Source organism: Sphaerodactylus townsendi, linkage group LG10, assembly GCF_021028975.2.
Source record: "Sphaerodactylus townsendi isolate TG3544 linkage group LG10, MPM_Stown_v2.3, whole genome shotgun sequence".
In the NCBI taxonomy this organism is placed as follows: Eukaryota; Metazoa; Chordata; class Lepidosauria; order Squamata; family Sphaerodactylidae; genus Sphaerodactylus; species Sphaerodactylus townsendi.
The window spans coordinates 68761314-68903829 of NC_059434.1; the positions used below are offsets into that span (position 1 = coordinate 68761314).

Sequence of the window (142516 nt, forward strand, 5' to 3'; positions counted from 1 at the left end):
GCGTCCAGTGCACTGGTGCGTCCTCTGCTCCTGCCCCGCCCCAGGTCACCCCCATCCCACCCCAGAATGCCCCCACCATGCCCCCACAGGGTGTGTTGCACACACACACACACGCTCCTTTGCAGCTACACCTCTGATTGCAGATTAATGGCACTTTCCAACTCATCAAGGACATAGGAAGTTTTGTTGAGCTCAGACAAGATGAATCCTTGATGTAATCCAGCATGACTGGGGTAGACCAAACTGAACATGCTTCAAGGAGAAGAGGCAAAAGTCACAAACCCAATCATGTGTGCCAAATAAGTTTTCATCAGACTCTGCCATTTTTTCATCAGACAATACAAAAGTATTGCATTGGATTATTCATATCTACTTCATCAACCTTTTTCTTATCAAAGTGTGAACAACATTACCAGTTCAAGCTGCAAGTAGATAAATATTCTATATGGTTGTTCCATTTTGCAATCTGCTGAGTAAAGAATATTTTAATTATTCAGCTCAGGAGATTCTTCCAAGGCTGTTATAGTGAGTCCACTTTCATTGATGACCATTTCCCCAGCGGAAAGGATTGGCATCCAAAGTGATCTGGCAAGTTTTAAGTCAGAGCAGCATTTCTTCTAATATTACTAAAACAGTTCCTTTTAATCATTTGATTATATTATTGGAAAACTGAGAAAACAATGACAAATGGGCTGAGAAATACCAAAACATAACACCAGGAGCCAAAACCATTTATTTTAAACACATTTCTTTCAAAATGTCTAGACCACCATTCTCAGCAGAATGTGCACGCCTCATAAAACAAAGTTGCACTGTTGAGTGTCTTTTGTGTAGATATGCATGGGACTGCGCAAGCTGGCCACAGAGAACTGACCAGAAAGCTCTGAGAAATTGCAGAGTGCCTGGGGTGGACTCCCAGTCCCCATCCAGAGCTGAGAGTGGGTTTCCTGTCCAAATGGTCACACGAGAGAGGCAGGAGAATGGTCCTCCCTCAGTTCTCCCTTCGCTATCATAGAAGAGCACCAGGAAGGCAAAAATAGCATTCCACAGCTATTGGAAAGGAGGGAGGGATGTGTGCCTGCACAGAAGATACTTGATAAACAACAGTTACTGGTAAGGGCAACTTTGTTTTCATTGCCCTGTCTTCAGTGCAGTCCTACATGGGAGAGTAAGATCACTCACCATGAAGGCAACTGTGGGCTGGATTATCATAATTCACTCTATGCTGAGCTTCCCTTGAGACTGCTCCAGAAACTGAAATTGGTCCAGAATGCAGCGGTGAGGGTTCTTACTGGGCCTCCTGTAAGATCACACATTCACCTATGTTTTGCTTGCTGCACTGCTTACTGGTTGAATTCTGGGTTAAGGTCAAGGTTTTAGCACTAATCTTTAAAGCCCTGAATGCTCTTGGACAGTTGAATCTCTTTTGCAGGACAGCATCTCCCAGTACCATCCTGGAGAACACTATGCCCTTCTGGAAGTAACCTTCTAGAGGTCCCCAGCCCCGAAGAGATTCAACTGGCCTCAACCAGGGCTTTTTCAGCTGTAGTGGCCTTCTTAATATCAAATGATTGTGCTGTATATCCCTACCTAGACGACCAGTTATTTGTTGCTCCTTCCTATCAATCTTTGGAGTATGATTTGGCCTTTGCTTCCCAAACACTGACTAATCTGAGTTTGGTAATTAAATACAGAAACGTCCTGTTAATACACTGCACAAATCATTGAGTTTATTGGAGTGGTTTTGGATTCCACTGCACAAAAAGCTTATTTATTTCAGCCCTTGGTCAGTATTTTTTTCTTTTAATAGATTTCAAAAGGCCATCCAAAAACTCCTGGGATTTATTGCTTCTGCTTCCTCTGAAGTTCCCCACACCAGGTTGATTAGGAAATTCAAACGTAACATAGATTCCCAGTATTGTAAACTAACCATATCCAGGATAATCAAAGGAAAAATGTCTGCTCGTTGCTGCAGACAGCAAAGTTGCCAAGTTTTACATCAACAAGCAAGGGGGGACAGGTTCCAAGTCCCTCTGTGCTAAGACTTCCCCATTGTGGCAACAGGCCATTCAATACAACATTTACATATTCAATACAACATTTACATGTCAGCCAACCATGTGACGGAATAGAGCAACATCCTGCAGATGTCCTGAACTGGCAAGTGTTGTCCGCTCACGAATTGTCCCTCAACCTTGTTCTTTATCCAGTATTTTTCAGTATTGGTTGTACTTAAAAGATACTGGTTAGGTCACTTCTATAAGGTTAACCTTGCTGCAGTTTTTATGTTCCTCTTTCCTGCTGGTCCTTGTCTGTTTTCCCAGCACCTGACTCAAAAACTTCTTTGAGAGATCTAACAAACCTCTTCCCTCTGTTTAAATCGCCTCTCCCTGTTTGGAGTTTGTCTTTGGTCTTATCTCAAATTATGCATAAACCTTTTGAGCCACTGGCAATTTTTGTGATCACTGTGCCATTTTTTAAACCAAAACCACTACCTCACCATAACTGCAATTAACCCCAGAAGGGAAAGAAGTTTTTGCCTGTCTTTTTCCTCTGCATTGCTAATTGCATGGGGAGTAATAAACTCTTGGCAAAATGTACAGGAAGAAGCATTAACACTCTCTCTGCCTGGCACTACTGCCCCGATCAGATTCCCTCCTCCCATGCACACAAAACTTCTTATTAGGCTCGAAAATGCACCAGGTGATCCAGCCACAGCTTTCCAATATAATGTAGTTTGGCTACTTTCCCAGAGAAAACAATTCTTGTCTCTCATTGATGAATATTTGATGCATACATCTTTAAATTTTTCCATTGCCTAATATCAATACCAACCTCAACTAGACAACTAGATTCAAACTTACTGTTGTTAGTGGGGTGCTGTGTGGTTTCCAGGCTGTATGGCCGTGTTCTAGCAGCATTCTCTTCTGATGTTTCTCCTGCATCTGTGGCTGCATCTCCTCTGTGGCTGTATCTCCTCTGAAGATGCCAGCCACAGATGCAGGCGAAATGTCAGGAGAGAATGCTGCTAGAACACGGCCATACAGTCTGTAAACCACACAGCACCCCAGTGATTCCGGCCGTGAAAGCCTTGGACATTACTGTTGTTACTCCATGAATATCACCACTTCTGAGTTCACCTAACATAGATTTGTAGTCCTATGAGCACTCAGAAGAGCCTAAATGATAGCAAATACCCTATATGGCCACCTACCCAATCTAGAATGTTTGCAAGGAAAACCTAGAATGTTTGTCTATTTCTGTGCATTATCAAATATTCAAAAGAAATGCACAGCAAAACAATAGATCTTCAGAGAGCATGTAGCAAATTTTATGGCTTTGCAAATTGCCTTGTAGTGATGGGAAGCATAATTTCTTCATTTGAAAAGAAATAAATTGAGATAAATGAAAAGCAATTCAGGGGAAACTGCTTTCTGGTTTGCCCTGGGTAGTATATATCCTACTACTAGCTGCATCAAGATCCGATTGGTTTAAATAGTCTACTAACAAATCAATGGCTTTGATCTCACTGGTTGCTTAGCCATTAACTGACCGTTTCCCTTGTATTTGCTAATGGTCCTACTGGCAGAATAAGTAAAACATAAGAAGATTGTGTGCATCTCTAAACAAGCTAAAGGATTTCACTGAGGGTTTTATTTAATGCCGACAGCTGTTCCAGGAATATCCAAATTATTCAACACCAATTACACTATGCAAAGCAAGCAAATGTGTATAATTTATTCTGGGTAAGAGGGAAAGGCCATGGAGATCCAGAGCAGATTTCATGAAGAGAAACAAAGAAGAGAGATGGGCAGAAAACTGATTTTGGCATTCCACGTTTTTAGCAGGCATTGCTCTTGAGTTTCCAAAACAAAAGAAGTGGAACAAATTGGATCCTTTTCATTGCTGCCAGTATTGGTATGGAAGAAGTTCCCCAATAAAAGTCCCTTGGTATGGGATTGTGGCTAAATAAATAACCCAGGCTCTGTCCCTAGGATCTCTTGTTAAGGGATCTCAGATAGTATGTGCCAGGAAACATCTTTGGCTACCTAATGGGAGATGTTGCCAGTCAAATGAAACTATAGTGAGTTAGACAGAAGAACGATCTGACTTAAGGCAGCTTGGGAAAGTTAAGACTCCTTCCCCCCTTACTAGGGTTGCCAACATTCAGGTTGGGTCTGGAGATCCCCCAGAATTACAACTGGTCTCTGGACTATGGAGATCAGTTTCCCTTTGTGGCTTAGAAGAAGAGGAGAGGAGGAGGAGGAGTTTGGATTTATATCCCACCTTTCTCTTCTGTAAGGTGACTCAAAGTAGCTTACAAGCTCCTTTCCCTTCCTCTCCCCACAACCAGTGGTATAGCTGCAACAGGTGTCAGGCGCATGCCATTGGCATCACATGAGGGCAGAAAATTGCCCCCAGAGTTTGTTCATGTACTTCAATTACGGAAATGGCACCCAGCCACAATATCAACAGTATAAATATCTGTGAGAAAAAGAAAATGGCAGGTGGCACAAAGTATCAAACTGAAGAGGTAGAATGGTTGGCCATGGCCCACTCACCCTAGTGGAGAGAGGGGAGGAGAAGGGAGGGGTGGCATGAAAGGAAGGGGAGGGAGTGGAAGGAGGCCCAGCATCTGGACACAGCCCACCCACCCTAGTGGGAGGGAGAGAGGGGAAGGGGTGGCATACAAGGGAGGGGAGGGAGAGGGAGAGGGTCCAGCATCTGGACATGCCCCACCCACCCTAGTGGAGGGAGGGGAGGAGGAGGGAGGGGTGGCATGCAAGGGAGGGGAGGAAGTGGAAGGGGGCCCAGCATCTGGACACGGCCCACCCACCCTAGCGGAGGGAGGGGAGGGAGGGGTGGCATGCAAGGGAGGAGAGGGAGCAGAGAAGCAGAGAAAAGGAAAGTGAGAGCTCTTTACAGTTGGGTGGTGAAAATAAAGCATTTTCTGCTCTCTGCACAGCATGCAGAAAACATTTTAAAAACAGCTTCAGGAAAAAAGACGCTAATTTAGCATTTTCAAAATAAAATGCTTTGAGGGAAAACAAAATATTTTCCAGATGTTTTCAGAAAAAGCTGCATGGAAATCCTGGAGGAAATGTTTTATTTTCCAACCTCAAAAAGTATTATTTGTGTGGTGCAAAAAGAACCAATTTCTGTGAGACCAATCCACTCTGAAGACTTCTGTGGCTTGTGGCAGACTTGTAATGATTTGCAGAAAAAAATATCTGGCCTTTTGCACTTTTATGGGCGTGGGGTAGGAACATCATGGATAGAGTGGCCTATTATGCCATGCAAAAATAATTGGAAGAGCCCCTAATCAATAGCACAGACTTTTTGATGGAGGAAGTGAGGGGCGGGGTCTGTCTGTGCTGAGGGGAGGGTTCCTATCTCTGCCAGCAGGGGGTCATCCTCGGTGCCTTTCCGTGCCTTCCTATCTCCACCATTCATAGCCACCCCCTCTGCATCTGTTTCTCACCAGGCCACTTAGGTCATTGCAGCCAGACTGAGGGGCACATGGAGGAGGTGGAGCAGCGGAAGCACAGGGTGTCGGGGTTCCAGCTCCAAGACCAGTCCAAACAACGGAGCAGTCCCAACCACCACCTGCCCCGACCAGCTTCTCCCAACACAGAGGCCCAGGGGCAGAGAGGTGGCAGCAGAGGCAGATGAGAGGGGAAAAGGAATGAGGATGAGGATTCGAAGGAGAAAAATGAAGCTCCTGCAGTCAACCTGGGTCAATCCCAAGGGGCAGTGGCTGGGCTATGTGTTTGCCCCAAGGGAATACTTTCTTCTGCGGAAGCACCGAAGAACTTCCAACCACATTTTTATCTTTTAGTGTGACAAGGTCTAGGAATCCAGCCAAAGAACTGGCCTCTGAACTGTTTCATTCCCCTGGATCAATCCAATATAATACCTTTTTAATTGTTCAGCTCAGCAACCCTGCTAGGGCAGGAAAAAACAATCTGAAGGAATCAGGAGTTTGTTCTTCCCAGAATTATTGAACTCATTTTATCTGGCCTAAGAGGAAATAGCCCAAGAGGTTAATCTCATTAAAACAGGATTTCTCCTGCCTTGGCTAGGATACAGTTGTATTTTTCTGAGCCAAGATAGTGTCATGATGAGGAGCCCAAGTGGGAAATATGGCAGAGACCAGTACCATAGCGGCAAAAAAACGCTCCCTAATCTTGGACAGAGCCCATTTACGGTGTGTAAAATCAGAGTAATTCACTCGCCGTTTTGGCTTTTGACAGTTAACGTTCTTCAGTTCCACACAGGCCCTCACAGTCAACCACCTAGACTGATATTTACTTGGGCTGTTAACTGATTAAATATTTTTAGTTGATGAGTCAAGAGAGCCATCTTCATGGATGACTTAACGGATTACACTTAAAAGAAATGAGCACATTATCTCAAATCTTCTTCAAGTGTCTTTTGGAGATATTGGAAGAGGAAATATGAGGTCTTTTTCTTTCCTAAGTAACAGCTGTCGGGTTTTTGGGTAGAATGGCAGTCTTTAATGTTAAATTACAGTAACAACACTAGAACCAAAGCGGTAAAAAAAATAGCATGCATTTAATGTGCAGCCCTCTGATGAAAAGTAGCCTTCACAACTTAATCAACAAATGGTTTAGTTGGTTAACCTGCAGATTAAACTGATTAACGGTCAAGAATCTTTCCTACGGTTTCTAGCACTTTGTGTGTTGTATTGATATGCTCACCTTCCATGGGCAAACCATGCATTCCGTTGTAAAATAACTCTCATCTGCTTTCTAAATTTAGGTAAACGTTCACATGCGACATATTCTGGAGTACTGGCATTAGTGATGAAAAATCCCAGAGTTATAGAAACCTTGAATTCATTAAACAATTAAAGAAGAAATCACAAAGGGGGGGGGGGGACCTGCTATTAAAGTAATGCAAGCAAATATGGATTAATCTCAGAAAATACCTGAGGAATTTGTACAAAGGAAATTGCTTTCCTCAGAGAAACCATTCTGATCTATAGGGAAAGTGCTGTTTTTTCTCGCTTTTTACATTACTTATATCAATGTTAATATTGTTGGTTTTGCCCCTGGTATTAACTGGGAGACAGATACAGTGCTGGGGGTGGGGGATGTATACCATTCTGATCTTCAGATAAGAATTAGTCTATCAAAAAAATCATACAATGCATGGGCGACTCCTAGTGTTCAAAACTAAGAATGTCACCCATTAACATACAAGGCAACCTTAAAAATGAATCAGATAATTCGTCTTTCAGGTCACCGTTGTCCACTCTGATGGGCAGCACCTTTCAGGATTTCAGGTTGGCCTTTCAAATCACCTGCTATTTGATCCTCGTAAGCCTGTAATGCTGAGAACCAACCCAGCAACCCTTAGCAGAATTATACCCTTATAAGCTCCAGCTCAAATCACTGCAGAATCTCTTCCCCCACAGATGTGGTAGTCTGCTGAAGCAAAAACAACATGATATTCTGTGACATCTTAAAGACTGACAGATTTATTGTGATACAAGCCTCCATGGATTATAAAAATGAATATACAAGGGGGAAATGGTGAATAGTGAAGTTAAAAGGCCATGAAATGTAGGCAGTACAGTCTGTTTCTAGGTGAAATTAAAAAATGTCATAAATACATATATATAGTGACTATTCACAGAAACTGTAATTGCTGATAATAACAAAACTGAACATCAGCAGAAGGTCAGAAATGATTTATATTTAAATCCTAGTTAATATAATGAAACGCATTAAACATTCTAATTCAGCAATTTCACATTAGAGTCTTCCTTTGAAGTACCTTTGTTGAAGAATATTGACTTTCAGATCAGCAAGGGAGACTGAAATGTTCTTCCCATTTTTGGATGTTACCTTTCTGACATCAAATTTCTGTCCTTTTATTCTTTCGCACTGACATTGACCTGTTTGTCCTAGATCAATATATGTAAGCATTAGATTGAAGTTAGAACTGAGAAATAAAATAAAACTCCCTTTCTCCTGTGTATTTGTCAAAAGTCAATAACATACCCAAATACTAAGAGCAGTTTTGCACATTAATATTGCACAGAGAAATGCTTCTGCAACACCAGTCTCTCCCTGTATTAAACATGCCAATCATCTGAACACATGAAGCTGCTTTGTACTGTATTGGTGCATTATTACGTCAATATTGCCTATTTTGATTTGGGGCAGCTCTCCAGTGTCTCAGACAGAGGTCTTGCAACATCACAATTACCTAATCCTTTCAAGATTAGATGCTGGGGATTGAACCTGGGATCTCTGCATGCCAAGCAAATGCCCAACCTCTGAGCTACGGTGGTGGGATTCAGCCGGTTTGCACCGCTTCGGCAGAACCGGTTGTTAAAATGGTGATTGCAAACAACCAGCTGTTAAATCCCACCACTGGCTCCCCCTCCTCTTTAAATACCTGTGCCCTTTCTCTGAAGTACCTGATTGGGTTAGGATTTCCAGGTGTGCATAGATATGTGTTAAAGAAGCATGTACACTCTTAAATGACAATTACATGTTATCTTTTGGTTGATACCATCCAGAGGTGGGATCCAGCAGGTTCTCACGGGTTCCCGAGATTAGGTTACTAATTATTTGTGTGTGCCGAGAGGAGGTTACTAATTGGTGATTTTGCCACGTGATTTTTGCCTTAGTTACGCCCCTCCTCTCAGCAGTAGCGCGCAGAACTTGAAGCAGTCTAGCAGGAGGTGCACCGGCGTGCGTGGCAGCCTGCGCCTGTGTGCATTTGTTTCCCGCCCAAGGACCGCCGAAGCGGCTGCATCCTTGCCACAGCCCCGCCCAGGAATACCCTGCCCCCGGAATGCCCAGCCATGCCCCCGTCATGCCCCACCCAGCCCCATTGGCGCTACGCCACAGTTTGAATCCCACCACCATGGGAACCTGTTACTAAAATTTTTGGATCTCACCACTGATACCATCATTGGTGTGACACTGGTTTTCCCTTGAGCAATTGTAACACACAGGTACCCACCCAGCCTCCCTTTCTCTCTCTTCTTCCACCTGCCTTCCTCTCTCCAGAGCCTGAATGATAGCAAATGCCCCTTATGGCCAGAATTTTTTTGTTAATTACATACAAAGGAATTACACATAATATTCTATCTTCCATCATCGTAACCTATCATTCTCTGAAGCACAACTGTTTCACTAGAGAAGTGAAAGGATATGATGAAAAGCTCAATGTGTCAGGTGGTTTATATACTAGACTCTTTTATCCCTGTGATTCAAAATTATGGCAAAATGGCAGTTTTTGTGGCTGGAATCCACCTCATGCTCAAGCCTTTTCATCCCATTTCAAACACTGCGTCAACAACCGGCCTTGGCAGCCTTGTAAATTGGTCCCATGTTGTACTATCAATAAAGTTACTGAGTACACATGACAACAATATGAGAGCATGAGGCCCATAACATCTCACAAAACAAATGTTTATTACCACAAAAATCACATATATCTAGGCATAGAAACTGTGCCTCCTGTTCGATGTAATTATTCCCTCACTAGCTGGGAAAAGAGGACACCATGAACATGGAAGCATCTTCTGGTCGCTGTAATTATTTTCTCCTGAAAATGCATTGTGAAAGTGCAGTTTTTAAGAAGAAGCGCATGCAAAATAAAAATAATTTCGATTATAGATTGCGTGGTAAGTAAATAAGCCGCGTTTACTCCAGTCACAGACAACTATTATGTGGTATAAATAAATTCTATTGCTCAAACAACTGTTTAAAACTCTAAGGCAATTCTGAAATCTGTCATAATACCAACATCTGGGACATTTCTTTGTCTTGAATGGAGATGCGGCTAGCTTGTTCTAGAACAGGGGTAGGGAACCTGCGGCTCTCCAGATGTTCAGGAACTACAATTCCCACCAGCCCCTACCAGCATGGCCAATTGGCCATGCTGACGAGCTGATGGGGTGTAGTTCCTGAGCTGGAAACCACAGGTCTGTTCTAGGCTCCTCAAATCACACCAATTAACATGGAGCACAAGACAGAAATGGTGGTTTCAAGTTACAACAATGTAGTAGTGAAAAAAACAGGAAAATGTATTTGGAGAGAAGGAACTTATCCTCTTGTTCTTAAGCAGTGCCAGTTTCTCAGGCTTGATTTCTGTTCCTGATGTTCTCTAGGAGATTCTGGGCCTCATGGAGTCCATGACCAGCAGCTACACTGAGAAGTTTTTCCACTTCCCTAGAAGGCAAGCCATGGTTAATACAGCATGGTCTACATATAAGGTGATACTGAGGTGGCAGGATGAGGTGATGCTGAGGAATGAGGTGATACTGAGGTGGTAAATAGACTGTGCTACTTTAGATTATAGGCGAGGGATTATATTTTTAAAAAATCATCATAATAATTTATTCTAATTTTTATGCCAGTTCTCCAAACTGTTCACAATTATCCTTTTCAAACTCAGCCCCTTTCAAAAGTAGATTCCTGCTCTGAAACAACTCATGGCAGTTTATATGCTGTGAAGCATGTCATTAAAAAAATATACTTTGTGGATACATACATATAATAAACCCAATAATGGCTATTAGTCATTATAATTAAACCAAACCTCCATGTTCAGAGGCAGTGTCTCTCTGAATACCAGTATTGGACACAATAATGGTAGCTATTGGCTTCTGTGTCTTGTTTATAGGCCTTACATGGCCACCGTGTAGAACAGGATGCTAAATTTGATGGACTGTTACTCTGATACAGCATGATTGCTCTTCTGATCTTATCCTCGCAACAACTCTTGAAAATGGCTTGAAATCAGTCATTGAGTGCCACAGTTTAGCAAGAAGTGGGATCTATCATACCTATCTCATCTAACTCAAGACATTACATTATACTGGATCTCAACTCTCATATCCCCAGAGAAGCTCTTGCTATTTTCCTATTAAGTTTCAGTTTCCCTATAACTACCGTGTTTTCCCGAAAATAAGACAGTGTCTTATATTAATTTTTGCTCCCAAAGATGTGCTATGTCTTATTTTCAGAGGATGTCTTATTTTTCCGCTCCACAGCTGCATGCTCTGGTGTTCTGTTCGACAGGCATGCTTCCAAACAAAAACTTTGCTACGTCTTACTTTTGGGGGATGTTTTATATTTAGCACTTCAGCAAAACCTCTACTACGTCTTATTCCCAGGGGATGTCTTATATTCGGGGAAACAGGGTAGCATGGGTTTAGTTCCCTGTACAGTATTCTAAGGGAGGGAATTTTAGTCAGCTCCTGTCCCTTTAAGAAATTTCCCTAGAGGCAGTCTTCCTTAATTACCCAGCAACGCCTCTGTTTAGCTTAGTCAGTTTAAGGTGCCTAGGGAGTTGGAAGGCTGCAATATCTTTAACACCTATGGTGCATAGACTAAAGTGTATATAATCTAGAGAATGCAAAGTTAAGGTGTCGACAGAAAATAGAATCCAGACAAAAGACTGAAAGAACCAGGAGGAAGTATAGACAAGTGGACTTTCTTGAAAGGAGTCAAGAATAAAAGTCTACAGCTTCAAGTTTGTTCACCAATCAAGCAAGTTAGATCCTGGGAGGAGTTAGGATCTCATATCTTCTAAGCAATAAACCTTGCTTTTGAACTGTTACACCTTGCTTGTGGGTCTCCCATCCTGTTACAGCCAAGAACAGGGCACCTTCATATTGTTTTACTTGGGGAACAGAACATCAACTGCTGAGAGAAGAACTTCCACAGCAATCGAAACAACACAACTTACCCTTCTCCAAGATCCATCGTCATATTCTTCAGTTTTCCAACAGCCAAGTTAAAAGAGGAGTGAGGGTGGCCCTTCTCTGCCGCTTGACTGTGAGAGAAGAAAGGAAAAAATGCCAAATGAGCTCAATAGACAGAAGATGTAATCCATGCTCACACAGCCTATTACCTACCATGTCAAATGAAGTAACCATCCAAACAGAAAACACTTGGATGGTCACAATCTGTGACTGGTGGGATGCATTTGGCTTTGAAGTTTCTAAGATATATTGGTTTGATGTAAATAAACACAGATGCACACTGGAATACTGTTGGACTAAAACATTTGCTTTTCTCCTCACAGATATGACACAGGTATAGTGACCAAGTAGGGATGCCAGATCCATAGCCACACACACCCCCGGGAGCTGTTTGGGGATGAGGCCTGGCACTTTGGCCATTTCTGCATGGGCCAAAAAAAGCTGGTAAAACGACAGTTAAAACAGCGTTATGGGTAGGGTGTTCGCACGGCTGCCACTGCAGAAACGACGCAACGATGCAGCAACGCTCCAGCGGCCCCACAATGGTGTATTCGAAAATCGCTCAACAAGTGAGCCTTTTCAACAATGGCGCTCCACAGCTGGTGTCGTGCAAAGTGCCCTCCAGGAATCAGTGCTGCAAAGCCCGTCCCCAACAATGGTGGTCCACACTGGTCAATCCTGGCACCAAACACCCATGACATCTACCCTGGGAAAAAAAGAACATAATTTGCAAAGCACAGCTGTGCGAAGGTCCGCAGTTCAACCAATGCACGACTTGTCCACGGAGTGCCCGCACATGTGAACACTCCGTTACGTTGCTGCAGTGTTGCCAATAACACCGATGACACAATGCTGTAATTGGCTGTGCAGAAACGGCCTTTGACATCTCAATCCTTCACTATGCTCTAGGAATTTCTAAAACTCTATGATAAATATCTTAACGATCTGGTCTGCTCCCAAAGCAGTGTGGGGGAACAACATCACTTCCAGGTCTTTACTACCACACACCATTCATGATGGGCAGAGGTTCTCTCACCAGTTGCAACCCTCTATCCTCGGTCATTAAGGAATGAGTACAGCCATTGTAAGAATGTCCCAGGGATTCCTTTAGTAAGTTCTATAGAAGGGCAAGGAGGAAAGGTGGTATGGTATAGCTTGATCTCATCAGATCTAAAAAGCTATGCATTGTCAGTACTTGGAAGAGAGACCTCCAAGGAAGGCAACAACAAATCACCTGTCTCTAACTTGCCTTGAAAGCCCCTTGCTGAGGTCATCATAAGTCATCTGTGACTTGATGGCACTTTTCACACATGCACACACAGAAGGGCATGAAACAAAATCACAGGTAAAATTAATATTGCCCCTGCCTTACCTGAACCATTGCATAGCTTTTTCTTCATTCTTTTGCACCCCAGCTCCTGGTAATGAGACAAAGACTCATCAGTAAAGTTACTAACTATTTCTGACCTCTGCTTCTGTGCATAATAAAAGCTAGAACCATACCATGTCCCTTTAAGGGGTGGGGAGAGACTACAAAGCAACAAATTCCACCCATCAACCCTGGGGCACCACTCAGGGATGCAGAGGCAGAGAGAAGAAGGGGCAGTATATTTCAAGGCATTTCCCTGATAAGGACTAGGAACTCAGCCAGGAGAGCATACACACCCTAGATTTCATGTTAGCTAACCAGTTACAGAGGGGCAGTAGAGGGAGAGAGGGTGCCATTTACCCCTCCCCTCTCAAGCTTGAGTCCTGTCAAGACCCCCACAAGAAGGGTCTGGAGAGTATGTTGATCTCCCCCACCCCCAATCCTGACAACATGACAAACTCTTATTCACACTCCCCCAGAGGCATAGCAAGAGGGAAAAGAACCCAGTGCACTGGTGCGTCCTCCGCCCCCCCCCCCCGGAATGCCCCCCCCTGGAATGCCCTCGCCACACCCCCACAGGGGGCACGCCCGGTGCATCATGCCCTCCCCCGCGCCCTTGGAACTATGCCTCTGCACTCCCCAAATTCCAGCTTTTGAGGAACCTATGTAAACAGGAAGGCAGTTTACAATTGATCCCTGTCCAGATTTGTGCATATAGCATAGAAATTTGCACTAGCCTCACAAATTCATAACCTCACCGATAGCAGTTACACAAAAGTAGATGCTACAGTCATACACAACTGGATTGCTCCAAAGGCACTGAAAGCAACCAAGGGCAAGAAGATATTAGCTTACTTAGATTAGTCCTACCTGTTAAATATCTCTGTCCCACAATATGCTGGGCGTTGGGATATCCTAGGTGAGCATACATATGAGCCACATGGAAATGGAAGTTTTCGTAACATAGCAAGATGTAGAGCAGGAGAAAGACAGTGCCAAAAATAGTCAGCAACTGAAAGCAGAAAAACAAGAGTGGATATATCCCCGGCAGCAGCCTTCAGTCTTTGCAGAGGGACCCACATTTTAACTTTAATCTTTTCATTTTTGCATACATCCCACGTTTTCTTTGTTCTTCCATTCTCAATCCCAAAACTTTTAGTTTTTTGGGTCTTTTTTTCCTTTTCTTAAAAATGCAATGAAAAAAAGAGAATAGTAGAGGTGCCACTAATGTGAAATATCAAAGATGGATCCATGAGCCAGCTGTGGGTTCTGATCCAGGAACTGATGGCCAATAAAGATTGATCTACACTAGAAATGTGTATACATTAAATAGATTGTTTGCTGTGGCTTTCTCCAAGCAATGCTGGCACCTATAGTTTGCTGAAGTGCTAAGAGTTCTGTTAAAGATAATTTTCCTTTCCCTTCTCTCGGAATTAGATTTCTCGTGAGTCTTTGGAGAAAACGAGCATTAACTTATCTGCAGTGTAGCAATGCTCTTAGAGTAGTGTAGAAGCCTGTCTCCCTCCTTTAGCTATCCTGCTGGCTTTTTCATATCCCACTGTTAGTAATGCCATTTTTCATTGGCTGAAACAGTTATCTAAGTCTTGGCAGTTTTCATTCGATATGTGCTTGTTAGTTCCTTGGAACTGAACATTTGAATTGAGAAATATGTCCTTATGCATGATTCGGATAACTTGCCAGCAGACTGTAGAGTTTAAGCAGAGTGAAAGGGGCTATTTCAGTCTCATGCAGTTTTGTATACACATCTGTATCCAGGCCCACTATGCTACTGGATATCTCTTTTGAAGACGAAGAAGAGTTTAGATTATAACCCAGTTTCTCAACTATAGCAGCTTACAAACTCCTTTAGTCTCCCCACAACAGACCTGTTGTGAGGTAGGTGAGGCTGGGAAAGTTCTGAGAGAACTGTGGCAAGTTCAATGTCACCCAGCAGGCTTTATGAGTCGGAGCGGGGAAACATATCCAGTTCTCCAGATTAGAGTCCACTACACCACGCTTAACCACTACACCACACTTTTGATGCATATGGAAATATGTATCTCCATCCAAAACCATTAGTCCACAGTTCTGCAATTTTTTGCAGTTAAAGAGCTAAACTTCATCAAAATTCAGAGAATGAGACCAACAAAGAGTCATATAATAAGCCCATTTGCGCAACTGAAAATATACAGTTTAACACTACTGATAATTGGCAAGTTGGTTAATAATCCAAATTGTTTTCACAGTCCAAACATCACTTGTTGCAAGTCCTTTAATACAAGGCCTCCCAGTGAGTAAAAAAATGTATACAAGAGCATTCTATAGTAATTGTTTTAGAGTGCTGCTAGCATGAACCTATACATTATTCACATTTGGATTACTGCAAATTTTCACTTTTCCTTTCTGTAATGGATAAAATGCCTTTTAGTCACATAAAGCCAGCGTGGTGCAGTGGTTAAGAGCAAGTGGATTCTAATCTGGAGAACTGGGTTTGATTCCTCACTCCTCCACCTGAGTGGCAGAGGCTTATCTGGTGAACCAGATGTGTTTCCACATGCCTACATTCCTGCTGGGTGACCTTTGGCTTGTCACAGTTCTTTGGAACTCTCTCAGCCCCATCTACCTCACAAGGTGTCTGTTGTGGGGAGAAGAAGGTAAAGGAGTTTGTAAACCCCTTTGAGTCTCCTTACAGGAGAGAAGGTGGGATATAAATCCAAAATCTTCTTCTTCTAAAAATCTTTGCTTGCCATTCCCTTCACACACTGATTATTCTAACATCCCTCCTACCCCTCCAATACAGTGTAAAGATTTGATATGGTTTCAAAGTAAGGAGAGTTGGATTTATATTCCCCCTTTCTCTCCTATAGGAGACTCAGAGGGATTTACAAACTCCTTTCCCTTCCCCCCTCACAACAAACACTCTGTGAGGTAGGTGGGGCTGAGAGAGCTCAGAAGAACTGTGACTAGCCCAACATCACCCAGCTGGCGTGTGTTGGAGTATACAGGCTAATCTGAATTCCCCAGATAAGCCTCCACAGCTCAGGCGGCAGAGCAGGGAATCAAACCCGGTTCTTCCAGATTAGAGTACACCTGCTCTTAACCACTATGCCACTGCTGCTCCACATTTGGCTCTAGAGTCGTAGGTTGCAGACTCCTGCATTAGTCAATGAACACAGTTAGAGTTACTCTTTTCAGTTCATCATAAGTGAGCCACAACTTCTGCTACAGATTGGTATAGAACTCTGGTTATCATGGAGATCTGGTTTTAGAAAACAGTTTTCTAATATCCTTGGATCATGGAACAATAGGTGGATGCACACCTCTTTCCTGGACTGGGGAATTGCAATCTGTTTTTCTCTGTTTGATAAATAGACAGTCTAGACACCTTTTGCATAGGTCACACGGTGGGCCATCTTATCAGCCAACCTGCAGGCAGTGGCTGACAATTTATGCAAAGCAAACAATATCAAACAGAAGGAATCTCTCTCTTCTACAATGGGCTCAAACATTCATCAAACAACCTCATAATCGATAAAGCCCTCCTGAGCCTTTTAACCTTGACAAATGGAGCTTTTATCCTACTACACATGGTTGTTGTTTTCAGAGGCAAGTCATTAGGGAGGAAAACGGATTACTCTGTTCCAAGCAATAGGTGCCATCTTCAACAATGCTTCAGAAAGTACTCTTGAAATGCTTTGTTATATGATGATTGGTTGCCCTCCTGATGTTGATTTTCCTCCTAAATTTCTTCGATACTTTTAAATAAATCTGATTTGGGATGAGACATGCAGTTCACATGCAACTATCGTGTTTTTATTATTATTTTGCCATGAAGTCACATCCTGGGTTGGGGGAAGGTGGACAGGGGATGGGATGGAATGTCACCCACCAAAGGACGAGGGTAGAGGGTTCATTGTCACAACATTCCATTGCTTAGGCAGTTATAGATTAGGACAGTTCAATGCAATTGATAAGATGAGATGTCTAATAAACAGTGGCCCTTTATGCATGCAGTGCTTACCCTGTAGCCATCCTCTTCACAGTGAGTTTTTCCTGCATTTTTTGGTTTAAACAGGATTCTCCTGCTGCAAAACGTCCTTAGTCACACATTCTTTTTATGCAACCTCCAGCTGGGAAGGTTGCTCTCTGCTGCATTTGTGTGTGTGTGTCCTGACATCCTGGGTCTAGAGTTATTTTGCTAGACCATGTAAATTTCATGTAGATTTCACTGGTCTGTTGCTCCAGCAGTAGACCAGCAGTATTAAAGTATTTTTAATAAGCTGAATTGCTGCCCTGAAGAAGGTGAGGAACAGCTGTTGGGTGGGCAGGGGACAGAAGTGTAGCTGGGCCATACTGTGCCTGGCCCACTCTGTGTTTTCCGCCACCTACACACTTACCTTAGTTCAGCCTGAAAGTGCAGGCTAGAAAAAGCAGCCTGTTCACTTGAGACTGAAAATGGCCTGGTGGGAACTACATTTCCCAGGAGATCTTGGGGTTCGCAAGGTCTCCTGGGAAGTGTAGTTCCCACCTGGCAGGCCTGGAAACTCGAAGTGAACGAGGTTCTGAAACCTTGGCTCAACAGAATGTGAGTGGAGGAGGGGGCACCGTGGGGGGGGCAGGAGGGGATGCGCACCCCCATTCCCGGTAGCTCCACCTCTGGCAAGGAAAGGAGGGGAGGAGCAAGGAAACCCAATGTAAGCCAAACACATGCTGTCTCCATTTGCTTTCTCTGTGAAGTGAGAGGAAAAGTCACGCTTTCAGAGGTTTCAGAAACCAGGAGATTTTCTGATCTTAGGCTCATTCCGCACATGCAGAATAAGGCACTTTCAAACTGCTTTCAGTGCTCTTTGAAGCTGTCCGGAATAGCAAAATCCACTTGCAAACAGTTGTGAAAGTGGTTTGAAAACGCATTATTTTGCGTGTGCGGAAGGGACCTTATGCATGGTGAGTTTGGGAGATGGGAAAACTTGTGTGATACAAAGAGTCCAACCCAAAGGGAATGTATGTTCAATGAGACGTAGACCACAGGTGCATAAATGGTCAAAGTAACAATACTGGGGAAAGCATGTGTCACTTCCGGCGTGACATCTTTTTTGGCTGAGCTTTATAATCTTGCGGGGTCTATTGCAGTGGCTGAGCAAGACAGGTCTGCGGCAGCAGTAATGGCATTCAAGTCCTGCTTGTGGAGGCCAGCTCTTCCTTGCCAGATGTTTTGGGCAGTCACACAGCATGAGTGTCCCATGCACAGTGACCAAGTCTAATAGCAGCTGTGCCAAGGTCTCTTTCGGGGTTGCCTGAAAGTGAGGACCTCAAGTACGCTAACCTATGCCTTACTCTGCCGTCTTTCTTGCACTGGTGAATAGGGCATCTTTCAACACCAGGGACAATGGAACAGTCCATTTGCCTCATGATCTTGTGTGCCCAGTTTGGCTTGGTGGTTACAGGGCAGCTATTTCCTTGTGTGCCCAGTTGGCTTGGTGGCTACAGGGCAGCTCTGCAGTGCCTGAGGTACATATTCACCCTGCCTCTTCTTTCTCCTTTATTTATGGACAAAATATACATTTTGTCTTATCCTTGGGAGCATCCCTCTCTTGGCAGTATTCAAATGATGCCAGCCTGTTTCACACGTGACTGCTTTTCCTCGCTGAGCTTTTGAGAAGCTGATAGGAATGCCTTCTGTGAATATGCAGTCGAATGTTCTGTAGTGGGTGTCCTGGTGCTTCCACTGCTTTGCAAAGAAAGAAAGAAAGAAAGAAAGAAAGAAAGAAAGAAAGAAAGAAAGAAAGAAAGAAAGAAAGAAAGAAAGAAAGAAAGAAAGAAAGAAAGAAAGAAAGAAAGAAAGAAAGAAAGAAAGAAAGAAAGAAAGAAAAAGAAAGAAAGAAAGAAAGAAAGAAAGAAAGAAAGAAAGAAAGAAAGAAAGAAAGAAAGAAAGAAAGAAAGAAAGAAAGAAAGAAAGAAAGAAAGAAAGAAAGAAAGAAAGAAGTGCTCCTGGGGCATTATTAGTAGGATATTGGGTTAATATAACAGAGTTTGCCCAGTCTTGAAAGCATGATATTGAATGCAACAAATCAGTCCTCCCAAGAAGTATATTGCAAAATGTAAAGCTTACGTTTATTTAAGTTCCAGTTGAATGATAGAAACCTAATTTAAAGGGTAGAATTGGTGAGTGCAATATGGGATATACCTGTAGAAATAGATATATACCTACAGAACATATGTGAAGAAACATCTGTCTCCATTGCCATCCATGTAGGAAGAGAGAAAGAACAATGGGTACTGAGAGAGAAAGAGGAAAGGTCAGAGGACAGCTCCCACGTAAAGAGGAAGGGTCAGAGGACAGCTCCCACGTAAAGAGAGGGGCATCCCTTTCAACACTTATACACACCTGGAGTGATTTAGCACCCCCACCCCGACCACCACCATGTCCAGGCAAGCTGAATGTCTCGCTCCAATATAACCTCCCTTGTACTTGAACTCTTGGCTATTTTCTGCCAAATATGCTGTAGAAGCATCTGGCTTGAGTGGCCATGCTTCCTTCCCTGAAAGCAGGCATATCAAAAGGCATGACTGCATGAAGGAATTTAAACTCCTATCTGCAAAGCTTCCTGGAGAATGATAGTAATGGTGCTCCTGGGCACAGCATATAATAAAGGGAAACTGGGTTACCTTTGTTCCTTCCTATGCTTGGGGACAGGGTGACATCCGGCAAGCAAATACTACTGTACCAGTAAATATTCAAGGTTTAGGATTGAGCTGCCAATCACAAAGTATTGACCTCAAACGCACAAAGACACCAGAAGCATACTGTTTATGGACTGCAATGAATTAACTAGGGTGCTGACTGACTGGGAAATATGGCTTCTCGTTGCTCTTGTGTTTTCAGAAACACATTGATCTACAGAAAGCAGGTAAAGTTTTCTACAGCCTGAATGTAAACATTGTTCCTTGCTAATGTTAAGTTGCAATTAAAGGCGCCGATAGAGCGGGCTGATGAAAAGATGAGAAGCTGGCCACCTGAGTTCAGTCAACATGTTTCAAAACAAAATGCTAAGAATTGTAACAAAGGTATGCCAGTTACTGTGCTGCCATGGATATTTTAATACTCTGCTGCTTCAGTGCTCCATGCCAATGTGTTAGATGCCTTGCGGGCAAATAGAGGATCTATCAACACGACAGAAAGCAAACAAACACCCCCAATTCCCAGCTCTAGCAACTCACCTCCCATTTACTCCACTCAGAAGGAGGTTTCTTGCCCCTCTGGGATATATTTGTCTCCCAGATCTTAGCAGGAGGACATGCTTGGCTCCTTCCCATTTGTTTCCGTTGTACCATGACCAGTTTCGTGTCCCTCCTTGTTCTCTTCAGCAAGCTTTTTATTCCTGTGAAGCACACCCGCTTTATTCTCTTCCTCTAACTCCCATTCACATTTTATCCAATCCCCAAGCGTTTCTTTTGTTTGCAGTCCCTGACATTTTTTTCTGTCTCTGATTTATAGGCAGCGAGAAGCAGCTCTGCTGTGCATGGTAGCACAGAGCAAAGACCGTGCTTTTCCTCTGGTTAGTTTCATCACTTTTTTTTTTTGGCACGGCTTCGGTGGTTGAATTGCTTGATAGACATAATTTCAATGGGGCACAGTGTTGCGTAGAAGTGATGGGGGAAACCCAGCAGCTCTGGCAAAAAGACGCGAGAGAAGGAGCAACTCTGTTTTCCAATCCAGCTTAGCATCCATTTAATCATTTTAACATTGAACCTATGGCTAAGTTAGTAAACTATATTACATCGAACCAAAATAACTATTAGTTGGCAGGGAAGAGCAAAGAAAAGAGATGCAACAGGAGCAGCAGTGGCGTAGGAGGTTAAGAGCTCGTGTATCTAATCTGGACGAACCGGGTTTGATTCCCTGCTCTGCCGCCTGAGCTGTGGAGGCTTATCTGGGGAATTCAGATTAGCCTGTACACTCCCACACGCCAGCTGGGTGACCTTGGGCTAGTCACAGCTTCTCGGAGCTCTCTCAGCCCCACCTACCTCACAGGGTGTTTGTTGTGAGGGGGGAAGGGCAAGGAGATTGTAAGCCCCTTTGAGTCTCCTGCAGGAGAGAAAGGGGGGATATAAATCCAAACTCTTCTTCTTCTCTTCTATATAGTTACAGCTTTATGCTGAACGATCCAAAATCAAGATTTTAGATCAAAGTTGCTTCCATACAAAGCTCTTCCCCTGTATTCCCACCCACCCAATTGCAGCACTTCTGAATGGGGCTCCTGCACAACATTTTCCCCACATCCAAATTTTAAGCTTTCCTCACCAGGATTGCAGACTTCAAAAACCACATTTGTGAAAGATCTTACCCAAAAGTGTGGGTGGGAATGTGTGGATTTCAGTGCCTCTCTGCTCACCTCTGGCACCAAGACGCCACCATTTCCTCTTGTGCCTCTTATTCCCTCCCTGTTTCCTAACATTAAAGCTCTATTTCTACTACCTTTTTAAAAAAGCTAACAGCCCAGAGGAGGTGAGAGATACAGAAATGATGGGCATGAGGGAAACAATGGCCCTTTCCACACAACCGAAATAAAACATTTTGAGGCAACTAATAAAATGTTTTCCCCTAACAATTCTTTTTCTGAAAACTTTTTGAAATGTTTTCACTTGCTGTGCATAAGTCCTGAAGACATTTCCCACGCCTCCCATACTTTTTCCTGAGCACCATTTTCTGAGCTCACGCCAGCCATCTCATGCTGTCAGGTGTTTTTTTTAATTGGGGGTGGTCATGACTGTAGCTCCGAAGACATGACCCCTAGAGAATTGGAGCATGAGGCTTTGAACCTTCATAGCACTGGATCCACAGATCTTTAAAAAAAAAAAACAACCCTGGCATAATCACAAAATGGTAGCCAGGAATTGTTTTGGGGGAATGAGTGGAACAAACTGGGGAGGGAGGGGGGATTGAAAATGTTTTGCAAACACTTTCAACACATTTTGCAAGCATTTTCAATGACTTGTGCAGAAATGGTCCGTGTGTTCATTTTACAAGCTTCCTACTTGGGATCTTTTAGCAGTTAAGAAAAAGGATTTGTAATAACACTACGCAAATTTGCTAAAGAACAGAGAACAACCTCCTCAAACAAGACCAAAATTCAAGAATTCCAGAAACTAGCAGGGACTGACTTGCTGAAATAAATGTCCCTAGTCTTTAAGGTGCTACCGGACTTCTCTTTTGTTTTACTGGGGAATCAGCCTGTAATCCACCAGTCTAGCCTCTGCTAGTGCTTCAAGTCAGAATTCATTAAAGATCACCTCTCTATTTTTGCACTATGCTGCCACCACATGGTCAAATCATTTTTAAGGACACACTTCTAGATTAAATTGTCTTCCCAAAAATCTCATCCTCTAAGAAGTTCAAGTGCTGCACTAAAAGTGCCAGCTGGGCTAGAGAATAATATCCTCCTGACCCTTTAATAGAAGTTTAATGGAATGTTATTTGTCAAGTGCTGTTATCATCTCTACACCATGAAAAGCTTCAGAGATCAATTTCCAAGCATTAAAGCTTCTATTAAGGAGAAACATTTAAAGGGTCATTTGCAAGAATAGGATCTGTTACTACCACGACTTATCTTCAGGTAAGCATTTTGCCTGATGACCTGATCATTGTTAGATTTTCCATTCAGAATATGGCACTGTGTTAAGTGGTATGTGCAACCACACTTTTAATTCTGTTTGCAGTTCATGCACAAAGGGTCACCAGTTGGCTTGAAAAATAAAGTTCTGTCTCTTTAATAGCAGCTTTCTAATAGCGGAAAGTAGCTGTTGAAGCTTTTCATGGGCATGGGCTTAAATAACATCCCTTTAAGGAGGAGGAGGAGGAGAAGAGTTTAGGGAGAAGAAGAAGAATTTGGATGTATACCCTTCTTTTCTCAGCCATAAGGAGTCTCAAAGCACCTTACAAACTCCTTCCCTTCCTCTCCCCACAACAGATACCTTGTGAGGTAGAGCAAGCCACAGAGAGAGAACTGTGGCTAGCTCAGTGTCACCCAGCAGGCTTCATGTGTAGAAGCAAGGTAACAAATCCAGTTCACCAGATTAGAATCTACCTGCTCTTTACCACTATACCATTATGGCTCTCTCTACTTGTAGGTTAATAAGGAGGAACTGTTGGAAACAATAAATGTTTTCCACTGTGCATAAATGGTTACCAAGCCAAGTTAACAAAACTGGAGGGTGCAATACAGAACTCCCAACACATTCATAACTGGAAAAAAATAATTTGACTGTTTCACTAGGTTTCATCGTACCAAGATGATTGGCAGGATATATCGTATTCCAAGATAGCTATAAACCAGCATTGACGGTCAATCAAGATGTAAACAGGTTTCATTGCATTTGAGACTAACTGCAAAAATAGCTGTATATAGGTTTGTAGCATAAATTTTGTAAATTAAGCTAATACAGGCTAGTAGTAGGTCCCTAGATAGGCAGGGAGAAATAGATCGATTTGTAGTCCTCCTGTTGTTGCAGAAACTTAGCCCATTCATGCAGAGGCGGAGCTACAAGGGGACTAGGGGTGCACATTGCGCGAGGCGTGCCCTGAGGGGCAACAAAATTTCAAGGTTTGGTATTTTTTAGTGTTTTTCAGTTTTTGGCCTGCAGGGGGCGCAGTTTTAGGCTAGCACAGGGGTACGGAATCTGCGGCTCTTATGCCCTTGCACTGCGGCTCCATGAGCTGAGCCGCTGGCCCCATCCTTGCGCGCCCTGCAGGCAGCAGGGCAGGCGCACCAACTGCCCGTGGCCGGCTGGGCCGTGCTGTGGGCTTCCCCTCTCGCCTGCCCCGTTCAGGGAAACGAGCCGCTGGCCCCATCCTTGCCCGCCCTGCAGGCAGCAGAGCGGACGCATCCATGCGCTTCTCAGAATGAGCGGAGTAAAAGGTAAAAAAGTGTTATCTTTATTTTAAATGTCAAAAAAATTATTTGCGGCTCCAAATGTTTTCTTTTCCCATGGAAAGCGGGTCCAAATGGCTCTTTTGAGTGTTAAAAGGTGTTGGTGTGCTAACCTTCCAAGGCCTTCTTGGCGACCTGGGACCTCCGTACCCTCGCGGGGACCGATCTTACCCCCCCCCCATATGTTCCGGGCAGGCCTCTGCGCTCTCAGCAGGGGCCAACTTACCTAGTGATTCCCAGCCTGAGTGTCACGGCTGGCAGCCTCCCACCGGGCCAGAGCCTTTAGCTCTGGCCCTGCCCACCGGCAGGCAGCTCTTCCATCAGCCAGCCGGGCCCTGCCGGGGATCTTGCTGAGTCTCGCGAGGGCCTGTAAGTTGAGCTGTTCCACCGGGCCTTTGGGGAGACCAGCTGTTGATAGGGGCCCCCTTCCTCCTTCTTCCTTCCTCCTCTTTTTTTCTCCATTCTGACATCATGGAGATCCTGCCACCCTTTTTTTTGTTTGGGGTTATGGCAAATTAGTAGAGCCGCCATCCTGAGTTAATTAATGCTGCATTTTAAATGGGGAAGGGTTTATTTTTATTCTTATTAGAGCTGTTTTAACTTATATTTATCGTATTTAAAATGTTATTGTGCTCTATCCATGTTGTACACCGCCCTGAGCCCTTTGGGGAGGGCGGTTTATAAACTAAATAATAAATAAATAAAATAACAAATAAAAGGTGTTGGTGTTAACCTTCCAAGGCCTTCTTGGCGACCTGGGACCTCCGTACCCTCGCGGGGACGATCTTACCCCCCCCCCATATGTTCCGGCCAGGCCTCTGCGCTCTCAGCAGAGGCCAACTTACCTGGTGATTCCCAGCCCCGAGTGATACGGGTTAGCCTTCCACCCGGCCAGAGCCTTACAGCTCTGCCCCTGCCTGGTGTGAAATCTTCCATCAGTTGTCCGGGCCCTATGATCTTGCTGAGTCTCGCGAGGGTCTGTAAGACTGAGCTGTCCCACCGGGCCTTTGACGAGACTAGCTGTTGATAGGGGCCCCCTTCCTCCTTCTTCCTTCCTCCTCTTTTTTTCTCCATACTGACATCATGGAGATCCTGCCACCCCTTTTGTTTGGGGTTATGGGAATTAGTAGAGGCCGCCATCCTGAGTTAATTAATGCTGCATTTTAAATGGGGAAGGGTTTATTTTTATTCTTATTAGAGCTGTTTTAACTTATATTTATCGTATTTAAAATGTTATTGTGCTCTATCCATGTTGTACACCGCCCTGAGCCCTTTGGGGGAGGGCGGTTTATAAACCCAAATAATAAATAAATAAAAATAAATAAATAAAGGTTCCCTACCCCTGGGCTAGCAGAACCAAAATTTCAGGGAGTTTTCGAGGGACTATCCTGATGATACCGCCCAAGTTAGGTGAGGTTTGGTTCAGGGGGGTCCAAAGTTATGGACTCCCAAAGGGAGCTAGTAGGAGATGGGGGCTACACCTTTGAGAGTCCATAACTTTGGACCCCCTGAACCAAACTTCACCAAACCTGGCTGGTATCATCAGGATAGTCTCCTAAAGATACCCTGAAATTTTGATGCTGCTAGCCTAAAAACTGCACTCCTTGCAGGCTGAAAACTGAAAAAACACTAAAAATACAAAAAACACAAATGAACGGGGGGGCAGATTTTGCACTGGGCTCCATTTTCCCTAGCTACACCTCGGCATTCATGCCCCTCAAAAATGGTGGTGATGAGATAATGCCATTATTATATCTGCATTGTTTTTCTTCTCCCTAACCTAAATTCAGAGGCGCGTGTTGGATATACTGCTAGTTTTTCCACCCAGCTTGTTTCAGTGTACAGCCCATTTGCATCCCCTTCATTCACTGGTGGTGCGTGGAAACTCACCCATTCACTCAGGAGAGAGAAACATTTGTATTCTGTTGTAGTTGAACTTGAAGGGAGACATTTCTGAAGAGAAAAGAAAATGAGAAATGGATTATAGACCAGTGAGGTGAGGAAAGAGGGGTGTAGTAAGGTGCAAAAATAGAAGCTGTATATAGAGATGTGAAGTGATGGACGAAGATGCAAAGAGAATGTTGAAGGTGTCAGAAGAATGCATGGACTAGAGATGAACAGAGAAACAAGAGATATGGTTGACAAATAAGGCTATGGCAAGAATCAAAGTATGGACAATGGATGTGTAGCATCATAATAAATGCTCTTATTGCAATAAGTATTAACTTAGTAAACTTTTAGGAGCTCAAGATAATGACTAACAGAGCAATGCAACCCTTCAGTGAGAAAAAGATATATAATTAGTGATTTGGGTTGTATTACAGTGGTGGGATTCAAATAATTTAACAACCGGTTCCAGTGGTGGGATTCAAATAATTTAACAACTGGTTGTTTACAAGCAGCATTTTAACAACCGGTTCTGCCGAAGTGGTGCGAACCTGCTGAATCCCACCACTGGTTGTATACCAGAGTGTGTGGTATGATCAATAAGTTACTCTTTCCTACTGATAGCAAACTCAAGGTCCTTGGTGCAGTCTGAAATTCATATATACCATGTCCCTGTAGGACAGAAGTTGGGGTAAAGTCTTCAGTGTGTTGAGGGAAGGAAAGACTCCAATAATTGTCCTTGACATAGTTGAGCATAGTTCCACTGATTTTTACAGACCATTTTCCGGCTTTGTGGCTGCCTTCATCCTCAGCAATGTAAATGTGTGTGCAATTGCAGTCTCTTTTTTCATTATACGGTACTCTTGGGGAATATCCTCTTGGTTCTGCTGCAATTCTGATGCAGCTTTAATTGGAATCTGAATCCAGTGAGAAAAATTAACATAAGAGAGTGAGAAGCATTGTCTGTAGAATAAAGGCCCAGGCTCAGACCAAGATTCAAGGGGGAGAGAGGTGTCAACTCAAGCTAAAAGGAAAAAAGAATGGTGGGTAGGGTTAAAACTGCCTAGGGGCAATGATGAAACTGCCTGGGGCCATTAGCAAGATAATTTCAAGCGTTCATATACCCAGCTGTGGGCAGTCAACCCTTTCTTATTAAGAAAGATAATGGAGGATAACACCCATTGCTTGATCTTTAAAAAGCATCTGCCTTAATTCTCAATTTGATCAAACAGCTTGTAATTTCTCAGTGCACTAAAGAAAGGCAAAAGAAAGGCAGTGCACAAAAGAAAGGTCATCTCAATGCCTTCTAAGATTCAAGGACTTGGCCTTAGTATTTGAAAGCAAAAGTAGGTGAAAGACCATCAACTGCATCAAGATAGTACTTTCCTGTGTCATAGTTGTGAACAGGTGTCAAGCCATTAACAGAAATACTGAATGGACAATTTGCTTGCTGGTTGAGTTTCCGCACATGCAGAATAATGCACTTTCAATCCACTTTCACAATTGTTTGCAAGCGGATTTTGCTATTCCGCACAGTAAAACCCAGCTGCAAAGTGAATTAAAAGTGGATTGAAAGTGCATTATTCTGCATGTGCAGAAGGGGCCTTTGATACCTACCGTGTTTCCCCGAAAATAATACAGTGTCTTATATTAATTTTTGCTCCCAAAGATGTGCTATGTCTTATTTTCAGGGAATGTCTTATTTTTCCGCTCCACAGCTGCATGCTCTGGTGTTCTGTTCAACAGGCATGCTTCCCAACAAAAACTTTGCTATGTCTTACTTTTGGGGGATGTTTTATATTTAGCACTTCAGCAAAACCTCTACTACATCTTATTCTCAGGGAATGTCTTATATTCAGGGAAACGGTAATTCAAATGAGAGGCAAAGGGACCTGACTTGCATCCACTCACTTGTATGTGTGTGTGTGGGGGGGGGGGGGGGCTGTCAGGTCACAGCCAGTTTATGGTGAGCCCATAGGGTTTTCATGGCAAGAGACGTTTGAAGGTAGTTTGCTATTGCCTGCCTCTGCATCACAATCCCGTTATTCCCTTGGAGGTCTCCCATGCAAATACTTACAATGGTCAACCCTGCTTAGCTTCTGAACTTTGATGAGATCAGGTTAGGGCATTGATTCACTCAGCACCTACTTTAAACTGGGGTTTCTGATCTCAATGCAAAAAAGCAGTTTGCACAAGAATGCTTGTGGCTCCCCACCACCAATCTTTGGCATGCTTACTGCTTTTCATGCTTCATTTAAACAAGGCACTGGGTGATTGCAAACTTGCACGTGTGAGCTGTTTTCTGCACTGTCACTGTCCCACCGAAATCTGTCCTAGATTTAGTGGTTTGCAAGAAAAACTGTCAGCTTTTGAAACAAGTTTAGCTGATCTGGTGCAATAATGAAGTACATATTACAAGAGCATCCTAAGCTTCCAAGATGCCCAGGCGGCAAAGCTGCCCCCATTACTTTGCTGGTGGAACTGAATAATATGTCACAATGTCTTATGCTTCCACTTAGTAATATTGCATGTATTCAAATACATTTTAGGTATATTGTGATCTTAGTAGATGGGGTCATAGCAGAGGGGGACGGAACCATCTGTAATATTTATGCAAAACTAAGGGTGTTTTAGCGGATTTGCTTTCAAAATGTGTAGAAAACTAGGAGCATTTCAGCGAATTTGCTTTCAAAATGTGTGTTTTAAGCAGATTTGATTTCAAAATGTGTACAAAAATTTGCTTTAAAATGTGTATTTATAGCAGATTTGCTTTAAAATGTGTGTAAAGCGGATTTGCTTTAAAAATGTGTGCAAAACTAAGGGTATTTTAGCGGATTTGCTTTAAAAATGTGTGTATTGGGGATGAAATGCTTAAGCTCCGTTCTCTGTTATTTTCTGCTCAAATTGAGTCTGCGCGGTTTTTTATTAAGAAACCCAAAATTATTTGGAGACGGACATTCCATCTGCATTTGTTGATTCGCGACGGATACGGCTCCCATAATGGAGACAAGAGACTAAATGTTGGAATCAGGTCCGGCCGCCCCACGAGGGGCACGCCCAGTCAAAAATTCGCCTCATGCTGATGAGGCGAGGCTTTAACCGTAGGCGGGACTCCAGAAGGCCGACCAGCAACGCTTCTCCGGGGACAACGGAGTCCTCCCCCACCCTGTTCCTGATTGGCCCAATAGGAAGCCAGAGATACCCCCCCCCCCTTCGCTGCGATAGGCTCGCTCGGCGAATCTTGTCCCCCGGATGTGTGTACGTTAGAACTGGTATAAAAGGTTCCTGAAAGGGCGGGAGCGGAGGCAGTTTTGAATTGCGACGGGGTAAGAAGGAGAGAAGAGGCCCGTCTTCTGTGGCTTCCCATCTACAAACCGCCTCCCTCCGTAACGACAAGCTCTTCTTCGTAATGGTAAGCAGCTCTCCTGTTGTCTATGGATCGGAGGCAAGCGTTGAGGAGGAAGGGATGAGCGGCAACGAGGCAATACTTTGTGGAGAACGTTAAAATTACTTATAGAATAGCAAAGAAAGAAGATAAAGCTGAACTGGAAGGGCGCGGTCAGACTACCGCTATTGCCTGTCGGCGAGCATACCTTCTACGCATGCGCTTTCATAGTGATACCGGGCGCATGCGCTAAGAACGGGAAGGTGCGGGAGGGGAACTGTGCAGGCATGGTTTTATGTGCGCATGCGTGGACCTTTGTTCTGGCCTCTAAAATGTACATGATGCTTGGGGATGCGAGATGCTCACTTGCTGCTTTCTTTCCTCTTCGCGTTAGGCTGGGGGCAAAGCCGGGAAGGACTCTGGCAAGACCAAAACTAAGACGGTGTCTCGTTCGCAGAGAGCTGGCTTACAGGTGAGCATGTGGGAGAGGTTCGGGTGGGCCCTTGTTTTTCAGATTTTGTCCTTTCCCTGTTCTGGACGGTGGGCCATTGTGGGCTACAAAATGCGACTATGGCTAGTGGTTGCCGCACCACCTACATGTGTTGCATATTTACCTTATAGTTGTATTCCGAAAATTCCCATTTGAAACTTCCTGTTTCAAGAATGCTGTGGAAAGTAGAAGCTGAAACTAAAGTTGGCTTGTCCTTGCATTGTAACGATTTCTTCTTCGTGTACAGTTCCCTGTTGGTCGCATTCATCGGCATTTAAAGTCAAGGACTACAAGTCATGGACGAGTTGGGGCTACAGCTGCTGTATACAGTGCTGCAATCCTGGAATACCTTACAGCTGAGGTAAGAGCCACTTCATTTTTATGTATTTATTTCATTTGATAGTTCGCCCTTTGCCATATAGGCGCAGGGCAGTTGACAACAATAAAATTACTTAATTGTATCCTGGCACCATAATCTCTACTAAGGAATAAAAATTAAGATTTGAACTCTACCCCTTAAAACAAACATTCACACTAATATGAAGGAAAAGGATGGGGAGGCCAGTACAGGAATACCATTGTTGTCTTTGACCCGCTCTGTCTTACAGGCCCCGAGAAATTGTGTCAAGTTTTGCAGGGCCAGGGTATTTTGCCTCTGCTGTTCTCTGTGATGCCAGAGTTGTGGGAGGCTGTGATTGTGTTGAAACAAGCAGCCAGAAATGATTTGCAGAACTAATCAGAATGTCCATTAATAATAGGAAACTGGTATCTCAACAGCTGGTTCATTCTGGTAACTAAAAGCTAGTCAAAGTAATGGTGCATCTCTTTTGAAAACAGTATTTGGTATGTTTGAAGAAATGCTCCCCAACTTACAGTAAAATTTTCATTGCAGGTACTTGAGTTAGCAGGAAATGCATCCAAAGACTTGAAAGTGAAGCGAATTACACCCCGTCACTTGCAGCTTGCAATCCGAGGAGATGAAGAACTTGATTCTCTCATCAAGGCAACAATTGCTGGTGGAGGTATGTATCCACTTGAATAATACAAAGTCTCTTGTCATTGTACAGTAGAGTAGCTTTATTCTAATGTGATAAAAAATATGGACTGTTAATGATTTTTCATTTCAAAAAATTGATGTAACTTTTTTCTTGCTGCCTTAGGTGTAATTCCACATATCCATAAATCTCTCATTGGAAAGAAAGGGCAACAGAAAACGGTTTAAAGGATGTCTGAATTCCTTTTTTGGACTCTTAAGTGCTCGGTTGTCCAGTGTTGGTGGGTTTCCAGTGGACTACATCTGTGAAACACAACTTTGCCTTTCTGTAGCCTTGAAGCTGAAGCTCATTGAGTTTTCTAACAAACCAAAATTCCTCATTTGAAGTCTTAACCTTATTTAAGTGTTACATGGCTTCAGAGAAGCTGTTGTCTGTAGTGGTTCCTGACTGTTTTTAGGAATGTTGGATTTTAATGAGATTCATTACTGTGTTGCTGATTTTTTTATGCTTCAAGTTCCTTTATTCAAATTTTTGCAGCTGTAAGCTAACATTTAACTACAAGAGACTATGTACACTAAGAATCCAAGCTGTTGAACAGTAATAAAGGAATGTGAAGTACTCAGCCTTGTTGCTGCTGTCAATCTCTTCTAGTTAAAATAAAGGGTTTTAATAAGCAGAAACTGAAAAACATTTGTTTTCTTTTTTGTGCAGACATTTATGTGACTCCAGTGTATGATTAAATAAGTGTGATCAGTATGAATGTTGTCTGCCTGGTTTATTACAATCATGTCTCTAGTAAACTTCTGACAAGTCAAAGCTTGCAACAGTGTTAAAACTATTAGTGTTAACAAAACGCAAAGGAAACAAACATAAATATATTTTCTAACTGGCCCTCCAAATGAACATGGACTATTACCCAGGAGGCTGATGGGAACTGTAGTCCATGTACATCTGGAGGTCCAGAGTTTGACACCCCTGAGTTAGAAGATATATTTATATCAACTGTTCAGTATCAGTTTTTCAAATTGTAAGCTGTCTTGAGCAGAACACTGAGGAAGTGGCATAGAGATATACTAAATTAAAAAAATTCCTAATTATACTGTATTTACACAGAAAACATTGCATATTTGTCAGTACTTCTCCCTTGTTTCCACTTTCTTCCTGTATCTTGTTGAAAACAAATGGTCTGTGTGTAAGAAGAGGAGGAGTTTGGATTTATATCCTGCTTATCTATCCTGTAAGGAGACTCAAGGCAGCTTACAAACTCCTTTCTCTTCCTCTCTCCCCAACAGACAGCTAACTTTAGAAGACAACACAACAGGTAGGTGGGGTTGAGAGTTTTGAATGAACTGTGACTAGTCTAAGGTCATTCAGCAGGAATGTAGAACGGGGGAAACAAATCTGATTCACTAGATTAGAGACTGCAGCTCATGTGGAAGAGTAAAGAAAGTTGGTTCTCCAGAGTCCACTTGCTCTTAATTGCAACAACCCTTAATCACTACAGCCTAGTCTAGTGGGAAATACTTGGCAAATCCTTTCAGCCTGGCAAAGGAAGGTGACAATACTGAATTGGCATTCAAAATGTAGGTGTTGAATTGGCAAAAGCAGTACTGGTAAAGGGTTTTTTAAAACTGTTCTGATACACTCAATACATAATGTAGCAGTTGTAGTTAAATTGGGGAAATGCTAAACCACTAGATAACATCAACTAATGGGCCTGAAATCAGTTCATATTTCATCACACTGTTGTGAGGTATTTTTATAGATTCATCTTTTATGAAGGGAGAAGTGGTGCTTCCGTCTCCCTCAAATTATTTGTATTTAAACTTTCAGTAAAGATGCTGTTGATGTCTCCCAGTTGACCTTGAGAATGACCAAAAAAACCTTCAAGCTTAAAGAAAGTTTGACTGTAAAAAGTCAACGGTCGCTCGTGTCTTTTTTCTGTAGCTAGGTTTTTAATTGCCAAAGTAATGTAGTTCAATTTTTTTCCCCTGTCCACTTTGGGGGATATGGCCTGGTTTCTGCCAAGGCACATGTAGAACATAGAGTAAAACTACCAGAAGAAAAAGAAGAATGAGAGAATGTGTGTAGACCTAGAACAACTGGCATTGCTTTCATTCTGGTCTTGAAAACCTGGTAGGACTATTAAATATGAAATCATGCCCTACAAATTGAACACTTGTGTTGTCTTCTAAAGTTAGAACTAGAAGTGGTCTTGCTGCCTGCTGAACTAGAGGCCTCTATATAATACCCAAATTGACATCTCCCAAAAATATGAAGAGAAAAATGTACTCTTATTAAAAAGTATTCCACTGAGCAACAACCATACCATAGACTAGTGCATAGAAAAAGAAAATCTTGCAGTGGAGAACTCCACCCTGCAGCATTTAATAGATTTCTTCCAAAGTGTTCATCTTAAACACACGTGTGTTAATCTAAAGCACCTAACTCCCCTGCATTTATTTGTGCAAGGGGTGCATAAAAGTCGGGGAAATCCCAAGTGGTCACAGGGTCTGCAGAATAAATCGGGACAGGCAATTTCCATTAAACTGACGGGTGAAAGAACAGATACCTTTGCCATGTGTAGAGTGCACCGTTTGTAATAGTGTGGGATTAACTTTCTGCAAAGCGCCTGCATTGCCTCTTCTGACGCCACCAAAGGGCATTTCCAAGCGATGGCGAAACCTGTTCCCATTGTGGACCTTTCATCATCCACGACTTGTCAGCCGAGCAGTCTTGCGCATGCGTAGGGTTTACTTGCCCGCCGAGCCGCCCCGCGCATGCGTAGAGCCGTCCCGGCCACCGGTTGCAGCCTGTGCCCGGAAGCGAGAGCGGTGGCGGTTCTGCTGGGCCTTGCCGGCCCCGTGTTTCCCGAGGCGGTCGCGGCCACCATGAAGCGAAGGGGCGGCTGGGACGGCCGCTGCCTGGACGGCACGGAGTGAGCCGGAGGCCGAGAGGTGAGCCGCCGCCGCCCATCCGAGTCAGCCCTTCCCGGTCCCTTCGGAGGCGCCCGCGGGGTTGGCCGCTCCGCTCTGGCCCCGTCAGGCCCCTTTTCCCTGCGTTGCGGCGGGCGGAGGCGGAGGCGGGAGAAGCCCATGGAAGGGAACCGCGACGAGGCGGAGAAATGCATCGGCATCGCCCGGGAGGCCCTGGAGGCCGGCGACAGGGAGCGGGCGCTGCGCTTCCTCCACAAGGCCCAGAAGCTCTACCCGACCGAGACCGCCAAAGGTGAGCAGAGCGGGCGGAGAAGCGCCCTGGTCGCCCTGTGCAGGGGATGGTGCGGGAGGACGGATGGGGACGCCTCCCTCGATGATCAGCCCCCAGGCTCGTAACCGAGCGCGCAGCCCAAGAGAGCCCAGAGCCTCGGGTGACCTTAAAGACACTCACCTCTTCATTGTGAGACTCGGTTGTTTTGCCTGCGCCAGGCCTGACATGGCTCCCACTCCGTGAAATGGTTAAACAGCTTTACTCCTTACCACACTGATCCCTAAAGCAGCCTGCCCACTCTGCTAGGTAGGGCCGACTTCTTATCCCCAAACTGTAGATAGAGGACTGAGGCCCAGAGCGAGTAGCTTGCCTAAAACCGTCTAGTGGGTTTGTGGCTGAAGTGAAATTTGAACCAGTCCAATCCAGGGCAGACTTTTCAAGGTAGGCCCATCTTCTTATCCCCATATTGCACACGGGGGAGGCTGAGGCCCAAAGGGAGCAGCTTGCCAAGCCCATATACTGAGTTTGGGACCGAAGTGAAATTTGAACCACCCCGATCCAGTGCAGACCCACAGCGCAATCCAGTGGAGATCCACTCCCATTAAAATCAATGTGTTTGGGCTGGCGGGTAACACTGTACAGCACTCCACTGGCAGTGGCTATGTAATGATAGTTTCTGACAATAACAATCTACATGTTAGGTTTTTCGGTGAAAATGATACTACAGTGGAACCTCGGTTTTCGTTGGTGATCCGTCCGAAAAGAATCTATGAAAACGGAGGCAAACTTTTCCATAGGAATCAATGTAAATCCAATTAATCCGTTCTAGGCACTCCAAAACACATTTTTGGTGAATAAACATAGTGTTTAATGCTGAAAACAGTAACAAACAATAACACTAGGACCAGCTTCAGAGCCAGTGGACCAAATGTCGCACCAGAAAGCTGTCCAAAGAGGTCTGTTTCTGACACCTCTTTGAGATTTGTCTGAAATGGGGCAAGACATTGTCATTAAACAAGTTGCAGACACGGCCTGCAACAGCTTTGTCCGTGTGATTTTTCTCCACAAACTCCTGCAACCTTACTGCAAATGGATGAAAACCGAGGCAAATCGATGAAAACCGAGACAAATTTTTCACTGAAAAAATCGATGAAAACCAAAGGCCCACTGTACTTAACTTTTAGACAGTTCAGTAGAGTGTTCAAAGCACACACCTTGTCTTGCTGGGGATTATATCAACCCTGTAAGGTATACTGGCACTGTGGTTTCTTTGTGCAAGTTCAGACCTGGGTTGAGTCTTGCTACTTCAGGGCTTAGTCCCTTGGTTATAACAGCTCTCACCGTTCCTTGATAATGAAACGTTATGTTGCTGCTTAATTGTGGTAGTGCTAATTAGTATTCTTGCAAAGTGCTTTATTATTCTGGCAGCCTTTTTCATTCTTGCTGTAGATATGGGCTGGATTTTGAGCAAGTATATTGGGTCAACTATTCTGTATCTTTAGTTTTCTGTTTTAATACCTGAATGCAAAAAGTTTGTAGCTGTTGTGGTAAGATTTAAATTATGATTGTTGAAATTTTCAAACTTGATTTTGGGGCACAGCGATAATGAAGAAACTAGTTTGTCTGGCTCAGAATTTGTTTTTTTGTGAGGGAATAATGTTTTATAATAAATTCATTTAATGATAAATACTTTACATTTTTATCATACTTACATAAGCCAGTATACTACTTGCCATATAGTGAGAGAGCAAGTGAAAAGTAGTAAATTTGACTTTGCAATGAGATTTGAACCAGTGACATCACAAATCATTTTCTTAAGTCCTTACCTTGGACCAAGGAAAGGGTTAAACATTTTGGTAGAGATTACCAACTTCCTCCAGAGTCTGTAATTAGGAGAGTGTGTGGAAAGAATAGTGGTATCCACCAGCTCACAAGGTACCACTCACTATTCCCCACCAGTGGCAGCTCAAATACCTATTAAAATGCTGTTTTTTGGTTGTTCTCTGCCCCCCATTCATAGCATTTAAAGGAGCATTTTGAATACAGCAGGAGAGGGAAGGTTGAAAAGGTGTGTGACCTGTTTCTGTCTGCAGAAATGCTTTGGTGGATCCAGGGCCATAATTCAGCTAAGGAAGGCCTGTGTAAATTATGCATTTTGGTTAAATTTGTATTTATATGCTAAATCATTTTGATTCTGTCTTTATGGGAAAGAACAAGATCCATGCTGAATGCTCTGCTCAACTTGCCATGCATACATTTTCATCCTAGGACTAGAAACTTGCTTCTTTAGTGAAAAGTTAAATCCTCAAGATGCTGATTTCACCAGAAATTACTTCCATAGTATGATTGTGGAAATATATATAGCTCTAGTCTTACAGTTCTTTCCCCAACTTCCATTTTCTGTCTATTTCAGTTCCCTTTCCATTGCTAACTTCCTAATTATTCTAACTTCCTTTTCATTTCTAACTTCCTAACTCTTTTTAGTTTCTGTATAGTCATCCTATCAATTTAATTTCAAGGTGCTTCTTGAAATACTCTCAGAAGATATTTTTGAAGAAAGGGGCGCTTGTAATCCTACTTGTACTGTGGAATCAAAACTTAATGTTGAAATGCACCACTGCATTATATCCGGATATCTTACCTCATTGTATCTCTTTCTGTGTTTGTGTATGCGCGAACATGCTGTGTTTGTGTATGCGCGAACATGCTGTCAAGTCACAGTTGACTTGTGGCAGTCTGCCTCAGCATGGACTGAGAGAGTTCTGAGAGAACTCTGTCCTGGCCCAGCAGGGAGGAGTGGGGAATCTAATCTGGTCCTCCAGGTTAGAGTCCACTCCTCTTAACCACTGAATCATGCTCTGCATTGTAAATCTAGATTAGACCAAAGAGTTACTCAATCTAATTCTCTGCTGCAAAGCAGAACTGCTCATCAACTAGTCTCCCACTCATCAAAATTTGTCAACTAATAAGCTACTGTCTCGCCCGTCTGCAGGTCTCCATCTTGAATGATCCAATGACCAGTTTATCCAAAAGGAATATAATTGTATGGCATATGTTCCCTTCTGAAAGACTGCATTGTAAGCTGACCCAAAGGGCTGATTCTGATCAGTTGCTTTCGTTCTGGTGACGATGCTGTTGGTCGAAACTGCTGTTTACTTTGGTGCATTTTGCATCGCTAGAGCAGTAGACAGTCTTCAGCAGGAAGCGCAACTTTAAATTAAAACCCAAGAGTAATTTTTAAGGTATATTCTTGGTGTTTCTGTTTGATTGTGTAAAATGATGTAGATAACACCACTAGGCTAATAAATCGGTAGGCACTGGGGTAAAAGGCGCTACCTGTTCTATTAGGTTTGCGAAGAGGCCCTCCAAAGTTGCCGGCTGGACCAGTGCTTCTTAATCATTTCCCAACTTCTCCTACTACCTAGCATTATTTTCACATGCCCCCTGCAGCCACAATTTAAAAAAAAACAGGAGGGACTCTAAACAACACAACGTTGTATAGACATGTTTCTGGCATGCATGTGATGCCCAGATCTGAGGCCTACATTCAGTGAGGTGCCTGATGGCCAACAGTCACCTCTTTCATATTAATATTGAGTCCTGACTGCGAAAAAAACACTCTGAAAGTATTGATTATAGAAGAGAACAGTAGGCCTGCAGATATCATATTGCACTGAGTCTGTCTCTACCTTGCTGAAAATGCGACGAGAAATAAGCATTACTAGGTATTGCAGTCACATGATAAACTGAGCTTTCTGCTGGTGAAGTAAAATTGCTAAAAAAATTTGAAGCCGTGGGGGATTTTTTAAAATTGCATTATCATCAAGCTAATTAAAGTGGGTTTAATGTTGCCTACATTATTCACATTTACAGTATAGTCCTAGTCTTGAAGATATGGTATGTAGATATGAGGCAAAAAAGGAGAATGCTGTAGGTCACTTTGGGTTCCCATTGTGGAGAAAAGTGGAATATATAAATGAAGTAAATAAATAAATGTATACGCAGGAATTGCCATTAATGTGGTAGACTGGCTTATATTAACATTTTCATTTTGAATGAATAAAGCCTTGTCTTAAACGTTTCACTCATTCCAGAAGAAAATGTTTCATAGGAATTTTTTTCAGTGCTCTCCGACATTTTCCAGTTTTTCTACTAGAAAAATTGAAACAAAATGAAAAACACAATAGATTTTCCTTTAAAATTTCCAGGTTTTCCCTCTAATGCTTCCCATCTCTTACATTCTTAGAGAATGTTCTGTAAACATTTTACAGGGGTGGATTTTAATGAACAGTGCAGTTCAAAGCAGAGTTCTAGTCTCCTTAGTCCATTGAAGTCTGCTTAATATTGCACTGCAAAGCTCTTAAAATCTGGTCCATCAACTTCACACATTGAGGGCTAAAATTGAACCTTGGTTCTTGAAGGCAGTTTGCGTTGCCAATTTTTAGTATCGGAAACATGACTGTTTCTACTCTTCTAAGCCAGAAATGCTACATCAGTTGGTTGACCACCATTTAGGCAACCTGCTAAAAGAATGGAACCGCCGTTATATTTCATGTGGGTTTTGTGTCACTGATGACTATAAAATGACTGCCACAGGAGGTTGGAACAAACATACAAACACAAGGAAAGGTGATGAATGTAAACACAAAGAAAAGAAGTCCAAAATGGATAACATGCACACAGAGGAAGACGACCAGTGGGAAGAAAGGATTGGTGTAGTCTCCATAGCCGCCACCACCTTACTGCTGATCTGTAGGTCCTGATTATGGGTTCTTGGCTCCTTCTCCAGTGACCTGTGGGGAGGATACAATTTAAAAGTCCCTGCATTTGTATTCAAGCTCCTTTCATAATGGCCCTACCTAGTTTCCTAAAGAATGTGGCAGGCATTTGGGGAAGGGAATGCAAATGCCATAGCACCCATGGGCACCATGTTAGGAAACGCTGGCACAAACCTGTTCTCTCTGTTTCCTTCTGATGTGCCCACTCCACTTTCCAGCAAATCCATTTTGTATTTCATTCTTCACTAAGATTTGAGACACCCCAGATGTTCTCAGTTGTGTTCTTCGGCCTGCAATCACCATGGCTATAACCATATTTAGCCTGTATTGGGGTGAGGAGGTATGAAGCTCTGGTGTGTAGATTCAGTATAATTCATGATAAAAAGACATATCTGTGCCTGTGCACTGTTGTAGTTGACATTTCTGATTCATTGGCACAGTGGAGGAGATTTGTTTTTTTCTGTGCCGCTAAAATGGTGAGTGCACATTGAAAATTATGGTGAGAAGCCAAGTTTGCCATAAATTTATGTTGTAGCTCCTTTGTGTCACCACCTAAATAATGTACAAATGGCAGATTAAATTCCCATGTCCATTGGAGTTGCTTCACATATTCTGGAGTGTACCCCCTTGTTAGGATCCAAACCTTTCACTCTCTCAAATGAGCGCTTTCCCCCAGCAAGGCATGTGGGAGATTTTTTTTAATCCTCAGATACGTGTTATTTTGTTGATGTCCTTATATATTTGTGTCTTCCTCACCTCGCAGAAAGCTGCTCCTTAACACATTGTCCTCCCACCCCAGACCTTTCCTGGGACAAACTGTGGGCTTTCTGTGGAGGGTGTTGTTTCCTTAGATATATGTGCCGTGGAAGTGTCTGATACGGTCGGTGTAGCTTTGCTTCTTTCCCTGTGAATCGTTCAGTCACATGGCCACATACAACAAGGCACTTTCCATTGAAGGGAGGACTGTGGCATCCCCAATAAGAGCTAAGGAAGTATCAGTCCTGGGAGCTTTGAAGATTGATCTTTAAACTTCCCAGGACTAATACTTCCTTAGCTCTTGTTGGGGATGCCACACTCCTCTTTTCAATGGAAAGTGCTCTGTTGTATGTTTTCCTTCCATTGTTGGCCGGGAGCCTGATGGCATCAGGGAAGTGTGGCAGCCTCCCTGGGCATTGGCTGGCTGCTTCCCTATCTGCTGGCAGAGGAACACGATGGATAGGCATGACTAGTGGGTTCTAGTGCCGCTCTGAACCGCAGTGCCATTGCCATACTGTCATCTTCCCTGCTCTGCCACTTGAGCTGTGGAGGCTTATCTGATGAACCAGATTAGCTCATTCACTCCAACACGTGCCATCTGGGTTAGTCAAAGCTCTTTGGAGCTCTCTCAGCCCCACCTATCTCACAGGTTGTTTGTTATGAGTGGGGGGGAAGGGAAAGGAGATTGTGAGCCCCTTTGAGTCTCCTACAGGAGAGAAAGGGGAATATAAATCCAAACTCCTCCTCTTCCTTCTTCAAGCTGAAGTTCTTGTTGCATTTTGTTTCTCTGTTCAGAGAATATAGGGTGAAAACCAGCTGCCCTGGCAGTGCACCGGTGTCAGTGATACGTCAGCATCCAGGGCTTAGGAATGAGCTGTTCTTCTTGTATTCTCTTCACTGGTGATTGGTCTAATTAAAAAAATGTCCAGTCCCGGCACAATAGGTATTATGCACAATAGGTATTAAGTAACAAAGAGAGGACAGAAAGTTGACACAGCTTAATCCATCAGCATAATTCTTTCCTCCTTTTTGTGATGGAAACAGTTTCAACTTGCTGAGCACGGATGTTCTTTTCTTGGGCACAGCTTAATTCTATTTTATGTCTTTATTTCATTTATTTGTAGTCTGTCTTTCTCACTGAGACCATGTCACACAACACAGTATAAGTCAATTGATAGGACTTGATGTCTTAACAAGCAACGCAGTTGGAGCAGGAGTACTGAAATTTGGAAACAAAACAAAAAGTATTATAAATATGTTTAAACAGTACAGAACATGGTATTGCATAAGTAGAAGACAGTGCATGAGAGCAGGATAAATTATATATTAAGTAGCTGCAAAAATTTGCTGGGGATATCACATTTTCCCCTATGGATCAGTTGCATGGAACCGGCTGCCAGATTTGGACCCAGTTGTATGGTGAGGAACCTGCGAGGGGACCCTTTCTCCAAACTATTTCCTCTTTCCCTTCTCCAGGCAGCCCCCATATTTTCAAGCTTTCTCGCTTCCTTCTCTCCGTTCCATCCACCAAACAACCTTCCTCTTCTGCCCACCATCTCCAACTAAGTGTCTTCAACTTTCTTCAGAGCCAAACTAGTACTGGAAAGAACTTTGCTTGCTCCCCCTGCCTTTCACTGGCAGAAACCAAGTCTTGAGAGTTGGCAATACCTGGGGTATATTTTCGCTTCATAGAAACCTCTGTCTTGTCTGTTCGTTGCCCCAGCATCTGGATTTAAGTATCCACATTGAGAATCAGATATTTTGACATCCTTCTGAACCACTCTTTCACAGCATATCTAAGATACAAATATCAGCAGTTGTTTATCATTATCTTGATTATATCCTGGCAATATTATGGAAATGCTCTGATTGGTTTGGTTTAAACAGCAGAAGTGGAACTGAGTTGAAAAGAGTTGTCATGCCTGAAGCAGACCTCATTCCCAGTCTCGGGTACCATTATCCTTCTGAGTACAGATCTCTCCAACCCATCTGAGCAGCACTTTCTACAGGTGCCAACTTACAAATGGACAAGATCTCAACAATTGCCTGTACATGTGCCTTGCATCTTTTTATCACCACCAGAACAGTAAATTTCAGTGTAGGCCAAATGTGCCGTTGTTTGTTTGTTTGTTTGTTATTAAATTTATATACTGCCCCTCCCCCGAAGGGCTCTGGGTGGTGCACAACAGCTAAACAACAAACAATAAAATACACAAAATACAGAATAAATAGAATATTAACTATATAATAATATAGTTAGGAAATGTCTGCGGACTGCAAAATAATAATAATGTTAGGAAATGACTGCAAACTGTGTAAGTACAATTTTCTTGTGTGATGGGACCTGTGCTTTCTTTCCTTGTACCTCCGCTGAAATGATGTACTTTTATGATTAAGACCTTTCACGTGGCTTTTCCACAGCATACATTCTATGAATGTAAAACATAAGTCTAGTGGCACCTGAAAGATTCCAGTATAAGTTTCTGGGTTTGTTTGTTTTTAACCAAACTGAAATAAAATAATTTTCCTATAAGGTGAAATAATTTGTGTTAGTTGTTGCCAGAGGCTTTAATGGCCAGAATCAACTGGCTGTTGTGGGTTTTCAGGACTGTGTGGTTGCAGTCTGGTGGTTTCAGTACCTAACATTTCACCCACATCTGCGGGCAAAACATTAGGAGCTGCAACTACCAGACCATGGCCCCAACAGCCAATTTGTGTTAGTCCTTGCCATTAGATTTTTAGTTTGCTGCAACAGACTATCAACGGCTACCCCTTATGTATGTATGATTATGTATGAACGGCTACCCCTTATGTATGATTATGTATGAATATGTAACTTATGCCCTTTTTCTTTGCAGTGTTGTTGGAAGCAATCATAAAGAATGGGAGTGCAGCTGGGGGCGGCGCTTACTGTCGCAAGCCAGCGAGTGGCAACGATCAGAGTAAACCCAATGGCATGAAGGACAGTAGTGCATCCGCTGCGGGTGAAATTGGGAAGACTTACACCAAAGATCAAGTGGAAGGCGTGCAGAGGTATTGCTTTAAGTAAACTGCTCATTCCTTTGATAGGACCAATGTTGTAGCCTGGGAATCCAGGAAAGCAGATACAAAGAAGCACCCACTCTGACGTGATGCAGTTCAGTGCTTTAAGGATTTAGGTTAGAATGTCAAGTCAGTTCCCTTGAGAAGACATTAGGCCAATCACTGGGACGATACGGCAGCAACCGAAATGTTTGAAACGAGAGCTAGATTTTTGAATGCCGTATTAGAAACTCCTTTGAGCTGAACCCGCTGCTTTTCTTTTGACAATATCTCTTGGGAATAGTAGATCTACCAGACCACAGCCACACAGCCCGGAAAACCCACCACAACTAGTTGAATCCAGCCGTGAAAGCCTTCAACAATACATTAAACTTACATTGTTTTCACATTAATATCTGGATTCAGGTTATCCCATGGTAAATAAGTTATAGTAATGTATAGATTCCAGTAATTTTATAATCTTACATCTTGACCCCCTAAACTAGTCAACCAAATAACAATAATAAAAGGGAGATAGAGATCACTGTAGGGGTTAAAAGAAAAACCCCTCCCCCCTGCCCTCCATCAGATTCCCTCTTTAGACTTCCCCAACCTTATTTGTACTGATATAAACTCTTGTGTGCTAGAGAGAAATAATAAACAAGCACCCTGCTATACACAAGAGATTCTGCTCACCAGCAAGCTATCAGACTACTGCAGTAGAGTGTTGCTCAGTGACAGTTTGTCTCTGTTGGGACCACGGCAAGTTGCAATAATTCTATACTGGTTGCATAAGTACCTAGTGATCACGCAGGAGTTGTGTGAGAGGCAAAGCAGAAGGTTGCTCATTTTGTTGAGCAGAGGGGTCTGGCAGGGGTGGGGTGGGGAGCGTACCAGCAGATGTGAAAACTTTGCTGTGATGCTGGTGGTCCCAGCTGCATCTACAACTTCATCTTGTTAAAGAGAAACACAGAGTCTTCTTTAATTTTGCACAGCTGCTGATGTGAGGGAGAATAAGCCACAGCATCTTCCTGCATTACAGCTGTGCTTGTTCGAAGTCTTAGAGCTGCTGGGCTTGCTTGTTTGCTGCAAAATATTCAGACTCATTCCATGATAGATCCCAAATCTGTGGATCCAAATGAACTAGCTTGACAAATTGACTAGTTCTTCCCCCCAATCAGTAAGTAATTCCATTTTATTTTTCCTTTATGATTTTCATCCAAAAAGCAATTTACTTCCAAAGCCATTTAGCTAAGTCAGGGGTCTTCAAACTATGGCCCTCCAGGTATTCATAGACTACAATTCCCATGAGCCCTACCACTTGGCCATGCTGGCGGGGGCTGATGGGAATTGTAGTCCATGAACATCTGGAGGGCCATAGTTTGAAGACCCCTGACCTAAGTGGTCTGCACCTACTAGTTACTGATCTCTTCCAGTTTCCTTTTTGCAAAGGAAAGCTCTGGTGATTTTTCCACTGTAGCAGGTATCGTATCTTCGACTGGGACACCTCAGTGATCTCTTGTTTTATTAATCAACATTGCGTTTGCCAAAGTATGTGGCTGTGAGATAAGAAATGCTGGCTTAAATTGCAGAACTGTCTATGAATTAAAAGGAAACGGTGGTTTAGAGGAAGATTTGAGAGTCTGGCTTGTGATCAGCCATGATTTTTGATAAGTACAATTGTGCCCTCTGTCCCTGGAGCTTTTCCTTGGAATTCTCAAGTGTCTAAAGCCATCTCTTTCTTAATTGTTACATCATTGACCTGGCATTACCTTGAATCTATTAGTTTTGAAGCACTTTAATTTTAGTGGATGTTAGGAGATAATATATTGATCAACATACACACAGTTAAACGTGTTTTCAATTACCAGTTATTGCAGAAAGTAAGAGTGGTTTCTTCCCTCATCACTGGTATTCAGATCCACTTAGCTCTTTTAAAAAATGGTTAATTTTTTAAGACTGTTATTCTTTTGCATATTAATAATGAAGATTTTGTGAAGAGTTCTGCTGAACTGGAAAGATGTTTGATACAATGGGCAAAATATGCATGAAGAGTAAAATAGTGGTACTAACTCTATTAGGTAGAGTGTAAGATTGAGCCCTTTTTCATATGTTTGAAAATCATAACCAATGAACTTCATTAATGCCATTCACCCAAGTTCCCTTATTCTCCCTTGCAGTATAAAGAAATGTAAAAATTACTATGAAGTCCTTGGAGTGTCCAAAGATGCTTGTGAAGAAGACTTGAAGAAATCTTATCGAAAGCTTGCTCTGAAGTTTCATCCTGATAAAAATCATGCCCCAGGAGCAACAGAAGCTTTTAAAAGTAATATTTTATACTTCTCTTGTAGGGGAGAAAATGTGCGCTGTCCAACTTGTCTTGATTCTCATCACTGTAACAACAAATTGAGTCTAAGATTACTCCTGTGAACACTTTGATATCCAACTGTTAATATGAATCATAAAACAACTTGAAGCCTGAACAAAAGAAACCGCACCTGCAGTTTTTCTTCCCAAAGTCTTACTAGTGTCCTCGTATAGAGGGATTAATGGTTCCCATCCCTATTAAGACTGTATGGTGATCCAGTACCATTCAGAATAGTTCTACATGCACAGGGAAGGTTTGAAATTTTGTTTTGAATAGCAGCATTCCTCCTCCCATGCATATTGTTTCCTGCCTGAGGGGAAATTCTTGAGGGGAATTTCAAAAGTAAATTGAGCTGTGGCAGGTCGGATATCGCAGGCACACTGTGATAGAAAAAATAACTCAAGTATCCTTGAGAGCCAGCGTGGTGTAGTGGTTAAGAGCAGGTGGACTCTAATCTGGAGAACCGGTTTTGATTCTCCACTCCTTCACATGAGCAGCAGACTCTTATCTGGTAAACAAATTTTGTTTCCCTACTCCTACATTCTTGCTCAGTGACCTTAGGCTAGTCACATTTCTTTCAGAATTCTCTCTCAAGGTGTCTGTTGTGGGAAGAGGAAGGGAAAGGAGCTTGTATGCCCCTTTGAGTCTCCTTACAGGAGAGAAAGGGGTATAAATCCAAATGATTTTTCTTCCTTGTGTTGTGATACCTGTTTGCCTTATTACCAAGGTAATAAGTATTTTATATATTCATGTGTGACAAGGAAGGGATAGAAGGTAATAACTGGTTCCTTTCAAGCAAATATAGCATGCAGTCCCACACTACCATTTTTTGATATGATGGCTAATGTCATTTTAGATGTGCGGCTCAGTGCATATTACGTAGCCCCGATGCATGTCTGTGGACTAATGCTACTGTGTATTGCTTGTTTACTTTATATTTGCTACTACCATATACATACCTCAAGTGATTATTTTTCTCTTCTCTCCCCTCCACCCTGCATTTCAGAGATTGGAAACGCATATGCTGTGTTAAGTAATCCAGAAAAACGGAAACAGTATGAACTCACAGGTAGTGAAGAGCCCTGCAGTCATCCCAGCAATGGTAGATTTAATTTCCACAGGGGTTGTGAAGCAGACATTACTCCAGAGGACCTATTCAACATGTTTTTTGGAGGAGCATTTCCAACAGGTATTCATCAGCTGAAGCAACTAACCCTTATCGTTTGTAACAGAATCCCCTTATTCCCTTGTCATCCCACCATTTACTACTTAGTTCCCTTCTTCTGTCCTTAATATGTCCTAATATTTATTGAAGAGCTCATTTTGAAATCCCTACTACATTTGTATTCTAATGCAAAACACATTTGTATTCTAATGCAAAACACATGCCAGCTTCGTTTGTTAATATTGTTGATATACATATAAATATGGTAACAATACCTATTGTTTGCTCCCTTCCAGGTATTTAACAGTGCCAGTAGAACTCTGCTGAGCCATTTAATGATACTGTGTATATATATTGTTCAGAATTAGGTTGTCAGCTAGTCTGGAGAAAATGTCCCTTTACAGCGGTTTAAAGTGTGGAAATGTGCAATTGAATAGTTCACAGCACGGAGGCAAACAACATCCCACTAAGCCTCTATTAAAGAGGCAGGACATTTTTCTCCAGGTCTGTTGGCAGCTATAATTGGAATTGGTTTTCCTATTCCAGACTTGAAGGACAGGTTTGCGAAGCTTGAAAGTTTATCTCCATCCGCAGCCAATAATCTAATAAAAGGTTTTGCCTGAATGATTGGCATATAGCTGACATGTGAATAAGGCCAAGGGTCGATTTTGTTTGTTTTTAAAAGGCAAGATATTATTTGTACCACTCTGTGGGATGTATTGTATATTTGATGGTCTCCACCTGAGCATCAGGGTTCCTCTTCCATATTTTCTACATGTGTATTTTCAATATACCTTTAGAATACTCTTCTCTTCTCCTCCCCGTTTTCTGTAGGTAACGTGCATTCATTTTCTAACGGGCGGTCTGGCTACAGTCATCAGAATCAGCATCGTCATAGCGGACATGAGAGAGAGGAAGAGAGGGGTGATGTATGTTTGTCCTCACCAAAACTTACTTGGGTTTATGTTTTCTGGCAGAGAGTAGTATTCCCTGACATAAAACTAATCAATCAACGGGTCCTGCTGTTGGGTAGCTCCAGTCAAATGACCGTAGCCAGTGATAAAATGCCAGCTTCGTTTGTTAATATTGTTGATATTTCACACTCTTGGCATGTTCCACTTTCAATCAGGGACTGGATTCTGTCATTCCACTCCTCACTACAACTCTCATTTGGCCTGAAAGAACGATCTTGGTAGAGCTGAACTGGTTAAATAGTCATGGCCCTGTTCAAAAAGAACAGCAATATTAGTGTATGGTATAGTGGTTAAGAGTAGGTGGACTCTAATCTGAAGAACTGGGTTTGATTTCCCCACTGCTCCACATGAGCAGCCGACTCTTATCTGGTGAACTGGATTTGTTTTCCCACTCCTACATACCTGCTGGATGACCTTGGGCTAGTCACAGTTCGTTCAGAACTTTCTTAGCTCCATCTCCCTCACAAGGTAAGTGTGGGGAAAGGAAGGGAAAGGAGTTTGTAAGCCAACTTGAGTCTCCTTCCAGGAGAGAAAGGTGGGGTATAAATTCAAACTCTTCTCTTTTTTTCATTGAAGATAAAACACAAAGCAATGAGAGAACCAGAGACTGTATGTATTCCGGTGAGACTGTGGGATTAGGATAGAAGAGGCTTGGGTCCAAATCCCTGCTTTCACATAAAACTGTGGGTGAACATGGACCACACCCACTCAGCCTCACAGGATTCTTGCGAGGATGAAATGTGGAAAGAGTAAAGATGCATGCTGCCTGGAGCTTCTTGCAGGAGGTGTAAGATAGACATGTTATTAGATAGTCAGAATGGGTTTAAACTGTAAGCACTACGAGAGAGCAGAAAATAAATGGAATAAGTTGACTCAAAGAGTTTTCAGAATCTTTCTTTGAAAGCTTCCAAGGAGAAAAGAAGAAGAGTTGGTTTTCATACTCCACTTTTCTCTATCTTAAGGAGACTCAGAGCAGCTTACAGTCACAGTCTCTTTCTCTTCCTACAACAAGCACCTTGTGAGGTAGGTGGGGCTGAGAGAGTTCTGAGAGAACTATGACTGGCCTAAGGTCACCCATCAAGCTTCATGTGGAGGTAGAAACCCAACTTTTCCAGATTAGAGTCTACTGCTTTTAATCGCTATACTACTGTGGCTTTCCAAACAGAGTGGATGGATGTCTATCAGAGATTGCTTAGATTCCAATCTTTCTTGCTTGAGGGCAGCAGGGGATACCTAGATGTTTTCTAACCAAAACTTTATGATTTCATGTCCGGTTAATGTTTCATTCTCCAGGGCGGCTTCTCTATGTTTATTCAGCTGATGCCAATCATTGTGTTGATTCTCGTCTCTTTGTTGAGCCAGCTGATGGTGTCTAACCCTCCATATTCCTTATACCCAAGATCGTAAGTACAGTGGTCTTAGTTACATGTGTTTAATGAACTCTGACATTTTTTGAAAATACCTCTGTAGTTTCTGCATTTTCAGTCTTGTGTATTGTAGAAACTTCATTTTGCTTCCATCAGGCTAGACTTTGAATAATTTCCCCTTATCCACATTTTCGACATGAAAAAATCCAAAAGGAAGACATGCTCTTGTATTGTGTACCTGATCCTAAGTACTGGATTGTTATTCAAGTTTATTCCTGTTGAATTACAACTCTTGACTTCGGTTCTGCCAAGAATTTCTGTTCTCTAATTTCTAACCTTCGGGCATACCTCCATTTCTTTACAAAAGAGTTCTTAATTACTATGACTCGTAACATGCCTATAAGAATGCAGATGCAGGAAGAGATTTTAAAAAACACATTTGATTCTAGTTTATTTTGTGTTTATTTTGGCCTGGTCTACATTTTTCTTTCTATAGAGATAAATGTCTCAAGGCAGTGTACAAAATAAAGAGAAAATAAACATAAAAACAATTAGACAAGTGACCATCACTAACATTAAAATGACAAAATGCCTTTGAAAGTGTGTCGAATGGTTCAATTTAGCAGCATATAAATATAACCAGATAAAAATACGTCGTTTTAATTTAGCAGCGATGAGACCTGAACAATTTAAACAAGGAAGTGAAACTAGCAATACTTTTTCTAATCCCCCAAGGATTACAGAGTCTTATTTAAAAGGTATTCTAAATATAAATTCTGAAAATGGAGATGTGGGGAGAAAACAAAGGTCGAAACAGCACTATTTGTTTGCCTCAAGCTAGTGGTTACTTGTTCTGTGCTGTAGTGACTGCTAGATTATCGATGCATGCTAGGGCAGTGTAGCATGGCTCCTGAACTGTCTTAGATAACTTCAGACTGCAATAGATAACTTCAGACTGCCTTCAAGGCTACCCAGAAGTGATAAATTGGCATTATGGCAGTGATTAGTCAGACAATCTGATCCTAGCTAATACAGCAAATAAAATATTGATTGTCATCTACCTACAACTATCTGATATTGCCAGAAATAGAGCTAGATTAATATTTGTTCTGTGGACCTCCAGGATATTGAAAGTTTAATTAGTAGTAGCTATTCAGACACATCCAATACCTGCTTCATTGAGATAAGGGAAACCAAGTCATATGGCAAGCTAGTTACATGAAAGGCTTTACTGGAAGTCAGTCACAGAAGCCACAAGGAGACAGTTGCTTTTGCAGCTAGTGTGGCAGCATTTTGGAAAATGCATATTATGTTTATTTATTTACAGTATATAGTGGAGTATAAGCCAACTTTTTCAGCACATTTTTAATGCTGAAAAAGCCCCCCTCGGCTTATACTCGAGTTTATACAGTAATTCCAAGATGGCGGCCAGAGCTGGGGCTGCTGTGGGGATCTGGTAAGCATGTTGCTGCTTTTTTTCTAACTCACCAGAGAGCCGTAAAAACAAGCTATAAGGACAGCATGCATAGCATTGCAACTAGGTTGTGTGTGTGTGTGTGTTAAAAGAAACCGAGGCATTTCTCTTCTAAGGGTTATTGGTGCGTTGCATTCTAGATTAATAAAGTTCTTCATACAGTAGTTTACTGCCAAATACTGATGTTGCTGAAGACAAAGTTTAGGTTGGCATGGATATGAATCCCAGAACATTTGGAGGAAAACAGTGGTTCATTTGTGTTCCTAGAGTGCTGGAAAGCTGCTCATCCCTAATGCAAGCTCTGTTAAGCAACTCTATCTCATCTTGCTCCCAAATCTTCTGTTTTTAGTTGCTACCGAGTCAAGCTCGAAGGCTTATACTCTAGTCAATGAGTTTCCCAGGTTTGTGTGGTAATTATGTGCCTCGGCTTATATCCAGGTTGGCTTATACTCGAGTATATACGGTATATATCTCTAACATTTCATAGCCAGAGTTTAGTATAAGAAGCAATGAACTGTGAATATACTTTCCCCTTTCTCCTAGTAAGTAAAGATACTAGCAAACAGCTACTGTACTAAGACTACCTATCGTGGCAAATGTCATGAATGCGCGATAGGGGAGCGGGAGGAAGAAACTGCATTCATCATAACTTCTCAAAAATGTTTTGGGAATGTTTGGATATGCTACTTTCTCTCCTCCCCACCTTTTCCTAGAGCCATTGATAAAGAGAGAAGGATGATATATAATGTGATTTGTTATTCTTTATGGTTACTGGCTTAGCATATCAGAAGACAGCACGAGATACATGGGATAAGGTGACCTAACGTTAAAATAATAAATTTTCTTCCTTAAAGTCCCAACTTCTTTTTTAGTCATGCAGTGTATGATTTGGATTTTACATGTTTTGCATGAGCTGGGAAGAGCCCTAAAAGGATGTAATCAATGATGTATTTTTGTCTTTCTGTAAACTACTACTGAAGATGAAAACTTATTTTTGCTCATTGCTTCTGACCTTCTGAATTGCTACGGTTGTTATTTTGCTGCCGCTAAATAAACCCTATATTTATTCGTACCTCTTACATCTAAAAGTTTTTATTAGCAACGGAACTTTGGGTTCTAATATCCGACACTACTAACATGCTGTATTGGATTTAATGGTGACCGTGGCATTTTCCTGACTCTCGTGGCTGTATGGTTGAAGAAGCGTGCCGTGAGCCTGTTTGCTCAGCTCCACCATCCAGGGACACCCATGGTAGATGCAGCAGCATTGTCCTTAACAAACTTGCCAGAAGCAAGATGTACTAGCTTTGCCGAGGTCACCTTGTTTTTCCCTGCTTTTCCTTTCCAAGTCAGGTTTTCAAAAGGAAACCTTTTGCTGTTTTTGCCAAAAGAAACTGACTCTCCAGGTTTTGTGCTGCTCCCCCTCCCCTTACGTCTTGGTGGTAAAAAAGAGAAATGTTTATTCTTCTTCCTGTGTGGCATAGATAAAGCTCCTAATAAGAACTACATTGCTGCAAGCTTGTTTTTACTGACTGACTGCACCACTGGGATATTCCCAAAGGCTGACAAAGCACCTGTGTCTCTTTGCAGGAGTTCGGGTCAGACCATTCAGATGCAGACAGAAAATCTGGGTGTCGCTTATTATGTCAACAAGGACTTTAAAAGTGAATACAAAGGAGCATCGCTACAAAAAGTGGAAAAGGGTGTGGAAGAGGACTACGTGTCCAATATTCGAAATAACTGTTGGAAAGAGAGGCAACAAAGTAAGTTAAATTGATGAGTGGTGTCGAGAGCTTTTGCAGATATAAGTGAAAAGGTTCTGGATTATTGGGGGGATTTTAATGTAATTTTTAAACTGGTTGTGGTGGGTTTTCCGGGCTGTGTGGCCGTGGTCTGGTAGATCTTGTTCCTAACGTTTTGCCTGCATCTGTGGCTGGCATCTTCAGAGGTGTATCACAGAGGGAAGTCTGTTACACACTGTCACACACACTCTCAACCCTGACCCTGGCTAGTATTTGGATGGGCGACTTCCAAGGAATACCAGGGTGATGCAGAGGCAGGCAAAGGCAAACCACCTCCAAGTGTTTCGTGCCATGAAAACTCTACAGCATTTGCTGGCAGAGGCTGATGGGAATTGTAGTCCATAACATCTGGAGTGCCAAAGGTTCGCCACCACTGCTCTACAGGGTCAGCATAACTCAGCTGTAATTTTGATGGTATTAAAAAGGTTGTTTCAATCCTCCTGCCCTGCCCCTCCCATCCTGTGATTTGAATTATTGAAGTGCACCCTAGAAATGTTATTTATTGTTACAAAAAAAAGAGTGAAAGCCACATGGCATCTCTGGAATGGTGAAGATGTGGGTGCATCTAAATGTGTCTATGTGTGTTATTCTGGGTAGGTGGCCAGGCACCCCGGTAGCACCGTGCTTGATGAAAAGGGACATGGGGTGGCAAAGTTTACACCACGGCAGAATCACAGTTTTGAATTATTTACAACTTACTGTTGTAGGTGGCGGTCCAGTGGGGAAAATCTAGCAGAAGCATTGTAATTAAAGTACTGGCATACCTTGAAAGCTATAGGTTACCAGCGTGAGTTACTGTTAGTCTCTAACACTTTGTTTTTGTTTTTAAAGAAACAGATTTATTATATGCGGCAAAAGTGTACCGGGATGAACGTCTTCGGAGGAAAGCAGAAGCCATTTCCATGGACAACTGCAAAGAGCTGGAACGATTGACCAGTATCTATCGAGGAGGATGAGCAACAATTTTTGCCTGTCCTGCTTGAAGTACCTGCTTCCTCTATGTATAAAAACAAATCTGTACACTGAGAAAATACTATTCAGTCATAAAATCTGAAAAGAGAGGGGGATGTAAAACTCTACTGTGTAGCTGTTTCCAAAAACCGTATGCTGAAATACTGGTATCATTAATAGCCTCTTTACTTAGTCTAAAATGTAGGACATGGTTTGTTTACATCACTGAATTGTCATTTTAAGTTTTACTCCCCAAGCTTCTGTGAACTTTTTCTGCAGGGAAGAAGCCATTCAGATGGGCTGCTACCCTTGTAGAGATGTAGACGTAGCAATTCTCCTTCTGAAATACTTGCCATGTAAATACTTGTGGGGGGAATGGAACCTTTTGTGTACATAAAAATGTTTAAAGAAATCTCAAAGGCATTCAGATGCATTAAACCTTTTAATCTCATGGGTGGAATGAATACTATGACTACATCGTTCCGTATTTAGATGTCATCTGTGTGGAATGGAAAGGAAAAAGTAACAGTTTTATCACTTCCACATAAAAGCTTGAGGGAACTTGGTATTTTTCAAAAAAATGACTTGGCTAGGTAGATTCCTGATAAAGTATGTTTGGATAAAGAAGTCTGGCACCAGAGGATCAGCGTTCCTATTATGGCATTAATATATTATATCAAAGCAGTGAGGAAAATTGACAACTGTACCAGTCCTAACAAATTAAACATTGGCTCTAAATGAATTATGTTGTATACATAATGCATTTAATACTTGGGATATTTCCTAGCATTCTGTTGTTTTGGTACTTCAGAAGAGTACCCAAAGTAATTAAGCAACTGAAGCTGCTGTAGAGTCCTGGATTCATTTAATGTGATTCAGCGTCTCGCACACATCCTTTAAAAATTGAAGGACGAGTGTGAAACTTACAGAATTGTGCTCAGTATATATTTAAAGAATATTTCTGTTTTACTGGCTAAGCAGAGTGTTGGTTATTTTGAGAGAGGAGCAATTGTGTTAACTTTCAATGCTGCTGCCTGTGCAGGTGGATCAGGGAAACCCTCCTGAAGGTTAAGTCTTGTGCCTTTGAATTTTTTTGCTGACTGGTTGGTCAGTGAATTGCAGCTGTGAACTACGGTTGGAATGGTGCAATACTGTCTAGGAGGGACAAGAGTTAAGAGGCTGGAGATCTCCTGTTCCAGGCCAGATGCATGAGAGGTAGATTTTGGAAAGAAGAACATTGGAACAGAAGGGATCTTATTTTAGGGGACCATACATAAAAATGCATATGGGCACTTTTGAGGATCGAAATTTAATAGGGAGTTCTGAGAAATGGTATGCTTGGTTCCTGGGAAGTGTTTGGTTTGACTTCAGTAGATCTGTGATAGATATTTAATATTTAATAATAACATGGGAAAGGGTGCTATCCCATATGCTTTGCAGTATACAATAATATCAGTCTCCCAGGGGGTAAATCATGTCATCCCATTGAATGCCACTTTCAAGTATAATAGGATGCCTCACCTGATCTTTTCAGCAAAGCAACTTACTGTGGTAAAAGGTATGGAATTTGGTTTTACAAATAGTGTAATCCTCTGCAGAGTTACTCCAGTCTAAGGCCATTGAAATCACTGGGCTTGGACTGGTGTAACTGCATAGGATTGCATAGTAAAAGTTTCTGTAGTGACTTTGTGATCCATTATCCTTGATTCAAAAATCCACAGTGCAGAATTTTGATGCCTCTGAAACACAATGCCCTGCAACTGCTTAAAGAGTCTTTCCCTAGCTGACCATAGGAAAACCTTCTCTGTGCTTGAGAATCTGGTTCTCTGGGTATGGCTGTTTCGTGTGCAACTTTTCACTTAATTTTTGTGTAACCTGTACTTAGCGGTTGTGTGATGCATGTGAAAAGGAATCATGAAACTGATAGGCTTGTGAGTCATGCAACTGGCACCAGTTGGAGGAGGCTGTTCTATATCTTTTCAGATCAGATCCAAATCACGTTTCTAGGATAAGCTCCAACTTGAGAGAATCTAGTAATTTCTGTGCTTAAATCCCATGCCAATACAGTCAAAAGAACGGTCAGTTAGCAGTTTTTGAGTATTGTGTGAGGTCCTTCCTAATAGGCTGTTTCCATTATTATTTTAAGCAGTAACTTATTTAAGTACTGTTTACGGTATAAAATCTAATGAATACATAAACCCTGTGAGTATAGGTTATTTTGAAGGTTATCCAATCTGCTGATATTGGAGAATTAACTTTATGTGCATTCTAGTACATTAAAATTACAGGCAGAATCACAGCTTTACATTTTTCCTAAATTTCCTATAGGAGCAAAATAATTTAGACAAATCTTTACAGCAGACAAAACAGATGTGAAGATGAGACAGTTATTGACTTCATATGCTCGTAGTGACATTATGGTTCTGGTATTTAATAATTTTGACTGCATCTGAAATATGCTAAATTGGGTATCTAACATTTGATAAATAATCCTGAATGTTTGCTCTTGGAATTGAATTCCACATTCCCTAATAAGTATGCTTAGGATGGCAGCTTTAAATACATTGTCACTTTCAGCCTCCTCTACGTTACCTTGTTTGCCAGGATTCCGTGGTAGCTGATGTTTCCTTGAATCTGGGACTCTATTCCATTTTCTTCAGTGAAGGAAGCACGTAACATTTACTTTCTGAAGACAAAAGGGCTGCCTTAGATGGAGTTTCCTGAGTGAGCAAAATGCTATTTCAAGAATCATTAAGCAAATGTTGAGAAATCCAGTGGTGATCCACAGTTTAAAAACACTTATATGGACCTTAGTTGTTGTTCCTTGGAGGATGAACCTTCCCACTGATTCTGATGTCCCCCTGCCATGTGTAGCTATACTGAAGTTGTGGGCAGTTCCAGGCATGCTCTCAATTTGCACAGAGCTATGGCAGCAAATAGCAGCCCTAGCAGGCATTGAAAATCCACCCTCGATGGTGGATCATCCCAGCATTCGGAAGGAAGTGCCCTTTTGAATTCTGTGATTTCACCCATATTTAAATGAACATTGTTTAAAAGGTGCTTCTGTGGGTGTCAGAAAATACTCTCAGCTTATTTGTATCTCCTGTGGGCGTCCTCGTTATTGTCAGTTTCTTAGGTTCCTTGGTAGTGAATCCCAGGTTTGGTCTCAGGGAATTTGAGGTAGTTAGGAAATGGCAACCTGGAAGAGAAAACCGATATCTCGAGATAATCTTATGTGATGTTTTCTTTTCTGATTTATACAATATCAGTCTTCTAGAACCTCAACTATGTCACTTCTTGGTTTGAAAAAAAAATTCAATCTGTGTGGACCAAGCCTTATTTATGGAGTGAAACTCATTCTGAGGGAGAAGATATGTTTGCTTCCAAAATCAAGCTGTCCTCCTTGCCTGCATCCCCATCCCACAAACCCAAGCAGTGTCGGCATTCCCTGATAAGCTGGACTATATACAATCTTAGAAGCACCAACGTGGTGTTTGTCAAGGCATCGTTTTTTGGAACTTCCCTGTATATCAGTTGTAAGGGAAGAAGTATGATGGCAAAGTGCTAGGTCATGCTACATTACCCTGGGAGCATTATGGATTATAATTCACTGAGCCATCAGAGGGCATGACCTGGATTCAGAAGCAAAAATGTGCTGCGTTCCTTGGCGTAAGCATTAGTTAAGCTTTTACTTGTCAACAGGCAGAGGAAGAGTGTAATTACTGCAGTTCTTTTATATAGTGTTGGAAGGAAACACGGGCTCTCTGCTTATTATTAGGGTTCCCATGCAAGCCACACTGAAATGAACAAAGATTTTTCCATTAAAATCACTCGTGAATTAAGGTTCTTGTGTTTAAGCTATATGTGGCCCATTTGTTTAACCTATGAATACTTTTTCTTGATTTGCAAGACAGTTAAGTATTTCAACACCACTGGATTGGATACAGGCTTGTGGGTTTTTTAAAAAAATCTTCTTTTCAAGCATATTAAATAGAACCATATACCTTATATTAAGGATTATTTTGAAACTGCAGACTTGGTTTATTTTGTAAAGCTTGTTGATGTGTTTTGTCCTTTGTTTATTCTCACTTTACACCCATCTGTCAGTTTGAGGATTGATCAGTTTGTAAATTGATTGCATGCACGTCTGTATGCATAGATGTATATATTTCTTTTACAGCTCCGTACCTCAAAAGTTGTGGTTGTGTAATATATTACCCCAGTATGTTTGCACAGAATACCATTAACAATGGAGTTTTTCATGTTACATGGAAGGAGCATTTGGGGGTTACATTTCCCCACTCCATTCCCTATTCCATTGTGGCCTAGTACAGTCAAAATGCTCAACTATGGTTAGCATTAACTACTGTCTAGTTAAGATCACAGGCAAGTAAAACCATGATACAACATACCATGCTTAGCTCTGTCCAATTAGGGTGTGTGTCTAAGGCAGATACCAACAACACCTGTAGGTCACCTTGCAAATGGAAAGGAGGGAAACCGCTATGACAGTGGTTTGAGTGGGTAGTTTCATAAACCAATGACCAAGTAAGGTTTTGCATCCTGCTTTGCAGCTAGCCCTTGACCATGGTTTTGTTCAGATGTAATATTCAACCATGGCTGAGGGAATACAGAGAGCCTATGTAGGAAAATTCAGGTTTTTAATAGGGTCAGACCTTTCCAAAAAATCCCACGCACATCCGATTTTGCCAAGAACATTCCTCCACTGTGAAATATGTTTGAAAATGTTTTACAAACCAACTGACACTCCCTAATTGGTTGCTGCCCTTGGTATTTTTTTTTCTGATATGAATCTGTGATTTGACATTGGGGTTTTATAAACAGGTCAAGAGCCTACAATCTTAACTTGGATGTCAGCTCTGTGGACATCAGTCAGAGTTTATTTTTAAATCCAACGTGTCTCAGATGAGCTGCCAGACTTGCATCCCCTTGCCGGCTTTAAAAGTTGGAAGGGGCTTCAGTGTTAGTTTTTGAAGGGCTTGTGGGATGAGAGTTCTGCTGTGTGCAAGTCATGCTGACGAAGCCTATAGTGGAAGCCTTGCAAAGGAAAGTGCAGTGAAACTTAAGGCAGCATCTTAATGAAGATCTTATTTTATTTAACTAAAGATTTAACGGTTAAGTTTAAAAAAGAAATCTTATTTGTAATGTACCTAATGTAATATCAGACTTATATCAAAATAAACTTATTTTCTGTGTGAATTCAAGCTGGTGTCACCTCATTTGAAATGCCAGGGTCTGGAAACAAGGCAGGACTTCATCCTCCTTTTACAAACCGAGAATCCAATGCAGCCTATATTGCACATGGATCACCAAGCTACCCACAGTGCCTTGTAAATTCTGTATTAGGATGCCAACAGTGATTTTTTGAAATACACTATACAAGAAACTGTGGATCTCTGGTATTCTTGTAAATGAAAACAAACTGGCACATATCAGTATGATCATGACTATGCAACATCTGATTAGAAGGCCTTTATGAGCCCTCAAGCACTGCGTTCATCATGGCAGGGCAAGGGTGCTGGTTGTCCCTATGCCAAGGGAGGTGAGGATTGTTTCTGCGTGTACTTAGGCTTTTTTCTGTCAGCCCCAATCTGTGGGAATGGGCTACCAGAAGAAGTACAAGCGGAGTCATCGCTTTCAGAGTTTAGAAAAAACTGCAAGGCTGTTCAGAAGGACCTCAGCATAGTTTGCTATTTTTCTTCTTTGCTGGTCCTGATAATTATGGTTTCTGTTGTGCTATGTATTTACTGATTGTGATGATTTTACTCTCTCTTGGTGTTTACGTAGCATATGCATTGAAACTGTTTTTCAGTGATTCCTGTTGTCAGAAAAAGTGGAATATAAATATTTTAAATAAAAGCACTTTTAAAAGTGCCATCCCTTAAAATGAAGGATATCTGAACAACAAAAGTAGTGGTGAGTTTCCCAAGTCAGAGGTCTTCTCAGATATTAAGAGAAAAATCAAGAACATGAACAAAGTACTGTTAGTGGTTTTATTAGCTGGATTTGTAGACCATTGAACTGTGATAATGGATGAATTTGTGTTCATTATTTGCTCAGTTTTAATAGCAGCAGTTCACCTGCGTTATCAAAAAGGTGACTTGTAAAGATTCCTCCTATGAAAATGTTGGTTAGTAGATTTTCACTACTTACACCTTATGTAAAATCCAGAAACCTTTGCTGTACAAGCTCCAGAAAAAAAAATGTTTCTACATTTCTACTCCCATTTTTTTAAAATGCGACATTTTAAACAAGGTAGATTTTTTTGAAGGGGAGATTTAAAATAGATGGGAACACAGAGAAACACTGGACAACAATAACCTTCGGAGTATTGTTGCATTATCTCATAAAAGTTAATGACTGTAGATCCTTGTAGTAGCCTGCCAGATCAATAGCAGAGCACAGCATTAGTTTTAGCATTGCTGATGTTGCCTTGTTCAACCTGACTGGGGCTCCTCCCAATGCACTGTAACTGCACCAGATGCAGATGTTTGCATTTGAGTTGGTGCACATTTACTGCAGCCAAATAATTCCTGTAATGGATTAGCCAGGCAGACTCATGGGTACAGAGCGAGATGGGGTTTTAAAAGTTTGTTTTGTGCTTTGCATATGTGTTAATGCTTGAAATGAGGAGGTCTGAAAGGCTACAGAAACGAATTCCATGATTAGAAGATGAAATTCGTTTTGTAGCTTACTTTTGGGCTGAGGTGTGACCAAGATGACAGTGGAAGGAATATCCCACACATTAGTCCTCCACTCTCATCTGCACTTGCTGGTACCTTCTAATGGTCCATGTTAGGCACACTTGTTATGTGTATGTTGAGGGGTTCTCAAGTTACACTCAATACATGTTCAGTTGAACATGTGATAGAAACCACATTTATCCAGATACTAGTCTCTAGTTTCTTTTGTAAAGTGAACATACCTACATCTGCTGGTTCTTGCAGATGTAACCACATATATAAAGAATGTGTGTGATCAGGGGTGCTGTTGAGCTCTTATGATAACATTTTCCCTCCTGAAAGTGAAGCTTAATGCAAATAAATGGGCAGTAAAATGATCTTTCTTAGAGATATCCAGTAAATAGTTAAGGTTTGGCAGTTCACTGATAAAAAGGAGCAAACAAACAGGCTGCAGACTAGCTTTTGAATCAACCCAGCGTTAAAATTTTCCTTTCCCTCCTTTTTTTACATTCAAGAACAAGCTGAGTTTTCTGGTGAGTGCAAAACTCAATTTTATTATGACCCCTAACAAAAAAGTGGTGTAGCTTCTGGACTCCTCATCCAAAAGGACTCCGATGTTCTTCTCTAATTGCTTTCCTGTTCTTTTCCCCTCTCTGTAAATCAACTATCCTCCCTGCAGAGAAACTAATCATAGAGATAGAAGAAGAAAAGCAATAAGCGCCTTCATTTCAGGTCCAAATACAGACAAAATTATGTAGGTGTAGCACAGAGTACACTGTACAAATCCACCTTCACGTTTGTGGAGTCTGTAGCTTCTTAGTTATGCATGCCAATCAGAAACCCAGGCATGTTTAGATCATGCGTTCTTTAAACAGGTATTGAGCAGCTGCCCATGGAGGAAAAACATTCTCTTCGAATAAAAAACTAGCACATCAGAGCCTATAGTGCTAGTTTTCGACCTACAAGCCAGGGAAGCCAGGGAAACATTTTTATAAAACTAGTATCTTACCAAGGGTAGATAATATGCATAGTGTGTGAGGGGAAGAAATGGACGTTACACACCATCTCAGTCATAGACTATCTTATCCACTTCTGCTCTAATATTCTTCACTTGAATTGAATCCACTTCTGGTCTAATATTCTTCACCATAGACATGCCACGGCCTAGAACGGCACGATTCGCCCGAAGACAGATGGCTGGCTTCCCGTTTTCACAGGAAGTTCTGCCCCTAGGGTGGCGCTTTTTTATGACGACAAAGCGGCAGCCAAGGCCAGGAAGAAAAGGAAGAGGTCCCCTCGGAGCTGTTTGACACTCACGTGACGGCGGTTAAAGGGGACGCGGCCTCCGTTTCAGGCGGGTGTGTATTGGGGGGTAACGTCTTGTAGTAAAGTTAATTGCTGAAGTTGTATGAGATGTTTTAACCCAGCTCGATACTCAGAAGTCTAGTCCAAGTGGGAAATGGGCGGTAGCTTCAAACACCCCCCTCCCTTTTCTTTTGCTCTGGGATTCCCAAGAGAGAGCTTTGCCACAGCAGGAGGGAATTTCTTTTAATCGTTTATTTTTGTTGCACCATACTGATGGAAAGAAATTCATAATGACTATTTTTCCTTCCTGCTGAATATAGTTAAAGTGTTCGGTGAGGAGGTCCTTTGCACTTTGGTGCAGTTGCTGGTCCGTGTTGATCAGAAACCACAATTGTCCCAGGAACAGTCTTGCAAGTTAATTTCCAATGAAACGTTCTTCCTGTTGCTTTTTGGGCGTGTGTGCGGGCAAAAATAGGATCTGAAGTTTGCTTAGAAACCGGTTTCAGCGGGGTTTCGTTCCAAATGATTATTTTCAGTATTGCAGCCTAAATGTGTTTGTTGGCCTCCAGCCTACTATCAGAAAATTAAGCAAATAATTCTCAGGGCACTTTGCAATGGAATGCTCCTTCTGCTAAGAACCGGTTTGATGTAGTGGTTTAAGAGACTTGGACCTGACTAGTGTCTGGGAGACATAGGTTCAAATGGTCACTTGTGTCATGGAAGCTTGCTGGGTGACCTTGGACTATTCACAGGTTTTTGTGAAGGTACAATGGAGGAAAGGAGAATAATGTCACGCTTTGGGTCAGGGCCGTCCTAATGCATGGGCGGGCTGGGAAGTTGGGACCCTGTGCTAATCTATGTATGCTTTGACTTAATGACTTTTCTGCTGACAAATCTTTGCGCAAGTATCCTTGTCCTAAAGCACAGTGCCCAGTCAAGAGTATATGGAAGCAGCCAATTTTATCACAAGACATGTAACTTTATTTTTTCCAGGAATCTGGACGATTCATTTGGGTTTATAACATGGCTGACGTAAGTATAAATATCGTTGTGATGCATGCTTGAAATGGCTTGCTTGATAGTGCTTTCACAGGAAACCATTTTTGATGCTGGCGGTGCAGGCATCATAAGATTTCCATAGACTTAGACTGCATAGAGTTGCACTGTAAGGGCTGTGTTTAAAAGGCGAACATTTTGTATCATTTTATTTCCATGCATGCTTATTGAGTTGTTTGGATATTCCAGTTATTATTAACAATTATGACTGCAGTCCTTTACACAGTTGTTGGGAGTCAGTTCTGTTGGACATCATGGGGCAAGTAAATATGTACCCTATTATGTGAGTGTGTAAGGAAATCCTAGTTCATTTCAGTTCACTAAACCAGGTTGGAACTGCATGACCTCTTCTTGCACGTGACTTGAATGACTCACAACACAAAGTTGATTGTGTTTTTGTCTTCTAGGATCTAAAAAGATTTCTGTACAAAAAGCTTCCAAGGTAAAGTGCCTACTCAATGTTCTGCTATTGTATGTGTCAAATATCCTAACTTTTTTCCTGCAAAATGAAACTTAAAAATAAGTTCTGCTTATTTCCATATAATTCACTTCCAGTGAACATGATGATGGCATAGATGACTTTAAAAAGGCATTAGACATATTCATGGAGGAGAGGTCCCTCATTGGCTACTAGCCCGGTGACTAAAAGGAACCTGCAATGTTCAGAGGGAGTATACCTCTAAGTATTGGTGCTGATAAGCTACATCAGGGGAAGGTCTTTGTATCTGAGCTCTGTTTGTTGGCTTTCTGAGGCAACTGGTTAGCCATTCTGTAAAATGGGTTGGTCTGCTGGATGGGTCACTAATCCGATCCAGGGATTGTTATGTTCTTTTCAATTCCTATGGAAATAGTGCTTTTGAAGGAGAGTTCTTGTGATTTAATGGGCTCCATGAATACTTTGCCCTGACCCAGATTGCCCAGGCCAGCCTGATCTAATCAGATCTCAGAAGCTAAGTAGAGTTGACCCTGACAAGTATTTGGATGGGAGATCTCCAAGGAATACCTTGATTGTGACACAGAGATAGTCAATGGCAAACCACCTCCAAATCTCCTGCCTGGAAACTACACTGGGTTACCATAAATCAGCTGTAACGTGACAGCAAAACATTCAATATCTTACCAGTTCATAGCTTTTCAGGTACCTGTACTATAGACACAGGTAAACTTAGCTGCTTGTTCACATCAGTATGCAAGGAAAGGAGTGTTGTCACGCATCTAACCCAGTGATTCTCCTCTATCTGCCTGGATTCTCCTGGTCCCATGGATCAACTTTGATGCCACAGTAAGCTCATGTTACACATATAGGTTTCAACTGACAGACTTGATGGTAGCCTTCCAACTGACAGACTTGATGGTAGCCACAGGTATCCTACAGTCTTCTCTGCCTGCTCTGATGACACAGACAGCTTTTTCAAACTTTGGGGCAGAGAGCTGACTGCTTAAGGGCAACAAGGACACTTTTTAAATTATTTGATACAAAAACAACTTTGGGTTAAATTAAAAGTCATTTATGTATATTTTATGCCATGATGTTTCATATGACATCTTGCAGTACAGATCAGTTGCATATTCCCAAAGGCTTTTGCTAGAAGCAGATTCTTCTTTTTAAGAGATCATTCTTTTATTGCCAGGAAACACAAGGGACGATCCTGTGAGAGGATCCTGGCCCTCCCCTCCTGATGGGGGTCATTGTGACCCTCTGCCCTTGAAAGCCTAGCTATGGTGGGGATACCTGAATGACTCTCAGAAAGCATACCCTGGTCTGACATGACCAAGGCATACTCTGATATAGCACATTTGAGTCTTTTTGGAAGGCTGCAGAATGGAGGGAAATGCTCTGAACTTTTCACTTCATGAAAAAGCACTTTGTGTTACACTTCATGTTACACTTTATGTTTCACTTCATGAAAAAGCATTTATGTTACTCCACCCTTCGGGGGAGGGCAGTTTATAATAATAATAATAATAATAATAATAATAATAATGATGATGATGATGTTGAATGGTGGCAGCAGTGCGCTTGCATCTTGACTGTGTTATAAGATTATTTTTTAAAAGAATGCACTGCAGTCTTCAAAACCATGAATTAGCCTGAAAGTGTCATCTGATCTCATTAAATGAATGGACTGAATATTATTTAAAAACTTAACAGCAGCAGCAAATGACAAACAGCCATGCAAAGTGTGTAAAAGCCTACTCCATTTAGGTGTGTGGTTTTTTTTTTTTTTTTGCAGTGTTGAAGGACTTCATGCAATTGTCGTGTCAGACAGAGATGGTGTGCCTGTTATCAAAGGTAACAGCTAACTTTGTGTTTTTAGATAAGTGAATGCAAATATCCAGCAGGAGAACGATTACCATATATTTTGATCTGGATCCCTCATTTGCACAAATGGAAGGTGGATTTTTCCTTCCCTTTCCTCATTGTTCCTCTGTGGCCCTCTGCCCCAGAAGGGATCAAAAAGTAATTGGGCATGTATGGGATTGACACTGTGTATGTGGATGGGAGCTGGACATAAATCACACTAGTTCATTTTTGGCTGAGTAAGTTACACAAGCTGTCTGTTCGCACAAGAGCCAGCTAATAGCAACTTCTGCTCTGCCAACGCCTGTGATCCAGGCAGTTTTGCTAAAAGGCGAGATATTTCTACTCAGAGGAGATATGGGAGATGAGATTACAAAGAATGAACTTACTGCTGTTTGATAAAATTATGAAGAAAATATAGGGGGGAGGGGGAAAAGGGGGAAACGTTTGAAAACGAAGGAAAAAGAGTATTAATATAAAATGGAATATTCAAATGATACAATAAAAATTATTTTTTAAAAAAGATATTTCTATTCAAATTAAAAATGGATTGGAATGTGGGAACCCTTTCAAAGGAGCAGCGTCAGTCCAATCCCTCCCCATCCTCATTTTAAAGGGAAAATTTTGTTAGAAAGAAAGCCATTATAGCACAAAACTCCTCTACATATACATTGTTCTTTGTGAGCAGGAACAACCCATTGTCGTCATCAGGAAGAGCAGTATGCCCTTTCCTCACCTGGAACAGTGGAAAAAAGTACTGTGTTTGAGGAAGTTGTGTGTAAACCACTTCCTCAGCATTGGGTAATCGTGTGAGCTGTTTTTCCCACGTATTTCACCAGTGAAGACAATTTAAAAAAACCCTTATAGGCTCCATGGTGAAATGGAGGCAAAAGGGGTTTTAAAAGGTGCATGGGCGTGGTCTCAGATGCAAGGTTACCCTGCCTAATTTAAACACAGAGAACGCTTTGTGGGCTGGCACTTGTTTATCCAGAATGCTCAGTAAACCAGAGTTGCCCCCATGGTAAGCTCCTCCCCCACCCCTGTTCCTGTCACCACTCAGCTAGTTTGGAGCTTGTGGCCACTGCTTCTAGTAGCTGAAGCTGTCAGCTGACATCCTCAGGCATTTCCTTAGCCTACACTGAACTGTTGGGCGTCAGTGCTGGTAGAGGGCTCCTAAGGCAACTAGCTGGCTTGTCTGCCTGCTGCATGGCTCCAGGGAAAGGGTCCCATCCGGTGTCACCCTGGGGCTTCTGGTGGGGTGGGGCTTTGTTGATGTGAATTCCTCTGGGTAGGGGCACGGCTGTGCAATAAGCTTAAGTATCCAGCTCATTTGATTAACCCAAAGTGCTGAATAACACGGCACCTCCCACAAGTGCTGGATAAGAAACTTTTATTGTAGTTGCTTGGCTTGTATAACTTGGCTCCTCCTAGAGAGCAGAGAAAAGAAGGGCCATGGCATTTGGAGTCTGGTAGCCAGCAGAACTCAGGGAGAGGGCTAGGTGACTGTGTAGGTTGCCCTAACCTTTCTCACTCATCTTTGGAAGTCCAACTTGAGAGTTTCACCAGGTTCTATTTGCACTTCTTCAGACCTGTTGCAAAGGCTAGATTTTGCTTAGTGCAAGAAATAAGCCTTTGGAATATTCCATATGCTGTTTTTCAAAGGTCAGTATGCCCTCTCCTGATATTGAGCTCTACACTTGTGACTTTTATCGTTCATGTTACTCTTTCAAAAGACCATACATTGCTAGCAGTTTTGCAGGAGCATATTTAGATGCCAGATATCCTTTTTATTTTAGTTGCCAATGATAATGCTCCAGAGCATGCTCTTCGACCTGGATTCTTGTCAACATTTGCACTTGCAACAGACCAGGGTAGCAAACTAGGTCTCTCCAAAAACAAGAGTATTATCTGTTACTACAACACGTATCAGGTAAGAGGTTCAGTATTTGTTTGCTTGTTCTAGAATGAATGGATTTGTTTCGGAAACAATACAGTGCAGCTTTATAGTGGGCATCACTTTCTGTTGCAACCAAAATATGGCTGTACTGTATCCTGATGCCAGCTGTCATTTCTCCAAGATGCAGAATGTATTTCCATTCTTCTTCACTGTTGAGTGACTAAAGATATTGTTTACCATCAGTCTGTGTAGTATACTGTTATCCTATCCGTCCTCCAGAAAACTCAGAATGGTGTACACTGTTCTCTTTTTCCATTTTAATCTTTTCAAGACCCTGTAAGATGTGTTAAGCTGAGAGTGTTTGATTGGACTGTGGTTACTTGGCAGGTTTCTATGACATGATGTGCTAGTTTCATCCCAGATCGTCCAGATCCATATCTAGCAATATAATCTCTATGCCACGTTGTGTCTTGGTACTAGTATATCCAGAGTTTATTCAAACGCGATAGAGGGTACTTTCCATGATAGCTCAGTGATATAAAGCCGCTTCAAAAGTGTACTCTATAGAAGGTGGCAAGGTTGGGACAGCTCAGCTGCAGTAGAGCAACACAATTAATTGGGGTTTTGAATATCACATTAACACTGTTCAAAGCCATCTTTTCTCTCATTCTTTCTCACTCTCATACCCCCTGCTTAGAATACCTTCTAGTAATTTTTCTTTTAAGTGTAGCTTGTAAACTGTCAGAAAAAGGCTTCTTAACTGGATATAGTTTTTGAAGTTACTGTCTCCTTTTTTGCAGGTGGTTCAATTCAACAGGTTACCACTGGTAGTCAGTTTCATTGCTAGCAGCAACGCCAATACAGGTACGCTTTGAAGATCGAGAAATGCTGCCATCTTCAGCATCCAGATTGCTAGGCTGAAAGTACATTGTACAATTCATTTGTTAAGGCAGTGGTACTAAGTGGCTTGGGAGCCACCTATGGCTCTTCGGAGCACTATTCCCCGCCCCACTCTCTAGAAGGAGAAGAAGAAGAGTTTGGATTTATACCCCACCTTTCTCTCCTGAAAGGAGACTCAAGGTGGCTTACAAGTTCCTTTCCCTTCCTCTCCCTGCAACAGACACCTTGTGAGGTAGGTGGAGCCAAGAGAGTCCAGAAGCACTTTGACTAGCCCAAGGTCACCCAGCAGGAATGTAGGAGTGCGGAAACACATCTGGCTCACCAGATAAGCCTCCACCACTCAGGTGGAGGAGTGGGGAATCAAACTCAGTTCTCCAGATTAGAATCCACCTGCTCTTAACTACTACACCACACTGGCTCTCAGGATTCTTCTAGAATTCTTTGTGTCCCTAACTCCCTTCTAATGAAACCACTCCCCTTATACTTGGTACTATTCTCTTTGATCCTGAATATTCTACTAGACCTGTTACTAACGTGACTTTTTACGTTACAGGGGTGAAAACTTCCATTCAATTGGAAACTCACCAATTACATAAATTGCCATCCTCCCAGCTGTGCCCCAGCCTGGATAGGCCAGGTTAACCCAGTCTTTTCAAATGTCAGAAGCTAAGCACCTACTTGGGTGAGAGACCATCAAGGAAGGCTAGGGTTGCTGTACTGTGCCAGGCATCAGCAAAGCACCCTTAAAAATCTCTCGTCTCGAGAACCCCATGGGCTCACCATAAGTCAGCAGCTACTTGACAGCAAAAAAAAAAAAGGCAAGCTGAACAGTAGCTAAAAAAACCTAATCCCATGGCTTTTCCCTACCTAGGAAAGAGTCTATGTTAAGCTAGCCTCTGAGCTTCAGTAGATCTTGATGTGAAAAAACCAGGATGTTTGTATGTAAAGTGCCATCAAATCATAGTTGGCTTAGGGCAACCCAGTACAGTTTTCAAGGCAAGAGATGAACAGAGGTGATTTGCCATTACTGGTCTCTGGGTAGCAACCCTTGACTTCCTTGGTGTTTCCCATCCAGATACTAACTAGGGCTGACCCTTCATAGCTTCTGAGATCTGACGAGATCAGGTTAGCCCAGGCCATCTGTGTCAGGGAAAAAACACATTAAACTTCAATGAAGCTCACTTAATAGGCTGACTCAAAAGCAAAAATTCTTTCTCTCAACCAAGGGAGGTTCCCTTTCATGCCAGGCCTGGGTTCTGGTTCACCTGTTCATAGGCTCATAGACTGGCCTTCAGTCCTCTACTTAGCTGCTGGGAGAGTGCTTCTCATTTGTATCCTTCTCACTTCTATCAAAAAGTTGAAGTAAAATTTTGGGTTGTTTCCAAAATGCTTGTTTTCAGTTTCCCCTGTAAACAGAGGGTGGCCAGTGTATGCTTGCAAGTGCATCCCTTCTGTATGCTATAAAGATTCTTCCCTTTTTTTCAATTGCTCTCTTTTTTCAATTTTTATAGGGTTGATTGTAAGCTTGGAAAAGGAGCTCGCGCCCTTGTTTGAAGAGCTGTGGCAGGTTGTGGAAGTCTCTTAACTGAATCCATCCCAAACATCTCCTCGGTACCAAACAAGAACAAAGTCTGTCTTTTCCAGTGGTCGGCCCAAACCCATGTCACTTCCTCTTGTTCCAAATTTAAAAACAAAGACTCCTCATAGCATTACACCTGAAATCATATTTATAAAGCGAGACTGGGAGAGGTTGGCTGTGACTGCATTCGCTAAACTACGAGGATCTTTGAGCTGCTCCCATGGAGTTAACCTCAGGCATGCATTGCCCAGATGGTATTTCATGAAGTGTCCAAAGCTGGAAAAATAGGGTTTGATTGAATACACTGCCCACAGCTTTCTTAACGGTGTGGGACCCCTTGCCTTTTGGGGTGCCATTATATAAGCTGGGGAGAAACCATTATTCTAGCATTATCTTGCAATGATAACATTACAGGGGGAAGTTTTGCTAGCACCGACAGGTAGTCAGCAACTGTTGTCTGGGTTTTTTTAAAAGCCCTAAAAGTCAAAAAGCTGACTGCTTTTTAACAGGCATTTGCTATCTCTATAGCACTTTTTGTGCAGAAATCAAAGTTCCCAGCCATCGTGTGTTCTCTCTGCATATTTCTTTGTAAAAATATATAGGTAATGTCTGTGTCATCCCAGTTGTTGCAGATGTCTGAATACACACAATTGTGGTGTTTTGTGGGCTCACGCTCATTCCGCTGCCTCGTTTACCCTTGCTTGTTCCTAAACAAATTTAAATAAACATATTTATAAAATATGCACCCCGCTGTGTTTCTTAAAGAATGGCATTGCAACTTGCATCCATTGATACATAACACAGTTGTAATTTGCAGGACAAAATTGCAACTTAAGTAAAGATTGTATTTGTTTTCCTTTTGGGGCAAGTTTGTTGATAAAAGTCCAAGGTTTACAAAAAAGCAAGTTTCTTGATTTACATGTTCTTCTTCTACCTCAGAAAGAATATTAGAATACAAATCTGTGCTCTGGAAAGGAGTAGTTGTGCCCTGTCGATTCATAGTCCAGGGCCCCTTCCGCACATGCAGAATAATGCGTTTTCAAACCACTTTCACAACTGTTTGCAAGTGGATTTTGTTATTCCGCACAGCTTCAAAGAGCATTGAAAGCAGTTTGAAAGTTCATTATCCTGCATGTGTGGAAAGAGCCCAAGGGACTAGGCCATACATTTTTGTTCCTTCTGCACCCACACATCCCTCTGGCCCAAATATTTTTTTGTTGGCACAGGAGCATCTTGCACCAACAGAAAGGTCCTTCACTGAAGGAATGTGTGAACACCAGTGGAACAAAATTGGAGGCTCCTACTCAATATTATTTCAGTCACCGACACTCAGAACTAAGAACTCTAGATGATGCATTTCATTCTGAGGACAATTGTATGATTTCCTTCATGATGCATTTTTCCCATGTGGTTCACACTTCTGCAAAAAAATGTAAAGTAAGATAAAAATAGAAGAGGGATTGTACACATCTAATTCTAATGTATCTGTCTGGAAATCAGTGTGGATATTCACAGTTGCAAGTATCAGCTACAAAGTATACATTTATAAATCTTAGCCTTTTCTTTTTAAAAAATAATTTAAAAGCTGAAATAACTGTTTTGTGTCCAACTCCCCAAGCAATAAAGAAGCTATCTAACTCCTCATTGAAATCTGGAACAAGAAGCTGGGCTAGCATGCATGGATGCCCTTTTTACAAACCTGGAAGGATGGGCTCTGCCACAGGGCTCACCACCTGGGCAACAGGTAACGGTATGAATTCCACCTCACCTAAGACAATGCAGAAGTTTGCTTCTGGAATATCTCATTGTTAAATCAAACAATGCTTATAAAATAGCACACACAGTAATGTCACTTTTTTTCTCTTTTATTATCAGTTCATTAGAAATTTATAACAAGGATACAGGAATGCATGAGCTCTTGCTGTTCCTGGTACATTTATTAAAAACCCTGCTGTCTTCTGTTCTTATTCTCTAGTTTGCTGGATTCAGTTTATTTTGAAATGTTTCTGGTACTAAACATAAGAAATATGACACAGTGCTGTTTCTAAAAGCTTTTTAAAATATCTAACTAAAATATTATAATGGTTTCTAATTATCTCTTCTTTATAGAGAAGAGTTCTCTTTCTGTGATCAGTAACTATACCAGTAATGTACACATGCATACAAAAACACACGCATGTCCTCACAAATACATACCTACAACTGTTTCTGCTGCTGTTGGACCAACCCAGGATACTTTCCCCAAATGCAAAAAAAGTGACTGTATGTTAACAATGGTCTCTAAATAGGTGTGGGATTAGTTTTGTGCTACCGGCACAACAATATTTCAAAGTATGCCAAATACGTATGCTTTGCTCTAGCTCAGTGGTTCTCAACCTGGGGGTCGCGACCTGTTTGGGGGTCAAACGACCCTTTCATAGGGGTCGCCTAAGACCATCAGAAAATAGTATTTTTATATTTTATATACCGGTATACCAATTTTATGGTTGGGGGTCACCACAACGTGAGGAACTGTATTAAAGGGTCACAGCATTAGGAAGGTTGAGAACCACTGCTCTAGCTGGATCAAAAACTGTGCACCTGTACTGGATTCCATTGCTGTAGTCAGAAGTGTCCCAAGAATCAATTTGAACTGTAGACTGCAAATTTTGGGAGGGGTGCATATTTCCATTTGCACTGTGAATCAGATGACCACCTCCAGTCCCTATTTTAGGCTGCATGTGCTCTATTTTACACAACTGTATTAGTGTCCCAGCACCAGGGGTGGCCAGCGGCAGCTACATGCCGGTGGTTTTACTCCTCCACAGGGCTAAATGCCACTTTCACTAGTGGATTTGGCCCCTGCCACTTTGGATGGGGCTCTAAGTCTTCTTCAACCTTTATCCTGACCACCTACATCATGATTTTAGAACCTGTAGCAGACAAGGTTAAAACAACTTTCTTTGCAGTGTACATGTAGCTTGTGCTCAAGAATTTGGAGGAAATTACTGGGAAGCTGTAGAGTATGCTGGGACAGAGTTTTTCACAGATTGTTCAGTGGCTGCTCATACTATGAATATATCCCTTTGAGTGAACTGTTCACACCTGAAGTGCTTTCATTCATTCTGTGCAACTGGAATCATCCACATAGAAAAGAACGATGCATGGAAGCAAAGACTGGAATACACAATACCGCTATGAGTTGCAAGAGATAAACATGGATTTTCCTTCAGAGGCAGGATTCTTTTGATTAGAGGATGCTGGGGACAGTCATCAGAGTTGGCTAGTTCCATCATGCTTTCATGTGACAGTTCCAGGAACATTTGTATGGTCATCCGCCAGAGACAGTGCTGGGGGTGATGGATTTCTCGTCCAACCCAGCACTGCAATTCTTCTGTTCTTCACAATGGCAGGCTTGATGGAGCATTGGCTTGAACTAGCATGATGGACCTCATGCAGGCAAAGTTCCTATGGACATATCTATGGACTGAGTGTGCTATCGCGCTGGCGGGCTTGCTTCCTTATCTGTGACTAAACGAAACAAAGGAAAACAGTAAGCATTTTTAGGTAACAGAACGTTGAACAATGTCTAATGATTTGGGGCATGTAATAAGAAGAGGCAGACATGTGAGGATGTGTAGAGAGGAGTTCCGATCCCCCACCCCTGCTGTCCTGAGCTCCGAAATTGGCTGTTTCCCACCTTTGCGGCTGTTTCTTTTCTGCTGCCTCGCTATTGCTTCCCCTCTTACTCAACCATTTACATCTCAATCTATCCATAAAATCCAAACTGCAGGCTTTTGCAGCCTTAATTTTCCATGGGACAGAAACAGGAGAAGAAATGCCAATTGAAGAGCAGTAAGTTTTAAAAGGGAAGGTCTAATGGGCATCGAAGAGTGAAACCCTCTTTCTGCTGCATAGCTCCGAGGCAAACTGAGGCTTTGCTAGCCAATCATCTGCACTTTATGGATTGACCAAGATGGATGATTTCTGTTTCCTCTGTTTCAGCCTTCTGATCACTGGTTTGCATACTTCAGTACTCCCTCTGCTCTCACTGGTAGCAACATTCCAGAGTCTTAAGAGAGAAAAGACTTTTTGTGCTACTTAAGATCCTTTTAAGAACATAAGAACATAAGAACTAGCCTGCTGGATCAGACCAGAGTCCATCTAGTCCAGCATTCTGCTACTCGCAGTGGCTCACCAGGTGCCTTTGGGAGCTCACATGCAGGATGTGAAAGCAATGACCTTCTGCTGCTGCTGCTGCTCCTGAGCACCTGGTCTGCTAAGGCATTTGCAATCTGAGATCAAGGAGAATCAAGATTGGTAGCCATAAATCGGCTTCTCCTCCATAAATCTGTCCAAGCCCCTTTTAAAGCTATCCAGGTTAGTGGCCATCACCACCTCCTGTGGCAGCATATTCCAAACACCAATCACACGTTGCATGAAGAAGTGTTTCCTTTTATTAGTCCTAATTCTTCCCCCCAGCATTTTCAATGTATGCCCCCTGGTTTTAGTATTGTGAGAAAGAGAGAAAAATTTCTCTCTGTCAACATTTTCTACCCCATGCATAATCATATCCCCCCTCAGACGTCTCCTCTCCAAACTAAAGAGTCCCAAACGCTGCAGCCTCTCCTCATAAGGAAAGTGCTCCAATCCTTCAATCATCCTCGTTGCCCTTCTCTGCACTTTTTCTATCTCTTCGATATCCTTTTTGAGATGTGGCGACCAGAACTGAACACAGTACTCCAAGTGCGGTCGCACCACTGCTTTATATAAGGGCATGACAATCCTTGCAGTTTTATTATCAACTCCTTTCCTAATGATCCCCAGCATAGAGTTTGCCTTTTTCACAGCTGCCATGCATTGAGTTGACATTCCCATGGGACTATCAACTAAGACGCCCAAATCCCTTTCCTGGTCTGTGACTGATAGCACTGACCCCTGAAGCGTGTATGTGAAGTTTGGATTTTTTGCCCCTATGTGCATCACTTTACATTTAGCTACATTGAACTGCATTTGCCATTTCTGGGCCCACTCACCTAATTTATCAAGGTCCGCTTGGAGCTCTTCGCAATCCTTTGTGGTTCTCACCACCCTACATAATTTGGTATCATCTGCAAACTTAGCCACCACACTACCCACCCCTACTTCCAGGTCATTTATGAATAAGTTAAAGAGCACTGGTCCCAAAACGGATCCTTGGGGGACACCACTCCTTACATCTCTCCATTGTGAGAACTTCCCATTTATACCCACCCTTTGTTTCCTGTTCCTCAACCAGTTTTTAATCCATAGGAGGACTTCCCCTCTTATTCCTTCATTTCTCAGTTTTCTCAACAGTCTCTGGTGAGGAACTTTGTCAAAAGCCTTTTGGAAATCCAACTAGACAATGTCCACTGGTTCCCCCTTATCCACATGTCTGTTTACACCCTCAAAGAACTCTAGTAAGTTTGTAAGACAGGACTTGCCTCTGCAAAAGCCATGCTGACTCTTCCTCAGCAGGTCTTGCTTTTCTACATGTTTTATAATTTTATCTTTAATGATAGATTCTACTAATTTACCAGGAACAGATGTCAAACTGACTGGCCTGTAATTTCCTGGGTCCCCCCTAGACCCTTTCTTAAAGATTGGTGTGACATTGGCCATCTTCCAGTCTTCAGGGATGGAGCCTGATTTCAGGGATAAGTTGCATATTAATGTGAGAACATCAGCAATTTCATGCTTGAGCTCTTTAAGAACTCTTGGATGAATGCAATCTGGGCCAGGGGATTTGGTAGCATTTAGTTTATCAATTGCTGCCAGAACTTCTTCCTTGTCTACCACTATCTTCGCTAGTTCCTCGGATTCACCTCCTAAGAAGCTTGGTTCAGGTGCAGGAATTTTCCTCACCTCCTCTTGGGTGAAGACAGATGCAAAGAATTCATTCAGCTTCTCTGCAATCTCCCTGTCATCTTTTAGCACACCTTTTGTTCCTTCATCATCTAACGGGCCTACCGCTTCCCTAGCTGGCTTCCTGCTTTTGATGTACTTGAAGAACTGTTTGTTGCTAGTCTTGATGTTCGCAGCCATGCGTTCCTCATAATCCTTTTTTGCCTCCCTTACAGCTAACGTGCTTCTCTTTTGCCACCATTTGTGTTCTCTCTGGTATTCTTCATCAGTTAAGTTGGACTTCCATTTTCTAAAAGACATCTTTTTTTTCCTAATAATTTCCTCAACTTCCCTTGTTAACCATGGTGGCTTTCTTTTGGACTGGGCGCTGCCTTTCCTAACCTGCGGAACACATTCCAGCTGAGCTTTTAAGACTGTGTTTTTAAATAACCTCCAAGCACCTTTGACATTTTTGACTCTCTTGATTTTCCCTTTCAGCTTCCTGCGCACTATCCCCCTCATCTTTGAGAAATTTCCCTTTCTGAAGGCGAATGTAACTACATTAGTAGTTGTCACTTGTTCGCATGCAGAGATACTGAATCTGACAGCATTGTGGTCGCTGTTCCCTATCGGCTCAACAACACTGACTTCCCGCACCAGGTCCTGGGTCCCACATAGAATTAGATCTAGGATCACCTCTCCCCTGGTTGGTTCTACAACCATCTGCTCTAAGCCACAGTCATTTAGCATATCCAGGAATGTTCTCTCCTTAATATGACCTGAACATGCATTTTTCCAGTTTATGTGGGGATAGTTAAAATCGCCCATTACCACGACATTTCTGCTTTTGTTGGCCTCTCTAATTTCTTTTTCCATCTCAGAATCCTCTTGTGCACTTTGGTCGGGGGGGGGACGATAATATATTCCTAATGTTAAACTATGCTTCACCCCTGGTATTGATATCCACAGTGCTTCTGTAGAGGAATCAGCTCCCCCTGCATTGTCTATTTTATGTGACACTATGCTCTCTTTTATGTAGAGGGCCACCCCACCCCCAATACGCCCTGTCCTATCCTTCCTGTAGAGCCTGTAACCTGGGATAACAGCATCCCACTGGTTCTCCTCATTCCACCATGTCTCTGTGATGCCCACTATATCAATGTCCTCCTTCAAAACTCTGTACTCCAGCTCCCCCATTTTAGGTCGAATGCTTCTACTATTAGCATAGAGACACTTGTATACTCTGTCTCTGTCCCTAACCTGGGATTTATGTGATTTGCCCTCTAGCCTTTTGTAGACACTATCACTTATCACATTGCTATGCTTCTCGCTTGTATGTGGTTGATTTAGAAAAACCTCCCTCTCTGTCTGCATCTCCATGGACTCTGTGTTTCGAACCGAAGTCACCTCAGCTCCTGTCGGCTTTCCCCAAGGATCAGTTTAAAAGCTGTTCGGCCACCTTTTTTAACGTTGAGAGCCAGCAGCCTGGTTCCTCTTTGGTTAAAGATGAAGCCCGTCCCTTTTGTACAGGCCTGCCTTTATCCCAAAAGGTTCCCCAGTTCCCTGACAAAGCTGAAACCCTCTGCCTTACACCACCTTCTCATCCATGCATTGAGACCCTGTATCTCCGCTTGCCTAGCTTCGCCCTAAGCTTGGCGTGGAACAGGTAGCATTTCGGAGAATGCCACCTTGGAGGTCCTGGATTTTAACCTTTTTCCTAGCAGCCTAAATTTAGCTTCCAGAACCTCCCGGCTACATTTCCCAATGTCATTGGTACCAATGTGGACCACAACTGCTGACTCCACCCCAGCACTGTCTAACAGCCTATCTAGACGAAGCGTGACATCCGCAACCTTCACACCAGGCAGGCAAGTCACCATGCGGTCATCACGCCTCTCACAAACCCAACTCTCTATATTCCTAATGATCGAATCACCCACTACAAGGAGCCCCCCACCTCCCCGAGGGGTATCCTCAGTGCGAGAGGATATCTGACCACTAGCTAAGGAAGGGGTCCCATCTAAGGGAGCATCTTCCACCACCTCAGACTGGCACCCTCCGTCACCCAGATTCTCATTCTCCATGACATCTGAAGAGATGTCACCTTGGGAGTGGGACCCGGCTGCTAGGTCCCTGAAAGCCTCGTTTGTTGCCCTCTTTGCCTCTCTCAGCTTCGCCAGGTCTGCCACCTTGGCTTCAAGAGAACGCACACGTTCCTTGAGTGCCAGGAGCTCATTGCAGCGAGGGCACACCCATGACTTCTGCCCTAGTGGCAGATAGTCATACATGTGACACTCAGTGCAAAACACTGGAATGCCCCCATCCCCCTGCTGGCTTCCTGCCTTCATATCTAATTTTGTTTAGATATTCAAATATTGATTTTAATTAGTGCCTCCCTGTTAAGGTTTCTATACCTTCTACTATCCCTTAAAATATGTTCTTATTTAGTAAAACACCTGTGCGCGCCGTTAGGCGCGTGCCGCTGGTTCCAGAGACTAACTGAAAAGATTTTAAAATGTGAGAAGCCCCACCCCTTCAGCACTAACTGAAAAGATTTACAAATGTGTGAAGTCCCACCCCTTCAGCAGCCTCTCCCAATCAGCAGCCCTAGGACAAGGAGAAAAAAAGAGAAACCCCCTGTTTAAAATACACTGTTTAAAAGATGTGGCTTTGAGAAAAGCCCTCTGTAAAGAAAAATCAGAGCTCCTCAGCCCTTTCTGGCCCACTGCTGTTCTCCACTGCTCCTCTTCTCTGCTGGTTCCAGAGACTAACTGAAAAGATTTAAAAATGTGAGAAGCCCCACCCCTTCAGCACTAACTGAAAAGATTTACAAATGTGAGAAGTCCCACCCCTTCAGCAGCCTCTCCCAATCAGCAGCCCTAGGACAAGGAGAAAAAAAGAGAAACCCCCTGTTTAAAATACACTGTTTAAAAGATGTGGCTTTGAGAAAAGCCCTCTGTAAAGAAAAATCAGAGCTCCTCAGCCCTTTCTGGCCCACTTCTCAGCCCTTTCTGGCCCACTGCTGTTCTCCACTGCTCCTTTTAAAGCGAAGGTGGCCGGTGCTCTACTACTGAGTCACAAGCCCTCCCCACTTCCATGTGTTCACTGCTTTCTTCATGTAAATAAATTCAAGGGGAGCACATAGTGGAGACTAGATTACTCTGGTCCTGTACCAACTCCATTGGCTGCCAATTGAGTTCCAGATTAGGTTCAAGGTGCTTGTGCTGACATTTAAGGACCTACATACCTACGGGACTGCCTCTCCCCATATTGCCCCTCTAGACCCCTCTGTTTGTCAGGGAGGATTTGCTGGAGGTCCCCAGCCCAAAACCGGTCTGACTGGCCTCTACTAGGGCCAGGGCTTTTTCAGCCTGTAAGACCGAGCTCTTCCGCCAGGCTTTTATATCTTGCCAGCCGGCCTGAGCGGAACATCATAGCCTCCCATGGGTGTCTTTTACAGGGTTTTAACGCCATCTGCTTATGTATTGCTTTATTGTCATACGTTTTAATTGGAATGGCTGTTTGTATACATTGTTTTATTGTATTGTTTTTATCTGGTTATATCAGGGATCTTCAAACTATGGCCCTCCAGATGTTCATGGACTACAATTCCCATCAGCCCTGCCACTTGGCCATGCTGGCAGGGGCTGATGGGAATTGTAGTCCATGAACATCTGGAGGGCCATAGTTTGAAGGCCCCTGGGTTATATTGATGTTCGCCACCCTGATCCCTGTTGGGAAGGACAGGATATAAATTTAAAAATAAATAAATAAATCAGCAGTGCTTTCTGAAAGAACCATAGAATCATAGAGTTGGGGGGGGGGGGCGGCATACAAGCCATCTAGTCCAACCTGCTCAAAGCAGGCTCAGCCTAAAACATCCTTGCAAGTGTTCATCCAACCTTTGCTTGAAGACTGCCAGTGAGGGGAAGCTCACCACTTCCCCAGGCAGCCGATACCACTGCTGAACAATTGCTTACTGTAACCATTTTTTTCTTAATACCCAGCTGGTATGTTTCTGCCCACAATTTAAACCCATAATTGATAAACCACAAGGAGCTGTGATTGGAAAAAGAAATTGGAGCTTTTTTAGAATGCCAGTTTATATGTACAAATATGGTCATTTTCTCTTTCCAATACTAGTGAGGCCAAAATGGAAATTTAGCCTCCTCTTTGGCCAGCAGGAAATGCTAACTGTCATCATTAACACATCAACTGCCGAGTTAAGTAATGCTAGCTGAAAGTTGTGACACAGCTAGTTCCTTACCAGTTTCCACTGCAATATCTTAATCCACTCGTCGGCTTCTACTCCAGTCTTTGCGTAGAGATAAAATGTCCTCACTGGGAATACTAAACTGTTTTAAAATAATAATAATAAAGACATTATATATTAAACAACCAATTGCTGTATTTAGTTATTTAGTAATTTTGTAGGCTGCTTCTCCACAGTCCTGGGCTTACAAGTAAAAACCAAGAGCATAAACTAATTAAAACACCATAAATTACTAATATAAAAAAGCAGCCAACAAAACCAAGCCACTGGCATAAAAATAGTGTAGAATAACCACTGAATGCCCTAAAAAAATCAATAAAACCAACCTAAGGACAGAAGCAGACCATAAACAGATAAAAAGTATTTTGAAACCCCTTTGTTAAAAGACTGAGTCAAAATAAATGTTTCAACCTGGCAACTGACAGTGTGGTCGGTGTCAGGTGAGCCTCAAGGGGAAGGCATGCAAGATGTGAGGTGCCATCACTGAAAAGGCCATGCCTGCAGTTGCTACCTACCTCATTTCTGCAGGCGGGGGGGCAGAAAGCAAGACTTGAGAAGTAAATCTTAACCTATGGAGAAGGATAATACAGGAGTGCAGTACTTTCAGGTACCTGAGCCCCAAGCCCTTTAGTGCTTAAACCTCTGCAGTGAGGAAGATGCCTTAGTCACAATGGTATACACAGCCCAACTAGCTGACAAACTAAAGGAAACAATCAAGCTAAACAGAATCTAAGGGCTGCATTATATTTTCTGGGCCAATTCAACTGAAGTTATGACTAAAGACTCGTTTACTTTCCAGAATGATGTGGTATACAATATGGTAGGCTCCTGATATGTATGTGCAGGTGGAGATGCAGATTTTTTGTACATTCTTGTTTGTTAAAATAAAAAAGAAATAAAGAAAAAAATCATGCCAATGAAAAATTTAGCAAGATGTATGGGATATTTTTTTTTTCTCCCAACTGTGTTAGTTCTGCCCATGGGACAGAATTCAAACATATTTTACACACAAAAAAAGTTTCTTTAATGTTGTTGCTACTTTTTAAAAAGAATACCATCTCCGTAATCTTACTATGTGTAAAATAAAGGCCACAAAGCACCAAATAGGTATGAGGGAGAAAGGAAAAGCATGTGTAAGACACCAGGAAAGGTGAGGCACGGCAAGTTACCTTGCTTAAAGCCAAGGGATTTATATGGGACTTACTGCAGTTGTGACCAGAGGTGGGATCCAGCAGGTTCTCACAGGTTCCCGAGAGTAGGTTACTAATTATTTGTGTGTGCCGAGAGGGGGTTACTAATTGGTGATTTTGCCACGTGATTTTTGCCTTAGTTACACCCCTCCTCTCAGCAATAGCATGCAGAACTTGAAGCAGTCTAGCAGGAGGTGCACCGGCATGCGTGGCAGCCTGCGCCTGCGTTCATCCGTTTCCTGCCCAAGGACCGGTGCAGTGGCTGCGTCTTTGCCACAGCCCCGCCCAGGAATGCCCTGCCCCCGGAATGCCTGGCCACGCCCCCGTCGTGCCCTGCCCAGCCCCATTGGCGCTACACCACAGTTTGAATCCCACCACCATGGGAACCTTACTAAAATTTTTGGATCCCACCACTGGTTGTGACCAACTTTTGCATGGATGTTATACTTTTAGCTTAAATATACATCATATATGCTAAGCAATTAATGTCTTTCAAAGGCATGTGTTGAGTAGGAGTTTTAACATGGGTAGATATTCCGGGATTCTCAAATGGCCAAAGCTCCCTACAAATGAAAGCATACAATTAAAGCGAAATACATGAATTGCAACCAACAAGTAACTCACAACATATGAACCAGCACAGAGAGTAGGCAACAAGGCTAGCCCAAAGCCATTAGTGGCTGAGGGGGCATTTGTTCGGGGAAGGCTGTTTAGATGAGGAGATTCAGAATAGATGATGGGGCAAATTGGGGTAGCACTGTGGAGAACAGGAAAGCAGGACATTCCACAAGGTGCTTCATGACTTCTGTTAATAAACCATTTTTATGCAAGATTATTAGAGTTGCGGGTCCCCCCTGGCAACCAGTGGGGGATGGGGGGGGTGGAGTTGTCAGATCCAGGCTGGGAAATTCCTGGAGATTTGGAGAAGGGGAACCTGGGGAGGGCAGGGATCCAGAGGTGGGATCCAGCAGGTTCTCACAGGTTCCCGAGAGTAGGTTACTAATTATTTGTGTGTGCCAAGAGGGGGTTACTAATTGGTGATTTTGCCACTTGATTTTTGCCTTAGTTACGCCCCTCCTCCGCTCCTCAGCAGTAGCGCACAGAACTTGAAGCAGTCTAGCAGGTGGTGCACCGGTGTGCGTGGCAGCCTGCACCTGCGTGCATTCGTTTCCCGCCCAAGGACCACCGCAGTGGCTGCGTCCTTGCCACAGCCTTGCCCAGCAATGCCCCGCCCCCGGAATGCCCAGCCACGCCACGCCGTGCCCCGGCCAGCCCCATTGGCGCTACGCCACTGTTTGAATCCCACCACCATGGGAACCTGTTACTAAAATGTTTGGATCCCACCACTGCAGGGATCTCAATGGGGTACAATGCCAAAGAGCCCACCCTCCTAAGCATCCATTTTCTCCAGGAAAAGTGATCTATGTAGTGTGGAGATGAGCTGCAATTCTGAGAGGTCTTCTCAAGATGATCATGAAGAGAGACAAATACACAGAAAAAAAACCTTTCCAAAGTGTCATTCATGATGCCACAACTTACCAAAAACAATTGACTTTATCCTGTGAATAGTCAAACTGTACTGCTGTGCATTCTGTTAAGTCTAGTGTTCTGATTGGCTCTGTGGACTGGAAAATAAATTTGTTTTTGAAATAATCATCCTTGTCTTGGAAACTCCCAGAATCTCATATTCCCAAAATAAAAGTGCTAAGTTGTAACTTGACTGCTCCATTTTATAAAATTCCAGTTTTGAATGTTCTATATTTTAATTATCATCTTTTTATCTTTCCTGTAAATATATGCTTCCTACTTCCAGAAATATCAACTTAAAAAAAATTCTACCTCCATCTCACCCCAATAATTCTGAATCTGTACAATTGAAAATCACTTTTGGATTAATCACATTGGAAATATAGAGTATGGAATGAATGTATATAGCTAAATTTTCACCAAATGTGGTTTTCCATTGCGCCCCCCCCCCATAAGTTGCAGCCATCTTCTGGCAACCCTGTGGGGTTTTCAAGGCAAAAGACACTCTGAGGTGGTTTGTCATTGTCTGCCTCTGCGTAGCAACCCTGGTATTCCTTGGTGGATCTCCTGTTCAAATACTAACCAGGGCTATCTGAATACTAGCCAGAACTGATTAGAAGCTGCTTAGCTTCTGAGATCTGACAAGATCAAGCTAGCCTGGGCTATCCAGGTCTGGGAATCCATTGCCTATATATGTGACCCAAAAAGAGATCTGTGTGCATTTCGTTATGCAGAATAACACTTGTACACAAAAGTGACATTCATTCTGGGTTACGTGAACTAGCCCTGAATCCACTGGGAAATTAGTGGGCTAATTTCTTATGTTTAGTTGAAGACTAAAATTGCAATGTGATACTGGAACACAGACTGATATTATTTACAGCCAGGGGCGGCCTGCCTTTAGTTGGCCCCAGACTATTGCCTAAGGTGCCAGAGGGCAAACAGATCCTGGGGCAGCCCTGTGGAGCGACCGTTTGAGGCAGATCTTTGGGCACAGCTGCCTAAGAAGTGCTGGCCGGCTGGCAGCTCACGGCATCCCTACTACTGGCCAACTTGTGGTGTGCCCCTTAAAGCTGCAGCTCCACTATAGTTGCCACTCCAGGTTGGGAAATTCTTAGAAATTTGGGGGTGGAGCCTAGGGAGGAGTTTGAGGACAGATGGACCTCAGTGGGCCGTAAAGCTGTAGAGTCCATCCTCGCAACAGCCATTTTTTTTCCCAGGAGAACTGATCTCTGACATCTGTTATAATTCCAGGAGATCTCTACTCCTCAACACGTCCCAGAGTTTCTGTGAACCATTTTATAGATGGACAGTAGGAACCATCTGGAAATATCAAAGGAATGAGGTAACTGAGTTGCCAGCGAATTTATAGAAACATATCCTATCCCTTAGAGGTTTAATGTGGACAAATGGAAAGCTGACACTGTTCATAACATGGAGGTAAATAAAACTATCTGTTAAATAATATCTTATTAAGCATCTAGTAAAGAAATAGGACATTTTCTCCAGGTCTGTTGGCAACCCAGGTTCAAATATTAAATCATAGAATTGCCATCATTTTGTGATTGAACCTTGAAGTTTCTTTATGCCCAGCTTTATCTGCAACACAAGATTACTGTTCAGAACACAGTTCCAAGTGCAATATTCTCACTCACCATCTGGTCTTTATAATATTTCAGCTCATTCCTGTGCAATGTAAACCACCTAGTTTTCCAATTCTGAAAGAATAAAACACAAAAAGAAAAGAAAGATGAAGATTCTGGACTTTGTAATTGTTTTGATAAAATATAAAGACCTACACAGTTGTTTCAAATAAGTAGTTTGACACTTGGAAAAGCAGAAAAGCCAAAGCCAAAACCCCACTGCTGTCTACAGACTAAAACCTGACCTGAATTTATTTATGTACAGGCTGGTTTTAAAGGAACAAGCCAGTAGCAGAAATCTCCAGGCAGACAAAGTAGAAACCTGGTGAAGCACAACAATTTAAACTGGCTATGACTTCAGAGAGTAGTTAGACTTTTCTACAATGCTTTCAAGCACAGACAATTGCTGACAAGCTACTAGGTTGGATCCCCTCTTACACGCAGGATTTCACCTACACCAGCCTCCTCTGTTCCCAGAGACAGAATAAATGGTACAAGGTCTGCTCATCACCAGAGACAGGTCTAACAATTGGGCACTCTCTTCTCTCCCAGAAATAAAGTTGAACTGCTCTGCCACACTACCAGGCAGAGCTATCCTTCATTCTGTCTGCTCTTTTCCCTCAGCCAGACCTGAGCTAACCCTGCTCTCTCCCTGAGGCAAAACTCAACTCCTCTCTTCCCTCCAACATCTCGTCCTCCTTTTCAAAGGTGACTGGATGCCGGAGCAGCACTCCTATGAGTTCACCTGTGTGGCTGATTTTCCCTTCAGGGGCAGAAAGCTTCCGATCCATTACAGTGTACTTAGGCCTCTATTCTCAGCCTTACCTAACTTACAGGGCTGTTGTTGTGGGGATAAAATGAAAGAAAGGGGAACAATGTTGTCAGCTACATTGGATCTTCATTGGGATGAAAAGCGGGGTATAAATATATACATAACTAAACAGACTAGTTAAAAATATACACGACACTTTTTTGTGGTCAAGTGACAGCTGACTTATGGTGACCCTGTAGGGTTTTCATGGCAAGAGACATTCAGAGGTGGACCATCATTGCCCATCTTTGTGTCATGACCTTGGTATTCCTTGGAGGTCTCCCATCTAAACATTTGCCAGGTTCAGGGTTGACAGTGTGTGTGTGTGTGGCCCAAGGTCACCTAGCAAGCTTCTATGTCTGTGAGGGGAGATCTGAACCTAATCCAGCATGTTAACCACTAGACCAGGCTGGCTGTCATACAAAACATTGGCAGAGTGCAAATATCCCCAGAAAAATTGCACTCATATTACAGAGCATAATTGATAACAGTGATGAGAAATCTGTCATGGTAGGAACTGCAGTTGCTTTCTGCATTTCTCCCCCTTCCCTTAACATCCCATGCCTAGAAAAAGCAAAGTAGTATAGCAGTTAGAGTGTTGGATTTGAACTTGGGGGATTCCAGGATTAAGTCTCCACTCAGACATCTCCCTGAGTGTCTGTGACTGGATAGCTCTACAGTCAGACTACTCTACCTCACTGAAGGATTGCGGGAATAAAATGGAGGAGAAGGAAACCAGGAATACTGCCCTACGCTCCTCAGAGGAAAGAATCATAATGAACTAGAACTTGATCTTTTAGAACCTCCTTTCTCGATTCCATATTTATATATGTGGCTCAGAGGTGGGATCCAGCAGGTTCTCACAGGTTCCTGAGAGTAGGTTACTAATTATTTGTGTGTGCCGAGAGGGGGCTATTAATTGGTGATTTTGCCACGTGATTTTTGCCTTAGTTACGCCCCTCCTCTCAGCAGTAGTGCGCAGAACTTGAAGCAGTCTAGCAGGAGGTGCACCGGCGTGCATGGCAGCCTGCGCCTGCATGCATTCGTTTCCCGCCCAAGGACCGGCACAGCGGCTGCATCCTTGCCAAAGCTCCGCCCATGCCACAGCTCCGCCCACAGAATGCCCAGCCACGCCCCTGTCGTGCCCCGCCCAGCCCCGTTGGCACTACGCCACAGTTTGAATCCCACCACCATGGGAACCTGTTACTAAAATTTTTGGATCCCACCACTGATGTGGCCCCTGGCTGCCACCAGCTATGACAATTTGGCTTTGTAGTTTAACAATTTGGCTTTGTAGTCTGGGCAGAAGACGTCTGTGGTGTCTCTTACCTTAACGATCCCGCCTTGTTTGGTCAGATAGCCTTCTTTTGTACCCAGCTGCAGGAAAAGAGATAAAGGGTCACATGTTGGAAGGAGGTGCCGGGGGGGGGGGGGGGGTGGCAGAGGACAAGGACAAGTAAATTGATAACAAGTCATTATGAAACCATATTACTGACATAAAACAAAGTCCAGCAATCCATTTCTACCTCACCATTGCTCAGCTTGTCTTTATAACTATGTTACTGTATCTCTGTCAAGAGCATCAACTCTGTGCCTACACAAGAAGTAAACATGTAAAGTCATCCATTAACTTGTTTAGGGGCTCTTGGTTACCTTGTGAGGTTCCTTCAGAGCCTCCCAAAAACATAAGATGTATGTTTAACTCATTCCCCAAGGCAATGAAACAGTTTTTTTTCATCCAGTAAGATGGTCCTAGATGATAAAACAATCCTTTTTGGCCAATAGATTCTGTATCTTAAGGTTAAACTAGGAGCAACTGCATGTCTGGCTTGAACCCAAGGATGCCAGAACTATTTTAAAATACTGTGAGGTAGGACAAGGTGCTCTTGTTTCCCCTGCCCCTCCCACAACTCTTTTTCCATTCCAAAAGAGCCACTGGCCATTAATAACAAAGAGTAACAAAGGGGCTATTTTGAAGTCCCAATCACAAACAAAGGCAGTGCTTGTTCTACAAAAAATATCAAAGTAGTTAAGCTTTAAAAAGACTATACTTAGTACACACAAAGAATGTGCGAGTGCTCAGAGCATTTCACATATATTGCCTGAACAATGCTAACAAGAACTCTAGAAGGTAGGGAAGTGTTACTGCCATGCAAAGTCGTATCTAGGGAAAATGTAGCTTGGTGCAAAATCTGAGTTTTCCACCCCACTCCCATATGGGCGGCCACCCTCCCCCACCACGACCAAACTTTTTTTGCACCAGGTCTTGAAATCAGTGTATGGGCCCGGGAAGAAGGAGGAGGGGTGTGGGTGATTTTCTGCCCCCATGTGATTAAATGTCCACACCCCAGGGACATTTGACCCTATATGTCTCCCTGGGCAATACGCTCCTGCTGCGTATTGTAGGTGGCTTACTGACTGAGGCTGATATGTAGCCCCTGATTCATCTGGGTTTCATTACCTTGAACCTCCCCTGCAATGCCTTTGAGGGGCTGAGGATCAAAGGAGGCTGTTGGGAGAAGGAGGAGATGTGAAAGATCCACTTTCACCAATGGAATGATTGTGAAGTACATCATATTTCCCACAGCAAGGTACAAATAGCCTTGACTGGTACATCTAGTGTTCCATTCAGCCCAGTAACAGAACACTGACTCACCGATGGTGCGTTGGGGACAAGATCAATTTCTGTTTTTCCTGTCTGCATTGCTGTATGAACCCGCACAGATTCATAAATAGAAGGTTCTTCCACTTTCTTAGGATATGGATGTTTCAGTACAATCAGAGTACCTGAACAGAGAGAAACAAAGATCCCAACTTTCAGATTTTTATTCCCAGTTCAGACCTTTGGAAATATGGTGGAACTATTGAGCAAACTGAGGTTATTGCACTTTGGCCACATTATGTAAAGACAAGACTCACTAGAAAAGACAATAATACTAGGAAAAGGTGAAGGCAGCAGGGGAAAAGGTCAGATGTAACATGAGATGTACTTGCTCTCTAAAGGAAGCCCTGGGCCTCAGTTTGTAAGATTTGAGCATGGTTGTTAATTATAGGATGTTTTGGACATCACTGATTCATTGGGTCACCATGAATCGGAAGTGACTTGGCAGCACTTGACACACATTAATCTCCAGATTCTGTACTACTTAGCATGGGCCAGGCAGAGGCAAAATACTATACAGGAGATCCACAACCTTTTTCAGCTCCTGGATACTTTGGAATTCTGACAAAGTATGATGAGACCAGCCACAAAATGGTTGATACAAAATGGCTGCCACATGAGAAACCAGCCACAAAAGGGCTGCCACAGCTTATGTTCAGTCATGAAGATTCTTGTATTGTGGTATCAGTTGCTGCAAAGCAATCTTTTGAAAAGTCTGCACAGTCAATGGTCTGCACAGTCAACAGCCTCACCAATTCTGTCCGCTTTCTAAAATGCAACCTTGGCAGGTAGCAGGAAAGGTGCCCACAGACACCATGTTGGGGTTCACAGTACTTCACTACTGTGTAAAGAAAACTTGCATTTCATAAAGAATGAAGGGTTCCATCCAGGCAGCCTTTTTACTCAATTTCTTCCAATTTCCATCTTTATTTCAGCCTCCATTTCATCTGCCTTTTGCTCACAGTCCCCAACTTAGTGTTTTTGGTGGTCAAAAAAGACACCCCTTCCCTTTTTCAACAGTGGAAAAGCTGGATGGTTCCAATTCACTATGACTTAAACGTAATGCCAAATTTTGTATTGAATATAACCTCAGTGACAGCATCTTGCAGGCTGTGGTTAAGAGGCTAAAGAGCTCATAAGAACCCTTGAGATCCCCAAGATGGGTTGATGAGAACATCTTACTAAAATGATCATCTATGTGTCCGATACAAACAGAAAGGGTGAATAGTGGTCAATTCCCCACCCACCATTAGATGCGCGCTCCTCACGGCAAATACCCTGGAGTCCTGCAGCACTCCCCACTACACCAGCAGTGACAACACAGCAACAACGCAGTCACCCTGATTCTGCCACTCCTCCCACCCCTCAGCAGGCGTCATTTCGGATCCTGGTCAGAAGTACATCTTTTTGAAACCGCACACCAAGCACGGAGCAGGGATCCCCTCCACTTTCACTTGTGAAGTGGGGAAAGGGCCAGTGAGACATTCTGAGCAGCGTCTTCTTGTTTATAACCACCCCTGAGGGGGCTCTACAAGAAAACATGACAACTGCTTTTAAAAAATCTCCCAGAAACTATGGCTGTTTCCGCACGGCCACGATTGGGGTTGGGTCGGCGTACACGATTGGGGTTGGATCGGCCATGGAGCGCCGTCGCTCGGTCGACCTGCCATTTCTGTGGCCGTCCGGCACGTCGCCGAGGCCTGGGGATACGCCCCCCTGCCCTGCGCGACTGCTCCGGTGTCGCAGGGCAGGGGGCATGTCCCCAGGTCTCGGCAACGCGCCGGACGGCCACAGAAACGGTAGGTGAACAGTGGAAAGGGGGGAGGGAGGGCGCCTTCGAGCCGCTGCTGTTCGCATGGCAGCAGCTCGAAGCCGCCGTTTTCCGAAAACCTTGCTGGGGAAGCGAGGTCGGAAAACGGCAGCTTCACGCCACTCGGGAGGCGCGAGGGCGGCGTGGCTGCGCAGCAGCTGCAAACCCCCTCCCCCCCCCATGCGAACAGCTCTCTGGGGACGGCGTTTTTGCCGTCCCCAGGGCGCTGTTAATGGCCCATGCAGAAAGGGCCATTCTTTCTTTCTTCGTCTGAAAGAAAAAAAGTATTTGGTCAGAGAAAAGTGGGGGAGGGGTAGTAAAAAAATGATCTGGAAGTTTATACTTCTTTTAGACAGAGAGATTACAAAAGGATCTGCTTCACCAGTTTCTTCATTTATGGCCTCTTTGCATCAGCAAAATAATGGCTATTATATTTATAATCAAATGAAGATGCTGACAAGAAGCTGTTGCATCACCAGCTTCACCTTCCACAAGTCAATAAACTTTTTGAAGGAATTCTAATGGGACAAAGTCAGGATATTCAGCTTTCAGGCAGCTTTCCCTCAGATTTGGGCTATTCTGGCTCCTTGGGTATGAAATGGGCAACCATCTCTGCCAACTCTCTGAGCAACATGGGAGGGCACGAGTTCATTGGCATTCTGAAGTTTCACACCTATTTCGTAGCCTCCTGTACTGTCCATTTTAGGTACATGAAAGGAGTTTTACAAAGCAGGCAGAATCACATTAGGGAGTTGGAAAGCCTCTGAGCAAATCTATCATTCAGCATGAGAGATCCTGTTTGCTGATATCATATAGCACCAGGTCAGAAAGTGTTAATAGCTGAAACAGATGGCGAGGGACCCACAATAACGTGCAAGATTCCTCAAAAGATTAAAACATAATGAATATTTAACTGTATGTAAACTGTGTGAACTGGCTGCTTAGGATGCATCCTATAAGTAACATCTTGCATGCATTTCTCAAGGAAATGAAAACCAAGGCCAAGGCCGTATACTTTCAATGGTGCCTGAGCAGCATTTCCTATGGAATATGCCATAGCTTAAATCGTTCAGCATTTTGGGAAGGATCCAGCAGAGCATTTCCACTGACTGCAGGATTTCTATCCATGGAGCGGGACTGTCTTGCCTCTCTGTTTCTCTGTAGCCAGGAATGCAGCCTCTCAAAGTGCTATTCCAAGCAAAACAGTTCAGGTGGCATTGGAGGGTGCTGTGGGAGGAAAGAGTCACACTCCACAGACAGAAATCCTTCAATCTGTGGAAACACTGTTTTGGATCCAAGCCCATGTTTGTTGGCGATTTTATTTTTTTTATTTATCAATGTTGGAAACCTTGAAAGGGAAAGTAATATATTTTAACTACAGAAAAACTGGTTTTTGCAAATCGCATTCTGGCACTCGGGGCCTTGTGAATATGGAGATGCAGAAACAGGGCTAGGATTTAATAGCACAGCATGGATGGAGTTGTGGCATGTTAAGGCACTCCACTGATTTGTATGCCCCATCCAGTCCCGCACCAGGCAAGACAACACTCAAATGGTTCCTGTCAGAGGTCTTCCACAATGCCAGAGCCATCTCTAGAAAACAGGACTGGGGGCAAAGGCAGCTTGTGATCAGAGTGGACATGTAGGGATTTGGCTGCCGTCTTATCCAGTGCCTCAGAGGCAGAAGTATCCAAGTATGAATCAAGAGTGGTCGTGGCTTTTGACAATCTGCCCCCTCTCAGATAAGCAGGTATTTGAGCACTCTTAAACTTCAGAGTCATGTGGCTTATTTGTTATGCAATTGGTTGATAATTGGATCCTTCCTTCTTCTTCCGGTCCCATTCTAGGGAATAGCTGTCTATCAAAAAGATGTGGGGCCCCTCTTGTGTTAAATAACAAACCTATTTCAGTACTGTTTAACAACGGAGCTCGAGTTTCAGTGTGGTGAGTCAATTGGGGCCACATCAATGCTGCTTTGACAGTCATGTCAGGAAATAGATATGACACTTCAAAGAGATTAAAGCAATTCTGACCTGGACACCAGACAGACATTTTTTTTTAAATCAGAACCGTAGCTCTTAGCCTTTAAAAGTCTGAGATAATATAGTCAAACTCAAACACTTTAGTGGAAGAAGGAACCATTAATCCTTTCTTCCAAAAGGTCATATGGATTAATGCTAGTAAACATTACACTAACCATTTATTTATTTATTTATTCATTCATTCATTCATTCATTCATTCATTCATTCATTCATTCATTGTTTAGTTTTCTATACTGCTCTATCCCCAGAGGGCTCTGGGCGGTGTACAACAGAAAATTTAACAAGGAAATTATAGTAGCATAAGCACTATCCATTCAGTAAACAACTAAAACCCTTTAAAAACAGCAGTAATACAGTAGATTAAAGTAATGGCGCCCAGCAGAAACCAAATTTAAAACCTCCCCATCAATAAAGAGGGACCCCGATGTAAAAAGAGCAGGAGCAGAAGGGGGGCACCACTCAGCGGCTGGCCACTCCAAAGGCCGGGTGGAACAACTCAGTCTTACAGGCCCTGCGGAATTCACCCAAATCCTGCAGGGCCCGGACAGCTGGAGGAAGAGTGTTCCACCAGGTCGGGGCCAGAGCCGTAAAGGCCCTGGCTCGCGTGGAGGCCAACCGCATCATTGAGGGGCTGGGGACCACCAGCAAATTGGCCTCTGTTGAGTGTAGAAGCCGAGTAGGGACATATGGGGTAATACGGTCCAGGAGGTACGAGGGTCCCAGGCCGCGCAAGGCCTTAAAGGTCAACACCCACACCTTGGAGATGATTCAACTGGGAGCCAATGCAGCCGGCACAGCAGAGGCTGGATATGCTCTTGAAAGGTGCCCCCTGTAAGCAGACGGTCCGCTGCATTTTGGATCAGTTTAACTTCCGAATCTACCGCAAGGAAAGGCCCGCGTAGTGCGAGTTACAATAGTCTAATCTGGAGGTGACCGTTGCATGGATAACAGTGGCTAGGTCTGCTTGGGAGAGGAAGGGAGCCAACCGCCGGGCCTGACGAAGATGGAAAAAAAGCAGCCCAGGTTGTAAGGGCCACCTGGGTCTCCATTGAAAGAGACGAATCCAGGTGGACCCCCAGGCTGCGAACAGAGGAAGTCGGCGCCAATGTGACCCCCTCCCACACCGGCAGCTGGAAGTTCCCAACCACCCCCTCACGGCCAAGCCAGAGAATCTCCATCTTCGATGGATTCAGTTTTAACCTGCTCTGCTGCAATCAACCAGCGACCGCCTCCAAACAGTGCTGTAGAGCTGCAGGGGCGACGACCGCTCCCCCCTCCATCATTGTGGTATACTGCTTAATAAATTCTGCATTTTCAGACACAAAAGCCAAGGATACCAGAGCTTAGACAGTACCTTAACATAAGGCACAATACTAAACAGGTCTACACAGAAGTAAATCCCATTTTATTCAAAGGAGAATGTTCATAGGATTGCACAGGTCTAGCAAAGAAGTGTAATTTGTCAGTGTGTATTAAGGAGGCCAGGGTTCTCTGGAAGTGAGGTAAGACACACTGTTTTCAAAGGGCTTTTTCTTCACCCTCCATTTCTCATCCTCCATGAAGAATACAGCTATACTTTATGCAGAAAGTCATGCTTATATCTTCTGACAGATTCATTTTTAAAGAAATGCTTTGAATGCCTGCAGCCATTACATTTTGAGTCATGTGGTATGGCACTGATTTTGATCTTTATAAGCTGTAGCTTGGAGCTGGGTTTCTTGAAAAGCTGTCTTCTTCCAACAAAAAACTTCCTGAATGTTGACATCTGCAGCAGAGGCCTGTCTCTATATGACTCCATCTTCAAAGATGGACATATAGGACAGGGGCTGTAATAAGGAGGGGAACTGGGCGGGACTAAATTAAACAGCTGGTTGGATCCACCCCTAATAGTTGAGCAGGCTTATTACTAGATTAAGAACAGTACTTTTATTAAACATAAAGGTAGAAGAACACACTTTTTGAAGCACAAATACTTGATCCATTTAAAAAATCAAATTAATGATACGATAAATCGATGACATCTTTTTCTCTCAGTCACTGATTCATGATTTGAATCAAATATGGCTGTAATTTCTATATTTCTAGAATATTTATTAGTTATATGATAAATATCTCATTTGTGCAACAGAGAGCAAGAGTGGAATACTGAGTGAACTCCAGGGATAACCTGATATATAATAAAATATGAAGAATTATAGCAGGTAGGTTCTGGGACAGTCACAGCTGAAGAGAAGGGAGAGGATAGGACTAACAAACAAGAAGATTATCTGTGCAAGAAGATAATTTGGTACAAGTATTAAAACATGTAATTTACCTGTCTCACTGCCAATTAAGGGTTGATTGGCAAAATGCTTAATCAACTCGTTCAAGCTTGAAAAGTCATTAAAACCAAATTTGAACGAAGATCCAGTGTACGCCACTTGAAAATGTTTGACAGAATCTTTTGCTCTAGAAAAAAGGATAAAATACTGAAATATAAAATAATAGATGTGATTTATCTCAGGATGGCAGCTGATTCTGCAATGCTCCACTAGGGGCGGAGCGAGGGGGAACTGCACCTGGAGCATGTGTACGCCCCTTGCCCCTGCCACACCCCATGCCCCCACCCCATCCTGGAACACCCCCTAAACGCCCACACACAGTCATGCCCACCCCCTTTCCCGCTGGCACTACGCCACTGCGCCTCACCAATTCCCTGCTCTTAGAAGCTGCAATCAGATGATCTGAAAGTCAGCATGGTATAGTGGTTAAGAGCAGGTGGACTCTAATCTGGAGAACTAGGTTTGATTCTTCACTCCTCCACATGAGCAGTGGAGTCTAATCTGGTGAACAAATTTGTTTCCCTACTCTGACATTCCTACTGACTGGATTTGGGCTAGTCACAATGCATCCAGACTCTCTCAGTCTCAACTACTTCACAAGGTGTCTGATGTGGGGAGAGGAAGGGAAAGGAGTTTGTAAGCCCCTTTGAGTCTCCTTGCAAGAGAGAAAGGCAGGGTATAAATCCAAAGTCGACTTCTTTATGAGTAGATTGCTCCTATTCATCTGTACATCTTTAACTTCAACTTATATAAACAGAAGGATATCATTCAGGTCTATGGAGAAAGATTATACCTGAGGGATAGCATGAAATCTGGCTTCATTCTGATACTGGGTGTTCTGGCCTGAACTAAATGGAATCCTCTGGAATGGAGGCCATATACCTTTTTGCTGTCTATTTCTCTGCATCATAGGAGGCTCCTCTCTATCACCCTCAGTGTCATTTGTCAATCATCAACAGACTTCACTACCAAGCCCACTTTGACCTTCCGTTGCTCTTACACAGGGCAATAGCTATATGGATAGCTTTGTTCAGCTTTGTGGCCCAAATCAGAAATATATCATGGGTCAAAGGGGTGCTGTTGATTTGCATAGTGTTGCCAAAAATAACTCAGCAAATTTACATGTCATTCTGAAGGTCACAACTGATATTAAATAGTGAATCCTGTTCAACTCAATAACAAGGAACAACTTTTTTTTAAATACAGTTCAGCCAAATTGAAACTTCTACCTGCTTTTATGCTCCACTGGTTTAAAAATAAGCATGTGTCAAGCACCCGGAAATCAATGGAATTTATAAGTAGTTCGTTTTGGCCATATTATATGATTGTAATCTGTGGGGAAATCCACATACAAAATATATCATCTAAGGCTGTTTTTGCACGGCAAAACTTTAATGGTGTGAGCACAGGAAATGTCCTTGTGCAGTCGAGAATTTCACATGGCTCCCAGAGCTGCAGCGGGTCTGCCCCGGTGTGGCCCCGGCATCGCCCTACAATATTGCCTTTGTTCCTCAACTTTCAAAAATCGCAAAATTGGTTCTTTTCGAATATCCCTGTGTGACCTCGTGCTGTGAAAATGCACCTGGAGCAGAACTGGAGCCTTTCTCCCGCCTCACTGCTCTGGCCTGTCCCACCAGTCAACAGACGCTGGGAGCAACAAATGTTTGCATTGGCTTAGGAAGTGCTTATGGTTGCTTGACAGACTCGCGGCCCCCCCCCCTTTTATCTGCCTTGGCTTTGGAGCCGGCAAATGTGTGGATGGCGAAGGGGAATTGCAACACAAACTTTCGAGGACTAGAGCACGCTTGCTCTGATCAAAAGCTTATTCCTCTGTTTATCTTTCATGGGTCACAAGACTCTTTGCTGCCTTGATTAACACAGCTGACCCCTGGATTCCACCTCAACCCATTTTACCTTACTGAGAGAGAAAACAGATTGGTCTTCGCATTGCTCTTCCGTAAGAGGTAACTCCCGTCGCTCCCATTGGAAAGAAGAAGAGCCTCCGCTGCATGCCGAGTAAGACTGTCATGATACCATCTAACAAGATAGTAAAGTTCAAAATTAGTTAAGTGCAAGATTGGTCATAGTAAGCTATAGGGCAAAAATGATTCCTTCGTTATCGAAAATCCATAGATGTAGAATAAGTCTATCTGCTCTAAAGAACACCGTTGTACATTTCTTTAGCACAATGAGGTATCTCACATCTATGGTTCTGAATATTTTACAAATCTGTGGGAACCCCCCCCCTCCCCAAAAAAACCCCTCAGGAAGTAGATGTAGGATATATCTGAGAATCTCAATTTTTATTTTAAAGGTAAATTTCTAGCTCTTTTGACTATGAAGTGTATGGTCAATTCCTTCAGAAACGTCAGACTGCAGAGAAACGTTGGAAGAAGATTTTTTCAGAGGGAAAATGAGGATTGGATCCAAAATAAATTTTCCTGCATCTCTCCTATCTTGCTGCCGCCTATTGATCTCCCCAAAATGCTACTTCTGGGGGACAGGTGATCCTCAGGAATGGAACAAGGGGGAAATTGGGGGGAGAGGGGAGGGGGAATTGGCAGTCATCTCCACTTCAATCAAAGTAAAATTTAGTTTGCTTCCACTACTGATAGTTCAGTGTCCTTGACCATCCTGGGCGAGTGGGTATTCAAGTCTGTGTATGCTTAAGAATTAATCCATACTGTAATCAAGGGGACTTATTTCCAAGTAAACATATATGTAGGATTACCTACTTTTTTCTGTTTGGTTTATTCATTTAATTATATCCAACTGATTCAGAGATGGGTGCAAACTGCAAGCCACACAGGCAACAAATACGAACAGCTTTCTCTGAAACTATGTACACATTAAACAAACATGTTATCCAAAATAAAATGTAGCATCCTAAAAGGAAACAGGGCCAGACCTGACCAGTTCTCCCAAGCCTCCTTTCAAAGGTCAGCATTCTTCCCAGTACAAATCGGCCATGAAATGTGTTCAACAGCAGAGTTTTTAATTACTCTTGGCCTGACAGAGACAAGCTATGGTCACTGCCAAACAAGCACAGCCCAATCAAGGGAGGATAAGGGGTTGCACTTCTCTCCCTCCCCCCCTCTCTAATGGCTGCATATCAGTTCCTAACATATATTTGAATTCTTAAAATGATTTTAAAAGGTACAAGTTGATCAGGACAGCACAATAAAGATTTAGGCAGTCACAAGTTTCTAAGAAAAGTACATGCAGAACTGTACAAAATGCTCTAGGAAGCCACTCCTCTTAGCCATGCAGCAGAATCATTGTACGCCACTGTTCGAAGTTTTCAGATAGTAAATTGTCAGTGGTTGGCAGACAAGACAATATTCTAATCTGAAGTAGGGTACTCAGCTCAAGGGTGGAAAACTCCTAGAGATTTGAAGGTAGAGGTTAGGGAAAGGAGGGACCTCAGTGTGGTATAATGTCATTCAGTTTACCCCATTTTCTCCAGAGGACTTGATCCCTGAAAATACCAGAAAACCTGCAGGTCTCTTTTGGCAAGATATCGTGGTAATGACGTCCACAAACTTCAATTAGTCCAAAATGTTGCAGCCAGGCTGCTGTCAGAGGGATTGAACAGGGATCTTGTCATCCCAGTGCTGAAAGATTTCCATTGATATCTTGCCAATGCAAATGGGGGAAACAGGGAGCACCGTCTGCCACATTTCTGCCACCCACCCCTAATCATTGTTACTGCTGGTCAAACAGCGACAACCCCTTTTTCCTTCTAGCATTAGAAGCCCTTGAAGCAGCACAAACAGAAACTACAAATTGAGGTCCAATGCAAATCTCTTGAAGGGATTGGCTCAATTACTACAGCCTTTTTCTATGTTCATAATCTTTGTTTATTACAGGTGTGTCATGAAGATTCCCATAGTTCAGGCTTTAGGGAAATCTTGTACACCACCTCAAGAACTTTCTTAAAAGTTAAAAAGTTTCACAAAACAGAAGGTCATAGATATGGAAGGGGGGAGTAGCCCAGATCTTGTTCACTATGAGCACTATATCATAAGAATGACACAGTAAGAAAGCCATAATGATGCCTTGCTCATGTAGTGGTTTTTGTGAGATAAAATCTACAATTATGAGGGCCTTTTCTGGAGTGGCCCCATAACTTTGAATTTCAATCTCTGGTGAACTCTTGTCAAACAGTTTCTCTGTATGGCTATTTTTGTTTTGTTTTGTTTGCTCAAGCTTTTAAGTTCTCTGTATTAGACATTGAATGCGATGGCTTTGCTTGTTCTGTTCTGTTTTTTTATTTTACGCTGCTAATTTAGGTTTGGGTTTGTCTCGAATGATGTGTTGCATGTTTTTAGCTTATTTCCGTTTGGAAATTACTTTGAACCTATTTTATAATGAAAGAGTTTAAACATTTTATAAATAAAAAGAATGAATGTTGTGGTGGAAAAGGTATCATCTGAGTTTTCCATTATGAGCAAAGTAGTACTGCCGACTCTTGGCCTGTGGTCAATGACCTTTCTGCCTTTTCCTTTCCACTAGGGGGGGGGGGGATTACCATGGAAAGAAAATTAAGCCCTCATTCATACAATTTTTGAAATTGTTGGAGAATTTTGCTACTTCACAGAAACTTGTTACAGCGAAGAAGAGGTTTCAAAGATAATTATAACACCTTTATTTATATTTATTTATTATTAATTTTATATACTGCCCCTCCCCCAAAGGGCTCTGGGCGGTGAACAACAAATTACAACAACAAACAAACAACAAACCTCCCCCGAAGGGCTCTGGGCAGTGAACAACAAATTACAACAACAAACAAGCAACAAACAAACATTGCCAATACTATTTTCAGTCCAATAGACAAATATATATTTCAAACTGAAAATTTCGATCAAAAGCCGTTGTGTGAGTCAATTGTTAGTCATGCTATTTTGTAATTGGAGGGTTCTTACTGCTTCACAAGAAAGTCATTGAGTCCAAGATGATTATGTCATTGAGATTTCTAATAAGTTTCTAAAACTTTCCTCATTTCCTATACTAGCACACTGTCTGAGGAAGATGTTATTTTGAAAAATCAGTCACCTCAGTTCATTGTCTATGTGGCTATGCCAGCAGTTTCTTAAAAATATAAAGTTTTATAAAATTTTGGCCAGTTACTGGAGAGCATAAACACCAAACATGGACGGTATTAATTGAACTGCCTTTTAGGAGACATGGTTGGAAGTCAGAACTATCTGGTGTTTTCTGGTAAGCAAAAACAATATGTATGACTGAAATAACTTCACAACCAAACATCAGTGCTATACAATTACATCACTGTCATTTGATTGCATACATGAACTGCCATCTCTTTAAAAATGAAGAGTCACTACATTCACCTCCTTGGCTTTTCATACAGAATCATAGTTATTGTAGCAAATACTCTCTCAGCTCATATTTAAATCTTCCTCACATCATATTCTAATTCTTTCTTTACTCTTAATGCAATTCTGTTAAAGTTGCAGCCTCCGTCTCTGTCTCTCCCCCCAACTTCTTTCATAACAGCACTTTCATAACATCTGTGTGCCAGTTTTTCTTCTCAGGAAATTGAACAAGGTCTGCATATGAAGGGTAGTTTCTGCTAAATGTCATGCATGGTTGTCACTAGGTGGTCATGCAGACAGTAAAAATTGTTCAGCATTTTCAAATGCTACACCCATCAGTTTATACAACTGAAGACACAGTGGAAGATCATTAGGTAGATTTCTATGTGGAAAGTCCCTAACAAAAGTACCAACACAGAAATAATTTTGCTTTGAATAGCTTTCTGGCCAACCAAAACCAAAACTGTGATTTAAAAACAAAGCAAAACTGCTGAATAGTAGGCTTGCCTGAGTTACAGTCTTTTATTTCCTTTGTTTTGGCATAAAGGATACACATGATTGAATCAGATTGATTGATTGGCTGATTTGATTTTGTTCAATTTATACCCCACCCTCCCCATGCTATGCCTGGCTCAGGGCAGCTTCCAACAACATACATTACAAATATATAATATACAAAATAAAACATACAATTTAAAACCACAAATCCTAATTTCACTTCAACAGATGGCATTAAGATTTCAGACTTACTATATAATAGTAATCTCAGTGGTGAGCTGGTTTGCAGGGATGGTAAATAATGGCAAACCACCACTCAGAGCAACAAAGAAAAACCCCAAAGAGTTGAGATAGGGAGGAAAGAAAAATAGGGGGAAGGTAGGATAGAGAAGGGAAAGAAAGGAAAGGCAGGCAGCCAGGAAGGTCAGCTGATCTGCTTAACTGTTGCTGCCTCAACCATATGATCTAATTGCCTTCTTTTCCCCCTCAATTTTAGGAACCCAAAGTGACTTACTACACACTTCTCCCCTATCCTGTTTTATTGTCACAACCGCATCAAGTAGATTAGGCTGAGTGGGGGACGGGTGACTGGCCCAAGGTCACCCAGCAATCTTCCATTTCGGAGTGGGCATTCAAACCTGGATGTCCAAGGTCTTAGTGAGACACTGGTCTGGTTCATCATTCTAGTTTTTGATATGGAGGGAATACTTTTTTTGAATGGAGGAGCATTAAAACATCTGAGCCTCTACTTGACGTCTGAAATTCAGGCCAGGTTTACCACTTTTTAATGTAGCCCTTAAGGCACCGTTCCATAGTCCAGGCAGATTTTCCACCTTCAGCAGATGTGGTTTACTCCAGGTTCTGAACACATGGTAGAATCCATATAAAACAAATAGTGCTGATGAAGATGAACTCCTTTCCATCTAGGCTTATCATTTTCCCACTGAGGGTATGGGATCTCCTGCCCCCAGAAGGTCCTTCCGACTACAGCTCACTTGGGCAATGGGAGAAAAATGATGATGTAATGGGAGATGCAAGTGATTTCCAATGTCCCAGCACACTGGCCTTCCTATGCAAATGGAAGTGATGTCAGCATGTCAGCGATGCTCTAGCAATTAGTTCTGATCAACTGCTACAGCATCACCAGGGGCACACTGATGTCATTCTCAATCACACAGGAAGTCAGCATAATGCCAGGAACATCACTACACCGCCAATGAGGCCCCCATTCTTCCAGCCTTGTCCTGGCAACCCTACTTCCTCCAATTGCACCTTTGGGGGTACTGGTGCCTACAATTTGCAGATTAGCGCTAAGGATCTTTGGAAACAGCAGAAGCCAGGCAAGTATTAAGAGCCACAAAAAATCACAGGAAGGGCTACAGAGATGAATCTATAGAGAATTACAGAAAATGTAATACAAGAGAATTACATTAATTCAAATGTAGCTTCACAGATCTCCAAACCATGACCTAGAGATGCGGAATTTGCTTTAGGCATCCTTAAATATTTCATTCTTTCCCTTCTTAATCTCCTCTTGTGATCAAATCCTCCCTTCCCTTTCTATGGTTTGCTGTAACCACAGTATATCATTAAAACTGCTTCAGGACTACAATTAGTGCTAATGAGGATTGCTTCCAAACAGTTTGAAGTCATGGTTAGAAAGGAGTTTGCAAACCCTGGTTTCAGGATAACCACAGTCATTTATGCCACTAAATACTATAGTGACGCTAACCTATCAAAGGGACTTTGGAGTTAATCTGCAATATTGAAAGAGGGAGGCCAAAGGGAAAAGTGGAGAGAGACAACCTATGGTGGCACATTCTTAATTTCCAGACCATGGTTTAGCCATTGGGAACACGCCATGGTTAGGAGACTGGGAAATGAGATGCCTTAAATACAGCCAATGACAAGAAGACGCTATTAAGTCTTTGCAAACAATCAATACTACCAGCTGCTGGAGGGGAAGAAATGATCTTGTTCCCTATCTAAAGCACCTGCCACAGGGAACTGGCATTCTTCCATTTTTTGTCACAAGGAGAAAAGTGATCAATGGTACCAGGAGCGTTATGGCTCCAGGAGTTTTGTGCCAAGATACTCTCCCCTGCTCCCATGTCTATTCTGTTTTGTAAACTTAAAAAAAATATTCTTGGGCAAGGGGGGTGGGATGTTAAAACATATTTTCTTTACAAACTGAGCCCTGTCCACTGTACCACTCCAGCACAGCAGAGTTCACAATGGCTTGTATGAATGAGGTGTACCAAGGGTTGCCAACTCCTGGCTGGGAAATTACTGGTAGTTTGAGGATAGAGCGTGGGGAGGGTGGGTTTAGGGAGGGACCTCAGTGGGGTATAATGCCATAGCCCCCACCCTCCAATACAGCCCCTTTCTCCAAGGGAACTTATCTCTGTCATCTGGAGATCAGTTGTAATTCCAGGAGGTCTCCAGGTCCCATCTGGCAAATTTACCCTCTCCAGCAAATACCAAAAAGTCTAGCTTCTCCCCTGCAACAAGGTGTCAACATGTTAAATTTACCCCCCACCCCCACCCTTTCTATTGTGGGTCCTGTGAGTCTTCATTTCCAACAGTGTCATACACAATCCTGTGGGTTAAAAAAGGGGGGAGCAGCTAACAGGTTTCCTCCAAACATCACAGACATCTACCTCCACCTCCCCTCAGCTTATCCCACAATATTATCAGCTAGTGCTGGGTTTGAACTAGCACCAGGAAAATAAATTCTTGGGACTGGAAAAATTGCTTATAATCAGGAATGTCCCTGCTGTTGTTATCTGCAGGAGGACAATGGAAGGGATGTTTGAAGCCTCCCCAGAGCTCTTCCCAGCCTACTTGGCAGTCGCAGCTCCTTTTCTTACCCCAGGCTCTGGAGCTCCTCTTCCACATCACCGTGCCCCAAGTGGTGGTCCTCCTGGTAGCTCATCCTCTCTCTTTCTTCCATCTCGGTTATGCCCATCCGTAACACCTGCTGCTGCTCCTCTTCAGGGTACCACTCACTTCGGGGAGGAAAAGATGGGAGCTGGGAAACAGACTGGCAATCCTCTGCTTTGGCTTTCTTCTATTGACAGCTGCAGAAAACTCCACCAAGCTGCTGTTGCTGCTGTTCAAAGTGAAGGAGGAAGTGAAAGTGAGTCCCTCCCTGCCTGCAGCAAAGTACCCTCCCTTGTCTCGCCAGTTCAGGCAAGCAGAAAGGGGAGGCCCTTTGGAGAAAGCTGCCTGAGCTGTTCCACCTCTCTGGCTGTCGTGCACTACACTGCACTGTTATGAGCGTTTTACTGCCGTGCTTGTGTTTGTTGGTGTGCATACATGTATGAAAGATCCTCAAAACGGTAACTGTTCCCTGAAAATAAAATAGGAGTCCCAAGCCACAAAGTCCAACAACCTTTGTTACAGCATAAAACTCTTGGGATCTCACTTCTTCAGATGCACAAGAGTGTAAATCTGTCAGGACCTATTTACATAACAGAAAGGGGACAGGAGGAGGAATGAAATGAAAGACAGAATTGCAATGAAAGACAGAACTAGATTTTGCATTTGGACTAATTCCAGTTGGAAGTGTCTCACACCTAATCTGTGTTAATTGGTTTCCCCTTGGATGAAGTATTGTTTTTCACCAGCTTCTCCATGTTACATTTCCCTCCCCGTTTTTCTGTTGTGTGTATAAATATGCCTGCTGGACCAATCGCTCACATCTGCTGAAGTGAGTTCTAATTCATGAAAGTTAATGTTGTTAGGTTGCTACGGGACTTCTGTTTAAATCTGTCAAAGAGAACATTTATATCTGTGCAGATTACATTTGTTCTTCCAGATATTTATGATTTTGCAATAGCAAAGCAACCCGAAAATTCCTGGTCCCTTATGAGGTAGTGTGGTAAATGTTTAAAAACAACAATGACCAGGTTTTGGATATAGAGTAAAGTAATTGCCTACCTGGATCATCATATACCCGTGATCTTTCCCCATATCCCTTCAATGCACACTTCAGACTTTTTAAAAGTTTGTGTGAATTGGACTTTAGTTGGAAGACCAGGAACAAACCATTTCATGGATTTTTTTTAATGCTCAGGGAATCCCATAGTTGCAACCTCCATGCCTAGTCTACTTCACAGGATTATTGTGAGAAGAAAAAGAGATAATCTTTTGCTTGAGCACTTTAGGAAAAGGATGGGATGCAAAATTATAATGAAGCAGTGAAGATCTGTGATTTTTTTTTTCTTTTAGGGCCAACAGGACAAATACGGCTGCTTCTGGGTGAAGCAGCTTTCTGAATGCCAGTAGACACATGGCTGATAGCCAAAAGCCACAAGGATGAGCAGCAAACTGTGGCTCAAAGAACGAACACCGCACAAACCTTCCACGCAGATTAGTACCTCTTCCTTGAAGTAACTTCCCCCTCCACTTCCAGTTAGCAGTTTTGTTTTCTTACCGAGCCATGTGGAACAAAAAAAGACAGACGGCCGTTTGTGAACACAGTTTTCATTCACACACTTCTCCTTATTGATCCAAAGGCTGACCTGGGCTGGTGCTGTTTGGACAGCGTCATCATCTCAGCATAGACTGCCTCTTCATCTGCAGCTTGCTGACTTCATATCCTACCTTGGCTTTTGCTTCGGGTTTGGACAATGGGTCTGACCCTTCTGTGATCCTGCTGCTTCACCACTGATTGTCTGTGGTCTTTGATATGTGTGTGAGTGTTGTTGTTGTTTTTCTGTTTTCTATTTATTTACATTTACTCCCTACCCTTAAAAAACACACAACAGTAAAATCACAACAGTAAAAAAAATCCAACAGTAACATCACAATAAGATCCCATCGTAGAAACCCAACACAATCTAAAATCTTTCCTACCCACCCACAAAAAAGGGAGGGTGTACAGATATCTCAAGCTCCACCTCCCATCGAGGGGAATTAGTCAAATGTCTGGGTGAAGAGGACAGTCTTCACCAGGCACCACAATGCCAAGGGAGTAGGTACCTGGCAAACACCTGGAGGGAGGTCATTCCACAGTGAAGGGACCACTATAGAGAAGACCCTCTGGGCTGCCCCCTTACCTCCAAAGAGGGCAGGACAGCCAGGAGACCTCCCCTTCCAATCTCAGCACCTGAGCAGGAATATATGGGCAAGAATATATATGTTCTCTTCTGAGAACAGTTACAATTTCCACATGCGATGCTCACCTGAACCTGCTGGTTTTGAAGGACACAGACTAGAAAATTGTGGTATTTAGTAATATTTGCTTTATTTACAAATGTGCAAGTAGAACATGATGGAGGCAGTCCTTGCTACTCCACATCAGAGAGAGAGAGGGAGAGGGAGAGGGAGAGTCTGCACCTTCAAGGTGTTTCAGCCACCTGCCAGTTGTGCCTGTCTGGTCGTTTCCCAGGACAGATGCCAGCCTCCAGGCAGGACCTGGGGATTCTCCTGCAATTACATCTCATTGCCAGACTACAAAGATCAGTTCCCCAGTAGAAAATTAATGCTTTGGAGGGTAGACTTTACGGCATTGCACCCCCCTGAGGCCCCTGTCCTCTCCAGGCTTCATCTTCAAATCTCTAAGAATTTCCCAGCCTGGATCTGACAACCCCACCCCACCCTCCCACCCCACAATGGGGCACCTGGGAACCCTATCTTCAAATTTCTTCTAGCCTCAACCTGTTGTTTCCTCACATATGCACAGAGACATATGTTTCCTCACATATACCCCCATCCTTCAGCTACAGTGTTCGGCTCTTCTAAGCTCAGATGGACATTTACAGGAGCAGCAGTGGCGTAGGAGGTTAAGAGCTCGTGTATCTAATCTGGAGGAACCGGGTTTGATTCCCCGCTCTGCTGCCTGAGCTGTGGAGGCTTATCTGGGGAATTCAGATTAGCCTGTACACTCCCACACACACCACCTGGGTGACCTTGGGTTAGTCACAGCTTCTCGGAGCTCTCTCAGTCCCACCTACCTCACAGGGTGTTTGTTGTGAGGGGGGAAGGACAAGGAGATTGTAAGCCCCTTTGAGTCTCCTGCAGGAGAGAAAGGGGGATATAAATCCAAACTCTTCTTCTACTTTCACACACACTGAATATTGCACTTTCAATCCATTTTCAAAGCACTTTGCAACTGGATTTTTAATGTAAAATGGCAAAATCCACTTGCAAAAAATAATTAAAGTGCACTGAAAGTGAATTGAAAATGCATTATTCAGGATGTGTGACGGCGCCACAGAGCCATTTCCTCATGTGCGCCCTAGGTCCGTGGTGGCAAACCTTTGGCACTCCAGATATTATGGACTACAATTTCCATCAGCCCCTGCCAGCATGGCCAATTGGCAATGCTGACAGGGGCTGATGGGAATTGTATTCCATAACATCTGGAGTGCCAAAGGTTCGCCACCACTGCCCTAGGTGGATGTCTTTATGCAGCACATTAAAGCAGAGTTGTTTCAACAAGTATTATTTAATCTGTGAGTATTCATGGTGATGGCAACAAAGAATGTGATTGGCCGTAATCAAAATTTGAAGAGTTTCTGTATTCCTGATAGGATTCATTCAGGGAGGGGAAGGAAGTTTGGGGATGTCTCTGCCAGCTGTGTAACATCCAAGTTGGATTTAGAATCAAACAGAAGTTCCAGACTAACAAAATTTATTCCAACATTAGGTTTTGTTAGTCAGAGCCCATTTCATCAGAGGTGTTGGATCTCCTGATCAGAAAGATCTGCATTTCATTTATTTATCCTGCAAAATTGTTAGAATCAGCAAACTAAATGAAATAATTGTAACAAAATTAAGCAACAATGCATCTAATTAAACTAACACCAGTAGAAAGAGTTGCCAAGTTTGAGAAATTTTGGAGGATCGGGCCAGTGCCTGAATAAGGCAGATTTTGGAGAGGTGAAGGATCTTATTGATGATATGGTATCTGCCATTTCTTTCAGGGGAATTGTAGTCTGGAGATCAGCTGGAGTTCTGAGTGAACTCCAGCCCCCCTCTTGAAGTTGATAAACTTTATGAGCAGTCAAAATATGTCTTCACCTAACACCTAAAAAATTAATACCAAAGGCACCAGGTGAATCTCAGACAGGAACTTGTCCCAGATGCATCATTCACTGTTGTGAAGGCCTTACTCCTGGTCACCATTTGTCTCATCTCTGTATGTAGAAGGACTCAGAGAAGAGACTCAGAAAAAAAAGATCTCAGTGAAAGGCATGTTCAAATGGAAAGAGATCCATTAGGGCATTATAGATCCAAATCACCACTTAATTGGTGCCCAGTGTAGACCTTATAACTGATTTTTTTTGTCATACCTTGGACCAGTACACAACCCCAAATGCAACATATTACAATAATCTGAATTTAACCAGGAGTGAAACATTCACAGGCCTGGCCTGAGGTTCCCTCAGTTAAATGCATTCATACACCTGATACCAGCCCGAATGTAAACTGTATTCACACACAGCTTTCTAGCAGCAGGAGATTTGTTGGCCTCCATCCCAAAGCTACAGTTTATCTAGAGGATTATTCCCTGGAAAGAAAAAAGTGAAGCTGGCAACTGCATTTATCATGACAACCAGTGAACACTAGAGAGCAATATACTTACCCATACTAGCAAGAGAGGATTTATTCACATAACTCCAAACTGCTTTCCTTGAACGCTATTATGCTTTGCTCCACTTTATAGCTACCTTACACCTTCAGTGAAGGCAGAATAATAAACCTGCATGTGGATTGTTACCACACTGGATCTTTTTTTGAATGACACAGTCCACAATGTATTTAACAAACCCAATTAAAGCATCTCCTGACAATGAAAAGTAGTTAGTATGTCTGAAAACTACAACCTTGGCATAAGCAAGGACTGCAAACTAAGGCCCATTTCGCACATGCAGAATAATACACTTTCAATCCACTTTCAGTGTACTCTGCAGCTGGATTTTACTGTGCAGAACAGCAAAATCCACTTGCAAACAATTGTGAAAGTGCATTGAAAGTGCATTATTCTGCATGTGCAGAAGGGGCCTAAGTGAAAATACAACATATGGTAAGTTTAGCTGAGACCTTCCAATATGGTTAGCAACCAGCAACAGGATACCAGCAGGAATTTGGGGAATGGGGCAATATCAATACTCTTTCTTCAAAGGTCTATCTTTAGAAGTGCAGACAATACTGGTTTTGATTAAATAAGCTACTCTACAGCTAAAAGAGAATTGGCAGGGGGTCACTAAGACCCTGCAGAACATTCAACCGCAAGGAAGATCCAGGAAGCTGTGGCGGTTTAATACACATATCTCCTTCCATCTTTCCCTGAGACAGAGTATAATACCCTGCTTTCTTTTCTTTTCTTTTGTAAAAGCAAGTCTCGAATTATATGCAGAAATATACAGCAGTATCTTTCTACTTATAAATAATTTCCCCATGGCTCTGGATGTCAGTAAGGTCCAGATTTCTGAATCCTTCATAGTCTGTGCTCTTGTCCCCCTGATATGCTCCTTGCTGTCTTTTTGCAAAAATCAGTAGGAGGTACATCAATGTGGCACTTTAATGATATATTTATTACTGATTTTTTTTAAGTTCTCAGAAGCTGTGGCAGATACAAGGGAAATGGGAAGAAAGAATAGAGGTCTGCTAGGCATGGAGACTCTGATGCTACAATGTGGCAATGAGCCCACCAAGGAGCCATACTTATGTGGAAGCTGTCACAGATTCTTGGGTTGGGTTATATTATTGTCAACATTTCTGTAAGTAAAAAAAAATCACTGATTTTCTATGAATTTCTTTGAAGTCCAGTAGAAAATTCGGCAGTGAGGAAGTCTAGCTACAGCTCTCAAATTGATTTATCCAAATTTGTAAAATGCTGGTTGATACGGGTTGCTCTTTATTTCAAGGAATGATTTCCTATTTCATCATTTCAGAAATACTCATGGTAACAGATCCACTGTAAAAATAAAATTGATACAAGTATGGTATGTTCTAATAAAATACTGAGAATGTTTTGACACACATATTGCTTTCTTACAATTTCACAATGGGTTCCTTGTTTTGGTGCTCTACCAGTGGCAACTGTAGACAGAAGAGAAAAAGGAAGCATAGGAGGACCTCAGAAAAAACATTACCATCAAAAGCAGCCCCTCCTTCTTCACATAGGGACAGAGAACATGACCAGCAGAATGAGATTTTTGTCCTGTTCACATATGATTCTAGGAGCTATTATCCTACTGCTCTGCTGAGCAAAGCTTGTAGTCTTCTGTGAGGCCTAAAGAGGTTTCCATCAGAGGTAGTCTCATTAGGTGAGTGGAAGGTTCCCAACGTTGCTGAGCAAAGTGGTCAGATGAAAGCCACAATTTTTTATTGTCTGGCACATTCACAGTCAGACTAACTGAAGAATCAAGCAATGAAACTGTACTCATTGCTTGGTGTTGTGGTCATGGCTCCACCCTAATGGGGAAATGGAAATTACAGCATAAGAAAATGAGGAAATGGAAGTTACACAGTAAAAAGAAGTTGTGAATAGGAAGGGGGGAATGTCAGGGAACAGGTAATCATCCACAGGCATTAAAATGCTGTCATTTCAACCAACAGGCCCACTTGGTGACAAATCTACCAGTAGAATGTCCTAACATTACAACAGTGCTGGAATCCTGTCACAATATTGCACAGGTTGCTGTGCTGTCTGTCGTTGACTTGTTCTGAACACTGATATGCTAATGTGCTGAATATATGCATGCCTCCTATGATTCACCTTTTCAAAGACATCAGTGCAAGGAAGAGTCAAAAAATGTGGTCCGTTTTCATTTGTTTTAAAAAAGATGTTCAGAGGCCTAGCTTTTGGTTGCCAACCTCCAGCTGAGGCCTGGAGATCTCCCAGAATTATAATTGATCTCCAGACTACAGAGACCAGTTGATCTGGAGAAAATGGCAGCTTTGGAGTGGGGACTCTATGATCTTATTCCCCACTGATGACCCTCCATTCCCAAATCCTGGTTTCCCACTCCCAAAATATCCAAGAATTTCACAACGTGGAATTGGCAACCTTAGCTATACTAACCATTCATTACATTTTCCCCGGGAAATGTTCCTGCATTGAGTGCAGAAGCATATTGAAAATTTCCACACTTCACAGGCACGTTTCGGCTGATTGGAATTGTGGCAGTGTAAGGAATATTATGTTGATTTTTTTGCCAAGAGTTGTTCAGTAGTTTTTTCGATATATTAACTGATTTTCATTATCAGGAGTTTGCTTTAATTACTTTTGATGACCACACTATGGGCTGTACTAGTCAAAAAAATCTGTCACAAGACTAATCACATAACTTGCAAACAGTAGTCTTTTCCACACAACCAAAATAAGACATTCTGGGGATGTCTGAAAAAAACCTGTCTCCTCATTTTTTTGGTCCAGTCTGGACAAAAATAAAGCATCTGAGGAGAGAGTGTTTTTTTTCCCGATCTGCAAGCTCTTATTTTCTCTTTCTCCTGCCAACCATTTTCTGAGGCTTAAATTGTCCATGCTGCCTGCAAATTGCTGAAGTTGCCCTGGGATGTTTGCTCTGCAGGCATCATGGCCGAACTTCTTTTCATTGAATTAAGTACATGGATCAACTCAGCGTTTGTTGCCGATCCCAGCAATATATAGTTTTTCCAGGTATTTTTTACTTTCGAGGAGGTGTCTTCAAAGCCATGAGCACATGATATGAGAATCGGCTATGATTCTCATATCATGTTTTCAAGGCTTCGAAGACACTGTTACCGCCAGGAAAATAGCGAAAATATTTTCCTGAGTTGAGTTACCTGACTACACTGGCTCCAGGTCAGGACACAGAGACCAGTGTTGTCTAAAAGCCTCCATAAGGTTTGCAAATGATGTATATATGTGATTGTGCCAATGTTTTACATGGTTTCCTTCTTGCCTTTGTCCCTTTTAAGATGTAATGTAAGCCCCTCAGTGTTGGATGTGTTATTTGCCCAATGTTTAGGATTATTCTTTAGCTAGGTTCTCCAGTTGATTTAAGGTTTTGTTACTGTTAATTTAGGATATTCTTGCCTATAGGTATATGTGCTTGTACTCTTTAAGGTTTTCTCTAATGTTTAAGTTTAGAAATGTTATTTTTTATATTTGTGTTTATTAGTAAAAGCAATAGCTTGTAGAAGCTGATATTAAGAGACAAGGAAGTTAGCCTTGGAATTCAGCTTAGACCAACACCCAGCCGACTCCTCAGCAAAGACAAAGACCCCTTTGGTTTTGCAAATCGAATCTGATGACAGCACCCAGATGTCCCAGCCGTTGGAAAACGTGTCGAGACCACCATTGGATTGTTTGAACTTTCTTTTGTTGCAGAACTGAGGCGCGGGAGCCTCAGGTCATAACTCAAGGAAATAGCCCGTCTGATAACAGAGATAACTGGGTGCGGTAGCAGGCCCACCCAGTTCTATGAATGGACTTTCGCCGCTCTCCATTTCAGCATCATTGTAAAGTCTTGCAGGAAGACGCTTGACAGCGAGATTTCGTGGTCCCATTCACAAAAGTTGTAACTGTATCTTTCTTTTGTATTGATGTTTCTTTATTGGTGTTTGGTAAGGGACCTGCCCCCTTTCCTGCCCCTTACCTGCCCCTTTACCTTCCCCTTTGCCCCTTTTGATGTGTGTGTATAAAAGTTATTGCGCTTAGCTACAGTGAACGAAACAATAAAAGTTCTAAAAATGGTGCACACATTAACCATAACCCTATTGCCAATATAAGAATTGTCCTCTCGAGCAATTAGAAATGATACCTAGTAATGATAAATGCATTATAAAAATTGTTAGCATCTCAGAGTGGGGCCTAGCCACAGCCATCTTGACTTGCATCATCTGAGCAATTTTGTCTGCTTGCCATCCTCCTGCCCGAGCTGTCACCACCACTTCCGAATAAAATACTTTGCTTTGAAGAACACCGGCTTCCTGCGCCTCACTATGTTGCTTGAGCTGAAATCACTTATTGTTACCCGAGCAGCAGCGGTAACAACACCTCCTTGAAAATTAACAACAACAACAACAACAAAAATTAGGAAAACTATATTGCCGGTATCGACTAGAAACGCTGAATCAATTCATGTAGTTAATTCACTGAATAGAAGCCCAACCATAATGCCTGCAGAGCAAACGTCCTAGCCTAGGGCATCTTTAGCAAATGGCGGGGGGCATGGATGATTCAAGCCTCAGAAAATGGCTGACAGGAGAAAGCCAAACTCAGACTTTGCAGATCGGGTGGGGAAAATAAGTCATTTCCTAAATTCCTCAAAGCAAGCAGGGAATGACTTTAAGCCGATTTGACTGCTAGTTTAGCTTTTTCAAAAAATCCCTGGGTTGAGCTGAAATAAAATGTCCAAGTTCCTCCCCCAAATGCCTGTCTTAATGTCCTCAAGATGTTTTATTTTGTGTTGTGCAGAAAGGATCAGTATGTAAGTATGTTAGAGAACTAGAGGGCTAGAGCCTGAAGTATAGCATTCAATCCCAATAGCGCAATGGCAAGATTATACTACCTCAACTGCCTGGGCGAAGAAGAAATTTTCCTGGATTCCACACTGAAACTTTTCAAGTCAAATGCTTCAGAAGCATAGAGGTCTTTCAACAAGAAATGCAGTCTAGGGGAACAGTATGCTAGATATAAGCATGTGTGTTATAAAAGAAATTGTACATAAAGATCCTTAGGATCAAATTGTACACCATTGCTGGATTGAAGCTGATCATTGTAAATTAAATTTACAGGCTAATTCTCCTTCAACTCCTCTACTTCCTGTAAGGTGATTTCTTCCCACTAAAATTCCAACTGTTACTTTAAATATCTCACCTGATATCACTTTCCCCTGGCCTTTCCTCCCACCTTAATTCAATCGTGGGCTTATGTATCCATATCATACTAACCCTAAGTATTTGTACTGGTATAATTGGCTGCCATCCAGTTATGTTCCATTTCCTTGAAAAATGCTCACAATCCTCTTCAGGTTTATCTCAATATTTAAAAAAAGGCAGCTATGAAGTCCCAAAGGGGGATTCCAGCCAACAGCACCCCATGTCTCTCTCAATCCTGAACCAATATCTGGCCTTTTGAAGTGCTAGAGTGGCTATAGAGGTTACACACTCTAGGATTTCTGTTTCTCCTATGGTGTATCATAGAGAGTCCTGACCTGAATATTCCAGGCTAACCTGATCTCGTCAGATCTCAGAAGTTAAGCAGGATTGACCTTGGTAAGTACAATCTACACTCTGAATCTGCCATTTCTTCCAGGGGACCTAACTTCTGTAGAATGAAGATCAATTGTAATTTTAGAAGAACTCCAGGGGCCACCTTGACATTGCTAAGTTCAGTCCTACTAGTAGTGTACATGAGGTTACTTTGAAGGATTAATACAGCACAAAATAGATAGCCAGTGTTTTATCATAGAGTTTCTGGCAATTCCTAGAGAGGCATGATGTCACTTCTGGGGACTTCCATAGGCCCCAAAGCCTTTTGTTTGTTTGCTTGTTTGTTTGTTTATATCCTACCCTATCCCTGCAGGGCTCAGGGCGGGTCACAACAATTCCCGAAACACAAAAAAACATTAAAACATTAAAATATATAGTATCAATACAAAAATAGACTACCATATTAAAGACCATTGCAAAAATAGATATTAAAAAGATAGATGGTGGTAAAAAATTCCCCTCTCTCCTCATTCCTCATCCCCCCCCCCCCACACCCGAGACCGAAAAAAGATGGCTTTTTTCATTTATTTCGTTCAATCGTTCAATCCAGCTGGCTAGATGGAAAAGGCCTGGTGGAACAGCCACATTTTACAGGCCCTGCGAACACCTAACATCGTTTGGTAGCTTGTTCCACCAGGCCGGGGCCGTAAAGGCCCTCTGCCACCATTCTGAGCAATAGTAGGAAAAGGGAATTGGAGGTGGGGAATCTCCAGCCTCTACTGAGGGGACTTGTAACCCTACCAGCACTCTATGGATAATCCCACCATGCAGCAGGGCATGAATTTGGAGGTTTTGGGGTCCCCTTTAGATCTATGCTTTTATTCTATGCATGCATTTCTAATTATCTGAGTTTGTCCACATATTGAGCAATACGTCTTTTTTCCCCATTAGGGCACAGGATGCACGATTTATATCTAAGAAATACTTGGCGGTGGGGAAGAGTTAGTTTAATAAACAGCCCTGATTCAAATCAGGAGTCTTGCTGATTCCTGCCAAGTCTCCATTTTGTCATTTCCCTCTCCCCGCCCAACCTGCCACTTTGGGGGAGGGGCACGTTTCAATGGTCTGGCGCTCCTGTAATAGACTGATAGTGTTTAAATAAAAAGAAGCCTCACTGCTCCTCCTGAAATGGTAGCTGGAAGAGTGGGTGAAACTGTTGCTGTGTGGGTGGGGAAATTCAGGGAAGAATAAGAAAACTTGGGGAAGGCTGAGCACACACTGATCACCTTTGCTTTCCCTGTGAAGAGAGATTTAAAAAGTGCACCTTAACAGCATTAGGAAACCATGCAGAGTGTCTGATCTGACCACAGGGTGACTTCTGAAGAGGGGGGAACATATGCATAACTGAGAATCCAACCCAAAGGTAATGTATGCTAAATGCAAAGGAGACCACAAGTATGTAAATGGCTTTAAAGATCCTGAAAGACCCAATCATACATCTCTTTCATCCTGTTTGCTTATTTGCAACCACCATATGTTGCTGTAGGCTAGTAGTACTCCCAGTACTATAAATTATTTCTAGGCAAAAAAAACTGTTCACCCTTGTTTTCTGGCGGTATGGATGTTGGTTTAAACTACTCCTGTTTTCTTGAAGAGAACCACTTTAACTAACGTTTAAGTTGGTGCAACCAGAAACCACGAAGCAAGCACAAGCAAGAATTTGAGTCACTGGTGGCATTTCCAAATCATTGACAGCTTGGTTTGTTGCCAGAGGCTTATTTAAAGCCCCAAATGCCAGCCTTTGCTCTCTGCACGAAAGACTTCTAAGAAGAAAAGGCTCCCCATTCCATAAAGGCATTCAAAAAAGTCCAGAGGCTTTTAAGTCCCCTTGAGTGGTGTCCAATGTGTCTATTCAGACTCACTTTGCTCTCTCCCTCTGCCCGTTGCCAATGATTGATATGAATGATGAATCTCAGCTCTGCTGCCTTCCATTTTGGGTTGAGGCATTTGGGTTGCAGTAAAAACCAATACTTTGTCACATTAACACCTGCCCCTAACAGCCTATCAGAATGTTGGTTATAAATAGAGATCCTCTCAGGAGGCATAGTTTTACCTGGAACAGTCATTTGTGAGTATTAAAAGCCATGATTCGTGCTTGTCTATTGCTTGGCACTTGTTGACTTTTTTCTTCTGAAGGAGGAGGAGGCAGGAAGTATTTCTTTCAGTACTGTATACAGTGTACTTTGTGGGAGTTTAAGGGAACCCAAATGTTCTTTGACTCCAAATGGATTTATTCAGGACAAATACAACCTTCTGTACTTTGTAGCAGAATCCTCTCCATTTCACAATGTAAAGGATGTTAGGCTCAGAGTATTATTCTGTGTCTCTCATTTCAATTGCTAACAAATCAGAAACGGGTTACAGAATTATAACCCTTCTCTCCTTCCTTCCTAGAATTAACCATAAAACATAAGTATATGGGTCCCAAAGGCTCCAAGGGGGAAGGGGGGCACGACACACTGGGTGCACACCCCTGTGAGGGCATGGCAAGGGCATTCTGGGGGCAGACGAGGTGGGATGGGGTGGACGGGGGCGTGGCAGGGGCAGAGGTTGCATTAGTGCACCAGGCACTTTCCCCCCTTGCTACACCTCTGACAGGTCCCCAACATAGTCCCCTTGGGCATGGTGGTACCTGCCAACACCTTTCCTGGTACCCAAGTGGGTGTGGCTAGGCGGAGGCAAAAGCAATGCGGTCAAATTTGCATAGAATGTTTACTGTTTATGGAGGGAGGGGGTTGATTGGTCATAATGTTCACTCCAGAACTAGCCCCTCCCCTCTGGTGCCACTTCAACTGTCAGTACCATATTCTCAGAGAAAGATGTTAACTGCCTTCCTGTGTACTGCTTTTACTGTTGTGTTTCTGTAATGTTGTTCTGAAGTAAAGTTGTTATTATTCTTCAAAAGAATCCTCTGTTTAAATCCTCTCTAACAAAAGGCTTATGCTTTCAGCCATGCTAGAGTTATTTTTTTTCTGAAAATAATAACCATGACCACATGTATAAAAGTTTTGAAAGTACTGGAGCCTTCTGTTCCTGTTCTCCCCTCAAGTAACTATCCTTTGTGGAGGCTCAGGATGGAAAATTAGCTTATGAAAAATGATCTCTGGGAGACAGTTGAAGAGTCTCCACCAACAGAAGAAACACAGGAAGCTCAGTGGGAGAAAAAGAACAGAAAGGCAAGGGCTGAGATTTCTACATTTGTGAGTCACAGTAATTTACATCACATACAGGATTTTAAAACTTCCAAGGAATTATGGCTGGGTTTAAGAAAGTTATATGAAAGAAAAACTCTTAATGAAATATTGTATTTATCTAGACAGTTTAATTTAAAATTAAATGAAGGAGATCTAGAAAAACATTTTCGACAAGTAATAGAATTGATGGATCATTTAAATACTATAGGCAAGAAGAGGACAAAGTTATTATAATTCTGTCAAATTTACCTGAAAGTTACATTTCTTTGATACATGCTTTGGTGACTAGAGATTATCTTTCTATGAAGTATGTACTGTCACACCTTAAAGAAGAGGCAGCTAGAAGAGCAGAAAAGGCAGCAGAGGGTGAAACGCAAACAAAAGCATTCTATACAAAAGACTGATGAGTATAATGTTAAAATGAATTCCACTTTACACAGTATAAACAAATGAGGCAAAACTAGAAATTGTTTTGTGGCAAGTTTGGTCACTTTGCTAAAGACTGTTTAAAACAAAGTGGCATTGACAAAGAAAAGCCACAGAGTTATAGTGAAAACATGTTAAAGGTGTTTTTATTGTACATCAAGACGACAAAGTTAACTCTGCTACCTCTCCCAGATGGTTAATTGATTCAGGGGCTTCAGTGCATATGGCCTGTAATTTTGAATTGTTTAAACAGTTAAATAAAGATTTGACAGAGACAGTTACAATTGCAAATGGTAATATAATTTCTGTTCCAAAAAAAGGATCAGAACTGCTTAAAAGTGTTGCAGGCGGAATAACTGTTTATAGTGATGTGCAAAATGTAGTTTACTTACCAGAACTTTCAGCTTTGACCAAGTGTGGTTTTAATATAAATTTTAATCAAATAGGTGGGTAATTACTAGAAATGGAACCCTCTGTGCACAAGGTTTTGAAAACAACATAGTTTTTGTACTAGACACATCTGAAGAAAGAGTGAATACACTCAAGGGTAACTTGGGTACAAGCTGTATCCACTTGTGGCTTAGGAGGCTTGGGATGAGACTTTAAAATTATGACAGAAGAAAGGTCTGGGAGAGGGGTGGAAATTAAATCTTGCAGAGTTGATCAAAATAGTGAAACATGAATGTTGTCTCTTAGGAAAAGGGAGAAGGAAGGAAGAAGACTGTCTGATTCCAAACAAGCTCAGAGAAGAAGGAACTGTGTGTGAAGACGTAAATGAACAAGCAGAACCTTTCATAGATGCTCATCTCAAAGTAACAAAGCCTTTGCAACTTATTCATTCAGATATATCTGATCCAATTAAACCAATGACTTATGGACATAATAAGTATATATTACTATTTATTGGTAACTTTTCCAGATACTGCAAAACAAAGCGGAAACTGCAGAGAAATTGAAGAGTTTTGTTGTAAGTGTTGAAAATCAATTTGGGAGGAAACCACAAGCAATACTTACCAACAATGGTGGTGAGTGCACATCGCTGCACATTAAACGTTACATGGAGCCGAATGGAATAAAATACTTGCACACTATACCATACAGCCCTGAACAAAATGGAGTAGTTGTAAGGAAAAAACATTCTTTAATGGAGATTATTAGATGTATGTTGATGCAATCTAAATTATCGGACAAATAATGACAGCAACATATTTGCAGAACAGACTGTCAACAAAAGCTATGGACAAAATAGCATTTGAACTTTGGTTTCAAGGAATACTAAACATGAGTCGTATTGGGACATGTGAATCAAAGGCTTTTGTACACATGCCAGCACAATAAAATAATAAAATAACATAACATATTTTAAAGGAGAGGAATTTTCTCTAAGAAGAAAGATCATAAAGAGGAACAGACTAAAAAAAGGATATGATGCACAGGCAACTGAAGATGATCAAGTGAAAATGACTTCAGAAATAATGAAAAATAGAGATTATCAGTCCAAATGAAGAGAATATGCCAGCAGAAGGGGAAACAAGAGTCAAAAGAAGGAACTGTGCACGAAGACATATGAACAAGCAGAACCTTTCATTAGACACTCATCTCAAATTAATAAAGGAGTGCCAGAACAGCAGCTATCATATAGTGCAACATGTTCACACAAAGCACCCCAAAGAGATATGCAGAAAGCAAAGAAATATAAAGGCACAAATCTGAAAAATGGAGCAACTGGAAGCAGTGGTAAAATAATGTGTTCAGGCTCTCAGCTGAAAGAGAAGACAGAAGAGAGACAGAAAAGAGAGGTGCTCTCAGCTGCATCTACTTCTCCTGATTCTGTAGTTAAGTTACAGCCCCAGCCCAGCAACTGGCTTAATCCAAAGACAGTTGATCAGTTTGATGTTCCTTGCAGAAGAGGGTGTGAGAGCAAAGAAACTTGAACAAGGAGGTTTTTATCAAGATGAAGTATTGTCCAGCAGTGGAGATGACAGCTGACATTTTTGATAAAGCCTCTTCCAAGAGACAGTTTTGAAAGACTATGGATGAAGCTAAATTTGGTTAATGCAAATTAGGCTCATTGAGAAGGGGATTGTTGGAAAAAGTGATGAGGCCTAATTTGCATAGAATGTTTACTGTGGAGGGATGGGGTTGTTTGATCAGAATGTTCACTCCAGAACTATTTAGCAAAGGCTCATGGGCATGTTGTTGAAATGCTCACCAAAAATGGAAAAGACCATCCAAGGCAGGACTGGGCATGCCAAAAGAAGGACCTCCTTGCAGAGCAGGGGAAGGGGCTCAGGGGTGGGGGCTCTGGCTTGTCTGCATGGAAGGGGCATGGGGTGTGGCCCCACCACCCTTCGCCTCTGTGCTTTCAAAAGCTCCGGCTTTGGAGGGGGCGGGGCTTGGTGGCTATGATGCACACCATTTGGTTACGGGGGCACCTGGTGCCCTCCCATGTAACCAAAAGGCGTGCGCCCGGGAACATGGGTGACCCCATGTAGATACGCCACTGGCAGCAGCTTCCATCACAGTATGCAGATCTTTGCAGTGCAACTGATAGTAATCAGTGTCAGCCATTTTGTGCATGGCTGTGTCTCCAGCAGCAAAATGGCTGCTCCCACCATAGTGTCCAAAGGTCCCTGTAGGCTCAAAAGGGTTGGGGAGTACTAATACTAATGAGTACTAATATAAGCCCTAATGAAATAATGATCAAAGTGTGGCATAGTGGTTAGAATGTTAGTCTAGAAGCTGAGATCCAGTTTCTAATCTCCATAACTATGAAACTCATTGGGTAGCCTTGGATTAGTCACCTGTCTCTCAGCCGGACTTTCCTCGAATGATGGCGGATGTGATAATAATATGCAGGTGAACCATTTATGTCACCTTAAGCCCCTTTATAGAAGATTTCCTGTTCTCAATGCAATGTAAGACACAACCCTACAGAAGCTGCTTCCATCCTATAACAGTAAAGTATGAATGTCATATTTTTGACTCTTTGCAGTTTTGTTTTGCTGCAAATAATCTGTTGGAGAGTCATAAGGTGAAAGTTGCATATAATTTTATATGAAGGAGTTGTTGGGTGCCAGTTTATAATAGACATTCATATAGGTCTGTGATTCCCAATGGGATGTCCATTGATGCCACAGCATTCAACAATATTTTCTGGTGCCCACTTGCTTCTTTTCCAGAGTGTCTCTTCTCCAAAGCAAAGAGTCAATTCTGACTTTCCTCCACTTCCTCCACTTCTGGCTTTCCTTGGCATAGGAGATGCCTCAGAGCAGCTCAGGGGGTATCATTTTTATGTTTGCAAGGAGCTTCCATTGGAAAGAATGGCCTCCATTACAGGAATATGCTTGCCTTTGAACCATCTAACCTTTGTGGAATCTTTTGATTATATATGATGGGACCATCCCTTAAGGCTGCTGTTTCCTGAATGTTCCCACTTCATGCGACAGCCATTTTGTAATGTCACTGACTCTCAAAACTCAAGAGTGTGCTCATAAATTCAACAGAGTTGGAAAAACTGGTATAGGTAAATTGTGCACTAAGTGGTACTACATCTTCTCTCCCTTGCTCCGTCCCCCAAATCCAGTGTGATCCAGTCCTTTCCCTTAAGTTATTTATTATAACAGAGGTGATAACAGCTGTTGAAGGGCCCCACGTGACTTACATGTTCACTCACTGCCAACAGGTCAGCCAGTCCATCAAGACTTTTTATTTTTATTGCATCTATTCATAGCATGCTCCCTCGACCCACTTCAGAAGAGCTATAATTAGCCCTTTTAAAACCCCATTCAGGATAAACAAAACACAGATGGTGTGAGTCCTGAACTCATCTGGATGGGCAAATAAGGCAGGGAGACTTGGCTCTGAAACCCTGGTCTGGCTGCGATAGAATAGCTCTGGTTTGGGTTAGCTGAAATGGAGCCTTTAAGTCAGCCCCAGCACAACTTAGCCGAATTTGGTCAGTTGATCAAGGGAAGTGTTTGTTTCCATTCTTATTTGCAAAGCTGCATGTGGCCATGGCAACATAAAATAGATCAGGTTTCAGTTCCCTGTTGGACTGCCTATTTAAAGCATGCCCAGCCCATTCGCTTTCACTGCAACAGATTCTTTTCTTCAAGCCATTCTTTTAGCTTTGCCAACGCATACATCCAGGTCCTGGGGCCAACAGCTCAGTTTACAAGAGGACCACTGTAGAAGAATCATATTTGTTCCTATCTCTGTGTTTCTTGTGTTCTGTTCATTGGTCATGCTAGATAATTATGGATGTCAAGGATTCTTTAAGACAGATAGACAAACATTATTCTTAGTTTTCAGGTGACTAGTTTTCAGAGAGCTGTCATATAGTTGTAGTGAAGCACTTGAGAGAGCCAGTGTGGTGAAGTGATTAGAGTGTCAAACTAGGATCTCTGAGACCAATGTTCAAATGGCCACTCTGCCATAGAAGCTCCATGGATGATCTCGGGCTAATTGTTGTTTCTTTTAACCTATTCACTCGCTATGGAGATAAAACTGAGGAGAATGAGATTGTAATGAAGGAAGGAAGAATGGGATTGTAAACCACTTTGGGTATCCACTGAAGCCCATATATATATATATACATAACGACCACATTAGTCTTTATTTGGATCACCTTCACATCAATTATATTGGTTGTTCTTCTGTTACAGATTTCATGGAAGGAAAGTATACATGGGATTCTGGAGGCTTCTGAACTATGGCTCATTCCGCACATGCAGAATAATGCACTTTCAAACTGCTTTCAGTGCTCTTTGAAGCTGTGTGGAATGGCAAAATCCACTTGCAAACAGTTGTGAAAGTGGTTTGAAAACGCATTATTTTGTGTGTGCGGAAGGGGCCTATGTCAAACTTAAACTTTTAAAAACTTTTAATAACTTTTTCAACTTTCCACCAGCAAAGTCTACTTTAAGTGGCATGAGATTATATAGCTCAGGCAAAAGTCAGAAATTGTTAATACAAACTTCTTTGAGAGCATTGTAAACTGAGCTACAAGTACTGGGCCTAACGGAAGGATTTTTGAGACCAAACCTACCGGAGTTTGGTTAGCCCAAGCTAAAATATGCCCAAGTCAAAATAAGGTTGATGATTGACAAATGTGTGATGATTTGTTGTGATGATTCTTTTGTTTAAACAACCTAAAAAGATTTCTTTGCATTGTAAACATCATAGTCACTTAAAAGTCTGAATGATTTATTTTAGTGAACGATTAGAGAAGCATTTTTGTATGTACATTATATTATAAAGATTTGAGAATTATCATTGTCTGGAGACAAGTGAATTAGCCTTTTGGGTGTAAAAGGAAAAGAACCCAGCCTGAGGTTTTCTTAGTATTACCTGGGAGCTCCAGTCTGAAAGAGGAGAAAGCCAGAAAGGGTGTTGTGCGTGCTGGGAGAGAAAAATTGGGATTCACAAGGCAATGAGAGTTGCACAGTGAGAACTGCAAAATTAAGCCATGAGGATGAATTCCATAGATCTGTACCGCTAGTTGGTGCTTTTGTGTGGTACAAGGAGCTTCCTGCTAAGTCTTTCTCTTCCATCAGCCTCACATCGGATGAAAGCCCTACCTTTAGCAGAGCAGACCTGTGGGACCCAACCCACTGAAGCTGAGGAATGGAGACCTCAGAATCACAGATATAAACTCAATTCTCTATGTAATGGACCACGCCGATCCTCGAAGCAGATCTTTTTCTGATCAGATGAAAGGAAACACGCCGGGCACATACGAGAGCCAGCTGCAGCTTGTGTAATAGCGTGTCTGGCAAGCCTACAATCAAGGACTTTACAGTAATCCTATCTGGATGTATGAGAAAGTATAGCCTACTCAGAAGATACAACATTTAATCCATCTCATGTTTTGCAGGTGATAAAATTTGTTTTATTGGTAGATTTTCCCCCCACCAACACGTTGGTGAAGAGCAAGCTGCAAATCCAAAATAACTTCAAGACAGCTCCCGGTTCACAAATAAAGATAGCAGTCAACAACTGCAGGAGTTTGAATATGTATTTGCATATGAATTTGTATATTTCATATAGTGCAAAGAATGAAAACATTTTTCTGGCTCAAGTCTCCTGAAAAAGCAGAAACAAATAAGAGGACAATCCTGGAGGAGATTGGTGGAGAGCCTTGGAGGAGAGCCATTCAATTTCCATTTGATTTGATGGGGTAGCATGTCTGTCTGTCTGTTTAGGAGATTTTAATTCTGTCTCTGCAGAGTTCTGCTCAATGCAGTTTACAATTAGAGTTATTTTTCTAATTAATATTAGTAATGTATTAATATAAAACAAGACATTTAAACAATTAAAGCATATAACTAGAACCAGACACTGCTCTAGTAGCATCCTGAAATCGGAAACCAGATGCAGTCTAAAACCTCCTGAACCACCCCATCCACCCACAATAAGGGAGGGATGTACAAATGTCTCGGAGGGGCCCCTCCCAGTGGGGAGAGTCAGCTAAACACCTGGGTGAAGAGGATGGTCTTCGCCAGGAGACAAAACTCCAAAAGAGTAGGTGCCCAGCCAACCTCTGGAGGGAGAGCATTCCACAGGATAGGTTCAGGGGGAAAAACAGATCTGGTGCACTAGCCGAAGATGTTGATGGGCCCCCCTGGTCTTCATTGCCACATGGGTTTCCGCAGGCAGCGCCCAATCCAGGATGATCTGTAGATCCTGCACCCAGTCTTTCTGGGGTAGAACCACCCCTTCCAGCACTGGCTACATTTAATTAGCCATGATGGGCAAAGATCCAAGTAACAGGTGGTTGGCTGCAACCCTGCAATATACTTGTCCATGTCATTGGGTTGCAACAATTGAAACTGATTCCATACAACTTGACCAGATGGTTCTCTGGAGATCACCTCAGGATCATTCAAAACCATGAAGTCCAACTCCATATGAATCTGAGCGACTTTGCCCTGAAAATATTTTGCAAAATCATCTTAGCTGATTTCCAAGGGCAGAGCTGGTCCCTCCCGCCTGGAGGTAGACACCACCCCATTCACCACTTGGAAGAGTTCAGCTGTATGGCTATACACCAGGGGTCCCCAAACTTTTTAAACAGAAGGCCAGTTCACTGTCCCTCAGACTGTTGGAGGGCCGGACTAAAAAAAACTATGAACAAATTCCTATGCACAAATGATTGTAAAATGTTTGATTTCACCTTTCAGCCTTTCTGTCATGGTCTATTTTTAGAACAGTGACCAAAGTATGTCAAGTACAGGGTGGGCTCCAAATATTGTTGGGGAGGCTGTGGAATACCTTCCCCTGTTAAAAAAAAAGCAGAACTTTCCTCTAATGAAGCATTCCATCTAACCCAGGATCAGGTATCTTCCTGGGTTCTTTCCTCCCTAGCAGCCAGCGAGCGATTCGCCAGCCTGGCTGATGCCAATGGGAGTGAGGCGGAACAGAAAGCCTGAGAGCAACACATGGAGTAGCTGCTGAGAGGAAGGGGGGCGGAGCAGGCGCTAGCTAATGTAAGGTTTCCAACTCTGGGTCAGAAAATTCATGGAGATTTGGGGGTGCCATCATGTAACTGCAATCAACAGCCGTTGGGGCCAATTCCTCCTCTCCCTCGAGCCCCCACTGCACATGAATGGAGCCATCGTCGCTTACAAGTTCAAGGTCCGGATAAATGCCTTCAGGGGGCCACATTTGGCCCCCGGGCCGTAGTTTGGGGACCCCTGCTATACACAGACACAACGGAGGAGGAGAAATAGACCCTCTTCTCCGCCTTTGCCATCTGGTAAGCTTAATAATGAGCTCTCTCCAATGTCCAGTCAGATTCACAGCAAGTTTTCTTCCACCTGTGCTCAAGCCATCATCCTTACTGCTTTATAGCCCTAAGCCCCCACATATACCAGGGGGCTGACTGGGCACTATCAGTAGGCCAAGGGTGCTTTGGAGCAATCATGTCAGCGGCCCTGGTCAACTTGCCAGTCACCATTCCACTGTATGACCAGGGCCTCAACCGGAGCACTACTACTGCCAACCCATTCATCTTTGGTGAATTACAATCAATAATCATTCCTACAAGAAAGACTGAAGTTTATGATTGCCGTTGCTCCTGTTGATAATCATTGCCATATGACATAAGCCCCAGTCCCAAGGCTCTTGCAGTCTGCAATACCTTGTATTTATTTACTTACTGACCGAAGTTATACCCCACTTTTCTCCCCAATGGGGACCTAAAGTGGCTTACATTATTATATCCTCCTATAAATTAGGATGGGAGTGTGTAACTGGCCCATGGTCAATCACCAAGCTTCCACAGCAGAGTGGGGATATGAATCTTAGGCTGTTTCTGCACAGCCAGAACAGTGGGGCTGCATCAGCATGGCTGCGCAGCTGGCGGAGCAGGCACCACACAGCCGCGCAACCCCCCAAACGTCTCCTTACCTCCTCCTGGCTTCCGTCGCTCTGTGGAGGCCAGGGGACACGCCCCCATGGCCAGAGCAACAACAGTAGGGTCAGAGGCTAGGAGGTGTGCCCCTGGCCTCCACAGAGCGATGGAAGTCAGGAGGAGGTAAGGAGATGTTTGGAGCCGGCGCGGGGGAAACGCAGCAAGTGGAAGACACTGCTTTTGAAAAACCTCGCTTGTTGAGTGAGGTTCAAAAGCAACATTTTTGCGCCGCTTGAGGGGGGCAAGCACAGCACTGCTGCAATGCAGCAGCGCCAGCTGTGTGAACAGCGCCCCAGGGACGGTGTGTTTTTACCGTCCCTAGGATGCTGTTTTCCGCCCGTGCGGAAACAGCCTGAGTCTCCTTATCCCACAATCCAACCACTACACCACACTAGCTCCCACATTTCACTTATTATTGGTGAAATTATCCTGTTCTTTTTTGGCTGCATCTCTGCTCAGAAATGCCTCCTGCTGCCTTTGAGATTAATCACCTGTGACAGAACGGTTTATGTCTCACACTGTGAAGAAAGTTTGAAAGCTAGCAAGCCAAGGAGACTAATTTAGAAACAGCAGAAGAAAAGTTCATTAGCCCACCAATTAAGGTCACTGTACCTTCCCTTAGTGGTGTTCCAGCTAAAACCACCAGAGCTTCTTTCCCACTGACTCTCAGCAGCCCTAAAGTTCAGTCAACCCAAGCCAAATGCAAATAAATAATTCACAAAAAAAAAGCTGAAATCCTGGAGAAAAGGCTTTCAGTATCTCTTCTTTTTATCTAGAAAGCACTGAAAGAAGACTATCTCAAGAACTTAGTTGGGATATAGCAGCCTCACATCTGCAAATACACAGTACAGCATTTGCAACCTGTCTATATCAAGGACTGACCAGAACTGAGTGTTCTGGCATCTAAAAGATGCCAAGATTCATTGTGACATCAGCTTTCACAGACTGCAGCCCACTTCATCACATGCAAGAAGTGTGTTCTTGCTGGGATGTAGATATATCCAGTGAGATGTAGTAATTAGAGGGTTGGACCAAGAATACCCAACGTGAAAGTCCCACTCAGCCATGAAACCTACTATGGGATCATAAGCCTGTCAAATTCATTTAACCCAACCTACTTCACAGCCAGGATTCTTGTGAGGATAAAATGAAAGAGAGGAAAATCGTGTACAGTGGAAAACAATACAGTTGTGTCTGATGTCACAGACTTTAATCTGCAAAAACTTAATCTATAACTCTTTAATCAATTGCCAAAGAATTATTTTTACTGCTTTCCCCCAGGCATATGTATTCAGGAGTAAATTTGTGTTGTGGATAATGCTGTGAGAAGTATTTCTTCCCACCCTATCAAAGAATGACCACAGTTTTCATTCTGACTGCCACTGTTTGCATGAAAAGAAAGAAATGCAAAAGTACTGCAATATAAAAGCAATCTAAGTCTCAATAATCCGCTTTCTGATGAGTTACCATAGTGGGGCAGCTAGCAAATGGCTCTCCTAAAGCATCAGCTGTTTCTAAGAGTCATACAAAAGGGCAACATTTGACTCTTAGAAGAGTGACAGATAGGGAGCTGAGAACAGCTTTTACCAAGTGCTTCTCTGAATTCTTCTAGAGATTTTATTTTCAATTTTTGTTTTTGCTGGTTTCAAACCCCCCCACAATCCACCAATTTGCTGTTGCAATTTTCGATATCCATTGTTAATGTCCATACAATGGACCAACATAAAACTGATTACTGTCGTCAGCTGCCGAGCGTGAATTGTATAGTTTAAGGTACATGCCATTCCAACATGGTTGCACACCTTTCTCTGGGTTGTACGAAATTTGGAACAACTTTTGGAGGAAGGAGCTTCTTGGAATGGGAAGTTTATGAGATCTTTGTAAAAAAAACGGGTTCATTTACAAATGTACCATTTGAGCAGTTCTAGTGGAGATCTGGAAATAAAGGACAAGGAATGCTGATGGCAAGGAGCATCGTCTGTCCTCAAAACCAGCAATACCTAGAGCTAAGGCCCCTTCCGCACACGCAAAATAATGCATTTTCAAACCACTTTCACAACTGTTTGCAAGTGGATTTTGCTATTCCGCACAGCTTCAAAGAGCACTGAAAGCAGTTTGAAAGTGCATTATTCTGCATGTGCGGAAGGCGCCTAAGAAGAAAAGAAATCTAAAACTTGATAGCACTTTATACACACTATAGTAAATGAACTGGCCCTTATATGGATAGAGGAAGCTGCACAATGAAGTCTCTCCTGTGTGTGCAGACTGCTGTGAAGTCACACTGGCAATTCAGTAGGGCTTTCAAGACAAGAGACTAACAGAGGTGATTTGCTATCACTTCTTCTGTCCCCAAATACAACAGTATCTAGATCCAAGAGGGAAAGAAATCTAAACAATGGCATTGCAGGTAGGAAATGAGTTTAGGCTAAAGGAATACTAAGGCATTCTTGATTTGCAATATTATACACTAGCTCTCACCAACAGATGAACCCCTAGAGCTGAGGAAATCCAGGTTTTATGGGCTACTTGTTGCATGTAACTGACCATTAGTCAATTTTAAGCATCTATTTAGCAGAAATTAAAAGTCTTTAAGGTGCCACTGGACTTTTGTTACTTGGATGGGAGACCACCAAGGTAACTACACAGAGAGAAGCAACGACAAACCACTGCAGTTTGTCTCTTACCTTGAAATCCCTACAGGATTTTCACAACCAGACTACCCACTGATAGACCTATCCTCCATGAATCTGCCCAGACACCTTCTAAAACTGTCTATGCCTGTGGTCATCAATATATTCTCTGGCAGTAAATTCCACATATTAATTACTCGCTGTGTAAAGAAGTATTTCCTTTTGCCCATCCTGAAGCTACTACCCATCCGCTCTAGTGGATGCCCTCAAATTGGGAGAGGAAGAAAAACTTCTCTTTGCCAACTCTCCACCCCTTTCATGATTTTATAAACTCCTATCATGTCTCTCTTTAGTAACCTGTTTTCTAAATGGAAAAGCCCTAGAATCTTCAGCCTTTCCTTATAGAGAAACCCCTAATAATCTTGGCTGCCCTTTTACATACTTTTTCCAGTTTTCCAATGTCCTTTTTGAAATACAGTGACCAGAACTGCACACAGTATTCCAAATGAGGCTGTGCCATAGATCTATACAGAGGAAGGGCACCTCATAAATATAAATAGATAAATCATCCACTTTGTTTTCAATCCCTTTCCTAATAATCCCTCAGATGGAGTTCATGTTTTTCATTGCTGTAGCACACTGGGTTGACACTTTCATCGAGGTATCTACTATTATCCAGATCTTTTCCCCTCTTAATCTTAACAAGTTCAGACCCCATTAGCCTATACTCGATGTTGGGATTTTTTGTTCCACTGTGCATCAGCTTAAATTTACGAACACCAAACTTCATCTGCCACATTATCTCCCAATTTGTGGAGATCCTCCTGTTTGGAACACACACAATAACACTGTGGAGGTCTATTGTGGATCCAAGTCTGCTACTGCCAAGTAATCACTGAATTGCAAGATCCAAACTACCTTTAAAAGTATTCTAGCATTTAAGTAAAATTATACCATCTGCAATATGAAAAGTGGCTCCCTCCTTTCGACAGCCTACATTGGTTTCTTCTGACATGTCATGAAGTGTTAGCGTCGTACTCCATCGAGAGGTCCTCCAGGGAAGTAGACGACATTATCGCTGGAGATTTCCATCTGGTGGTGAGAGAGCCAGCAAGCAGGAAGTTGCCGGATCCCGTGATCCTGGTAACTCTAAAGCCGGGTGGCGGCCGCCTCACACCTTTTTTTTTATATAGGGTTTCAATGGGGCGTAAAGGGGTCGGGTGCGGAGAAGGGGAGGGCGGGAGATCGGGAGGGCGGGAGATCATCATGTGATGCATGATCTCATCGGGCTGCTACGTGCGGGAGGAAGCATCCATGTCTGGGCCTAATCTTCACCTGAGGGCAGGAGCCTTTGTGTCCCTTTGTGTGGGACACCTGGTGACCGCGAGTCAGGCAGTTCATGACCCGTGACTCATGGGGGAGCGGGGGCATGCCTAGCGCTCCTTCTACGGTTCTGCCGGGTTCGCGGGCTCACCCCTACATCGAAGATCATGCATTTTTGTCCATCATTATATAGTAAACACCCATCTGCAAACAACACACAGAGGATTTTTATTTATTCAGAATGCAAGGATCATCGTACCCTGGATATGGCAGCACACCAAAAGATTATGTGAACTCAGAATTGTGCCTAGTTGTACAGGATTGTTAAAGTACATTCATGTTTGGGCAGCTAGTGGACATTTGCACATACATGAATGCTTTTTCTGGCTGCCTTTTAGGCCAGACTGTGAACCATCTGGTCTGGATTAAAGTCTGGCTAATAGACAAAAGCAGCTGCTATATGCTTTTAAAAAACCTGCTTCTTCAATTACCCCTTTCATTGTAACCTTGAATGACCACCTTTCTAAGCAAAGGAATTCAGTCTCTCTTTCTATGACTGAGTCCCTAGATTTCAGGAGTTGATGACAAGTTTGCAAAATAATGGGACGTGATAGAGGTGTGCTCAGTTTGCTTAACTGCACATTCATTTTATTAAATTGTGTCTAAAAATTCTTGGTTGTACCTCGTTCTAAAATTATGGTGAGGATATTTGTATTGTCGACAGCTTTCACGGCCAGAATCAACTGTGGGGCCAAGGGGTTTTTCCAGGCTGTCGGGCTGTGGTCTGATAGTTTTGCCTGCATCTATGGCTGGCATCTTCAGAGGTATATCACAGTGTGACATACCTCTGAAACTGCCAACCGTAGATATGGAAAACCTATAACAGTCAACTTTTTCCTTTCCCTCTGTGTGTACCTTTCATGCAAAACATTCTCAACACACACACATGATATAGTTAGTTCCAATCAGTTTAGTTTCCAGCCTGAACCTAAATGTGTTTTTTACTTTCGAGTAAAGTCCACCGAACTCAGCAAGTTAGGTACATGTGTTGTAGAAAAAACATGCTTTCCTGGATGTAAGTTTTACTGAAATCAATGAGTTCAATTTACTCTCAAATACAAGTACATAGGACTGAAGTCTTAAACATATCAAAGGTTAGTACTAAGGCTCCACACCCTTAGAAGTGTAAACATGGCTGCCAAAGGAATCACTTATGTGAGACAGACATTACTATCTTCAAGATATATTTAAGTGTGCTCTTTTTGTAAGAGGAATGACCAATTCTGTTTGACACATTTTGCAGATAAAGAAGAGGATATTTTTAAAACTGTAAAAACATATTGTTCAAGGTGGGGCATTTTATAAAAAGAAGAAGAGTTGGATTTATATCCCCCCTTTCTCTCCTGCAGGAGACTCAAAGGGGCTTACAATCTCCTTGCCTTTCCCCCCTCACAACAAACACCCTGTGAGGTGGGTGGGGCTGAGAGAGCTCCGAGAAGCTGTGACTAGCCCAAGGTCACCCAGCTGGCGTTTGTGGGAGTGCACAGGCTAATCTGAATTCCCCAGATAAGCCTCCACAGCTGGGAATCAAACCTGGTTCCTCCAGATTAGATGCACGAGCTCTTAACCTCCTACGCCACTGCTGCTCTTATAAAAAGAATAAGATTGTAGTTTCCATTTGTGGAGTAAAGATATTTTTTCCTCCTTTCAGGAAATTTGAGATTCTTTTGAAATGCCCATTTGTTATTCTGGTGGCTTCCACTGCCGTGAAAAACTCCACTGCAGCAGAACCCGGGCCGTTTTTTCTCACCTCACCACTCTGGCCCACCCCACCAATCAACAGGCGCTGAGAATAGGCATCCCCCCCACCCGTGTAAAATCCTTGCATGTGTGAGATAATCCCTGTCGATAAGAGACATGGTCGTCCCCACGACCCCACACAGAGCGCGGGGGCATCAAAAGGCACCCTTAAGAAGAGCGCCTGGGATGCCGCGCGCTGAGGGGGCGCGACAGCGGCAGCATCGGGGCAGCTGCACTGTCGCCGCCCCTGTCGTGGGGAGTGCCGGGGGACCCCGCGCTACTCTACTCACGTAGCGCGGGGCTTAAGGTAAGTAGGGAAAGGCCCCGAAAAATCAGCCATGGATAGAATAAACAGAAGGAGAAAGTGCTGAAACTGCATGGCAAAGAAGTGGTACATGCTTCTCCTGACTCTAATGCCCTTTGCTGATGCACCCCCCCTCCCCGGGACCATTCGCATGGATGGTCCCGGGAGGGCGGCAGGCAGCGGTGTAGCCTTCACACAGGCTGCGCCGTCCCTGGAAGCTTACTCCGCCCCCTGGTTTCAAAAGTTGTTGCAGAGGCCAGGAGACATGCCCCCACAGGCTGGAGCAGCGGCTCTCGAGTCGCAGGCCAGGGGGGCGTGTCCCCTGGCCTCTGCGACGAGCCAGAAGCCAGGAGATGAGGTAAACTTTCAGCGATGCTGCGGGGGACATGGCGCCTTCCAGTTGGAAGCCGCTGTTTCCAGGGAGCGAGGTTGGGAAACAGTGGCTTCGCACCACTGGGGGGGGAGTGAGGGCGGCGCTGCTGTGATGCAGCAACGCCCTCCATTCAAACAGCTCCCTAGGGACGGGGTTTTTGCTGTTTTTGGCCCGTGCGGAAAGGGCCAATCTCAGCTAACATGCCTTGCGAACTGCATTTCTGTATAATCTGATGTTCATGTTGCTTCACCACACTGTCACAACAGTGTTCTGGAGAAGTGTATGCATGTCAGCTGTACACAAGGAAAAAGGCTGGAACTTTAATAAAGGCAGGTGACAGGAATCCCCCTGTGGATGGTAAACACAATCCTTGAAAGATCTAAATAGCTGGTTGCCCAGTGCTCCTGTTGCTGCCTGTGCTAACTTCTCTCCAAGTCACATGGTTCTATCAGTGTGGAAGTATCAAGGCAATGAAATCAAGACAAATGAAATGTTTCAGGTGGGAGAAAAGACCACAGACAGGGTAGGATTAAAACGTAAATGATAACAATAGCAACTCTTTGTGTCCTTGGCAAGAAATTGAAAACTGTGCTTGACTTCTCTCAGCCATTGCTAATCCTTGGTCAATATCTCATCTAATCTTCTAATCCGAGGGCCCTACCAACTCTTGTTCCTTTTTGTGCGGACTATAGAGAATCAAGTGGCCTCCAGCCTGGTTCCTTGAAAAGTGGGCTGTATGGTGCTTTTCCAGCTCTCTTGCCTTCTTGCAGGCTCAGCTTCATTTTAAATTTAATTTTTTTAAAAAAAAAAGAAATATTGTTACAGTTGCAACATGTACTCATGGAAATTAGTACAAATCCCAAATATCTCTTAACATTAAATGCTGCACTGAATATTGAATATTCCACTTTCAGCAATGGTGAATGCAAGTCATTAAAAAAGCTAGAATTCCTTATTTCCCATCTTCTAATGTTCCAAGCTTCTTGATCTCAACTGGGGGAAAAATAGCATATAAATAAATAAATGCATTTGCATAACAATCAGACCTTTCATGAGCAGATAATTCTGCCTGCATAATCCAGTCTCAGATAGCTGCATTACTACTTTTTCAGTTCCACTAAGTCCCTTTTGCAAATGTTTTGGCTCTCCCAAAGTTCTTTGCTCATGCAATCCATTTCTCATCAATTTGTGAGCACAGAATTGACTTTATTCAAAAGCTGTTCTCATTGCATGAAGTGCATACAGTTGAAATGTATCTGGGTAGATTCCAGCAAAGCCAGCTATTCCTATAAATATTCGTTCACACCAATGACACTGTAAACTGTAGATGGATGCAGTAAGGATTATGTGAATATCAGAATGGCAGGTGTTTACCTCTTAATTGGCTTGGTGGAAGGGAGTCTGTGCTACAACAGTGCATAAATGGGTTCACTTTCTTTTTTTGAAAGCTTCTTTTCAATTAAATGTAGTGCAACAAGGGGAAATGAAAAAGGTTAACAATTTCAACACTTCATCCTGCCTTGGTCAGCATATTTGCAAGAGCATCTGGTGTAACAGAGTGATTTGATTAAGAGGAAAGGCGGTACTTTTTTGTATGTGTCATTTCACAAGTCTTTCTGCTCCCTGAATCTAATAGGGGCTCAGTTACATGGCAGCACATTACACATGCCATAATCTGATCCTTTCTCATCCTGGAGAGGAAATGTAGTCTCCCATTCTAAGGGGCAATGTAAGGCCTCTAAATCCTTTTAATCTCAGTCACTCAGGTTAAGGTCTTGAAACCTGTCCAGGTTTACAGTTCCACTCCTTGGAAGAGGGCTTGCTTGCAGAGAAAGACAAATTTGAGAAGGTTCCCAGGAGCAAAGCATAAGGGGTTTTTAAACACATGTAAAATTACTTACCTTAATCTGTCAAGCAAGCAAGAAGCTAAAAAGGAGATTTTATTTATATATATATCTAGATAGATAGATGGATAGATACACACACACACACACACACACACACACACACACACACACACACACACAGAGAGAGAGAGAGAGAAGACAAAATCCCACAAAAAGTATTAACAGTTGAAGCTAAATGTACACATGCAGTAAAATGAGTTGTTTGAGTCCTGAAGTGGTAGAATGGACAGCAGGAAAGCAATGTCAATTTGTAAGCTAGTGTGATATAGAGGATAACATCTTGGACCAGAATTGACAAACCAGATTCAAATTCCCATGAAGGAACTTTGGACCAGTCATTCTAACTATGCAATCCAAAGGGGGAGGCACTGAAGCCACATTGGCACTGAAGCCACATCTGTGTCCACTGCGCCCCACAAAGTGGCATTGACACTGGCATTGGGCCACTTACCTTGATGTTGAGCTGCTGCATGGCTGCACAACAGCCAAAACAGAAACTGGCCTCTGCGGCTGCAGGCATCCACTACAAATACCCACAGTGGTGTCATGGGGGGCATTCCCAGAGGCAGATCCAACATTTGTCGGCTCCCAGTGCACTTTCAGGCTGCGAACAACACCCCAAAGTGTGGCGTCAGTCACTCTATGCAATGGGCTTCTATGTTGCTATTATTTTGGGGATCATTACTATACAAGCATCATAACATAGGTTCCCATACTCTGAGAAAAGAATCGAGACATTTTTTGTTTAGAAGCGTCGCTAATCTATCTGCTGTTAGATAGTCCTGAATCTTCTGTAGCCATCCATCAATTGTTATTTCTTGACTTTTCCAATGCCTGGCACAACAGTTCTTGCTGCCAATGTCAGATAATAAAGTATGTAGTTATTTTTAATCACTTAAAATCAAATCATACGGAATCATCCTACATGTACCCTAAAGGCAGAACACGATGGGGTTCAGGATGCTGGTCCTTGGATCTAAAGCTTAAGTTAGAACAAAATAGAACTGCTCAAGAAAAAAGCTTAAATACATTTGCCAGCTCCATTCTTTCCCAGGCAATTTGATTCTTCACTAACATATATGTTCAAAGGTTCCTCAGTAAGTAATGTGAGCTCAAGTTTCCAGACAAATTCTCCTTTTCTAGTGCTCACTTTTGATGCAGCTTAGTCCTTGGAGGGGGTGATAGATCTGGATTTCAGCTCTGGGCTAGAAAAATCACCCCCCATGCTGAAGCATATCCTTTGAAACCTTCAAATGTGGGTTGTTCGCCCACCTCAGTATTTAATCATCTCCTTCCTCCTGTTGGCTTTTAATTTCTGAATTGAAATAATTTTATTTCACCATTTTGTGAAATGACAGTTCCTCACATTACTGAGTTTAAGTGTAGCAAGTGACATTCAAATTAAGTTCCCATCACTTGACATGATAAAGATGGCTGGGAATCAACCCAGGCCACGGTTGCTGCTCGGGGTAGGGGTAGGCGAAACCAGCAGATGCCGCCCAAGCGAGGGCGGAAGGGGAAGAGGAGCCATGCCTGGCGAGGGCTAGCATCACCAGAGGAAAGGCAGCGGTAGGCGCAGTGCTTAAAAAAGAGCTCGCCCTCCCTTGCCTCGGCCATAAGGCCACCAATCGTGATCCATTTAAGGTTCTACCAATCGCCCCATCACTCTTGTGTGTCAATGCATGCTTCTTTTGCTATGGGGTCACTCATCTCATTGGTGCTGGCAGCACATGGGTATTGACCGGGAAGCGGCAAGGGGTGGCGAGCTGCATCTTCCCCTTGGGAACGGGTACCGCAGGAGGCGCCTGCCCTGCCAAAGAGTCTTGCTGTGGAGTGGGGAAACACCTCTTGCCAGGAGCGGACGCCCAGCAGAGCCCCGCAGAAGAGCGAGGCTCGGGTACAGGGCACCCGCCCTGCGGAGCTTCAGCATGTTACCTGCATGACCAGATCCAGACCCATGCTAAGCCTCACGCTTCTGCTCAATAAAATGGCTATGGCCAATTTATTACCCCAGCAAATGGAGTGGTGTGTATTATTAGGGAAAGGTTTCGCACAAAATAGGTCCACCCTCGGACAGCAACTTCACATCTATTAGATGATTTCAAACAGCCTTGTGCATTTCATTTCATTCCTATCTTGTAGCAATTGCAAAAAATCAGTACTCAGTCTCAAAACTTATGGCTGGCGGACTTATCAGCATTCCAAGATGGGAAAGACTCTGTATTTAAACAGTCTTTCCCCTCTTGGAATGAAATTAAGAACATAAGAACATAAGAACAAGCCAGCTGGATCAGACCAGAGTCCATCTAGTCCAGCTCTCTGCTACTCGCAGTGGCCCACCAGGTGCCTTTGGGAGTTCACATGCAGGAGGTGAAAGCAATAGCCTTCTGCGGCTGTTGCTCCCGAACACCTGGTCTGTTAAGGCATTTGCAATCTCAGATCAAAGAGGATCAAGATTGGTAGCCATAAATCGACTTCTCCTCCATAAATCTGTCCAAGGCCCTTTTAAAGCTATCCAGGTTAGTGGCCATCACCACCTCCTGTGGCAGCATATTCCAAACACCAATCACACGTTGCGTGAAGAAGCGTTTCCTTTTATTAGTCCTAATTCTTCCCCCCAGCATTTTCAATGAATGCCCCCTGGTTCTAGTAGTGTGAGAAAGAGAGAAAAATTTCTCTCTGTCAACATTTTCTACCCCATGCATAATTTTTTATAGACTTCAATCATAATCCCCTCAGCCATCTCCCTCTCTCCGTAAACTAAAGAGTCCCAAAGCAGCTGTGGTGCCTCTCTCTCATAGGGAAGGTGCTCAGTCCCTCAATCAACTCCTTGTTGCCCTTCTCTGCACTTTTCCTATCTCAATATCCCTTTTTGAGATGCGGCTACCAGAATCTGGACACAGTATAGGCAAGTCGCGGTCGCATCCACTGCTTTATATAGAGGGCATGACAATCTTTTGCAGGTTTTATTCTCAATTCCTTTCCTAATTATCCCCAGCATAGAGTTTGCCTTTTTTCACACAGCTCGCCATGTACATTTTGAGTTGACATTCCCTATGGAACTATCAACTAAGACACCCAATTCCCTTTCCTGGTCTGTGACTGGGATAGCACTGGACCCTTGTAGCCTGGTATGTGAAGTTTCGGATTTTTTGCCCCTATGTAAAGCATCACTTTTACATTTTAGCTACATTGAACTGCATTTGCCATTTCTTAGCCCACTCTCACCCTAATTTATCAAGGTCCACCTCTGGAGCTCTTCGCAATCCTCTTGTGGTTCTTACCACCCCACATAATTTGGTATCATCATCGCAAATCTTGGCCACCACGCTACCCACCCTACTTCCAGGTCATTTTATGAATAGGTTAAAGAGCACTGGTCCCAAAGCGGATCCTTGAGACGCACCACTCCCTACGTCTCTCTCCATTGTGAGAACTTCCCATTTTACACTCCACTCTTTGCTTTCCTGTTTCTCAACCAGTTTTTTTAATCCTATAGGAGTGACTTCCGTTCTTATTCCTTGATTGCTGAGTTTTTCTTAACTGCAGTCTCTGGTGAGGAACTCCCTTGTCACAAAGCTCTTTTGGAAATCAAAGTAGACAATGTTCACTGGTTCCCCCTTATCCACATGCCTGCTTTACACCCTCCCAAAGAACTTCTAGTAAGTTTGTAAGACAGGATTTGCCTCTGCAAAAAAGCCAGTAGGCCGACTCTTTCTCAGCGGAGTCTTGCTTTTCTACATGTTTTTATAATTTTATCTTTAATGATAGATTCTCACGGGAATTTACCACAGGAACAGATGTCAAACTGACTGGCCTCGTAATTTCCCGGGTCCCCCCTAGATCCTTTCTTAAAATTGGTGTGACATTGGCCATCTTCCAGCTCCTTTCAGGTGGATAGAGCCTGATTTCAGGGATAAAGTTGCATATTAAAGTGAGAAGATCCAGCAATTTCATAGCTTGAGCTCTTTAAAGAGCCTCTTAGGTGAATGCAATCTGGGCCAGGGGATTTGAGTAGCATTTAGTTTATCAATGGCTGTTTCAGAATCCCTTTCCCTTTGCCTTGTCTACCACTATCTTAAGCTAGTTCTCCTCTCTAGATTAAGCCTCCCAAGCAGCTATTACGGTTCAGGTGCAGGAATGTTCCTCACCTCCTCTTGGGTGAAGACAGATGCACAAGGATCTCATTCAGCTTCTCTGCGAATCTCCCTGTCATCTTTTAGGCACACCCTTTGTTCGCTTTTGTCATCTAACGAGCTCTACCCGCTTCCCTAGCTGGCTTTCTTTCCTACATTTTTTGATGTACTTGAAGAACTTGTTTGTTGCTGGTCTGTGGATGCCCTGGCAGCCATGCGTTCGCTCATAATCCTTTTTTGCCTCCCCTTAAGAAGCTGCTAGCTTGCTTCTCTTTTGCCACCATTTGTGTTCCCTCTCATATTCTTCATCAGTCAAACTGGACTTCCATTTTCTAAAAGACATTATTTTCTTTTTTTCTCTTGAGTAATTTCCTCAACCTCTCTTGTTAACCTATGCAGTGGCTTTTCTTTTTTGGACTGGGTGCTGCCTTTCCTAACCTCACGGAACACATTCCAGCTGAGCTTCTTAAGACTGTGTTTTTTTAAATCAACCTCCAAGCATCTTGGACAGTTTGACTCTCTTGATTTTCTCCTTTCAGCTTCCTGCACACTCCAACTCCCCTCTCATCCTTTGAGAAATTTCCCTTTCTGAAGGCGAATGTAACCGAACATTAGTAGTTGTCCACGCTGTTCAGCATGCAGAGATACTGAATCTGACAGCATTGTGGCTGGCTGTTCCCCTATCGTCTCAACAACACCTGACTTCCTGGACCGGAGTCCTGGGTCCCAACATAGAATTAGATCTAGGATCGAATTCCTCTCCTCTGGTTGGTTCCACAACCATCTTGTTTCCTAAGCCACAGTCATTTAGCATATCCGGTGAATGCTCTCCTCCTTACTATGACCCTGAACATGCATTTTTCCAGTTTGAGGCGTATGGGGATAGTTAAAATCACCCATTACCACCACATTTTTGTTTTGTTGGCCTCTGCTAATTTCTTTTCCCATCTCAGAATCCTCTTTTTGCACTTTGGTCAGGGGGATGATAATATATCTCCTAATATTAAACCAAGTCCTTCGCACCTCCGCTATTGATATCCACATGTGATTCTGTTGGGGGGAACCAGCTCCCCTTTCATTGTCTATTTTATGTGACACTATGCTCTCTTTTATGTGCAAAGGACAGCTCCAGTTCCCAACCTGCTCTTCAAACCTGTCCTCCTCCTTCCTGTAGAGCCTGTAGCCTTGGTATAAACAGCATCCCACTGCAGTTCTCCTCATTCCACCATGTCTCTGTAATGCCCACTATATCAAAAGTCCTCCTTCAAAACTCTGTACTCCAGCTTTCTCCCCATTTTAGGTCGAAGGCTTCTACTATTAGCATAGAGACACCTGTAAGCACCCTGCCTCTGTCCTGAAAACACCTGGGATTTATGTGCTTTACCCTCAAGTCTTTTGTAGGACACTCATCCCAGTTGTCACAGGCACATTAAGCGTATGTTCCTTGCTTGTATAATGGTTGATTTAAAACCTCCCTCTCTGTCTGCCATCCCCTTATAGATACTGTATTCCGAACCCGGAAGTCACCTCGGCTCGTCAAGGAAACTTTCCCCCAGGGATCAGTTTAAAAGCTGATTCCTCACCTTTTAATCGGTGAGCGCCAGCAACCTGGTTCCTCTTTGGTTCAGATGAAGCCCGTCCCTTTTGTACAGAGCCTGCCTTGTCCCAAAAGGTTCCCCAAAGTTCCTGGACAAAGCTGAAACCCTTCTGCCTTGCACCACCTTCTCATCCCATCCGCATTGAGACCCTGTATCTCCGCTGTCGTACCCTGGCTAAGCCCTGCTTGGCGATGGAACGGCAGTAGCGTTTCTGAGAATGCCACCTTGCAGGGTCCTGGTCTTCAACCTGTTTCCTAGCAGCCTAACAATTTAGCTTCCAGAGACTTCCCTCGCTACCATTCTCCCAATGTCATTGGTGCTGGGTCAATGTGGACCACAACTGCTGACTCCACCCCAGCACTGTCCGTAAAAGCCTATCTAGACGAAGCGTGACATCATAGCCAGCACCAGGCAGGCAAGTCACCATGCGGGTCATCACGCCTCTCACAAACCCTGTTTGCTAACTCTCTACATTTCTAATTGATCTGGAATCACCCACTACGAGGAGCCCCCCACCTCCTTAAGGGGTATCCTCAGTGCAAAGAGGATAGCTGATCACCAGCTAAGGAAGGGATCCCATCTAAGGGAGCATCTTCCCCCACCTCAGACTGGCACCCTCCGTCCCCCAGACCTTCATTCTCCATGACATCTGAAGAGATGTCACCTTGGGAGTGGGACCCGGCTGTTAGGTCCCTGAAAGCCTTGTCTGTCACTCTCTCTGCCTCTTTCAGCTTCTCCAGATCTGCCACCTTGGCTTCAAGAGTAACGCATACGCGTTTGGCCTTGAGTGCCGGAGAGCTCGATTGCCGTGTTTGCGAGGGCACACCCACGACTTCTGTTTTAGAGGCAGATAGTCGTACATGTGACACTCAGTGCAAAACACTGGAAAGCCCCCATCCCCCTGCTGGCTTCCAACACCACAAATTGGGCATTTGTAGTTGACAGCTGGTGCACACAATGTACAAATAAGTTATCTGAAGGTGTCCAGCAAAACATGGCCTCCACAACCACATCTCTAGCATTGCAAAAGATCCGACTGGTTTAATAACAGCAATGTCTGCTTCAAACAACCCAGAAGCTCTTGATTCTTACCACTGCAGCCCTTGGCAAAATTAGTTGGTGTTTGTGTCAATCTTGTAATTTTGAAATTCGGTTACCATCTATATAGAAAAAGTAAGGTGTATTTTGAAAGAATTGCACCGGCACACGAGAGGAGGGAGTGGGCTGTGCTAATGTGAGCATGTGCAAGGCATACTGGCGATGATTCAGTTTTCTAGAGCCCATTGTATTTTGTCACATAATGGGCTTTATTGCTAGTCATAAAATAATTGGACAATGACATCAAAATTAGCATGGAAGACACTTCCCTGGCAGTTTAAAGTGAATGGATTCAGGCAATGAATATAGGCAAAAATAAGGTACAGATTCTGTCAAGGCATGCAATAATCTTTTAGCAATTCAAGCAATAAGTATGATACAATCTTTCAACACTAGAGGGCTGTTCTACACAAGCTAACTCAATTACTGGAAGTGCTATCTGAAGTCAAACTTCAAAAAGAAAGCCACACCATTTTCATGTTGTGCAAACGTTTAAAATGCTGCATTTTGAAAAGTTGAGACATCACGATGCTAGAGGGTTGGGGGTTTTTTTGCTACCAAGTATTTTTTCTGCGAAAATCCATTTTTTGCCTTTCATACGCAGTTTATTTCCTGGAAATTCCCTTTTTCCTCCCGGATCTTTGTGGTCACAACTCCTTATAACCTGTGGCTGAAAGTGTGAAATTGTGATGCTTTCCCCTTCTCTACCTCAAGAGACTGAAATCCCACCCACCCCCTGTGCTCAGATGACTCGAGAAGTATTCACAATCCAAACTGATCCCCAAATTTGGGTATCCTATCTGACAGGCTGTTACATTATGAAAGCTGTGTGATTGGCTCAGTGCCTTCTTCCGATTGAATATCCAGCTGTAACCTAACCTAGCATGCCTTTTTCCTAGAAGTGCTTTCTTGGTTCTAGCCTGAACACAATTTCACTCTATTGTTGAAGAAATTTATTGATGATACTATAAGGATTGAAGTATTCTTAATACTTTGAAAGTCACATCTGAGCGTTTCTTCATCATTTTATCCATAGAAAGACGTTTCCATCTTATTTTGCCTATCTTCTTTCGGTTACATTTTCACTTCACCTGCACTATGGTTCTTCACCATTTTGGCACTGTAATCCCTTCAGCTATAATTATTATCTCCCCTTTATAAGAAGCAAATATGAAAAAGAAAAATCAGGGAATACAAAAATATATTTTATTTTCATCATGTGTTCAATCTGTTGGCTAATAAAAACATGACATTTACTTTGCTAAACCAAGCTGAATCATTCTTATGATCACAGATTAAAAAAGCAGATGGAAGTAGCAGGATGAAAGCTGAAATTGTTTCTTCTTGCTGTGCGATGCTAGGTGTTGTCGTAGGTATATCAAATGCAGCAGAGGTCTTGTGTAAGACCCAATCTATTACCTGCCACAAATTTAATGGTGGCCATTGTAGAAACACCAACCGTATAATTTGTTGAGGCAAAAGAAATGAGGACTTTGAGGTCTCTGCTAAAGACAATCTTTTGTCCCAAAGATCACCAGATCAGAATCTTATCTGCTGTCAATGTAAACTCTTCTCCCAAGCAAGGGATTTGTCTTTTGCTGTGCCATTTTTATCTTTGATGTTTTCTTCCCCCACAGAAAAAAAAGTATCACAAGCTATTCATTCTTTTCAAAGCATATTCCAGATCAGGAAAATAATTGCTAATGGATCATCGGAAAATGAACCTTTTTTTTTTGGTTGCCCAAAGCTGCACTGTCAGCTCTGAGAACACAGACGCATACATCAGACTGAACTGTACATTGATAAAGTTGGGGCTTGTAAAGGAAACTGGCTACCTTGTCCTGAACCATGAGAATATTTATCGTAATTTTAGTTGTGCAATGCTCAGCTGACTGATCTCTTGTGAGGTGAGCAGGAGGGCAACCCGTTGATGTAGGCCATGTTTAGGATAACCATCTGCTCCACTTTGCTCTTTAGCAGTTCTTCCCTTTCCAAGAACAGAGCAGGTCTTTCAGTTCCAGCACATGGCTTACAAATTCCCCAATAACTCTATGGAACAAGAATACCTGAATTTATATCCATCTTCTCTGAAAATCCTGACAGTTGTAGCATTACCTCACACACGAGTAACAGTTTTAACAATACTGGAGCAGGACATGGTGTCTTCACAGCCAAAGCACATCAGTAAAGCATGCAGTGGGTGGGTGAATGGGTGGATTTCTGTGGGGGATGTGTACATCGCAAGAACACATGTCCACTGTTGATGGTGCCTTGTCAGTGCATATGCCAACTAATTCCACCTACCACAGCTCCTTGTGAGTAACAGAACTCTCCAGCATCCTGAACACATTTTCTCCACAAATAGTCTTGGTCAGTAATTCAGAGAACAGATGATTATCCATCAGAAATTCACCGTTTAGGTACTGAGTATAAACAAGCAATTACGGACAAGAAGTAAGGTCTGTGGATTTATCCAACTGAAGCACAAAGTAGGAACTTGTCTGAATTCTGGAAACTTGATCCAAACAGTTTGTCTTTGCTCATCTTAAAGGTTTGGCCAGGAGGGAAAATGCTTTGCTGCCCAATATGCTTACCCACGCTCAGGAGAAGGAAACTCAACTGAAAGAATGTTTATTGAGAATGACACTACATGCGGTGAAAAAATGCATTAGCATCATAAGAACTTATTCCCTCCCCATACCAGATGAAACAAATATTTAAGTATGAATTTTGATTGTCTTTTCTCTATTAGGGTCAGATTACAATGAACAAGAAGAATGTTTTATCAGTTTGGAATTATTACACTTGATTTTCCAATGTTTACAGTTCTTAACCATAATTTTAACTTGGGTTATCTCACATGACAGTATTACATACCAGACTTAACACTTCAGACATAAAAGGATGTACATATCTTGACTTACCTTTTCAAGTTTGACTATGTATTTGAACATTTTTTAGAGACAGGTGACCCAAATAGATCTTTTCTAAACTACATTCCTAGTAGAAGCATGTTTTTATGACTTAATTTTACTCGATAATAGTTTTTGAGCATTTCACATACTTTAATTTTATTTTCCTTCCGGTCCCTTCTTACCTCAAGCGTATAAAAGCAGGAAAGGGCAAGAACATTTTTATTAGAGGGGGTTGAAATTCTGGCTATGAGTGATGGCCGTACACATGTATTTTTGCTGGGTGCAAATGTAATAGTTTAAAATAGTACTTTATTCAATCGGCTAAAATGACACACAGTCTATCTATAGTTAATAGATTTGACCTAGCAGTCTACACTGATGTTACAAAAATGTTCAGCAGTTTCTTTACTCAGTCCAAAGGGACTATGAAAATCCACACCAGTTTTGACATTGTTCCAGCACGTCTCTTCGATTTTCCTTTCCATCAATATAAAGACATACCTGAAGATTCAGGAAATTACTTTGCTTCTTGTGGGATATAAAGAGTTTCTTGCTATTCACAGAGCAACTCTGCCACAGGCAGACAGAAGGTAAAAGATTTGTTACCCAAAATTATCAGCTGTCTACTGTCCTGAAAAGGGATTAGTTTTCGTAACAACAGATAGTCACAGTCCAGTTGGATAGACTAATTTATTCTAAAGGAACCTAAGTGCATGACTGTCAGTACTTGGCCTGAGGGGGGCAGGTTTGAGAAGTTTAACACTTAAGCCTGTGCAATTTAAAGTGGGTTAAATTAATTTAATTT

The 142516-nt window shown here is 42.8% G+C and overlaps 5 protein-coding genes across 6 annotated transcripts; 3 read left to right on the forward strand and 2 right to left on the reverse strand.

Annotated features, from left to right (window-relative positions):
* Positions 1–9994: 9994 nt before the first annotated feature.
* Positions 9995–20700, reverse strand: LOC125440093 (sel1-repeat-containing protein YbeT-like). Its single transcript, XM_048509663.1, has 5 exons — positions 20343–20700; positions 13995–14136; positions 13128–13173; positions 11740–11826; positions 9995–10217 (listed from the first exon to the last, which is right to left on the reverse strand). Exons 1-5 carry the CDS (start codon positions 20454–20456, stop codon positions 10124–10126), a joined length of 483 nt encoding a protein of 160 aa, XP_048365620.1. The 5' UTR covers positions 20457–20700; the 3' UTR covers positions 9995–10123.
* Positions 20701–29164: 8464 nt separating this feature from the next.
* Positions 29165–31565, forward strand: LOC125440356 (histone H2A.Z). The gene is made up of 5 exons (XM_048510136.1): positions 29165–29351; positions 29719–29796; positions 30062–30175; positions 30707–30836; positions 30975–31565. Exons 1-5 carry the CDS (start codon positions 29349–29351, stop codon positions 31034–31036), a joined length of 387 nt encoding a protein of 128 aa, XP_048366093.1. The 5' UTR covers positions 29165–29348; the 3' UTR covers positions 31037–31565.
* Positions 31566–33604: 2039 nt separating this feature from the next.
* Positions 33605–57897, forward strand: DNAJB14 (DnaJ heat shock protein family (Hsp40) member B14). Of its 2 annotated transcripts, none has more exons than XM_048508954.1 (8): positions 33605–34037; positions 42409–42583; positions 44752–44897; positions 45946–46128; positions 46939–47033; positions 48372–48481; positions 51510–51682; positions 52553–57897. In XM_048508954.1, exons 1-8 carry the CDS (start codon positions 33905–33907, stop codon positions 52675–52677), a joined length of 1140 nt encoding a protein of 379 aa, XP_048364911.1. In that variant the 5' UTR covers positions 33605–33904; the 3' UTR covers positions 52678–57897. The 2 variants fall into 2 exon arrangements, with proteins under 2 accessions (XP_048364911.1, XP_048364912.1); XM_048508955.1 differs by having other exon boundaries at positions 33605–33766.
* A 2712-nt stretch (positions 57898–60609) lies between these two features.
* On the forward strand, positions 60610–69158 carry LAMTOR3 (late endosomal/lysosomal adaptor, MAPK and MTOR activator 3). Its single transcript, XM_048508956.1, has 7 exons — positions 60610–60734; positions 61675–61713; positions 62145–62179; positions 63972–64030; positions 65836–65969; positions 66737–66800; positions 68348–69158. Exons 2-7 carry the CDS (start codon positions 61705–61707, stop codon positions 68419–68421), a joined length of 375 nt encoding a protein of 124 aa, XP_048364913.1. The 5' UTR covers positions 60610–60734; positions 61675–61704; the 3' UTR covers positions 68422–69158.
* A 1106-nt stretch (positions 69159–70264) lies between these two features.
* Positions 70265–101543, reverse strand: DAPP1 (dual adaptor of phosphotyrosine and 3-phosphoinositides 1). The gene is made up of 9 exons (XM_048508799.1): positions 101247–101543; positions 94454–94576; positions 92533–92666; positions 86360–86490; positions 85033–85080; positions 82905–82967; positions 81262–81347; positions 78527–78614; positions 70265–71925 (listed from the first exon to the last, which is right to left on the reverse strand). The coding sequence occupies exons 1-9, from the start codon at positions 101342–101344 to the stop codon at positions 71875–71877; spliced, it is 822 nt and encodes a 273-aa protein (XP_048364756.1). The 5' UTR covers positions 101345–101543; the 3' UTR covers positions 70265–71874.
* Between the last annotated feature and the right edge of the window lie 40973 nt (positions 101544–142516).

What these genes read in the sequence shown, in the direction of transcription:
- LOC125440093 (XM_048509663.1), bottom strand. Translation starts at nt 20,456, where the DNA reads ATGGTACAACGGAAACAAATGGGAAGGAGCCAAGCATGTCCTCCTGCT. An exon ending in CTGAGTGGAGTAAATGGGAG is followed by an intron (nt 14,137 to 20,342) that starts GTGAGTTGCTAG and finishes TTCTGCTTTCAG; the next exon opens with TTGCTGACTATTTTTGGCAC. An exon ending in GGGACAGAGATATTTAACAG is followed by an intron (nt 13,174 to 13,994) that starts GTAGGACTAATC and finishes TCTCATTACCAG; the next exon opens with GAGCTGGGGTGCAAAAGAAT.
- LOC125440356 (XM_048510136.1), top strand. An exon ending in CGCAGAGAGCTGGCTTACAG is followed by an intron (nt 29,797 to 30,061) that starts GTGAGCATGTGG and finishes CTTCGTGTACAG; the next exon opens with TTCCCTGTTGGTCGCATTCA. An exon ending in GGCAACAATTGCTGGTGGAG is followed by an intron (nt 30,837 to 30,974) that starts GTATGTATCCAC and finishes TTGCTGCCTTAG; the next exon opens with GTGTAATTCCACATATCCAT.
- DNAJB14 (XM_048508954.1), top strand. Translation starts at nt 33,905, where the DNA reads ATGGAAGGGAACCGCGACGAGGCGGAGAAATGCATCGGCATCGCCCGG. An exon ending in CAAGTGGAAGGCGTGCAGAG is followed by an intron (nt 42,584 to 44,751) that starts GTATTGCTTTAA and finishes TCTCCCTTGCAG; the next exon opens with TATAAAGAAATGTAAAAATT. An exon ending in TATTCCTTATACCCAAGATC is followed by an intron (nt 48,482 to 51,509) that starts GTAAGTACAGTG and finishes GTCTCTTTGCAG; the next exon opens with GAGTTCGGGTCAGACCATTC.
- LAMTOR3 (XM_048508956.1), top strand. An exon ending in CTGTACAAAAAGCTTCCAAG is followed by an intron (nt 62,180 to 63,971) that starts GTAAAGTGCCTA and finishes TTTTTTTTGCAG; the next exon opens with TGTTGAAGGACTTCATGCAA. An exon ending in TGGTGTGCCTGTTATCAAAG is followed by an intron (nt 64,031 to 65,835) that starts GTAACAGCTAAC and finishes TTTTTATTTTAG; the next exon opens with TTGCCAATGATAATGCTCCA.
- DAPP1 (XM_048508799.1), bottom strand. Translation starts at nt 101,344, where the DNA reads ATGGGCATAACCGAGATGGAAGAAAGAGAGAGGATGAGCTACCAGGAG. An exon ending in CTGTTTTCTCTCTCAGTAAG is followed by an intron (nt 92,667 to 94,453) that starts GTAAAATGGGTT and finishes CCTTTTTTCTAG; the next exon opens with AGCAAAAGATTCTGTCAAAC. An exon ending in AATATTATAAAGACCAGATG is followed by an intron (nt 81,348 to 82,904) that starts GTGAGTGAGAAT and finishes TTTATTTTCCAG; the next exon opens with TCCACAGAGCCAATCAGAAC.